This window comes from Heterodontus francisci, unplaced genomic scaffold (genome assembly GCF_036365525.1).
Source record: "Heterodontus francisci isolate sHetFra1 unplaced genomic scaffold, sHetFra1.hap1 HAP1_SCAFFOLD_650, whole genome shotgun sequence".
Lineage (NCBI taxonomy): Eukaryota > Metazoa > Chordata > Chondrichthyes > Heterodontiformes > Heterodontidae > Heterodontus > Heterodontus francisci.
This window is the reverse complement of record NW_027140717.1, coordinates 6,299-150,477: the sequence shown is the minus strand read 5'-3', so window position 1 is coordinate 150,477 and position 144,179 is coordinate 6,299. Positions and strand designations below refer to the sequence as shown.

At 46.1% G+C, this 144,179-nt stretch overlaps 4 protein-coding genes and 2 non-coding genes across 6 annotated transcripts; 5 read left to right on the top strand and 1 right to left on the bottom strand.

Annotated features, from left to right (window-relative positions):
* Positions 1-15,933: 15,933 nt before the first annotated feature.
* LOC137360552 (U1 spliceosomal RNA) lies at positions 15,934-16,100 on the top strand. Its single transcript, XR_010971919.1, has one exon. It is a non-coding gene; the product is annotated as a U1 spliceosomal RNA (small nuclear RNA).
* A 56,718-nt stretch (positions 16,101-72,818) lies between these two features.
* On the top strand, positions 72,819-73,921 carry LOC137360548 (late histone H2B.L4-like). Its single transcript, XM_068025951.1, has 2 exons — positions 72,819-72,908; positions 73,628-73,921. Exons 1-2 carry the CDS (start codon positions 72,819-72,821, stop codon positions 73,919-73,921), a joined length of 384 nt encoding a protein of 127 aa, XP_067882052.1.
* An 887-nt stretch (positions 73,922-74,808) lies between these two features.
* Positions 74,809-113,485, top strand: LOC137360546 (histone H2A-like). Its single transcript, XM_068025950.1, has 3 exons — positions 74,809-75,194; positions 85,741-85,877; positions 113,454-113,485. The coding sequence occupies exons 1-3, from the start codon at positions 74,809-74,811 to the stop codon at positions 113,483-113,485; spliced, it is 555 nt and encodes a 184-aa protein (XP_067882051.1).
* A 2,069-nt stretch (positions 113,486-115,554) lies between these two features.
* Positions 115,555-115,941, top strand: LOC137360545 (histone H2A-like). Its single transcript, XM_068025949.1, has one exon. The coding sequence runs from the start codon at positions 115,555-115,557 to the stop codon at positions 115,939-115,941; it is 387 nt and encodes a 128-aa protein (XP_067882050.1).
* Positions 115,942-123,009: 7,068 nt separating this feature from the next.
* trnal-uag (transfer RNA leucine (anticodon UAG)) lies at positions 123,010-123,092 on the bottom strand. Its single transcript has one exon. It is a non-coding gene; the product is annotated as a tRNA-Leu (tRNA).
* Positions 123,093-123,162: 70 nt separating this feature from the next.
* On the top strand, positions 123,163-123,519 carry LOC137360550 (histone H2A type 2-B-like; the record flags this gene model as incomplete). The annotated part of the gene is made up of 1 exon (XM_068025953.1): positions 123,163-123,519. A coding segment is annotated over exon 1 (357 nt), but the record flags the coding sequence as incomplete, so codon positions are not given.
* Between the last annotated feature and the right edge of the window lie 20,660 nt (positions 123,520-144,179).

Sequence of the window (144,179 nt, the reverse complement as noted above, 5' to 3'; positions counted from 1 at the left end):
ACTATTCCCATTGGCAGAAGTGTCAAGAACCAGAGGGTGCAGATTTAAGGTGAAAGGCCAAAGAACCAGAGGCAACTTGAGGAAAAACTTTTTTATGCAGCGACTGGTTAGGATCTGGTTTGCACTGCCTGATAGTGTGGTGGAGGCAGATTCAATCATGACTTTTGAAAGAGAATTTAATAATTATCTGAAGAAAAGAAAATGCAGGGTGACAGGCAAAGGTGTGGGAGTGTGACTAGCTGGCTTGTTCTTATTTATTTTTTATTTAGAGAAACAGCACTGAAACAGGCCCTTCGGCCCACCGAGTCTGTGCCGACCATCAACCACCCATTTATACTCATCCTACACTAATTCCATATTCCTACCACATCCCCACCTGTCCCTATATTACCCTACCACCTACCTATACTAGGGGCAATTTATAATGGCCAATTTACCTATCAACCTGCAAGTCTTTGGCATGTGGGAGGAAACTGGAGCACCCGGAGGAAACCCACGCAGTTATAGGGAGAAATTGCAAACTCCACTCAGGCAGTACCCAGAATTGAACCCGGGTCACTAAAGCTGTGAGGCTGCGGTGCGAACCACTGCGCCACTGTGCCGCCACTCTTGCAGAGAGCTGGAATGGACACAAAGGGCTGAATGGCCTCCTTCTGTGCTGTCACCTGTCTCTGATTCTATGACTCTAAGCCGAGAGATTACCAGTGCCTGTGAGTGCCTCAAATGTCTGCAGGCGGTGAACCAGCCCACAAACCAAGGAATGAAACAGTAATTAAAGTTCAGAAATCCTAAGGTATCAGGATGTGGGAGGGACTATTGCTCTCAGTTTCAAGTACTGATTTCATTAATTAAATATCCTTCATGTCCCAGCTCAGTGTAATCCTGAGCAATAATTGCCAGCTGGTTTTTGAAGAGACAATTAAATGAGGCCCTGTTGGTGGATGTTAAAGATTCCCCAGCGACATTGAAAGAATCACAGGGAATTCTCGCACTGTCCTGACCAACATTCCTGACTCAGTAACATCACCTGAAACAGCTGAACACAAAGAACTAACTGAAGGGTCAAAGTGTAAGGGAGAAAAACCAAACCCGTGTCAACTTCACACAGGAGCCATCGACCATCAGAAAACACACATCATGAGCTGCAATGTCTGATCATTGAGTCACAGCCATCTCCTCCTGCCTGGCTTCGTTCCGTGTGGAAATGGGAATTAGAATGTTTCAGCAACTCATGAAGGTATCCCCGGAGCAGTTGAAACAGCATTCCCCGTGTTTCAATAAGAAATTCTGATCTGAAATGAAGAAAAAACTGAAAATGCTGGTAATACTCAGCAGATCTGTCCATCACAGGACTGCTACAAGCTCAATTCTCAATCCAAACAGTGAGAGATCCAAACAGTGAGACAGAATAAGAACAGAGAGAGAAAAAACAGGTTAACTGTGCTATGAGAGTAAAAGCAGGAAATGCTGGAAATACTCAGCAGGTCTGGCAGCATCTGTGGAGAGAGACAAGCAGAGTTAACATTTCAAGTCAGTTACCCTTCATCATAGCTGACCAGTATTATAAATGAAAAGGTTTTCATCAAGTAAAGCTGGGGGTGGGGCAAGAGATAACAAAAGAGGTGTTGATTGGACAAGGTCACAGAGAATAACTGACCAGAAGGGCATGGAACAAAGGCGAACAGTGCTGAACAGTGCTCAATGGTGTGCTGAAAGACAAAGCGTTAGTACAGAGAAGGTGTGAATTGACTGTAATGCACAAAGCACTCCGAGCACTACCATTAAACATTTTTTTAAAACAGAAACAATGGGTAGACACAGTAGAAACAAACTAACCAAACTAAAAAAATAAACTGAAATAAAATAACCAAAGAAAAAAGAAAAAAACTAAACATAAACAAGTGTGTTGGGAGGGGTGGGGTGGGGGGGGGGGGGGGTGTGAGGAGTGGTGTCCGTCATGCCCTGAAATGATTGAATTTAATGTTCAGTCCGGCAGGTTGCAGCGTGCCTAATCACTGACCTGAAACATTAACTCTGCTTCTCTCTCCACAGATGCTGCAGACCTGCTGAGTACTTCCAGCATTTTTTGTTTTTGTTTCAAATTTCCAGCACCTGCAGTATTTTGCTTTTATGTTATGAGACTACTTCTACTGTTTTTGTAAACATGTTTTAAATATGTAAAGTTGAATTATGGACACTGATTCATGTGGAATCTTGAGGAGGTTCCTCCAGTCCTCTGGCATCATTCCCATCTTCAAGGAGGATTGAAAGATTGTGGTTCGAGTCTCCGCTATTTCCAACCTTACCTCCCTCAGCAACCCAGGATGCAGCCCATTCAAACTGGGTGACTTTTCTACTGTGAGAGCTGCCAACCTTGTAATTGTCTCCTCTTTATCTATTTTCATTCCGTCCAATTTTCTCACTTCCTCCTCCTTTACTGTGACATTGGCAGCATCCGCTCATTTTGTGATGCCAGATGAAATGTACTTAATTAGTGCCTCAGCCACACCCTCTGCCTCCACAGGATCTCCTAATTGACCCACCCTTTCATTGACTGTCCATATGTTGGTAAAAGACTTCAGTGTTCCCAGTTATGTGACCTGCTAATCTTTTCTCATACATTCTCTTGCTGATCTCATTTCCTTTTTCAGCTCTCCTCTGTACTTTCTGTATCTGCTTGTTTCTCTACTGCATATGAATCCTCACATGATTTCGATATTAATGATTTTTGAACTATTTTGTTGAAGGATTGAGTTTTGTAAATTTCTCCGCAGCTCCCCTCATGGTCAGGCAGAAAGTTTAACTGCTGTGTTTTCAAACAGCAACAGCTTTATTTGAAAAGCTATTGGGACAGGATTCCGGGTTTTAATCCAGTCACAAATCTGGTTCTGATGTCTTGTGGCTCCAGCTGTCACATGACCTGTCAGAGGATGACCTCATAATTGACCCAGTCATGGAGCTGTGGGTTGATGTTTAAATTGTTTCAAAATAATTTTACAGAAGGACAATTAAAATGAATCGAAATATAAAAGGTAGCTTTTGTGAATTTGTGCTCCCAGTGGAAATTCCTGCAGTCTGCTGGCTTTCAGATCCCCAATTCCCCACAGGAAGCTCTGTGCTCGGAGTCTGCATTCATTCTAACAACATTACACAGAATCATTTCATGGGAGACCCCAGTGTGAATTGTAGACAGGTGGGTCAGTTTTAACTTTCAAAGTAACACAGAAGCAAAATACTGCAGATACTGGAAATCTGAAATAAAAACAGAAAATGCTGGAAATACTCAGCAGGTCTGGTAGCATCTGTGGAGAGAGAAACAGAGTTAACGTTTCTGGTCTGTGACCTTTCATCAGAACTCGGCTGAAATTGTTTGTGGAACAGACACGATGGGTCAAGTGGCCACTTTCTGTGCCTCAAACTTTCTCTGACTCTGTGATTCCATGAGATTGTGGAATCAATTTCAGGGTCGATGACATTGCACTCTGTAAGGATAGGAAGATGGAGATTATTAAGTACAGTGCAAGAATATAGATGCTTTTACATTATTTGAATCGAAATTGATTTAAATTTTGTGCTCACGAATCCTATCTTTTGATCCCAATGACACTGATAACAATGGAAAAAGCAAGAGTTGCATTTCACGACCACAGGACGTTGCAAAGCCTTTTACAGCCAATTAAGGACTTTCCAAGTGTAGTCACTGTAGTCATGTAGGAAACATGGTGGCCAATGTGCACACAGCAAGCTTCCAGAAGCAACAATGTGATAATAACGAGATAATCTGTTTTTAAGTGATGTTGATTCAGGGTTAAACAATGACCAGCACCCCAGAAATAATTCCCCTTCTATTCTCTGAAATAGTGCCATGGTACCTTTAACATCCACCTGAGAGGGCAGAGGGATCCTCAGTTTTCTGTCTCACCTGAAAAACAGCATTTCTGATAGTGCAGCACTGCCTTCGTACTGTACTGGAGTGTCAGCCATTTTTAAAGGGCTGTTAGTCCTACTGGAAAATATTTAAAGGAAGATGAAATAAAATGAAATAAATACATTGCTTTTGCCTCTCTCCCATCCCCCCAATAACAGTTACATTAATTATTTGCCCTTCCCTCCCAAAACCTACCTTTACCATCTGACCTTCCGCCCAATACTGCACAAACTGTAAAATATAACCCTTCCCACCATCCTCTACACCCATGACATTAATTTGACTCCGTCCCCCTCCCCCACACTGAGAAAATTACCTTCTCCACACCTCCCCACCAGTGTTGCACCTCATTTCCCCGGATGGGGCTCCGAAGGCAGAGAAGTGCCGGCCACTGGGCTGAAGATCGCAGTGTGATATCAGGAAGTGATGGGATAATAATTAATGCCGGTATGTGGTCCCGTTGCCGAGCGGTGGGAGTCCCCCACAAGGCCTCGCCGTCGCCGGCAATATCGAGCCAGGCCCTGCCGTCGTTGAGGTCCGTGACGGGTCTCATCCGGGGCCATCTTCAGGCGGCTCCCACCCCACCCCCACCACAGATCTCGACGTCGAGGGCTCTATAGAATCCAGCCCATTGTTTCTGTCAATCTCAACTCCACAAGGATTTGCCTGCTAATTGTAGAAAAATTAAAGCTCGATAACCTTTTGTTAAAAGGAGGTTCAAATCCATTTCCAAACAAATGATAGTTCTCATTGTATCTAGAACATGTTTTCTCACATACAAACATACCAATTAGGAGCAGGAGTAGACCACTCGGCCCCTCGAGTCTGCTCCACCATTCAATAAGATCAAGGCTGATCTGATTGGAACCTCAACTCCACATTCCCACCTGCCCCCAATAACCATTCACCCCCTTGTTTATCAAGAATCTATCTGCCTCTATCTTAAACTATTTCAGAAGTTCTGTCGTCCAGCAACTCTCACTTTATTTCCTGGATTTCACCTAAAAAATGTATTTCCACACTTTGGATATCCTGCACTTCATTAATGTTTTTGCTCTCTGGGGATTTCCCTTTAATTATATTCAGTGCTGGTATTTTACTGCGACACACTGACTGAAACTGTCCCATCTTTCTGCAGGAAAAACACTCAGCTTCTTTGGCGAGGCAGTTTTCCCACTTGTGTCTCTCTCGGCCACACCTACTGCAATTGGTTGCAGCGACCACGAGATGCTCTTCCCGTCTTTCTTGTCTTTTACCACTAATCTTTCCTTTTGTTTTCTTAACAAATTCAATTGTGTCTGCAACTCTCGAAATCAGACTCTCCCTGTCCCCTCGAACAACGGATTGGTTAAACTTTCTAACCTCTGCTTGTCTGCTCAATTTTAACTCTTTCGTTAATGTGAGACCAGCCCTGGACTGTAGATGATCTGAAAGGGTGTTGTCTAATACCCCGAACACAATCCTGTCTCCATTCAGCACTTCTCTTAAGTTGCCGTATTTACAATCCTCCGTGTGTTTGTACAAGTCATTAATAAATGAATGAAAACTCTCCCCTTTCTGTTTTGTACGCTTATTAAATTCAAAGTGATTCCTGACAATGCAGCGGCCAGCCGACGTCATCAGAGCGCTCCAAGCTGCGCACATGCACAAACTCTCTCCTGCGCTCTGAGATGCTGCGCATGCTCAGCCGACGTCTTCCAGGACGAAGTGGCGCATGCGCGGGAATACTCTCTACCCCCCTCTCAGCCACTCACTCCAGGCCGCTCGCTGCCCGCTCCTCGCTGCCCCGCTCCCCCGCCCTCCAGCCGCTTGCTACCCCCCCCACCCTCGCACTGCCCTCTCTCCGTCCACTCACGCCCCGCGTCCCCCCCACGTCCCTCCAGACACTACCTCTAAGCCATGCTGCTTCCCTCCTCTCGGCCTCTCGATCCAACATTCGATAATTCTTCACCGCACCACCCGGTAAAGCAAGGCGAGCCTCGAGGGGTGATGGGGCAATGTTGGAGCGAATGGCCGAGAGGAGGGAAGCGGCAGAGCCCATGGCCTGGAGTGTGAGCGGCCAGAGAGCAGGATGGGGGTGGTGGTGGCCAAAGCGGGGAGTGAGTAGTCAGAGAGTGGGATGGGGGTAAGCGGGGAATGATCGTCCGGAGAATGAGATGGCACTGTTCAGAGGGGATTTGAGGAAAAAATGTTTCACCTCGAGGGTGGTTGGAATCTGGAACACATTGCCTGAAGGGGTGGTAGAGGCAGGAACCCTCACAACATTTAAGAAGTATCTAGATGAGCACTCAAAACGCCACAGAATACAAGGCTGCGGCCATGTGCTGGAAAATGGAATTAGAATAGATCGGTACTTGATGGCCGGCACGGACATGATGGCCGAAGGGCCTGTTTCTGTGCTGTATAACTCTATGACTCAATGAAACCTCACTGAATCACAGAGGGTGTGCAGCACTGTCAGAGGTGCTGTCCTTCTGATGAGACTTCAAACAGCGCAACGTTCTCCGAGTATCAACCAAAACATGTCCATTGTGTAGATATGTGCCATATTTGCTTATGAAATGACAGTCACTGCTCCGAAAGTAATTCACTTTAGGTGAATTAAGATGACTTGGGACTTTATAACTGGCGAATGCGCAAGAGGGAGCGGGGAACTGTTGAGGGTGGGACGGAGGCGGCGATGGCAACCTTTGAGGGGATTTTTGGGTCGAAGTTGTTTTCTGTGATAAATTGAGAAGCTCCATCTTTAATCCTGGCAGCTGCCTGAATGTCACAGACAGTGACGTTTCAGTGGAAGAGGCTGCATTTGCGCATGTGCTAGTACAGCGTCACCTGGTGGTTGCGTTGTCAGCAAATGCAGCGTTTTAACTTTGGCTCCACGATGACATTTTTTTCCTCAATTAAAATAGGTCTTGAGTGCCTTAATAACTTCTTCACACGTAGCCTACACACTCCCTCCATTGCAGACAATAGTGTACTGACCTGCTCCATGTCTGGCTTCTGCACGAGACCCAATGCAGTACGATACCTTGCAAACATCTGGAACCATCTCGGCCACTCCTCGGCTTGGTTCAATCCAGTGACCTTTTCAAAGATACAGGCAAAGATTTCTCCATCATTGCTTTGGTTTACTGTGGCCCCCATATAATATTCTGATATCTGTCAAGGCTTAGTACACAATTTATAAGAATCTGACGGTTAAAATAACCTGAGTTTCCTCTGCACATCTTGCATTGAAGGGTTCATGTACAAGTCTCCATGAGGTGCCGTACAGATTATATTACATCACTTCCTGTGATGATGCACATAGTCTATTTATATAATCTGCCCAGTAACAACCCAATGTCCACTCTTATATTATTGTACAGATGTGAGAAAAGCTGAGGATGGGAATTGAACGTCTGAATGAAGATTTCATGATGCTGATGATGGAAATTAGGCTGATCTGTTACCCATTCCACAATCCCTCTTTATTTCTGTGCATGTTTCTCGATGCTGTTTAAACCAAATTGAAAAAGAATCACAAATCCTCCTCTGGAGCCTCAGGTGTCCATTAAGAAAAGGCATGGTGGCCAAGTGATAAGGCGTCAGTTTCGTAAACTTAAAATTACGGGTTCAATCCCCGTCTGTTCCTCATGATTAGTTTCTCACTTTAAATGTGATGTTTCCAACAAAGATTTCTGTTGCATTTGTTTCGGCCATCTGGAAATCAGTGTCATGTTTTACTTTATCCTGGACGCTGGGAAGAACATGAGGAGTCGCCATATGGACCCTTGAGCCTTCTCTGCCATTGATGGAGTGCAAATAACTGAGGTCCAAGCACTGAACCTTATTACTGTGCATATGCTGGATATTTAACAGAGCTATTCTATTAATCCCACATCCCGCACTCCTGTCCTTTCCCCCATTGCCCTGTTAGAATTTTCATGTCAGGTATATATACAATTCCATTTAGAGTTAACATTGAATCTGCTTCCACTGACCTTTCAGGATTGCATTCCAGACCAGAACAACACACTGCTGAAAAAACAATCTCCGCATCACAACTCGAATTCTTTTGTCAATTACTTTTAATGTGTTTCCTCTGGTTACTGACCCTTCTGTCACTGGCAACACTTTCTCCTTCTTCACTCCATCAAAACTCTTCAGGATTTGCATTTCCTGCTGCCTTTGCTGATGTAACAAGGCTGAGCACACATCACCAAAAGGAATATGATTGGCTCTGAATCACATTTATCTTTCCCGTCAATCTCATGTGGACCTTGCATTTTCCCAGAACCAAACAACCTGAGCAACAAGTGTGGGTTCCAGTGATTCCCACCGCTCTGAGAGAGAGAGGATGTGATAATGAGCCAGATAGAAGAAAGGAATGAGATAGAGAGTGAAATAGCCCTGGTCTGTTTCTACTAACCCCCGGCCCCCTACTTAAAAGGGCATCATTTTCTCCAGCCTCTCCATATTCTAATTCATTGATAAATGCAATCCTTTCATCTGGAACATAGAACATAGAACAGTACAGCACAGTACAGGCCCGTCGGCCCACGATGTTGTGCCGCACCTTTAACCTACTCTAAGATCAAACTACCTACATACCCTTCATTCTACTATCATCCATGTACCTATCCAAGAGTCGCTTAAATGTCCCGAATGTATCTGCTTCTACTACCACCGCTGGCAGTGCATTCCACGCACCCACCACTCTCTGTGTAAAGAACCTACCTCTGACATCTCCCCGAAACCTTCCTCCATCACCTTAAAATTATGCCCCCTGGTGATAGCCCTTTCTGCCCTGGTAAAAAGTCTCTGGCTATCCACTCTATCTATGCCTCTCATTATCTTGTACCCCTCTATCAAGTCACCTCTCATCCTTCTTCGTTCCAATGAGAAAAGCCCTAGCACCCTCAACCTTTCTTCATAAAACATACCCTCCAGCCCAGGCAGCATCCTGGTAAATCTCCTCTGCACCCTCTCTAAAGCTTCCACATCCTTCCTACAATGAGGCGACCAGAACTGAACACAATATTCCAAGTGTGGTCTAACCAGGGCTGTATAGAGCTGCAGCATAACCTCGCAGCTCTTAAACTCAACCCCCCTGTTAATGAAAGCCAACACACCATACGCCTTCTTAACAACCCTATCAACTTGGGTGGCAACTTTGAGCGATCTATGGACATGGGCCCCAAGATCCCTCTGTTCCTCCACACTACCAATAATCCTGTCTTTTAGCCTGTATTCTGCAATCAAATTCGACGTTCCAAAATGAATCACTTCACACTTTTCCAGGTTGAACTCCATCTGTCCCTTTAATTCCTGTTTCCTAATCCATTGATGTTTCACAATGTACTGAACTGTCCCAATCCATTGATATAACTCAGTCTATAGAATTTCCCAATCCACTGATATTTTCCAGTCCATTGACTTTCCCAATCCATTAATGGTTCCTGTCCATTGACATTCCCAATCCATTTATATTGCCTGTGATTTCAAAGCAACTGTGGAATACAAATAGTATCAGTATTATCAGATACATCGAGACGAGGTGCAATAGCCAACTGGACATATGTCAGGTTGAAAAAGCAAAAAACACTGGCTCGATATTTGTCCAGTCTATCACTGGATCTGAACTCTCAACCTACTGTTTTTCTGTGGGTCTGCTGACTTGTATATGTGAAGAACCATTGGATGTTTCTCAATCCTCAGACTTTTCTCATTCTTGTGCCATATTTGTTCCTTTGGGTTCACCAGTGAAGAAAATTATTCCCTATTACATTTGGTGAAGACTTTAATAACATCACATCCTTGTGTCTCACCATCTCAGGTCAAACACCCTCCAGAAACTTTAAACATTTAACTATTCTGCTGGAAACATTTTCAAGGGTGCAGCCATTCCTTCATTATGTTTCCTTCTTTGACATGTGATTGACAAATATATGTGTAATGGAGAGAGAGAGAGTGTGAAAAAAAGAGAGAGAGAGTGCGATAGAAAGTTAGAGGACCAGCTAAAGACAGATAGAGAGAGAGAGGCAGAGAGAGGTAAAGCGATAGACAGAGAGAGAGAGAGAGAAGGAGAGAGAGTCATTGAGTCATGGAGTCACTACAGTACAGGAAGTCATTTTGCCCATCAAGCCCATGTAACTCAATCCATTCAGTCCCATTCCCCCGCTCTATCCCCACAGCTCTGTAAGTTATCTATACCTGTCATATTTATTATAAACTTGTATATGACGATCAAATCTCCCCTCAATCTCCTTTGCTGCCGGGAGAACAACCCCAGCTTCTCCAACCTAACCTTACAGCTAAAATCCCTCATGTCTGGAACCATTCTGATAAATCGCCTCCACCCTCTCAAGGACAGTCACATCCCTCCAAAAGTGTGTTGACTAGAACTGGATGCAATTCTCTGGTTGTGGCCCAACTAGAAATTTATACAGATTCAGCATAACTTCCCTACTTTTGTCCTCAAAACATCTATTTATGAAGGCCAAGATCCGATATGCTTTGCTGACTATTTTCTCAATGTGTCCTGCCACCTTCAAAGAACTATGCATATGAATCCCCAGGTTTTAATTCCTAAAAATATGCTTCATTCATATAAATCTGTAAAAAATGCATTACACAACAGTTCAAAACAGCACCAAGTTGACATTCCAAAAAGTGCAAAGGAAATCAGTTTTCTTCAATACAGGAGTGAGTTGCCTCACAACCCTTCCATTCCATTTTACCTGACATGGACATTTTCCAGCAAACCCATGTCTGGTGTATACAGCACGAGGGGTTTCCCATGGGTCCAGCTGCTCAGTTCACTAGGGCGGGGGGACCTTACACAGTGGTCTTTCCCCATTGAACCTTTGCAGTGGCTACCCCAACCTTTGTGTGTCCCTCAGCACGTAGTCCTGGACCTTGGAATGTGCCAGTCTGCAAAACTCGGTCGTGGACAACTTTTTGCGCTGCAAGACCAGCAGGTTTCGGGCAGACCAAAGAGTGTCTATCACCAAATTGATGGTCCTCCAGCAGCAGTTAATGTTTATCTCGGTGAGCATCCCTGGGAACAGCCCGTCGAGCACAGACTCCTGTGTTACAGAGCTGCTTGGGATGAACCTCGACAAAAACCACTGCATCTCTTTCCACACCTGCTTTGCAAAGACACATTCCAGAAGGAGGTGGGCAACTGTCACTTCCCCACCATAGCCACCTCGAGGGCCGCGTGTGGAGGGGGTGAGACTTCGGGAATGCAGGAAGGATCTGACAGGAAGGGCTCTTCTTACCACCAGCCAAGCTACATCTTGGTGCTTGTTTGAAAGTTCTGGTGATGAGGCATTTTGCCAAATGACTTTGGCAGTCTGCTCGGAGAACCATCCGACCGGATCCACCATCTCCTTTTACCGTAGGGCCTTGAGGACATTCCGTGCAGACCACTGCCTGATGGATTGGTGGTCAAAGGTGTTTTCACGCAGAAACATTCCCACGAAGGATAGCTGGTACGGTGTGGTCCAACTGGATGAAGCGATCCGCGGCAATGTGACCAGACCCATTCTTCACAACACCTCAGCACATAGTGACACTTGGTGTTTGTGTACTGCGGCTCGACACACAGCTTGATGCAGCTGCACACGAAGGTGGTCATCAGGATGAGGGCGACGTTGGGTACATTTTTCCCACCCTTTTCCAGAGGTTTGACCATCGTGTCCCTCCCGCCCTGGTCCATTTTAGATCTCCAGATAAAGCGGAAAATGGCTCAGGTGACTGCCACAGTGCAGGAGTGGGGTATGGGCCAGACCTGCGCCACGTACAGCAGCAACGAGAGTGCCTCGCACCTGATGGCCATTTTCTTACCCACAATGGAGAGAGATCGCTGCTCGCACACACTCAGTTTATTGTGTACCCTGGCCACTCGCTCCTTCCAGCTTTTGGAGCAGGCCCCGGTCCTTCCGAACCGTATCCCCAGCACCTTCAGGTAGTCTGACCTGATGGTGAAGGGGACAAAGGATCGGTCGGCCCGGTTCCCAAAGAACATGGCCTCACTCTTGCCATAGTTGACTTTGGTTCGAGCTGGTCTCAGATGTTCATCTGTCTGCGAGGGGATGGTGGATCCGAGCAGAAGACAGCGACATTGTCCATGTACAGGGAGGCTTTTACCTGAGTGCGTCCACTGACTGGGATTGTCACCCCTCTTTTGCCTGCATCCTTCCTAATGGACTCTGCAAAAGGTTCAATACAGCAATCAGACAAGACAGGGGAGAGAGGACAGCCCTGTCTGACTGCAGATTGGATCAGGAAACTTTATGATTCCCACCCATTGATTGAGACAGCACTACTGATGTTTGTGCAAAGCAGCTGGAACCAATTGCAGATTCCCTCCCCAAATCCCATTTTGGAGAGCACGTCCATCATGAATGTGTGCAATATCCCGTCAAAAACCTTCTCCTGGTCCAAGCTGATGAGGCAGATATCCATATCCCTGAGTAGTGTGAGACTATCAGAGATCTTCCTGCTGAGTACAGTGCAGGTCTGGTCAGGGTGAATCACCAACTGCAGACCAGACTTGACTTGACTGGCGATGACTTTGGACAGAATCTTGTAATCTACATTAAACAGTGAGATGGGCCGCCAATTTCTGATTTCCGCCCTCACCCCCTTCCGTTTGTCGATGAGGGTGATGATGCCTTTCCTCATGGATTCTGACATGCTGCCGGCCAGGAGCATACTCTCGTATACTTCCAGCAGGTCTGGGCCGACCCAGTCCCACAGGGCCGAACACAACTCAGCCGGTAAGCCGTCGCTTCCGGGAGATGTACTCGTCTCGATGGACCTGATGGCCTTTCTCAGCTCGTCCAGAGTTAGCGGCTTGTCCAGTCTCTCCCTCATGCTGTCTTCCAAGACCTCTGTGATAGATGACAGGAAGAACTGGGAAGCCGTGCTGTCTGTGGGCTTCGCGTCTTACAGCCCAGCATGAAAGGAATTGCTAATCTTTAATTTTTTTTTTGGAGATTCAGCACTGAAACAGGCCTTTCGGCCCACCAAGTCTGTGCCGACCATCAACAACCCATTTATACTAATCCCATATTCCTACCACATCCCCACCTGTTTCTATATTTCCCTACCACCTACGTATACCAGGGGCAATTTATAATGGCCAATTTACCTACCAGCCTGCAAGTCCTTTGGCTTGTGGGAGGAAACCGGAGCACCCGGAGAAAACCCACACAGAGACAGGGACAACTTGCAAATTCCACACAGGCAGTCTCCAGAATTGAACCCGTATCGTTGGAGCTGTGAGGCTGCGGTGCTAACCACTGCGCCACTGTGCCGCTATGTCAGACTGCGAAGACCTTACTGAGCCATCCTGTTCCTTCAAGCTGCTGATCACAGAGCTCTCTCTTTTGGAAGAAGAAACGCGAGCACGTCTCATCCTGCTCAATGCAGAGGACTCTGGACCGGAAGATGATCTTGGAGGCCTCCGTGGCAAAGAGCGAGGCCTGCTGGAAGTCCTCCTTGACCTCGACCCCCATCGACTGCAGCCAGAGCAGATTTTGCATTCTTTTCTGGAGTCGGGTCATTTCCCTCTGTCTCTCTCTCTCGCCCTCTGAACACCTTTGAAGAGAAAGAACCTTTATCTTAATAACCTTAATAAAAATGTGCAGCCTGCATGGGAACTTTCATGGTCTGATAGATTGGAGGGAATATTGACCGTGATCTCTTTAGTCCCCTTGTGGTCCATTGTGAAGTCAGGTTCAGTTCTCAAACTGCTTCATTCTGCTTAGGCCAGGGGTCTGCAACCCTCAGCTCCGGAACAGAATGGGGTTCTTCAACATCTCATTGTGGTCGCCAACCTAAAAATCGTTAAGTCTAGAAAATAAGAGCCATGTTTTTATTGTGGGGATAAAGGGCTACACTTTATGGTTTCAAATATTTATTCTAATGAAAAACATCATTCTGCTCCAAATAAACCATTCACGTGGTTATAGCTACACCCTGGTTATACATAAAATAAAAGCAAAATATTGCGGATGCTGGAAATCTGAAATAAAAAGCAAGAAATGCTGGAAATACTCAGCAGGTCTGGCAGCATCTGTGGATAGAGAAGCCGAGTTAACGTTTCAGGTCATTGACCCTTCTTCAGAACTGGCAATTATTAGATATGTAAAAGATTATAAGCAAGTAAAGCGTGGGGTGGGGCAAGAGATAACAAAGGAGGTGTAAGTAGGACAAGGTCACAGAACAGCTGACCAGAAGGTCATGGAGCAAAGGCAAACAATATGTTAACGCTGTGTTGAAAGACAAAGCATTAGAACAGATAGGGTGTTAACGGACTGAAAATTGAACAGCAGCAAGTATAAACATGAAAAACAGTGGGTAAGCAAACTGAACAAACTAAGATGAAAAAAAATAAACATACAAAAAAAATGTAAAAAAGAAAAAATAACTAAAAATTAAAGTAAAATGGGGGGCCGTTCATGCTCCGAAATTATTGAACTCAATGTTCAACATTAATTGGGATAGTCATCGCGTTAAGGGCTTAGATGGAGAGGAGATCTTAAAATGTATACAGGAGAACTTTTTAGCTCAATATGTCGAGGATTTTTTTTTTATTTCCAAAATATACTTTATTCATAAAAATCTGGAAAAAATACATGACAAAACAGTTTCAAACAGCACCAAGTCAAAATATACAAACAGAGCAAAGGAGGTCAGTTGTCTTCAATACAGGAGTGAGTTGCCTCACAACCCTTCCATTTCATTTTTCATGCCATGTACATTTTCCAGCACACGAAAATTTTCCCGATACAGTTCGAGGGATTTCCCATGGATCCAGCCCCTCCGTTCAGCTTGTTGGGGGGACCTTACACAGTGGTCTTTCCCCATTGAGCCTTTGCTGCAGCTGCCCCAAGCTTTAGTGCGTCCCTCAGCATGTAGTCCTGGACCTTGGAATGTGCCAGTCTGCAACATTCGGTCGTGGACAACTCTTTGCGCTGGAAGACCAGCAAGTTCAGGGCATACCAAAGGGCGTCTTTCACCGAATTGATAGTCCTCCAGCAGCAGTTGATGTTTATCTCAGTGTGCGACCCTGGGAACATCCCGTAGAGCACAGACTCCTGTGTTACAGAGCTGCTCCATTGCTTTTTCCAAAGTATCAGACTCAGAATGGTGTTTCAAAGGAAGAGATGGCAAACAATTACTTCCCGGTGGCCTGAAGGAAGGCAACTGAGCGGCGGGGTGAAGCGTGTTGATATCCTTTCAAGGGTAATATGCACATGAGCATTGCAGGCCCTGGATACATGCAGTATTTTCTTGAAAGGTCTAATAAATTATACAGGGCAATAGCTGCGAAGAATTACCATGTCAACGCAGCATCAGATTCTGAATAGCGTGACAAGATGATTTATACAACTGTGTATTGAAACCGTAAGAGGTGGTGTTTGATGTCAGGTGTCAGTGTGTGACAGTTCAAAGCATCCTTACCTAACATAGAAAAAACTATGATCCAAAAAAAAAAGTCAAAGTAATGCAGTGGTTTTTCTCTTGGTTTATTCCAAGCAGCTTGATAACACAGGAGTCTCTGGACTGTTCCCAGGGACGCACACTGAAACAAACATCAACTGTTGCTGGAGGACTATCAATTCAGTGAAAGACACCCTTTGGTCTGCCTGAAACTTGCTGGTCTTCCAGTGCAAAGAGTTTTCCACGACCGAATGTTGCAGACAGGCACGTTTCAAGGTCCAGGACAACGTGCTGAGGGGCGCAGCTTGGGGCAGCCGCAGCAAAGGCTCAATGGGGAAAGGCCACAGTGTAAGGTCCCCCCACCAAGCTAAACTGAGGGGCTGGATCCATGGGAAACCCCTCGAACTGTATCGGGAAAATTCTGTGTGCTGTAAATGTAAAATGACAATGAAATGGAAGAGTTGTGAGGCAACTCATGATTGTATAGAAGGAAACTGATCACCTTTGCACTGTTTGTATTTTCTGACTTGATGCTGTTTTAAACTGTTTGGGAATGTAATTGTTACAGATTTTTATGAATAAAGTGTATTTTGGAAATAAAGAATAAAGATCCCCCAGGATGAGGCTAACCTATTGTACTGTGGGTTTGCTGATGCCTGTGATGTCTTCAAATGTGGGATACTCAACTGCAGAATTTGTGATAGTTGGGGGTCTGCTTTTGCGCTCACCCCTGATTATATGAATCAAAAATAGAATTTACTCGCTGTTGCTGGACAGTGTTTCTGCTCCCAAATATTTTTTGCTATAAACACTCGTCCTCGTTTCTTCGCAGCTCCAAGTACACACTTCTCCACCTCAATGCTTGGACTTAGCTGGCAGGGGAGAGACCGTGATCAGTGGCGTTTGATAATGCAGGTGCTGTTTTTGTGTTTTCTTGGGGGGGGTGGGAGGTGGTTTCAGCACCGTATTTAGGGCATTCCGCCCTTTGGGACTATAGATCTACCGTGGTGGTGGTTTCCCTGTCAGTTGAGGATTTAGTACTTGTCCCAGGAAAGCATCAAGTAAAAATGGCTGCAACCAACACCAGAGCTCCAGGCCACCGTTAGGGTGGCAGTGAAAGATAGTGAAGGCGGTGCACCCATCGACTGCGCCTACTTCATTAAGAATTTTGTTTTTCCAAAATATACTGTATTCATAAAAATCTGGAAAAAAAAACACTGCAGCCTCACAGCTCCAGCAACCCGGGTTCAGTTCTGGGTACTGCCTGTGTGGAGTTTGTAAGTTCTCCCTGTGACCGCGTGGGTTTCCACCGGGTGCTCTGGTTTCCTCCCACAGCCAAAGACTTGCCGGTTGATAGGTAAATTGGCCATTGTAAATTGCCCCGAGTGTAGGTAGGTGGTAGGAGAATTGAGGGAAGGTGGGGATGCGGTAGGGAATATGTGATTAATGTAGGATTAGTGTAAATGGGTGGTTGGTGGTCAGCACAGACTCGGTGGGCCGAAGGGCCTGTTTTAGTGCTGTACCTCTCCATGACTCTATGACATTCCAAAAAGTGTGAAAGAAATCAGTTTTCTTCAATACAGGAGTGAGTTGCCACACAACCCCCCCAATCCATTTTACCTGCCATTTACATTTTACAGCAAAACCATATTTGGTGTATACAGCCCGAGGGGTTTCCCATGGGTCCAGTTCACTATGGCAGGGGGACCTTGCACAATGGTGCTTCCCCTTTGAGCCTTTGCAGCGGCTACCCCAAGCTTTAGTGCGTCCATCAGCACGTAGTCCTGGACCTTGGAATGTGCCAGTCTGCAACACTCGGTCGTGGACAAATTTTTTGCGCTGGAAGACCAGCAAGTTTAGGGCAGACCAAAGAGTGTATATCACCAAATTGATGGTCCTCCAGCAGCAGTTGATGTTTATCTCGGTGAGCATCCCTGGGAACAGCCCGTCGAGCACAGACTCCTGTGTAACCGAGCTGCTTGGGATGAAACACGACAAAAACCACTGCATCGCTTTCCTGCTTTGCAAAGACACATTCCAGAAGGAGGTGGGCAACTGTCTCTTCCCCACCTACTCAGCAGAGATGACATCTGTTATTGAAGAAAAAAGCAGAACCGACCTGATGCACAACATGAAACCAGCAGCCGGAACATTATATGACTTGAAATTAGCCAAGGCAGTTGTGCAAAAGACAGTGAGACACTGCACAAATAAACACTGGACACAATCACAAATGTAACAATGCTTTCAAAAGCAAATCTCCCGAGTATGCTCACACTCGTCAAGCAGAGGTGACTTTGCTGGCTCAGGCACGTTTGCAGGATGGAAGATGACACATTCTCAAGGGTATTCTGTATGGGGAGGTTGCCGGAGACAGAAGACCAGTTAGATGCCCAAAGCCCCACTTCAAGGATGCCTGCAAGCAGGACATGAAGGCCTGAAACATCGATTTTCACACATGGGAGACACTGGCCAACAACAGAGGGAAATGGTGATATTACCCCTGGACTGGTGTGTGCGTCACCATGACGATCGGTGACGACAGCAGCTTGACAGCAGGTGCCAACATGGAAAACAGCAACACCTGATAATCCCACCTCATATGTGCCACTTGTGGAAGAACCTGCCTCTCACAGATTGACATCTTCAGCTATCGGTCAAAGTGCACCATGGGAAACTATCCCATCACCAATGGATTTGCTGCACGTCCATCATCTCACGTAGAAGGAAGGATGACGACGACGACATCTACAACCAGGGCGGCCCATCGTGCCTGTGGCAGCTCTTTCATTTCCTTTCAACTATTTATCGAAATTCCCTTTTCAACCTTATGATTGAGTCTCCTTCCACCATCCTCTCAGGCAATACATTCCAGACCAAAAACAACAACAATTTGTGTGTAAATTTATAGAGCACCTTTAACGTAATACAGCGTCCCATGGCACTTCACAGGCGTGTCGGAAAGCAAATTCGGACCCCAAGCCACACAAGACCGTATTAGAGCAGATGGCCAAAAGCTTGGTCACAGAAGTAGGCTTCCATGAGTGTTTTAAAGGAGGGAAGAGAGGTCGAGAGGCGGAGTCTTCAGGGAGGGAAATCTCAGGCTTCGGGCCTGGACAGCTGATGGCACAGCAGCCAGCGGTGGAGCGATAAAAATCAGCGATGCTCAAAAGACCAAAATTGGAGCAGGGCCAGAATCTCGGGGGGTGTGAACCCAATAAAATCCGGCCCTTTGTATCCCCCTCACAACTTACATTCCCACCGAGCTTTTTATTATCAATCAATTTCCCTCTTGCAGTTCTATTTCACACCAAGAGATGTCAGTCTCATGCCATTTCACAGCAAGCTGCAGACAAGCTTCCTTCACTGCCAGTCCAATACTGTGTTGAGTGAACAAGGATGTGTGTGGTGTGCAGTGTGTGGTATGCAGCAAGGTTCGACTCAAACCAAAGAAGCTGCATCACTCCAAGCGGAAGGGCCGCCTGCGCATCAACACGAGCAGAATTTCTTATCCACAGCTGTTACGTAAGTTTCTAAATTCACTGGACAAAGTCCTTCAAAACACTCCTACAGGGGATGCATTGACCAAGTGGGCCCACATCAGAGATGCCATCGATGACTCAGCTATGATCACCTATGGCAAACGTGTGAAGCAGAATGCAAACTGGTTTCAATCACACTTTGAAGAGCTGGAACCTGTCATAGCCGCTTCGCGCATTGCACTGTTGAAGTACAAGAAAGCCCCCAGTGAGTTAACATCCGTCGCTCTTAAAGCAGCCAGAAGCGCTGCACAAAGAACAGCCAGGCACTGTGCAAATGACAACTGGCAACACCTATGCAGTCATATTCAGCTGGCCTCTGACACCGGAAACATCAGAGGAATGTATGATGGCATTAAGAGAGCTTTTGGGCCAACCATCAAGAAGATCACGCTACTCAAATCTAAATCAGGGGACACAATCACTGACCAACGGAAGTAAATGGAATGCTGGGTGGAGCACTACCTAGAACTGTACTCCAGGGAAAATGTTGTCACTGAGACCGCCCTAAATGCAGCCCAGTCTCTGCCAGTCATGGATGAGCTGGACGTACAGCCAACAAAATCGGAACTCAGTGATGCCATTCATTCTCTCGCCAGCAGAAAAGCACCTGGGAAGCACAGCATTACCCTGAAATAATCAAGAGTACCAAGCCTGCTATACTTCCAGCACTCTACGAACTGCTTTGCCTGTGCTGGGATGAGGGAGCAGTAACACAGGACATTCGCGATGGCAATATCATCACCCTCCATAAGAACAAGGGTGACCGCGGTGACTGCAACAATTACCGTGGAATCTCCCCGTTCAGGATAGTGGGGAAAGTCTTCACTCAAGTCGCTTTAAACAGGCTCCAGAAGCTGGCTGAGCGTGTCTACCCTGAAGCATAGTGTAGCTTTCGAGCAGAGTGATCCAACATTGGCATGTTGTTCTCCCTTTACCAGCTACAGGAGAAATGCCGTGAACAACAGATGCCCCTCTATATTGCTTTCATAGATCTCACCAAAGCCTTTGACCTCGTCAGCAGATGTGGTCTCTTCAGACTACTGGAAAAGATTGGATGTCCACCAAAGCTACTAAGTATCATCACCTCATTCCATGACAATATGAAAGGCACAATTTAGCATAACGGCACATCATCAGACCCCTTTCCTATCCTGAGTGGCATGAAGCAGGGCTGTGTTCTCGCACCTACATTGTTTGGGATCTTCTTCTCCCTGCTGCTCTCACATACGTTCAACCCTTCAGAAGAAGGAATTTTCCTCCACACAAAATCAGGTGGCAGGTTGCCTGTCTAAGAGCGAAGACCAAAGTACGGAAAGTCCTCATCAGGGAACTCCTCTTTGCTGACGATGCTGCATCAATATCTCACACTGAAGAGTGGCTGCAGAGTTTCATCGATAGGTTTGCGGCTGCCTGCAACGAATATGGCCCAACCATCAGCCTCAAGAAAAAGAACATCATGGGACAGGACATCAGAAATGCTCCATCCATCAATATCGGTGACCAGGCTCTGGAAGTGGTTCAAGAGTTCACCTACCTAGGCTCAACTGTCACCAGTAACCTGTCTCTCGATGCAGAAATCAACAAATGCATGGGAAAGGCTTCCACTGCTCTGTCCAGACTGGCCAAGAGAGTGTGGGAAAATGGCGCACTGACACGGAACACAAAAGTCCAAGTGTATCAAGCCTATGTCCTCAGTACCTTGCTCTCCGGCTGCGAGGCCTGGACAACGTATGTCAGCCAAGAGCAACGTCTCAATTCATTCTATCTTCGCAGCCTCCGGAGAATCCTTGGCATCAGGTGGCAGGACCGTATCTCCAACACATCCCCAGCATATACACCCTACTGAGCCAGCGGCACTTGAGATGGCTTGGCCATGTCAGCCACATGGAAGATGGCAGGATCCCCAAGGACACATTGTACAGCGAGCTCATCACTGGTATCAGACCCACCGGCCGTCCATGTCTCCGCTTAAAAGACGTCTGCAAACGCGCTATGAAGTCCTGTGACATTGAACACAGGTCGTGGGAGTCAGTTGCCAGTGATCGCCAGAGCTGGCGGGCAGCCATAAAGGTGGGGCTAAAGTGTGGCGTGTCGAAGAGAATTCGCAGTTGGCAGGAAAAAAGACAGAAGTGCAAGGGGAGAGCCAACTGTGTAACAGCTCTGACAACCAATTTTATCTGCAGCAACTGTGGAAGAGTCTATCACTCTAGAATTGGCCTTTATAGCCACTCCAGGCGCTGCTTCACAAACCACTGACCACCTCCAGGTGCTTACCCATTGTCTCTCGAGACAAGGAGGCCAAAAAAGAAGATTCTTCCACCTCTCTGAGATTTGCCTACATATTTTCTCCTCTATCTCTTCCTGTCTGTTTAGAGGCCTGGAGTACACTCCCAGCTAAGTGATTGTCCCCTTTTTGTTTTTAAGTTCTACCCATTTGGCCTCATTTGAGGAATTTCTAAGATATCATCCTTCCTTACTGCAGTAATTGACTCCTTGATCAACAGTGCAATGCCACCTCCTCTTTTACCCCCTCACCTGTCTTGCCTGTAGATTCTGTACCCTGGAATACTGAGCTGCCAGTCCAGCCCCTCCCACAACCATGTCTCTGTGATCGGAATAAGATCATAATCCCATGTGCTAATCATCGCCCTCAATTCATCTGCCTTATTAGTAAGACTCCTTGCATTAAAATAGATGCAATCCAGCCTTGCATTTTTCACTTGTGCCATAACAGGTCTATATTTGCTCTGCCTTCCAGACTGACTCAGTTTCTCTTTTAAATTTGACTGTGTTTAACACCCTACTGTAACTCCACTCTGTATCCGACCCCCCTGCCAAATTCGTTTAAACCACCCCCCTTACCCCCCAAAACAGCACTGGCAAACCTCCCAGCAAGTATGTTGGTCCCGTTCCAGTTCAGGTGCAACCCGTCCAACTTTTACAGGTAGGTCCCACCTTTGTCAGAAACAGACCCAGTGGTCGAGGAAATTAAGGCCCTCCCTCCTGCACCATATCCTCAGCCATGCATTCATCTGCTCTACCCTCTTATTCCTATACTCATGTGGCATTGGGAGTAATCCAGAGATTACAACCTTTGAGGTCCTGTTTTTTAATCTGCTATCTAGCTCCCTAAATTCTGGTTGCAGGACCTCATCCCTCGTTCTACCTATGTCATTGGTGCCGATGTGTACCATGACCTCTGACTGTTCACCCGCCCCCTTGTCCTGCAGCCACTCTGTGACATCCTTGACCCTAGCACCAGGGAGGCAACATACCATCCTGGAGTCACGTTTGCAGCCACAGAAATGCCTATCTGTACCTCTTATGATAGAATCCCCTATCACTATAGATCTTCTACTCCTTTTCCACCCCTCCTGTGCAGTTGATCCACCTGTGGTGCCACAGACTTGGTTCTTGCTGCATTCCCCTGAGAAGCCATCTACCCCAACAGTATTCAAGGTGGAAAATCTGATAGAAAGGGAGATGGATCCAGGGGACTCCTTCACTACATGCCTAGTTCTTCTACTCTGCCTGGTGGTCACCCATCCCCTTTCTACCTGAGCAGTCTTTACCTGCGGTGTGACCACCTCCCTATATGTGCTATCCATGATGATCTCAGCCTCGCGGATGCTCCACAGTATCTCCAGCCGCCGCTCCAGATCCGAAACGTGGAATTCGAGTAGCTGCAGCTGGAGACACTTCCTGCACATGTGTTCGCCCTCGATACTTGAAGTGTCCCTGGCTTCCCACATTGCACAGGAGGATCACTCCACATTGCCGAACTGCCCTGCCATGACTTACCCTTAATTTATCCCCTTAACTTACCCAAAAATTACATTATTTACACTAGCGACCTTGATTCTCCCCCCAAAAACACGACCTCCTTTATTGAAAAAACTGTTGAACTTTCCCTTTACTTTTAGTTACTTACCCAGCTATTTAGAGTAACTCCCTAACAGCAGATACTCACCAACCAATCACCTTGCAGCCTTCCTGTGACATCACTGCTCACTTTGTTTTCAAACTCCGGCGTGCCTGGACTGCTCTCCGCTTCTCACCCGGATGGTGAGTGACTGGGCCGCGATCCTTGGGCTCAATTTATTGGTTCTGCTCTCGGCGTTCTCCCCACAGATCCAGTCCTCTCCCGGAAGGTGAGTGACTGGGCCGCGATCCTTGGGCTCAATTTATCGGCTCCACTCTCGTTGTTCTCCCCACAGGTCCACTCCTCTCCGCTCCACTCCCGGAAGGAAAGTACGTCTGGTATCTGTGACGGACAATGAGGAGAAACACAATATAAGGAGAGAGTGAAATACATTTTACTCTTTAGACGATGTTATTTATTATATTTCAGCTGCTCCTTGTTTTACAAATATTTTGGCGGGCTTTTCAAATTTGTGAATTGGTTTCAGCTCTGACAATTTGCCGCTGTCAATCTCCGCCCCATTTTCTCATTGCCCTTTGATGATCGGCGAAATAGCAGCTACCTGATTGGTGACATGAACCAGCCAATGAGATTCAGCAGACAGTAACCAATCAGAAGTAGATGGACTGCATTCCTCCAGAAGGTAAAGCAGGGAGGTGCGGGAGGAATTCCTCACTCTTTGTGAAAATATTTGTGAGATTGCGAAAATGTCTGGAAGAGGGGCAGGGGAGAGACCATGATCCTGTCTCAGGTAAGTTTTTGAGTAAAATGGCTGTAACCAATTCTGTAACTTCAGGCCAGGGAGTGTGTAACATCGTTCGGGTGGTGGTGAAGGATAATGATGGAGATGCACCGGTTGACCGTACTTTCTTCATTAAGGAAATCCTTATTGATTGCTGTGGATTCCAAGCTGCGAACATCTTCTGCCTGCAGGACTTCCCCAGCTGTGGATATTTTGACGTGACGTCCAAGAACATGGCGGATGCATCAAGTTCCTGAAGGTGTTCAAGGAGAAGGGAAACCAGGCGCCGCTGTCGATCCTCACAATGGAGCCGCTCTTCACACTGCCATCGCAAAGTGACCGGGTGGTGACAATTCACCTCTACAACACCCATGTTCCTGTCGTAGATGAACTCACCTTCCTCACCAGGTATGTTGAGGTGGCCGGCGCAGCACTGATGTCAAGGACCCATTTGGATTTGGAACAGTTAGCGGCAGGTCAAGGTGACCTTGAAGGTCGATGCCAACGGAGCCATCATCCATCCTCCCTCCAGCTTCGCTTTCGGGGGAAGTCGAGGCTTCATGGTCTATGCGGAGCAGCCCAGAGTTTGTCGTACCTGCGGCAAATCTGGTCACGTGGCAGCTAACTGCAGCACAGTCGTCTGCAAGAACTGCAAGAAGGAAGGCCATCAGACCAAGGACTGTGAACAGAGTAAGTACTGCAACCTGTGAGGTGGGGCAGGCCACCACTACAAAACCTGCCCAAACGGTGCCTCAGTTATGCCCAGGCAGCAAGGACCAAGGAAAGGAGAAGGAACGGCGAACACGTCTGGTGCTGGGAGGGAAACAAGCAATCCACCCCACAGCGATGAATGTCTATCTGAGAAAGAGAAGAAAGGGGAGGCAGCTGCAACCAGCAACCGAACACCTACTCCATGCCTGGAAACTCCTCCACAGACAGAATTAATGGAGGACGAGGCAGCAGATGGACAAACAGATCAGTGGCAGGTGGTACAAAGGAAGTCCACAAAGAAAAAACCTCCAAAAAGAGAACAGGTCAACACCCAAACCAGTGGCAAGAGGAGGCTACCGTCTGAGACAGACTACAGCAGCTCCTCCTCACTGGATGAGCAAGGGCTGGAACAATGGCACCTCCAAAAGAAGCAGCAGAACTCAAAGGAGCTGGAAGATAAAGCCCCCCAGCTCCGGGGCACTGGAAGCTGTAACGAGCCCAGCGCACCCCAAACCAAAAGCAAAGAACCCAAGTAGATGCTCAGTGCACCCCAGCTCCGGGATACCGAGAGCAGCGAAGTGTCCTGCGCACTCCAGCTCCAGCTCCGGGAAGTCAGGAACAGTGATGTCTTCGAGGAGGGACCGAGGGGAAAGACACCAACGGCAGAGGACAACCCAAGCCTTGCTGCCTACAAGACCCGCCCCCCACCCGCCGATGTCACCCCAGTGGAACAAAACCCTCATGAATAACCATGAGTGGTTTCTGTGCTCAACGAATGTGAACCAGCTTGTGTACACGATGGGTATGCAGGAACATACTCAAGGACTGGGACTAGCAAGGACACCTGGTGTGGGAAGCAACACCCAACTTTATAGTGGATATAAAGATTGTTTCGATTAACATGCATTGTGTTAAATCTACCACGTGATGTGTTTCAACCTTGGATGACTTCGCAAAGGTCAAAGCCGGCGTACTGTTTTGTCAGGAGTGTGGAATCCTGCACCGCAGCACTCACAGGCAATGGTCACGAGGGTGATCCCATGGGACATCGATCTGGTCCAGGGGAAATGATTTCTGTTGCTCCGGCCTGGGGATTCTGCTGCGGGAAGGCAACTTAACCATCTCTGAAGTTAAGATGCTGGTGGGCGGTCGCCTTCTCGTAGCAGATGTCATGACAACAATGCTCCGCTCCATTTAAGCAACGTGTACGCCCCAGTCCAATGCAGCGAGTGGCTGACCATCCTCCAGCAGCTCCCACTGCTGCTGGCGACATCCAGGCCGGTCATTCTTGGAGGTGACTTCAACTGCATCATTGATGCAGCTGGACGATCTGGCAGTGACGACAGAAAACTGGACGCTACGCCCAGATTCTTAAAGTAAACAGTATAAAATGTCAAACTGCACAATGTCTTCAGCAAACCTGCAGACAGAGAGCAGCGTAGATACACCTGGTCAAGATCGGACGGGTCTGCCCGTTCCAGGATTGACTTCCTGTATGTGTCCCCTGCTTTCACGGTCAGATCCACCGACGTCAAGCCGGTGTTCTTCTCCGACAACTGCCTCTTACTGGTTGACTGTCACTTACAGGATGACCAGCGGGTTGGCAGGGGGACATGGAAGCTCAATGCTACACTGCTAACCTCAGAGAACATTGAGGAATTCAAAAGAGATTGAAAAAGCTGGAGAACAGTGAGACACTCTTTGAGTATCCAGTGAACTGGTGGGAAGTGATCAAGGAGAACATCAAGAGGTTCTTTATCTCCAAAGGTGTTCAGAGGGTGAGAGAGACAGAGGGAAATGTCCCAACTCCTGAAAAGAATGCAAAATCTGCTCCGGCTGCAGTCGATGGGGGTTGAGGTCAAGGAGGTTCTCCAAGAGGTGAAGAGCCAGCAGGCCTCGCTCTTTTCCACGGAGGCCTCCAAGATCATCTTCCAGTCCAGAGTCCGCTCCATTGAGCAGGATGAGACGTGCTCGCGTTTCTTCTTCCAAAAGGTACACAGAGAGAGCTCTGTGATCAGCAGCCTGAAGGAAGAGGATGGCTCAGTAACGTCTTCGCACTCTGACATACTTAGGATCAGCAAACCCTGTAATGCTGGGCTGCACGATGTGAAGTCTATGGACAGCATGGCCTCCCAGTCCTTCCTGTCATCTATCACAGAGGTCTTAGATGACAGCATTCAGGAGAATCTGGACAAACCGCTAACTCTGGGCAAGCTGACAAAGGCCATCAAGTCTTTTGAGATGAAGAAAACTCCCGGAAGCGACGGCTTACCAGTTGAGTTGTATTCGGCCCTGTGGTACTGGGTCAGCTCAGACCTGCTGGAAGTGTACGGGAGTATGCTCCTGGCCGGCAGCATGTCAGAATCCATGAGGAAAGGCATCATCACCCTCATCTACAAGCAGAAGGGGGAGAGGGCAGAAATCAGAAATTGGCGGCAAATCTCACTGCTTAATGTAGACTACAAGATTCTGTCCAAAGTCATCGCCAGTCGAGCCAAGTCTGCTCTGGAGTTGGTGATTCACCCTGACCAGACCTGTACTGTACCCATCAGGACGATCTCTGATAGTGTCGTGCTACTCAGGGATACGATCACCTGTGTACGGGTCAGGAGGGTGGACACCTGCCTCATCAGCCTGGACCAGGAGAAGGCTTTTGACAGCATATCGCACACCTACATGATGGACGTGCTTTCCAAAATGGGGTTTGGGGAGAGAATCTGCAATTGGATCAAACTGCTCCACACAAACATCAGTAGTACAGTCCAAAAAATTGGGTGGGAATCAGAAAGTTTCCAATCAAATGTGGAGTCAGACAGGGCTGTCCTCTTTCCCCTGCCTTGTGTGTTTGCTGTATCGAACCCTTTGCTGCGTCTATTAGGAAGGATGCGGGCATAAGAGGGGTGACAATCCCAGGCAGTGGAGTCACTCAGGTTAAAGCCTCCCTGTACATGGATGATGTTGCTGTAGTCTGATCGGATCTGCAGTCCATTCGCAGACTGATGAGCATCTGCGACCAGTTCGAACTGGATTCGGGAGCCAATGTTAACCATGAGCAAGGCCATGTTCCTTGGGAACTGGGCTGACCGATCCTTTGTCCCCTTCACCGTCAGGTCAGACTACCTGAAGGTGCTGGGGATATGGTTTGTAAGGGCCGGGACGTGCACCAAAACCTGGGAGGAGTGAGCAGCCAGGGTACAACATAAATTGAGCATGTGGGAGCAGCGTTCTCTCTCCATTACAGATAAGAACCTGGTCATCAAGTGTAAGGTGCTCACGTTGTTGCTGTATGCGACGCAGATCTGGCCCATATCCCACTCCTGCGCTGTGGCGATCACCCAAGCCATTTCCCGCTTTATCTGAAGATGCAAAATGGACAGGGTCCGGTGGGACACGATGTTCAAACCTCTGGATAAAGGCGAAACAATGTACTCAACGTCACCCTCAACCTGATGGCCTCCTTAGTATCTGGCTGCATCAAGCTATGCGTAGATCCCCAGTATGCAAACACCAAGTGTCACTACGTGCTGAGGTTCTATCTGACCTCGGTGTTGTGAAGGATGGATCTGGTCACATTGCCACGGAACGCTCCATGAAGTTGGACTGTGCGTTCGTGGAAATGTTTGTGTGGAAAAACACCTTTGACCACCAATCCATCAGGCAGTGGTCTGCACGGAATGTCCTCAAGTATATTTTTGGAAAAGAAAAGTCTGGAAGAGGAAAGACCGGCGGGAAAGTTCGTTCCAAGGCCAAGTCTCGCTCCTCCCGGGCTGGACTGCAGTTCCCGGTGGGCCGTGTTCACAGCCTCCTGAGAAAGGGTAACGATGCTGAGCGTGTGGGTGCCGGAGCCCCTGTCTATCTGGCTGCTGTGCTCGAGTATCTGACCGCTGATATCCTCGAGTTGGCCGGTAACGCGGCCCAGGACAACAAGACGTCCCGCAACATCCTCAGACACCTACAGCTGGCTGTCCAGAATGACAAGGAGCTCACCAAGCTGCTGGGAGGGGTGACCATCACTCAGGGCTGGGTGCTGCCCAAGAAAACCAGCGCTCCGGGCACCAAAACCAAGGCAATCTGCAAGGATTTTAGCAAATAACCAAATGTTCTTTTCGGAGCCACACACAGTATCATTCTTGTAAATCTCCTCTTTACTGTCTCCACAGCAATTATGTCATTTCTGTAATGTGATGACTAGAACTGTACGCAACACTCCAGCTGTGGCCAAACCACCGTTTTAAACAGTTCTCGCATTGCATCCCTGCTTTTGTCAACCAAGAAAGGAAAGCATTCCATATGCCTTCTTCACCACTCTATCTACCTATCCTGTCACTTTCAGGGACCTGTGGACATGCACTCCAGTGTCTCTCACTTCTTCCACCCATCTCAATATCTTCCCGTTATTCTGTATTCCCTTGCTTTGTTTGCCCTCCCCAAATACATTACCTCACACTTCTCCAGATTGAATTCCATTTGCCACTTTTCCGCCCATTCAACTAATCCATTCATATCATTCTGAAGTCTTCAGCTATCCTCCACAATATCAATTACACGGCCAATTTCTGTGTCATCAGCAAATTTCCCAATAATAGCTCCCACATTTAATTCCAAATAATTAATATATACCACAAACAGCAAGGGACCCAACACTGAGCCCTGTGGAACGCCACTGAAAACCGCTTTCCAATCGCAAAACCATCCGTTGACTACTATCCTTTGTTTCCTGCCACAGAGTCAATTTTGGATCCAACCTGCCACATTCCCCTGTATTCCATTGGCTTTCATTTTACTGACCAGTCTGCCATGTGGGACCTTATCAAATGCCTTCCTAAAATCCATGTAAACCACATCCACCGCACTATCCTCATCAATGCTCCGTGTTACTTCCTCAAAAAACTCAATCAAGTTAGTCAGACATGACCTTCCCTTAACAAATCCATGCTGACGATCCCTGATTAATCCATGTGGTAGTTTATCCTGTCCCTCAGAATTGATTCTAATAATTTACCCACCACCGAGGTCAGACTGACCAGTCTATAATTATTTGGCCTATCCCTCACATCCTTTTAAAATAATAGTACAACGTTCACAGACCTCCAATCCTCCGGCACCTCCCCCATATCCAGTGAGGATTTGAAGATGATCCTCAGCGCATCCACTATTTCCTCCCTGGCTTCCTTTAACAACCTCAGATGCAAACCATCTGGCCCTGGTGATTTATTCATTTTCAAGGATGTCAGACTCTCTCGCAGTTCCACTCTGATTATGCTTATCGTATCTAATATTTCACACTCCTCTTCTTTTACTACAATGTCTGCATCATCCCTCTCCTTTGTGAAGGCAGAGACAAAAAACTCATTAAGAACCCCGCCCACATCTTCTGGATCCACACAGAAGTTCCCTTGCACATCTCTGATAGGCCATACCCTTTCATTAGTTATCCTCCTGCTCTTAATGGACTGATAAAACATCTTTGGAGTTTCCTTCAAGTAGTTGCATCCAGTCCACATCCACCAAATCACCTCTCAGTTTTGTAAAATTTGCCTTCCCCCAATTTCGAACTTTTACTTTTAGAGCTGCGCTGCCATTACTCAGATTTACAAACTCATTATTGCTCGTGTAATAAGTAGAAGAATTTACCAGTTACTCACCGATCAGCTTCTTCCCCTGTACCATGGAGGCTGAAAAGGCAGAAAAGAAAAGAGAGACCAAAGAGCACCTCCTTCCCCTATTCAGTGAAGTCCCTCACACATCAACTCACAGCTTTACACTCTGTCCAAACAGCACTTTCTAATTTGTAATTATTAAAGAATTACACTAACTAAAACATTAGTAACCTGACCAATTGCAAGGTAGCTATTTGAGGGTTTTTAAACAAAGAGCTTTTTTCATTATCCTGATTTCAGGCCCCACTCGGGAGACTTGCTTTTGATTCCAGGACACTGAGGGCAGGGTGCTGCCGAATATCCAGGCCGTGTTGCTGCCCAAGAAAACCAGCGCTCCAGGCACCAAAACCAAGTCAATCTGCCAGGATTTTATCAAATACCCAAAGGCTCTTTTCAGATCCACCCACAGTATCTGAAAGGGCTGATTACTGTCTGAAGTCTGCTGTACCCACACTTCTGTCTATCCCTCTTCATCTAGAACAACCAGCGTCATCTTCCATTCATTTCACCATCATGTGTTTAACTCGCTTCTCCTGAAAGACAGTCATATATCAATGTAATAATGAAATGATCTGTGTCAGTGCTGGCCATTTCCCTGTCCTGATTTCAGGCCCCACTCTGGACACTTGTTTCCCATTCCAGGACCTTCTTGTATTAATATTCAGCACCACCTGTCAGTCAGAAACTTGTCTCAATGAACCGATCCTTTTACTGAACTTCCAACTGCTGCTGCCTATTTCTCGAGGGAAAGAGCTGCTCACTGTGTAAGGATGTGAGGGGAATGTAACCCGGCTGCTGGTGAGAAGGTCCCGTCTTCTCAATCAAAAGCCTTTTATTTTACTACAGTGATTCCCAGATTCCCAGCTGGTCGGTTGAGGATTTTGTTTTCACAGAAATAACTTGTTAAATACAAATCTGATTCCAACACGTCAGTAACAGGAAAGAATGGGAACCTTTTAAAAGGATGAAGCAACTATTTCAGTGGCTTCTCACTGTCCCCCTGAAGCCTGTGTGAAGGGGAATTACCAAAAGTCTGTAATTTATTACTTCCACACCGAGTTTGAGTTATTTGTCACATGAAAGATTGCTGAACGGAGTCTTTTACTGGGATGAGAAGTTGACAAAAATTGGCAAAATAAAGCTGTTCATAAAATAGCACCAGCAATTTGAGTCGGTAAAAGCGAAATTGTGTTTTAAAAGTTTATTTGAACCGCTACGGGAAAATGGATTTTTATGTACTTTTCCAGTCGATCACTTCTTTTCCATTGTGAAATTGGCGGCTTTCACAAATTCAAATATTCTGCCAGGTTGACAGGTTCAACCAATGATTTTTTGTATTTTGTGCTTCGAGGTTCTCTGATTGAATCATTCAGATGAGCTAATGGCTGTGTGGCCTAATGGATAAGGTGTCTGACTTCGGTATATTCCATGATGTTATCAGATGATTGCAGCTTCCAGTCCTGCCACGGTCATTTTGACCCAAAGGGATTATGCAGGGCTTTGGGGATCGAGTCGGGGACTGAACAGATTGGAAACCCGACATGGACTTAATGGGGCGAATGGCCTCCTCATGTGCTGTCACTGACTTTATGAGAAGAGGGTGACCAATCAGAAGTGGGCTGGGGTTACAGAGGGCTCAAACTGCAGGAATTCCAGGTCCCTGAATGACTGAGATGAAACTGATCAGTTTCACTGCAGGAAACACCGTCTCGAGGGAAATAACATCGCAAATAATTCCATTTGACTAATTATTCAATTATAAAACAATGGGTAGATGTGAAGGTGCGATGTTACTTTTCACTGTGAGGGGAGAATCCGCCATCTGGGTAAATCAGCAACTTTATAACATCGTCTGTACGTTTGGAAAAGAAACGATGAAAACTCTCCCCATAACCCTGGTGCAGTGGAAAGGCTCAATTCAGAGATTGGAATGTAACGAGAGCACAACATTAATCATTAACTGATATTTCCGGCATACAACACACCCCAGCTCCCGTTCCCATGTCACTGCTGTCCCTATAAGGCGGTGGGTGACTCTGAAAAGAGACTTTGTTTTGTGTTTCTGCAGGAAAGCCACAAAGATCGTCCCAGGCAGTGAAACTCATCGTCCCAGAATCTCCATACCAGATTGAAACAGAAAACACAAAGACTGTGAGAAAGTTCCAGAGAGTTACTGAGCATTAAAACCAATTAAATAAACCAATTCTGGAGAGATGTTGGTGCAGCTTTTTCAGAGAGATTGTGGGTGGCTCTTCAAAGAGCCGTTGTGTTTCGAGTGTTTTCACTACATGGTGGAGCTTTAATTGGAGTTGATGTACTTGGTCACTCACTTTGTCCCTTCTCACATTCCGAGCGCTTTGTTGGGTGCAAATGTTTATTCAGGCAGTTTCAACAGCTCAGAGCCGACATTGAGTCAGAAACCAGAAATGGGAGTCCGGGACACAGGCAAGGAATTGAGGCCGAACCTTTATAAATCTCACTGGTTATAGGCCTCAGCTAGAACGTTGTGTCTAATTCCATGCTCCACACTTTAGCAGGAATGTCAAGGCCTTAGAGAGGGTGCAGAGGAGATTTACTGGAATGCATCAGAGATGCAGGAATTCAGCTAATGTGTAAAGAATAGGGGTCTGGGGTGTGTGAAGCTGGGGTCCTTCTCCTTGGAGCAGAGATGTTAATGGGGCAGTTAATAGTTGTGTTCAACATTGTGAAGAGTTTTTATAAGAACAAAGAAGTTTGACTGCAATTAGACAGAGCCTCGGTGAGATCACACCTGGAGCACTGTGTACAGTTTTGGTCCCCTTATCTAAGGAAGGATATACGAGCCTCAAAGGAGGTGTATCAAAGTGTCACTCGATTGCTTCCTGGGAAGAGGGGATTGTCCTCTGAGAAGAGATTGAGTAGACGAGGCCGATATTCCTCAGAATTTAGAAGAGTGAGAAGTAATCTTACTGGCACCTAAAAATCTTAAGGGACTTAACAGGGTAAATGCTGGGAGGATGTTTCCCCTGGCTGTGGAATCTAGAACTAGGGATCACAGTCTCAGTATAAATGGCTCAATCATTTAGGACTGAGAAAAGGAGAATTTCTTTTCACTCAAAGTATTGTGAATCTTTGGAATTCTCTACGCACAGTGGTGAGCACCGCAGCCTCACAGCTCCAGTGACCTCGGTTCCGTTCAGGGTATTGCCTGTGCAGAGTTTGCAAGTTCTCTCTGTGACCACGTGGGTTTCCGCCGGGTGCTCCGGTTTCCTCCCACAGCTAAAGACTTGCAGGTTGATAGGTAAATTGACCATTGTAAATTGCCCCTAGTGTAGATAGGTGGTAGAAGAATGGTGGGAATGTGGTAGGGAATATGGGATGAATGTAGGATTAGTATAAATGGGTGGTTGTTGGTCGGCACAGACTCGGTGGGCCGAAGGGCCTGTTTCAATGCTGTATCTCTCTGTGACTCTAGAGATGTGGATGCTCAATCATTGGGTATATCCAAGAGAGAGATCGATAGGATTTTGGATACTAAGGGAATCAAGGGATCTGTGCTAGTGTGGTAAGATGGAGTTGATGTAGGAGATCAGCTGTGATCTTATTGAATGGCAGAGCTATTTCAATGGGCCGAATGGCCTACTCCTATTTTTTATGTAAAGTTCCATTCCTCTCAGGGAATATTTGGTTTTCAAAAAGAGAAATACTGCACACACTGGAAATCTGAATAATAACAGAAGATTCTGGAAACACTCAGCAGTTCCAGCAGTATCTGTGGAGAGAGGAAGGTAGGAGCAATGTTTCAGGTCTATTGAAGGGTCACAGAACTGGACCACTAACCCTAGCTTCTCTTCTCCACAGTTGTTTCCGGACCGGCTGAGTGTTTTCAGTATTTTAGGCTTTTTCTTTCTGTATTTCATCCTTTTCCCATTTGACTATTTGCTGTGAAACTTTCAGCGTTGTGCTCAATACTTTGTGTCGTTGTGTTTTCTTTATTTGAAGTAATGTAAATAGTATCCTGAAATGAATTTGCCAAATGGTTGGGCAAATTATTACAACCAGTTTTTGAGCAAGTTCTCCACATGCACAGTGAAGGATTCCTTCATATTTGCGAAGACCATACAGGACTTGCATATCGATAGCAATGCCGTGTCCATGTGTCATTTGACATTGCTAGCCTATTCACCAATGCACCACTTCAGGAAGCCAAAGATAATTGCACTGCAGTGCTATATCATGGCGATCTAGACCCGTCACCATTGTGTGAATCAGTATTCATTGAACTTATGAACTCGGCAACTTGCACAGTTGAGTTCAGTTTTATTGACACCATGTATCGCTGGTGTTGCCATGGGATCCCCTCCAGGCCCAGCTCTCACAAACATCTTTGTTGGATTCCATGACAAACCTGTTTTTAAGGGAATAACATCTAACCTCCTACCTCTTGCATATTTCCAATATGTAGATGATACGTTTGCTATATTTGAATCCGCAGCTGCATGAAATAACTTCCTTGCACGTCTTCATGGGCTCCATCCTGCACTCAAATTCACCTTTGGAATGGAGCTGTCAAATGAGCTCCCTTTCCTTGATGTACTAGTTGAGAAATCTGCGAAGTGGTTCTCTACCACGGTCTACCACAAGCCTGCCTTCACTGGTCAATGCACGCGTTGGGATTATTACAGTTCCACGCGCTATAAGATTGGTCTTATCGACAACCTCATAAATAGGGCTGAGCCATTTGCTCACCATGCAAGCTTGATGCTGAAATAGGGCGAATCAAAGACATCCTGCATTACAATGGCTACACTGATCAGATCATTTCTCACTGCATATCGCACAAACTTATAAACGGGCTGAAGGCCGTCATTTTGAGCCCTGAAAAGTGCCCAGTCACCCTCAAATTACCCTGTAAGGGTAATATATCCCCAGTATTTGAGTAACAGGTGAAGCTCGCTGTTTCCTGCTGTTACTATGCAGGAGCAACAAGTGTGGTGTTCACCACTAACAGGATGCTGCTGTCAAGCAAAAGAGACGTCCTGCCTATCACACAAATAAGTAACGTGATATATGAATTTCAATACCAGTGTGATGCTAGGTTTCTAGACCGTACATCCCAAAACTGGCGGATTGTATCAAATAACATGTCCCTTCCGCTGTTCGCAATGGGCCCGACACAACCTACCCGTGATTGCAAAACTCAAAACACAGTATCCAACATGAGATGTGATTCCACAATAGGACAACATTTGCTAAATAATTCTCAGTGTGCTAAGAATTACACTGACAACCGATTTAAGACTTTCAGTACGGCTCGCAGTGTGGTGCACTGGTGTGTGCTATAAACTACATATATTAATACACAGGGCCCTGTTCTTTGCAGACAGAAGGAACATGCACACACATTGTGCCAGTTTCAGCTAAACAAAATAAGTGACAGCCATTCACTGGCTCATTCCACAGGGCAATGCCTTGACCAATCAGAGTCAAGCTGCCTGGTTTAAATTTCAAACGAAGCTGGGCAGTTATCTGTCAGTTACCACAAACTGATGCATTCTGAATGGCAATGCCTCGACCAATCAGAGTTCACTTGCCAACCAATCAGCACTCTCTTCTCATACAGAAGAAAGTTGTTGTTTTCCCTTAAATTGGTATTCTTGTGGATTGCCATGCTGAGTGCAAGAGGAAAACAACTGGCTACCAAAGTTTGGACAACATGTCACTATTTTCACGAAATGATTACTTTTATTTTCAATATAAAAATATAAAGCAATATGAGTGTAACATTTACAGACAAATTCTATTACCTCACATTGCCTGATTCTTTCACACTGACAGACTATGTGAACTACTGTCCCGATTTTGCAGTTCTCACTTCCAGTTAGCAAATGTCAGCAATCTGTGATACAGTGCAGTTTACAGACCAGACCGTCAATCACAACATGCAATAATTGTTCAGCTTATGTTGGACTGGTGGGATTTTGAAATACTAGGAATTGAGATGAGCTGTTATTGCATTTAATTATTTGTTTCATGGGATGTGGACGTCGCCAGCCAGGCCAGCATGTATTGTCCATCCCTAATTGCCCATGAGAAGGTGGTGGTGAGCTTCCTTCTTGAACCACTGCAGTCCATGTGGGGTAGGTACACCCACAGTACTATTAGGAAGGGAGTTCCAGGATTTTTACCCAGTGACAGTGAAGGAATGGCGATATAGTTCCAAGTCAGGATGATGTGTAGCTTGGAGGAGAACTTTCAGGTGGTGGTATTCCCATGCATCTGCTGCCCTTGTCCATCTAGGCAGCAGAGGATGCAGGTTTGGAAGGTGCTGCCTGAGTAGCCTTGGTGCATTGTTGCAGTGCATCTTGTAGATGGTACACACTGCTGCCACTGTACGTGAGTGCTGAAGGGAGTGAATGTTGTGGACGGGGTGCCAATCAAGCGTGTTGCTTTGTCCTGGATGGTGTCGAGCTTCTTGAATGTTGTTGGAGCTGCACCCATCCGGGCAAGTGGATAGTATTCCATCACACTCCAGACTTGAGCCTTGTAAATGGTGGAAAGGCTTGGGGATTCAGGAGGTGAGTTACTCACCGCATGCTTCCTACCCTCTGACCAGCTCATGTAGTCACAATATTTATAAGGCTACTCCAGTTCAGTTTCTGGTCAATGGGAACCCCCAGGAAGTTGATAGTGGGGGATTCAGCGATCGTAATGCCGTTGAATGTCAATGGGAGATCGTTAGAGTCTCTCTTGTTCGAGATGGTCATTGCCTGGCACTTGTGTGGCGCGAATGTTACTTGCCACTTATCAGCCCAAGCCTGAATATTGTCCAGGTCTTGCTGCATTTCTACATGGACCTCTTCAGTATCTGAGGAGTCGCGAATGGTGCTAAATTTTGCAATCATCAGTGAACATCCCCATTTCTGACCTTATGATTGAAGGAAGGTCACTGATGAAGTAGTGAAGAAAGTTGGGCTGAGGATACTACCCTGAGGAACCCCAGCAGTAATGTCCTGGAGCTGAGATGATTGACCTCCAACAATCACAACCATTTTCCTTTGTGCTAGGTACGATTCCAACCAGTGGAGAGTTTTCCTCTTGATTCCCATTGACTCCAGTTTTGCTCTGGCTCCTTGATGCCATACTCAGTCAAATGCCACCTTGATGTCAAGGGCAGACACTCTCACCTCACCTCTTGAGTTCAGCTCTTTTGTCCTTGTTTGAACCAAGGCTGTAATGAGGTCAGGAGCTGAATGGCCCTGGCGGAACCCAACTGAGCGTCACTGAACAGGTTATTGCAAAGCAAGTGCCACTTGATAGCACAGTCGATGACATCTTCCATCACTCTACTGATGATTGAGAGTGGACTGATGCGGCAGCAATTGGCTGGGTTGGGTTTGTCCTGCTTTTTGTGTACAGGGCATACCTGGGCAATTTTCCACATTTCCGGGTAGATGCCAGTGTTGTAGCTGTACTGGAACAGCTTGGCTCGGGGCGCGGCAAGTTCTGGAGCACAGGTCTTCAGTACTATTGCCGGAATATTGTCAGGATCTGTCGCCTTTGCTGTATCCAGTGCCTTCAGTCGTTTCTTGATATCACGTTGAGTGATTCGAATTGGCTGAAGACTGGCATCTGTGATGCTGGGGACTTCAGAAGGAGGCCGAGATGGATCATCAACCCGGCACTTCTGGCTGAAGATTGTTTCAAATTCTTCATCCTTGTCTTTTGCACTGATGTGCTGGGCTCCCCCATCATTGAGGTTGGGGATATTTGTGGAGCCACCTCCTCCTGTTGGTTGTTTAATTGTCCACCACCATTCATCATTGGATGTGGCAGGGTGTAGATCTGATCCGTTGGTTGTGGGATCACTTAGCCCTGTCTATTACATGCTGCTTCTGCTGTTTGGCATGAAAGTAGTCCTGGGCTGTAGCTTCATCAGGCTGACGCCTCATTTCAAGGTATGCCTGGTGCTGCTCCTGGCATGCCCTCCTGCACTCTTCATTGAATTAGGGTTGGTCCCCAGCTTGTTGGTAATGTTAGAGTGGGGGGATATGCCGTGCCATGAGGTTATAGAATGTGGTTGACTGCAATTCTGCTGCTGCTAATGGTCCACAGCACCTCATGGATGCCCAGTTATACATTGCTAGATCTGTTCAAAATCCACCCCATTTAGCACAGTGGTAGTGGCACACAACACAATAGATGGTATCCTCAATGTGAAGACAGGACATCATCTCCACAAGGACTGTGCAGTGGTCACTCCTACCAATACTGCCATGGACAGATGCATCTGCAGCAGGCAGATTGGTGAGGATGAGGTCAAGTATGTTTTTCCCTCTTGTTAGTTCCCTCACCACCTACTGCAGACCCAATCGAGCAGCTATGTCCGTTGGGACTCGGCCAGCATGGTCAGTATTGGTGCTACCGAGCCACTCATGGTGATGGACATTAAAATCCCCCAGCCAGACTACATTCTGTGTCCTTGCCACCCTCAGTGATCCCTCCAAGTGGTGTTCATCAGTCTCTCGCTGTCTCTTGCTGGTTTGCTCAGTACCTTTCTCTGTCTGTTCCTTTCTGAGTCCTGATAATCTCTTCCTGGTTTTCTGTGTGTCTTTCTCTGCCTGCCTCATTGTCGGTGCTGTTACTCAGTGTCCTTGTGGCATTGTGCAGTGAGGGTGAGTCCGTCAGCACGTGTGTTGCTGTGTCCGGGATTCTTGAGAAATCCGACGACAATCCTGTTTTGATACAAACATTGGGGAAATGAATATATTTCACTAATGGGCAGCTGAAATTTCACTCAGTAGTTAGTAGAGTGGCGCAGCGGAAGCGTGCTGGGCCCATAACCCAGAAGTCGATGGATCGAAACCATTCTCTGCTATTTATATTTGGTAACAGTACAAACAGTTCACTTTCAAAACATCAAGTATTTCCCCAGAATAACAAGATGCTTCCAAAGGCACTCTATCTGCAATCAGCTTTATCCTTCTCGTGAACACATTAATCAGCAACAAATCACTTTTGCTCACACGAACACAAGCTGCAAACACGGACCAGCCGAGTCTCTCCCACTTTGTCAACCCCTTCCTGCAGAGCCTCCTCTCCACCACCAGATGGTGATGTTGGCCACAATAAAACCAATACAAATGGTCACAGTGAGGAGACGGTCAGTCACAGAAAATAAAACAATAACAGGGAAAACCTTTACACAACAACAGGGTACATCTTTACACAATAGAAAACATATTTACACACCCGGAAATACCTTTAGACAGCAGGGAGAATACAATCATACAAATGCCTTGTTTCTCCATCTCAGTTTCGTTGTCTGTCTCTCTCTCTCCGTTCCTCACTTTTGCTTCCTCACAGTCTATTAGTTTTCTGTGTGCTTCTCTCTTTGTCCCCTTGTCGATGGTGTTACCCAGCGTCCTTGTAACATTGCGTAGCCAGGCTGAGCCTCCCAACACCTGTGTTATAGAACATAGAACAGTACAGCACAGTACAGGCCCTTCGGCCCACGATGTTGTGCCGAACCTTGAACCGACTCTAAGATAAAAACTACCTACATACCCTTCATTCTACTATCATCCATGTACCTATCCAAGAGACGCTTAAATGAATCTGCTTCTACTACCACCGCTGGCAGTGCATTCCACGCACCCACCAATCTCTGAAAAAGAACCTACCTCTGACATCTCCCCGAAAGCTTCCTCCATCACCTTAAAATTATGCCCCCTGGTGATAGCCCTTTCCACCCTGGAAAAAAGTCTCTGGCTATCCACTCTATCTATGCCTCTTATCATCTTGTACCCCTCTATCAAGTCACCTCTCATCCTTTTTCGTTACAATGGGAAAAGCCCTAGCACCCTCAACCTTTCTTCGTCGGACATGCCCTCCAGTCCAGGCAGCATCCTGATAAATCTCCTCTGCACCCTCTCTAAATCTTTCACATCCTTCCTATAATGAGACGACCAAAACTGAACACAATATTCCAAGTGTGGTCTAACCAGGGCCTTATAGAGCTGCAGCATAACCTCGCGGCTCTTAAACTCAATCCCCCTGTTAATGAAAGCCAACACACCATCCGCCTTCTTAACAACCCTATCAACTTGGGTGGCAACTTTGAGCGATCTATGGACATGGGCCCCAAGATCCCTCTGTTGCTCCACACTACCAATAATCTTGTCTTTTAGCCTGTATTCTGCATTCAAATTCGACGTTCCAAAATGATCACTTCACACTTTTCCAGGTTGAACTCCATCTGCCACTTCTCAGCCCAGCTCTGCATCCTGTCAATGTCCCGTTGCAACCTACAACAGCCTTCCACACTATCCACAACTCCAGCAACCTACGTGTCATCGGCAAACTTGCTAACCGAGACTTCCACTTCCTCATCCAAGTCATTTATAAAAATCACAAAGAGCAGAGGTCCCAGAACAGAACCCTGCGGAACACCATTGGTCACCGAGCTCCAGGCTGAATACTTTCCATCTACTACCACCCTCTGTCTTCCATGGGCCAGCCAATTCTGTATCCAGACAGCCAACTTTCCCTGTATTCCATGCCTCCTTTCTTTCTGAATGAGCCTACCATGGGGAACCTTATCAAACGCCTTGCTGAAATCCATATTCACCACATCCACTGATATTCCTTCATCAGCGTGTTTTGTCACATCTTCAAAGAATTCAATAAGGCTTGTGAGGCATGACCTGCCCCTCACAAAGCCATGCTTACTGTCTCTAATCAAGCTATGCTTTTCCAAATAACCATAAATCCTGTCTCTCAGAATCCTCTCCAATAATTTGCCAACTACCTACGTAAGACTGACTGGTCTGTAATTCCCAGGGTTATCCCTATTCCCTTTCTTGAACAAGGGAATAACATTTGTCACCCTCCAATCATCTGTTACTACTCCAGTGGACAGTGAGGACGCAAAGATCATCGCCAAAGGCGCGGCAATCTCTTCCCTCACTTCCCTTAATATCCTTGGGTATATCCCGTCTGGCCCCAGGGACTTATCTGTCCTCATGTCTTTCAAAATTTCCAGCACATCCTCCCTCTTAACATCAACCTGTTCGAGCATATCAGCCTGTTTCAGGCTGTCCCCACAAACGACCAGGTCCCTCTCACTAGTGAATACTGAAGCAAAGTATTCATTTAGGACCTCCCCTACCTCCTCCGACTCCAGGCACAAGTTCCCTCCACTATCCCTGATCAGCCTTATCCTCACTCTGGCCATCCTCTTGTTCCTCACATAAGTGTAGAACGCATTGGGATTTTCCTTAATCCTACCCGCCAAGACATTTTCGTGTCCCCTTCCATCTCTCCTAAGTCCATTCTTCAGTTCCTTCCTGGCTACCTTGTAAACCTCTAGAGCCCTGTCTGATCCTTGCTTCCTCAACCTTAAGTAAGCTTCCTTCTTCCTCTTGACTAGCTGTTCCACATTTCTTGTCATGCAAGCTTCCTTCACCCTACCATCCCTTCCTTGCCTCATCAGGACAAACCTATCCAGCAGTCGCAGCAAGTGCTCCCTAAACAACCTCCACATTTCTGTCGTGCATTTCCCTGAGAACATCTGTTCCCAATTTATGCACCCCTGTTCCTGCATAATAGCATTGTAATTCACCCTCCCCCAATTAAATATTTTCCCATCTCGTCCCCTCCTGACCCTCTCCATGACTATAGTAAAGGTCAGGGAGTTGTTATCACTATCACCGAAATGCTCTCCCACCGAGAGATCTGCCACCTGGCCTGGTTCGTTGCCAAGCACCAAATCCAACATAGCCTCCCCTCTAGTCGGCTTATCTACATATTGAGTCAGGAAACCTTCCTGGACACACCTGACAAAAACTGCTCCATCCAAACTATTTGCACTAAGGAGGTTCCAATCAATATTAGGGAAGTTGAAGTCACCCATGACAACAGCCCTGTTACTTCTGCACCTTTCCAAAATCTGCCTCCCAATCTGTTCCTCCGAGTCTCTGTTGCTATTGGGGGGTCTATAGAAAACTCCCAATAAAGTGACTGCTCCTTTTCTGTTTCTGACTTCCACCCATAATGACTCAGTAGACAAACCCTCCTCGAGGACCTCCCTTTCTGCAGCTGTGATACGCTCCCTGATTAACAATGCCACTCCCCCACCTCTTTTACCTCCCTCCCTATTCCTTTTGAAACATCTAAATCCCGGAACATCCAACATCCATTCCTGCCTCTGTGATCTCCAAGTGTCCGTAGTAGCCACAACATCGGAGCTCGAAGTACTGATCCATGTTCTAAGTTCATCACCCTTATTCCTGACACTTCTTGCATTAAAATAGACACACTTCAACCTATCATACTGGCTGAAACTTTGCCCTGTCAACTATCCAACCTTTCTCACAGACTCTCTGCACTCAGTATCTGCCTGTTAAACAGCTACCCCATCTACCTATCCATAGCTCCGGTTCCCATCCCCCTGCCAAACTGGTTTAAACCCTCCCGAAGAGCTCTAGCAAACCACCCGCCCAGGATATTGGTGCCCCTCCAGTTCAGATGCAACCCGTCCTTCTTGTACAGGTCCCACCTTCCCCAGAAGGTATCCCAATGATCCACATAACTGAAGCCCTCCCTCCTACACCAGCTCTGCAGCCACGTGTTCAGCTGCACTCGCTCTCGCCCTCCCTCCTACACCAGCTCTCACTAGCACGTGGCACCGGTATCAATCCTGAGATTACTACTCTGCTCATCCTGCCTTTTAGCTTCCAACCTAACTCTTATATTCGCTTTTCAGGTCCTCATCCTTTTTCCTAGCTATGTCATTGGTACCGATATGTACCACGACTTCTGGCTGCTCCCCCTTCCCCTTAAGAATCCTGTAGACTCGATCTGAGACATCCCTGACCCCGGCACCCGGGAGGCAACATACCATCCGGGAGTCTCGTTCGCGACCACAGAATCTCCTGTCTGTTCCTCGGACCATTGAATCTCCTATCACTATCGCTCTCCTATTCTCCACCCTTCCCTTCTGAGCCACAGAGCCAGGCTCAGTGCCAGAGACCTGGCCGCTGTGGCTTTCCGCTGGTAGCTCCCCGCCCCCAACCGTATCCAAAACAGAATACTTATTATTGAGGGGAACGGCCACAGGGGTTCCCAGCACTGTGTGTCTATTCCCTTTCCCTCCCCTGACGGTCACCCAGTTACCTTTATCCTGTGACTTAGGTGTCAGTACTTCCCTATAACTGCTCTCCATCATCCCCTCTGCCTCCCGCATGATCCAAAGTTCATCCAGCTCCAGCTGCAGTTCCCTAACGCGGTCTGTGAGGAGCTGGAGTTGGGTGCACTTCTCACAGGTGAAGTCAGCAGGGACACAAGTGGTGACCCTTACCTCCCACATCCTGCAAGAGGAGCATGCAACTACCCTAGCTTCCATCCCCTCTGCTCTAAATTGACAACAGAGAATAAAAAAATATAAAGGAAAACCTTACCTTACCAAACCCTCCACACAAGAGTCCTTTTTTTTGGTTGGAGGAGGAGGATGGGTGGGAGACACTACACGTGTAGTGTTTCGGGTTTAGCCACTGCCCGAATATATAAGTTCACTTACCCAGCAGTCCCCGTGTCCGCGTCGGCCGAATCGGCAGGTGAATCGCCACTTTATAGTGAAACTTAACTTCCCGGCTGCCCCCTGGCTCGCACTATCCTCTGCAGCCTGCAGCAGAGGGCGCAGTGGAAGTTTATTAACACAATTAATTCACCAGCGCAATATTTACTGCTATCCACAATCACACCACGCTTCATCTTAACACGTTTTAATCTTAATTTACATCAACTTCTTCATTCCAATAAACACTTCAATTTGGAACAGAGCTTCCAAATCACCTTTATTCACAAACCCGAACACAAGCTGCAAATGCTGCAAACACACACCAGCCCAGACTTTCCCCTTTCTGTCAACCCATTCCTGCATCACTGCCTCTCCAACAGTTGTTGAATCATACAATCAGTGAATGGCTAAAGCACAGAAGGAGGCCATTCGGCCTATCTACCCCGTGCTGGCTCTCTGTGAGAGCAACTCACCTCGTCTCACTCCCCAGTCAGTTCAATTTTGGTGGTGGGAAAACTTCTCAAAAGGATAATTCGGGACAAAATTAATAGTCCCATTGACAAATGTGGGTTAATTCAAGAAAGCCAGCATGGATTTCTTAAGGGAAAATCATGTTTAACTGTCCTGCTGGAGTTTTTTGATGAGGTAACAGAGAGGGTTGATGAGGGCAATGCTGTTGATGTGGTGTACATGGACTTTCAAAAGGTCTGGCAGCATCTGAAAGGTCACTGACCTGAAACATTAACTCTGCTTCTCTCTCCACAGATGCTGCCAGACCTGCTGAGTATTTCCAGCACATGTTGTTTATATTTCAGATTTCTAGCATCTGCAATATTTTGTTTTTATTGACTTTCAAAAGGAGTTTGATAAAGTGCAACACAACAGACTTGTGAGCAAAGTTATAACTCATGGAATAAAAGGGACAGTAGTAACATGGACATGGAATTGGCTGAGTGACAGGAAACAAAGTGTAGTGATCAATGGATGTTCTACAGGCTAGAGGAAGGTTTGTAGTGGAGTTCCCCAGGTGTTAGTGTTGGGACCCTTGCCTTTCCTGATATATATTAATGACCTAGACCTTGGTGCACAGGGCAGAATTTCAAAGTTTATGGATGATACGAAAATTGGAAGCATTGTGAACTGTAAGGATGATAGTGTAGAACTTCAAAAGGACATAGACAAGTTGGTGGAATGGGAGGACAGATGACAGGTGAAGTTCAATGCAGAGAAATGTGAATTGATTCATTTTGGTAGGAAAAACATGGAGCAAAAATATAGAATAAAGGGTACAATTCTAAAGGGGGTGCAGGAGCAGAGGGACCTGGGGGTATAAGTCATTGGTTGAGAGAGCGGTTTATAAAGCAGACATTATCCTCGGCTTTAGTAATAGAGGCATCGAGTACAAGAACAAGGAGGTCATGTTGAACTTGTATAAGACACTAGCCTCAGCTGATGTACTGAGTCCAGTTCTGGGCGCACACATTAGGGAAGATGTGAAGGCATTGGAGAGATTATGGAAAAGCTTCATGAGAATGGTTCCAGGGATGAGGAACTTCAGTTATGAAGATAGATTGGAGAAGTTAGGACTGTTTTCTTTGAAGAAAAGAAGGCTAAGAGGAGATTTCATAGAGGTATTCAAAATGATGAGGGGTGTGTACAGAGTGGATAGGGACAAACTGTTCCCATTGTGAAAGGATCGAGAACGTGAGGGCACAGATTTAAAGTAATTGGTAAAAGAAGCAAAATCGACATGGGGTAAAACTTTTTCACACAGCGAGTGGTTAAAGTATGAACTGCCTGATAATGTGATGGAGGCAGGTTCAATTGAAGCATTCAAAGGGGAATTAGACTGTTATCTGAAAAGGAAGAATGTGCAGGATTATGGGGAGAAGACGGGGAAGTGACATGAGGAGAATTGCTCATTTGGAGAGTCAGTGCAGACACGATGTGCCAAATGGCCTCCTTCTGGGCAGTAACAATTCTGTGATTCTGTGATTCCAATATTCAAGTCATTTATATATATGGTGGTCCTGACACTGACCCTTGTGGACATCACTGTCCACCATCTTCCAATCTGAAAAACAACCAAATATCACAACTCACTTTTTTTTGATATTTCATCCATTTTTTAATCTAAGCAGATACTGACCCTCCTATTCCAGGAGCCTCAGTTTTGTTACCCAGACTTTTATGTGACTGTTTGTCAAACGCTTTCTTAAAATCCATACAGACAACATCCACTGCTTTCCCTTCATCAACCTTTTCTGTTACTTCATCAAAAAAATCAGTTATTTATTAACAGATGCAGCACTGAAACAGGCCCTTCGGCCCATCATGTCTGGGCCAACCAACAACCATCCATTTATATTCATCCGACATTAATCCCATATTCTCGATCACATCCCCACCATATTTCTCCCACCAACCTAAACTCGGGGCAATTTACAATGGCCAATTTACCTATCAATCTGCAAGTCCTTTGGCTGTGGGAGGAAACTGGAGCTCCCGGCGGAAACCCACGCAGTCACAGGGAGAACTCAAACTGCGCACAGACATGACCCAGAACTGAACACGAGTCGCTGGAGCTGTGAGGCTGCGGTGCTGACCACTGATCGGCCAAAATGACCATAGCAGGACTCGAACTGATAACGTTCTGACAACCTCGTTAATTACACAGAAGTCAGACGCCTTACCCATTAGGCCACACAGCCAGCAGTGAAGAAGCAGAAAGGTGCTGAACCTCTCAGTTTTCGGTCTACCCAAAACAAGTTCAAGACCTGAATAATGAACAGATTGCCTCATCAGTTCTGTGATTAATGCAATAATTAATAGACAAAGTTTTGAAACATTCCTGCCCATAAATCTTGATAACAGAGAGTGTGTGGATCTCCTGACTCAGAATGTTTAATGGATACAGTCCTCAGATCCGACAAGGAACCCCTGAGCATCCACAGTGAAGACAGTATGGATGAGGAAATGTAAGAGCCGGGAGCTGAAACTCAGGGACGGCCGAGCTCTCCTGTCATTGAGCTTGTGTGTCTGCTCTGCTCGCCGCATTTCCTGCTCTACTTTGTTTCCAATGAAAAGATGAAAAGGGCCGTTCGGCTTTCCTCTCACTGAGAGCGTGTTTCACTCGGGTTAATATAACCCGGGACTTTTGCTGCTGAAATGAATTCTGCAAGGTCCCAGCAAACACACCGGCTCCCTCCTTTCTCCCCTCTTTCTATCGGATTGTTTTACCAGGAGGGGCTCAATAATAACAAACCCCCTGCAGGGAATGACCGCAAATTGAGCATCTAAATGGGGCAAGTGGGCAGCATTCTGGGTTCTAGGTTCCCCCTACCCCGCCCCTCCCTCCCTCCAGTCCAAGCCCCTCTTCACTTTCTTTGGGACTTTGATGAGGGTGAAATGGGGAAAGTTCCCATTGATGTTTCAATGCTGAATTGCTGCAAAGACCTGCGCACGCGCGACATAGCCCCGCCCCCAGTGGGACGTAACAACGAGGATTAGAGCGCATGCGCAGACTTTCCAAAACCCAGTCTGTGAGGCCATTCACTCAATCAGGGGAAGATGCTTTAAGTCAGCTGCTAATGGAGACGTCCCCGGCCCGGGGGAAGGGAACAAACAGCATCTGCTTCCAGCAGCCACTGCTTTGGGAGCGTGTCCGCAGATCTGCTCAGAGATTAGCATTGAGTGGCGGGAAGTTGAGGGGGAGTCGGGGAGTGTTTGTAACAGACACTGTGGAGCAGGAGCTGCTCCCGGAACATGGAGTGAGCCGGGGACACGGGGAAGGGAGAGTTCATTCTCGGACAGTGTCTGTACAGGCTCAGGGAGACACAATGGGAAGAAATCACTATTGAAAATCACTGACAATTTCACCACCCAAAGGAGAGGGAATTTTCCTGCTTTAGTTCCAGTCTCTCACTGTTTGTTGGATCGTGAACAGTGGGGGGAATATAGCCGCAAAATAACGATGTGGACAGTTAGACAAAGAACATTTATTGCAGACACCAGGTGAGAAGTGTGAAAGGCACATTTTAAATAGTGGCTGCTTGTTTTCCGTTGAAATAGAAATGTGACTGTGTAAAGGTCACTGCTCTATCGGACAGTCCCAGTCATTGAGCAGTGCAGGGCTTGTGTTGTTTCTGAATGTTACAAACTTGTTGTAAAACCACTGCAAACACCGGGCCAACAGAAGCTGAATGCTGCAGTACTGCAGAGGAGTCAGACACTGACACTGTTGGGGTTCCTGGTTTTCGTTTCGCGATTCTTCATAATGATTATTATTGGGACGATTACATTGATCGCTTTTGTATCTTCTACCTCACCAGTTCTTTCATTCCTGCAGGAAAATACATGAAGGATCCAGACTGGATGTGGTGATTCTTGGACACAAAGAAAAATGCAGTGATCTCGTTCCAACACACAGTCGGTACAGGATCACTCCCGAAGCACAGAGATACTGCCAGCTCATCAGTTCCACTGGAACAAACAAAAGAAGTAGTCAGACAGACACTGATCCCAAAGTCGAGAGACACATTTTCAATCCAACAGTCAAACAACAGCAGGAGAGACAGAAGTTGTTTCCATTTCACTCCAATTCAGTGCAACTGACAGGTTGATACATCAATCGCAGTCCAAAAACAAACCCACCATCAGATCTAAATAAACTCTGTCAACATGGTTACATTTTAAATATAAAACTTGGAACAGAACAGACAAAATTTACCTGATTGAAAGGTACAGAATGAATGCAAAGAGGATTCAAAGGGGATTTGGACAGGGTAAGTGAATGGGCAAGAACATGGCAGATGGAATATAATGTGAATAAGTGTGAAGTTCTCCACTTTGGTAGAATAAACATAAAGACAGAGTATTTCTTCAATGGTGAGAGGTTGGGAAGTGTTGATGTCCAAAGGGACCTGGGTGTCCTTGTTCATGAGACACTAAAAGCTAGTGTGCAGGTGCAGCAAGCAATTTGGAAGGCAAATGGTATGTTGTCTTCATTGAAAGGGGATTTGAGTACATGGTTAAACATGTATTGCTTCAATTGTATAAAGTCTAGCTGAGACTGCACCTGGAGTATTCTGTACTATTTTGGTTTCCTTATTGAAGGAAAGATAGACTTGTCATGGAGAGAGTGCAACAGAGATTCACCAGACTAATCCCCTGGGATGGTGGGATTGTCTCATGATGAGAGACTACAGCAACTGGGCCGAAATTCTCTGGAGTTTCGAAGAATGAAAGGAGATCTCATTGAAACTTACAAAATTCTTACAGGGTGTGACAGTGTAGATATGGATAGGATGTTTCCTCTGTCTAGTGAGTGTAGAACAAGGGGACACAGTCTCAGATTAAGGACAGGCCATTTGAGACTGAGATGAGCAGGAAATTCTTCATCCCAGAGGGCTGTGGAAGATCAATCATTGAACATATTCAAGACAGAAATCGATAGATTTCTAAATACTAACGGGATCAAGGGATATGGAGATAGCAGGAAAAATGGCGTAGAGGTAGATGATCAGTCAGGATCTGTTTGAAAGTTGGAGTAGGCTTGATGGGCTGAATGGCCAAATGTCCCTATTTCCTATCATCCTTTCAATCCCAATAATGTACATCAGAACGTTAGACCAAGTTATGCATTACATACCAGTTCAAAAATCCCACAGAGATTAAGACTGAAAGATACAGTATCAATTCCATTACTACAAAATGAAGGACTTGGAGCTTGCAGACCAGCCCATGTATAAGATTGAAAGTTATATTTTCATTCACAATCGTTTTCACAGAGCTAAATATTGAATACCAATCCACAACTTGTACAAGACTACCAAATAAAACCTACAACTGTAAAATACAGTTAATCCATATTTTAAATTAAACACAAGGTAAATAAGTATTGATACATTAAGAGAGCTGGAAACAGTGAGAGCAGAGTGGAGCATAAAGAGCCCAGGAGAGGGAGCAAGAGTTCACTCGGAGAGCAGGGAACAGCGAGAGCAGGCGTCAAAAAAGGCAAAGGAATCCACAATTAATGGGAGAACACCGAATGGTGTAGAGGAAGTGAGGGATGTTGGAGTGAATGTCCACAGATTCCTGAAGTAGCAGGACTGGTCAATAAGGTGGTTCAGCAGGTTTATGGAATCCTTTCCTTTATTAACTGTAGTATCGAATATCAGGGTGACCTGGGTGTCCATGTCAATAAGTCGCTGACAGCCAGCATGCAGGTGCAGCAAGCAATTAGGAAGGCTAATAGTATGTTAGCCTTTATCACAAGAGGATTTGAGGACAGGAGTAGTGAATTCTTGCTTCAATTGTATAGAACCCTGGTTAGACCGCACTTGGAGTACTGTGTACAGTTTTGGTCTCCTTACCTTCGGCAGGATATTATTGCCGTGGAGGGAGTTCAACGAAGGTTCATCAGACTTGTTCCTCGGATGGTGGGACTGTTCTCTGAAGAGAGATTGGGGAATCTGGGGCTGTATTCTCTAGAGTTTTGAAGAATGAGAGGTGATCCCATTGAAACCCACAAAATACTTAAAGGTCGGTCGGGGTAGATGCAGCTAACATGTTTCCCCTGGTTGGGGAGTCGAAAACCAGGGGACACAATTTCAAAATAAGGGGCAAGCCACTTAGGAGAGAGATGAGGAGAAATGTTGTTTCTCAGAGGGTTGTGAATCTTTGGAATTCTGTTCCCCAGAGGGCTGTGGAAGCTCAGTCATTGAGTATGTTTAAAGCAGAGATTGACAGATTTGTGAATACAAATGACATAAGGGAATATGAGGAAAGTGTGGGGAAAAGGGCATTGAAGTGGATGATCAGCCATGATCATATTGAATGGCGGGGCAGGCTCGATGGGCTGAATGGCCGACTCCTGCTCCTATGTTTCGATGTTCCTAATTCCACATGATCGGCGAGACACAGCCTCAGGCCGACTTGTCGGGTGTTGTAAACAGATATCACTGCTTCTGATCTTCACCAGAACAGAGAGTGAGATATAACATTGATCATCAAACAGATTGTGAGAGAATACAACAGAATAAAACACATGGAGAGACACTGTGGAATAAAAAATAGATTTGAGTGGAATGTTGAACTTTGATTGGAATGGATAAAACACCAGAAACAGCAGATTAAATTGGGATTCTCATCATTATATTGATCTGAGACAGAAAAGAGAAACTAATGGGAAGAAGGAAGAATGGAACTGTTCAGTTTTTTTGAGTTTTTCACTCACCGATGAAAGCTGATTAAAAAAAGATGCAAATAACAGAGAATTTCACCAAAAAGGGAGATTAAATGCTGCCGAAACCTTGGATCGAAGGATGCCCCAACAGATCACCTGTTTAACTGTCTCCTCACTGGGGGATTTCAATCAGTGAGCAATATTATTCTCTACCTTTTTTTTGTTAAATGAACCCAGAACTGTCACTTGGAGTTAATATCTGCATTCCGACTCCTGAATATTTTCTGGACACATTTCCTGCTGAAAGAACTAAGAACTCTTTTCGAATTTACACAATACTATATACACATTCATGAAACCTCTTAAGCTAGCATCCTTGGTGCTGCTCTCTCTTCTCCCAAACCTCATCTCATGTGACTGTTCCATCATCACTCTGACAGTGGGAGAGGTTGATCCCACTATCTTCAGCATTAACCCTTTACATCCTTATACCACACTGTCTGTCCAAACAAATGGGTGGAGGGAACTTCCTTCATTTATTCAAACACCAACAGCTGCTACTTTAAAATCAACTCAAAGCCATCAGAGAGAGAGAGAGAGAGAGAGAGTGTGTCAGAGAATTTCCTGCATCCAGTCCTGACCCTGTCACACTCAGCAGCTGCTCACCCAGACCCCACTCTCATCAACACTGAACATTGTTACAGAGACCCTTCAAATAATGTTTATAAAAGGTGGAAAAATTCAAAGTTCATCGCAGCCGGATTGAATGGAACAAAGTTTAATATCTTCTCACCGTCTCTCAATACCCACGAGACATAGGTTTTCTTATTTAGTTCATTTGATTTTTCTTGTTCCTTATTGACAAATATTCCAAACATCGGATCAACCCTCCTGCTTGCGTCATGTCCCAGTCTCGGTTTAAAGCAACACATAACGACACAAACACTCTGAAACATACAACGCGGTCACACTTTCCTTCAGTGAGATTAATGTCGAGCTGTTTTCCAGATTGAATGTAACTGTGAACAAATTTGTATCAAAGAAGTTGCCTTTGGCGTATCAGCACTGAATTTCTGGACAAGGAGGAACAGCCATTCCCAGCTCACATCCTTCACAAAGGCTGTTTTCTCCTGTGACTGAAATTCATCATGTAATTTGAATTCCAATTTCAAGTTCACAAAACAGAGATGTAAATGATTGATAAGGAAACTTCCAAAGCATATCACAAATGTGAAATAAGGCTCTGTTGGGAATTAAACCCAATCTCTTCTGTTTACTCGACAGGTGCTTCAACCAACTAAGCTACAGAGCCAGATCACAAATGCTTGCGTAGTTGAAATCAGAGGAGGATCTGTTTATTCTCATCACACTTCTCCACTGGTCACAACATATTTTAACTTTTCCTACTTACTGATACAGTCGTATACTCTATTTTCCCCAAAACTGAGAATGGAGGTGGAGGGGCGACATGATAGAGGTTGACAAAGTTATGAGTGGCACAGACAGAGTGGACAGTCGTGTTTTTCACAGGGTGGCAGAGTCAGTTACGAGGGGACATAGGTTTGAGGCGAGAGGGGCAAAGTTTAGAGGGGATGTGCGAGGCAAGTTCTTTACACAGAGGGTGGTGAGTGCCTGGAACTTGCTGCCGGGGAAGGTGGTGGAAGCAGGGAAGATAGCGACGTTTAAGAGGCATCTTGACAAAGACATGAATAGGATGAGAAGAGAGGGATACGGTCCCCTGAAGTGCAGAAGGTTTTAGTTTAGACAGGCATCAAGATCGGCGCGGGCTTGGAGGGCCGAATGGCCTGTTCCTGTGCTGTACTGTTCTTTGTTCTTTGTTTATAGATGTGGTCACCCCACAGCGTAAGAGTATGCAGGGAGAGAGGGAATGGGTGACCACCAGGCAGTCAAAAAGAATCAGGCAGGTAGTGCAGGACACCCCGAGTGCGTCTCACTCTCCAGCAGGTATTCAGTTCTGAATACAGAGGACAATGATGCTTCACCTGGGGAGTGCAGCCGGAGCCAAGTCCATGACACCATGGGTGACTCAGCTGCAAAGGGGAGTACAGGGAAGACTGGAAAAGCCATAGTGATAGGTGATTCAATCGTCAAGGGAACAATCAGGTGTTTCTATGGCCACAGACGTGAATCCAGGAATGGAGTGTTGGCTCCCTGGTGCCAGGGTCAAGGATGTCTTTGAGCAGTTACAGAGCACCCTGAAGGGGGAGGGTGAACAGCCAGCAGTGGTAGTCCACATCAGAACCAACAACATAGGTAGATATAAGGATGTTGTGCTGCAGTCAGAACTTAGGGAGTGAGGTAAGAAATTAGCAAGCAGGACATCAAAAGTAATAATCTCCGGATTACTCCCAGTGCCACGTGCAAGTGAGTACAGGAATAGATGGATAAGACAGATGAATGTACAGGAATAGATGGATAAGACAGATGAACGTGTGGCTGGAAAAATGGTGCAGGAGGCAGGGCTTTAGATTTTTGGCACAGGTTAGACGGGTTGCACCTGAACCGAGCCAGGACGGAGTTCCTTCCAGGATGTTTTGCTAGTGCTGTTGGGGAGTGTTTAAACTAGTTTGGCAGGGAGATGGGGACCGGAAGGTAGAGTCAGATGGGACAAAATCAGAAATAAAAATGGAAGGCAGAAAATTAATGGAGTCTGGAAGAGAGAGGAAACACTGATTAGAAAATTCAAAACAAAAAACGTTGGCAGTGCTCAAGGATATCTAAATCAATGCAAGGAGTATAGCAAATGAAGCAGATGAGCTCAGGGCACAGTTAGACACATGGCAGTATGATATCACAGCTATTACAGAAACATGGCGAAAGGAGGGACAGGCATGGCAGCTCAATCTTCCTGGTTACAGGGTTTTCAGACGTGAGAGGGAAGGGGATAAAAAATTAGGGGGAGTGGCAATTTTGGTCAAAGAAACTATTACAGCTGTGAGGAGGGATGATATGTTGGAAGGTTTATCAAATGAGACCGTATAGATTGAGCTGAGGAACAAAAAAGAGGCAATCACACTGCTGGGAGTGTACTATAGACCCCTAAACAGTCAGAGGGAGATCGAAGAGCAGATATGTAGGCAAATATCTGAGAAGTGCAAGAACAATAGGGCAGTAAGAGTGGGGGATTTGTACCACCCAAACATTAACTGGGATACTTTTTGTGTAGAGGGAATTGAGGGAGCAGAATTCTTGAGGTGCATTCAGGAGTACTTTTTTAGCCAATATGTAGCAAGTCCAACAAGAGAGGGTGAAGTTTTAGACTTAGTTTTAGGAAATGAAGAGGGGCAGGTGGAAGGAGCGGCAGTGGGAGAGCATTTTGGTGGTAGTGATCATAATTCAGTCAGTTTTAATATAATTATGGAAAGGACAAGGACAGAACAGGAGTTAGAGTTTTCAATTGGGGCAAGACCAACTTTACTAAGCTAAAGAGTGATTTACCGAAAGTGGACTGGAAACAGGTAATTGAAGGTAAATCAGTGTCAGAGCAGTGGAAAGAATTCAAAGGGGAGATTCCAGGGGTTCAGAGTCAACATGTTCCCACAAAGAAAAAAGGTGGGAAGGCCAAATCTAGAGCCCCATGGATGTCAAGGAGTTTACGGGTATAATAAGGTAGTAAAGGAAAGTTTATGCCCAACACAGAGAACTGAATACTACAGAAAGCCGAGAGGAGGATAGAATGTGGAGGGGGGGAAATCAACATTGAAATTAGGAAAGTTAAGCGAGAGCATTAAAGAATATTGGCAATCAAAATCATGGTGAACCCAAAGATGTTTTATCAATACATTGAGAGTAAAAGGATAAATAAGGACAGAATAGGGCACAGAAAAGACCAAAAAGGTAACCTATGTGTAGAGCAGAAGATGCTGGCATTCTTCTGAATAAATACTTTGCATCTGTCTTCACAAAAGAGGGGGAAGATGCATATATTGTAGATAAGGAAGAGGGGTGTGAAGTATGGATGTGATCCATACAGAGGGAGAGAGGACATATTAATGGGATTAGTGTATATGAAAGTTGATAAATCACGAGCGCCGGATGGAATGCACCTCAGGCTGTTAAAAAGAAGCAAGAGAGGAAATAGCAGAAGAGTTGATCATCATTTTCCAGACCTCACTGGATACAGGTGTGGTGATGGAGGATTGGAGGACTGCTAACGTTGTACCTTTGTTTAAAAAGGGAGTGAGGAAGATCAAATAATTACAGGACAGTCAGTCTAACATTAGTAGTGGGCAAATTATTGGAATCTATTCTGAGAGACAGGATAAAATGTTACTTCGAAAGGCACAGATTAATCAAGGATAGTCAGCATGGATTTGTTAAGGGAAGATCTTGTCTAACCAACTTGATCGAAATTTTGAAGAATTAAGAAGGAAGATAGATGAGGGCAGTGCAGTTGATGTAGTCTACATGGATGTAAATGTAGGGGGTATGTGTTTGCAGATGGCACAAAGATTGGCTGTGTGGAAAATAGCAAGGAGGATAGCTGTAGGCTGCAGGAAGATCTTCATGGTCTGGTCACATGGACAGAAAAATGGCAAATGGAATTCAATTCAGAAGTGTGAGTTGATGCACGTGGGGAGGTTAAACAAGGCAAAGGAATACACAATTAATTGGAGAAGACTGAGAGGTGTAGAGGAAGTGAGGGACCTTGGAGTAAATGTCCACAGATCCCTGAAGGTAGCAGGACAGGTCGTTAAGCTGGTAAGAAGGCATATGGAATTATTTCCTTTATTAGCCGAGGTATAGATTTAAGAGCAGGGAGGTTATGCTGGAACTGTATAAATCATTAGTCAGGCCACAACGAATACTGTATGCAGTTCTGATCACCTTATTACAGAAAGGATGTAATTGCACTTGAGAGAGTACAGAGGAGATTCACGAGGATGTTGCCAGGATTGGAAAAATGCAGCTATGAGGAAAGACTGGATAGGCTGGGGCTGTTCTCCTTTGCACAGAGATGGATGAGGGGAAATCTTATTGAAACATACAAAATTTTGAGGTGCCTGGATAGAGTTGAAGTGAAGGGCCTATTTACCTTAGCAGAGAGGTCAGTGACTGGGGGAAACAGATTTAAAGTGATTGGTAGAAAGATTACGGGGGAGATGAGGAAAAGTTTTTTTCAGCCAGAGGGTGGTGGCGGTCTGGAACTCACTGCCTCAATTTATTCAAAAGAAGTCTGGATATACACTTCAAGTGCTGTAATCTGCAGGGCTACAGACCAAATGCTGGAAGGTGGAATTAGAATGGGTGGAAAGTTTTTCATCTGGCACAGACACGGGGTGGGCCAAGTGGCCTCTTTCTGTGCCTTCAACTTTCTTTGATTCTATGATACTATAATTACCCAGCTGTTGTAATGGAATTTGAACTTGTTTCTCTGGACCATTCGTGGAGACTTCAGGATTACTCGTCCTGTAATGTCACCACAAAACCACCATACCGCTGTACGAGATTTTTTACTGGTTTGTTCTGTGGATTTCAATCTGCACAAATGGAATTGATAATCTATTTCACACTGATAATGTTTGAGATGTTTTTGGCTGGTAAATAATGTGTATCTCAGTCGACTGTATTTTTAAATTCCGCAGTCTGGGTGAGTTCAGGCATCTAATTTACATCACAGTTTGCACTTTCTATCAGCATTACTTAATCTAATACTGTTTTATTTTTGGACTGGCAATGTTTAGATCAATCTACACTCATGGAATTGATACTGTATTTCAGTTTGATATTGTATGAGTTTTTAGAATGGTATATAATATTTAGATCAATCTACACGAATGGAATTGATTCTGTATCTTTCCATTTCACAGTGTGGGTGAGTTCTGAACTGGTATCTAATTTGTGTCTCAGGTTACAGTATCTTTCAGCATCTTTGAATCTTTCCCTGTAATGAATGTTGAACTTGTATGTAACTTGTATCTCAGGGTACACTATGGGGATGTTTAAACATTCTTTATCATGAATGGATGTGAACTTTGAGTATGGTATTTAATTTAAGACCGCAATTGTTGACAACGCGATCGGTAGGTGGGGCTGTTTTGGCACATGCGCAGATACAGCATGTGCCACGAAAACGTCACAGCCTGCGACTGTTGCAGCTGCCAGGACTAAAGATGGCGCTATTCAAAAAATCACAGAGATGAAACCTAACAAACACGTGGCAGAAAACAATGGCCGGAGTGAGAGAGTGGAGCGGGCCGGGGAGATCAGCGCGGGGGCCGGGGAGATCAGCGCGGGGGCCGGGGAGATCAGCGCAGGGGCTGTGGAGAGCAGCGCGGGGGCCGGGGAGATCAGCGCGGGGGCCGGGGAGATCAGCGCGGGGGCCGGGAAAGACAGCACGGGGGCCGTGGAGAGCAGCGCGGATGCCGGGGAGATCAGCGCGGGGGCCGGGAAAGGCAGCGCGGGGGCCGTGGAGAGCAGCGCGGGGGCCGGGGAGATCAGCGCGGGGGCCGGGAAAGGCAGCGCGGGGGCCGTGGAGAGCAGCGCGGGGGCCGGGGAGATCAGCGCGGGGGCCGGGAAAGGCAGCGCGGGGGCCGTGGAGAGCAGCGCGGGGGCCGGGGAGAGCAGCGCGGGGAGACCAGCGGTAGCGGTGCCGGGGAGGGGGGGGGAGAAAGAGGGAGAGGGAGAGGGGGAGAAAGAGGGAGAGGGAGGGGGGGAGAAAGAGGAAGAGGGAGAGGGAGGGGGGGGAAAGAGGGAGAGGGAGAGAAAGAGGGAGGGGGAGAAAGAGGGAGGGGGGAAGGGGGAGAAAGAGGGAGGGTGGAAGGGGGAGAAAGAGGGAGCGGGAGGGGGGAGAAAGAGGGAGAGGGAGGGGGGGAGAAAGAGGGAGGGGGGAGAAAAAGGGAGGGGGGAGAAAGAGGGCGAGGGAGAGAAAGAGGGAGGGGGAGAAAGAGGGAGGGGGGAAGGGGGAGAAAGAGGGAGGGGGAGGGGGTGAGAGAGGGAGGGGGAGGGGGAGAAAGAGGGAGGGGAGAGGGAGGGGGAGAAAGAGGGAGAGGGAGTGGGGAGAGAGAGGGAGTGGGGAGAGAGAGGGAGGGGGGAGAAAGAGGGAGGGGAGAAAGAGGGAGGGGGAGAATGAGGGAGAGGGAGGGGTAAGGAAGGGGGGAGGGGGAGAGCTGGGGGGAGAGGGAGGAAGGGGAGAGAGTGGGGGGGGAGCAGCGGAACGGAAGAGGAGTGCAGCAAAAGACTTACTGGCCAGTCCCTGGACCCGGTGACACCAAGGTCTTCGCACGCTCGCTCCCCGCGGCTCTCTACGGCCTCTCGCTTCCGGCCCTCTCCATTCAGCCGTTCCCTCCAGCTGCGGATGCCCAATCCAGTTGCTTTCCCCCCTACCCAGTTGCTTTCTCTACTTCTCCTCAGTACTTCAGGCATTGCAACTGTTTGGTCCCTGCATTTTGCATGCTCCCTCTCCCCACCCCTCCCCCTCTTCAAACACCCCTCCCTCTGCCCCCCCACCATAGTTGAATATCTGAAGTGCAGTTGCAAAGTCGGGGAAATAGCATGCAAAACAAAACCTCAAAAATTCTGGGTTTAATTATTGAAAAGTTTTATTAAGTTCATTAAGTATCCGAGGAACTGCTGTGCATGGATACATGAGTGTTGTGTCCAGCATTCCCGTTAGACAGACAGGCCGAGTCTCTGCTATGCACAACTGAAGAGATTGTTCCTGGAGAGCCTTGTGGTGAATAAAAGCTTGGCTCTCTATTCCACTACTGTATTGTCCATGTGAAGAAGGCAAAGTCACAAGAGTCTGAGCTCAGTCTATTCTTGGTGAATGTTCCCCAAGCGCATCCCAATGTGCATTCCCAATTCATCCATAAATGCAATGTTCCTTTCCACATCGTGATGAACTCCGCAGCATGATCCAGTTGCCTTCGTTGCTTGAATGCTGACCGTAAGTCTCGAGGAATGTTTTCTCGACGGCATGTTTTACATGAAAAGAAGAAAAGCAAATCAGAGTCAGAGCTTGCCTCCCTCCATCCACTGAAATTACTGTTGTGCACACCTTTTTAAGTTCTGCAGTGAAGGCACCAATTGATAACGTCGCCAATGAAGCACTTATTACCCACCTCAGATGCAGAAATCAGCACATCCTTGCGTCCTCTCCCGCACTGCCTCCTTTGCTTGAATGCCGTCCTGAAGTGTCAAGGATTGTTTTCTCAAGGGCACGTTTTACATGAAAGAAAATAAGGAAAGAACATCAGTGTCAGAGCTTCCCTCCCTCCAATGAAATTACTGTTGAGCATGCTTTGTGTTCTGCGGTAAAGGCATGTACTGATAACACCGCCAATGAATCACTTAGTACCCATCTCAGCTGTAGGAGGCAGGATGATGTTACTGCCCCTATCTCGTGATGGTTCAATGCTGCTCTCAGGGAAAACATGAATGATGTGAGGGTGCTGGAAAAGAAGCACATTTCTTTTGGGCTATGAACATAAAGCTGGCCATTTAGCCCAGCAGTTCCCTGCCAGTGGTGATGTTACTCGTGCGTCTTTCCATCCATTCCCATTTAATCCTGCCTACGACTATCACCAGTTGTGTTCACAGCAAGAGCATTCACATTTCTGCTACCACTGGACACGGCATGCTTGTTTCTTTTAGTGCTCAGTCTCTTCTTGCTGAATGTTCCCCAAGTGCTTGACCCGTTTGGACGCCCTCTCTGCTTGACAGGCAGCAACTGGCAATTGCGGAGTCTCACAAGGCTCTGCATGGTTGTTTCAACGTCGGATGGGGTAACAGGTGGCTGTGTGTCCATGAGCACTGCCCTGATGGGTGTAGGAGCAGGTAACTGTGTGTCTATGTGCACTGCCCTGATGGGTGTAGGAGCAGGTAACTGTGTGTCCATGTGCACTGCCCTGATGGGTGTAGGAGCAGGTAACTGTGTGTCCATGTGCACTGCCCTGATGGGTGTAGGAGCAGGTAACTGTGTGTCCATGTGCACTGCCCTGATGGGTGTAGGAGCAGGTAACTGTGTGTCCATGTGCACTGCCCTGATGGGTGTAGGAGCAGGTGACTGTGTAACTGAGCAGCAAGGAGAGGGTACCGCAGGTAGGGGAAGTGGAGATTTGAACAGGTAGGCACATGTATGGTCCATCAGATCATTAGGCCAGGAGGTGAGACGCTCAGGATCCAGGGTTTGTTACACGTGACTGATGTCCAGCGCGCGGCCACCTCCATCCGAAGGTGCTTCCGGGTAATTGTTGGGCATAGTAAATGGCTCCATCTCATCAGCCAGTCCTTGCTGCCAGCGGAGAGTCTGTTGCCGCAGCCAGTCCAGTCTCCTCATGAATGCTGCCGTTCCACTCTGCAGAACGGCCTGTTGCAGCTGGTACAATTGATCTGAAAGCAAGCGGTATTTTTCATTGTGGCTGAGGGGCCTTGGCTATTCCTCTGTAATCACAATGGCAGCAGCCATGCCTGTCGTAGTTGGTGTCTGAGATGCACGCCAACGACAATTGGGGGCGAGCCTGTCCAAAGGCAGACCCAGATGCCTCTGCACAACAACAGCACGTTTGCAGGGCAACAAAGTCTGAATGGAGAAGATGCAGCTGCAGGTAGCCTGGCCATCATGTATCTGCAGTGTGTACTGTTTGGCGCCAGAAATCACAGTCACTGTGCCTTCATCCTGCTACCTGCGGTGGCCCAGACAATGGAAATGTTTTCAGAGCAACTCACAACAAGGGCTGGAGAACATGCGGTGGCCCAGACAATGGAAATGTTTTCAGAGCAACTCACAACAGGGACTGGAGAACATGCGGTGGCCCAGACAATGGAAATGTTTTCAGAGCAACTCACAACAGGGACTGGAGAACATGCGGTGGCCCAGACAATGGAAATGTTTTCAGAGCAACTTACAAAGGCAGAGCAACTTACCTTGGAACAATCTCCTGTATCAAATAAAAATGAAGCAAGTCTCCAAAACGAATAAATAATTCAGATAAGATGCCCGACGAAACCTCCGCTCCTTCCACTTTCAAAAAGCCGCGCCGAAGCATTGACGCATGCGCAGAGGCCAAACTGGCGCGTCGGGAGGTTGACGAAATAACGCGATGACGTCATCTGCGCATGCGCACAACCTGACCGGCAGGTTGGACCGCAGCGCATGCGCAGAGATGAATCAGTCCAGGAGAGTCGGACCGCAGCGCATGCGCAACGGGCATGAAACCGTCTGCGCATGTGCGCAACGCGGCGCATTCTGATGACGTTCTCCGATGAAGCAGCGTTGTCATGAATTACTTTGTTAATTTAAATGTCAGGGTACAGCATTACGTTAGATTCTGTGCCATTCAATCAATACTGTGTGCCAATTCTATCTGATATTTAATTGATAGCTAAGTCTGCATTATATTTAGATTGACACATTGTATTTCAATCTGTTAATGAGGGTGCCTTTGATCAGGGATTGAGGTATCTGACTGTCAATGGGACTGAATAGGGGTGAAATGGAAACAACTTATTTCTCTCCTGCTTTGTTTGATTGTTGGATTGAAAATGTGTCTCTGGAACTCGGGATCAATGTGGGCCTGACTACTTCTGCAGTCTGAGACTATGGAACTGATGAACTGTCTATCCCTCTGCACTCTGAGTGATAATGTACCTAATGTGTGTGAGAGGAGCTGGCTGCACTGTTCCTTGTGCCTCGAGTGCAGCAACCATCACATTCATCACAATACCTTCAAGTATTTGCCTGTATGAAGAAAAAATATGTCGTAACTCAAGAACCGGGAAGGTGCAAAATATCAAAGAGGTGAATTTAATTTCGCAATTAATAATCATTAAAAACACCCACAAATGAAAATCAGTGTCAGTATCTGTCTCCACTGAAGTACTGAAGCTCCCAGCTCCTGCATCACAAGTATTCTGGGCAGATCCATCCAGACAAAACACTGCACTGGGATCGTCCCAACTGCTCGATGCTCTACACATATTTCCAGCCATCCTGCTTCATATGCACAAATAAAAAAAAATAAAGCCTCAATTCCTTTCTTCCCATACAGTTGTTCCACCTCCCCTTAAATGCATCGATATTATCGCCTCGACCTCTCCCTGTGGTTGCAAATTCCAGATTCTAACCACTCACCACATAAATACATTTTTCATGAATTCCTCATTGGTTTTATGAATGTTGATTTTATATTTTTGGCTCTTGTTTCAGACACCACCACAAGAGGAAACATATCTGCATGTATTCTATAGAAGCCCTTCACTATTTCCTCACTTTTTTCCTTAGTTCATGTGATGTAGGCATCACTGGCTATGCCAGCATTTATTGCCCATTCCAAATTGCCCTTGCCAAAATGGTGGTGAGCTGCCTTCTTGAGATGTAGGAATTCCAACGGTGCTGTTTGGAAGGGAGTTCCAGGATTTTGACCCAGCGACAGTGCAGGAATGGTGATATAGTTCCAAGTCAGGATGGTGTGTGGCTTGGAGGGGAACTTGCAGGTGGTAGTGTTCGCATGCATCTGCTGCCCTTGTCCTTGTTGGTGGTAGAGGTTCCAGGTTTGGAAGGTAATGTCGAAGAAGCCTTGGTGTGTTGCTGCAGTGCATCTTTTAGCCGGTACGCACTGCTGCCACTGTGCATCAATGGTGAATGGAGTGAATATTGAAGGTCGTGGATGTGGGCAATCACACAGGCAACTTGAGTGTTGTTGGAGCTGCACTCATCCAGGCAAGTGGGCAGTATTCTATCACACTCCTGACTTGTGTCTTGTGAATGGTGGACGGATGTGGGGAAACAGGAGGTCAGTTACTCGCCGCAGAATTCCTAGCCTCTGACCTTGCTCTTGCAGTTACAGCATTTATATGGCTGGTGCAGTTCAGTTTCTGGTCAATGGTAACCAATGGTCAACGTTAATGGTGGAGGATTCAGTGATGGTAATGCCATTGAACATCAAGGGGAGATGATTAGATTCTCTCTTGTTTGAGATGGTCATTGCCTGGCATTTATCTGACGCGAATGTTACTTGCCACTGATCAGCTCAAGCCTGGACGTTGTTCAGGTCTTGCTGCATCTGGACATGGGCTGCTTCAGTATCTGAGGAGTCATGAATGGTGCTGAACATTGGGCAATCATCAGAAAACATCCACACTTCTGGCCTTGTGATGGAGGGAAGGTCGTTGATGAAGCTGCTGAAGATGGTTGGGCCTAGAACACGAGCCTAAGGAATTCCAGCTGTAATGTCCTGAGACTGAGATGATTGACCTGAACAACCACAGTCATCTTCCTTAGTGCTAGGTATGACTGCAAACAGCAGAGCATTTTGCCCCGATTTCTATTTACATTGGTTTTGCTAGGGCTGCCTTGTTGCCATACATGTCAAAGGCTGCCTTGATGTCAAGGGCAGTTGCTCCCACCTCACAATACAATGTTTCTTTAACTCTAAAATAAAAGCAAAAGTCTGTAGATGCTGGAAATATGAAATGAACAAAAATGCTGGAAATACTCAGCAGTTCAGGCAGCATTTGTGGAGGGAGAAACACAATTAACATTTCAGGTCTGTGTCCTTTCATTTTACAATATGTTTTATGTCCTGGTAGATAACAGTGCATTCAGTTCGCAGTAATGGAATTAATACTGTAACCTCCAGTCTGACCACTTGTGAGATTTGTGGAGTTGTGTGTAACATGTAGCTCAGTCTGCAGTCTGGGTACATTATTGAGATTAATTCTGTACTTTACAATCAGGTACTGTTTGTCTGTTCCATCTGACATTGAATTTGTAGTTCAGGCTGCTGTCTTGTGAGAGTGACACAGTGTCTTGCAATCTGATAGTGGGTGTGATTTTGGAATGGGATTGATGTATCTACCTGTCAGTGGGACAGAGTTGGGGTGAAATGGAAACAACTTCAGCCTGTCATGCTCTGTGTGACTGTTGGATTGACTGTTCGTCTCTGGAACTTGGGATCAGTGCCAGTCTGACTAGTACTGCTGGCAGTGATTGTGGAACTGATGTCTCTTTTCTCTCTGAATGATACTGTACTTACTGTGTGTGAGAAGCCGGCTGCACTTCCCCTTGTGCAGAGGCATCACTATATTTATTCTGCTTCCTTCAAGTATTTGCCTGTAGAAAGAAAAAATATTTATTATAATTCAGGAAGAGGTGTGGTGGAAGTTACAAGAGAGACCAAAACAATCTTTGAATGAACAATCATTGTGAACAATCACAAAGGAAACCCAGTAACACAAGCAGAGTCAGTGTCTGATTCCACTGCAGTCCTTCAGCCCCCAGCTACTGCATACCAGAGGCTTTGACCATTTTACAACAATTTAATGACATCCATACACAATCCGCTGGGCCATGAATGGGACTGACCGATGGAACAGGGACTTTTACAAAGGTCAGATTTCCAGTACCCGCTTCCATGGTCTAACCTTTCAAGCGAAACCAAACAGCCACTGTTTAAAATGTGACCTTCACACTTCTCACCTGGTGCCAATAATAGATTCTCTTTGTGTAACTCCCCACATTCTGACTGTCCGCTTCTGTTTCCACACTTCACTGTCCAATAACAACAAACTGTGGGAACAGGCTGGATCGCTCTCTTTGCGCTGGCACGGACATGTTGGGCCGAATGGCCTCATTCTGCGCCGGAAATTTTCCATGTTTCTGTTTGCTGAATTGTTGCCTGAACCTGCGCCTGCGCTCTCCTCCCTCAGCACTGCCTGTCAGCAGAAGAAGATGGTTTGAAACAGTCGCGAATGGAGTGATCCCGTTCCCGGGGGAAGGAAGCAAACAACAGCCTCCTTCCAGCAGCACATCGCTTTGGGAGCGTGTCCGCAGATAGACTCAGAGATCAGCATCGAGTCCGGGGCAAGTTCAGGGGCAGGCGGGGGCTGTTTGTAAGAGGCGGAGTGGAGAATCAACTGGTCCCGGAACATGGAGTGAGTGGGGGAAGGGAGAGACCATTCTCAGGCTGTGTGTCGACGGGGAAAGGAGACAGAATGGGAAGAACCTATTACTGCAGTGCAGTCAAACAATGATAATATTTGTATGACTGGGCTTCCTTTGTGGGGGCTCATTATTATTCGAGAGATTAAATTCATTAAAATCCTGTATCTTCTATCTCACCTGTATTTTAGTTATGAACATACTTTTGTTCAAATAGACAAATAATTGAATGAACCAGAATAAATGTGATGTTTCCTCCACCCAAGTTACAAGGAAGAGTGTCACCAGCTCCTTCTCACACACAGTCCGTACATTATCATTCACAGAGCGCAGAGACACAGACAGGTCATCAGTTCCACAGTCTCAGACAGCAGAAATAGATCCAGAGACACATTTTCAATCCATCAATCAAACAGAACAGGAGAGACAGACGTTGTTTCCATGTCACTCCAACTCAATACCACTGACAGGTAGATTCATAAATCCCAGTCCAAATTCTCACCCACTATCAAATTATCAGTGTGTCAATCCCACAATCGAGCAACCTCAGCTACAAATTAAATACACATAGAACTGACACATGGTTCCCTTTTCAAAGTAATCGAATTAAGGGCGGTGCAGTGGTTAGCACCGCAACCTCACAGCTCCAGCGACCCGGGTTCAATTCTGGGTACTGCCTGTGTGGAGTTTGCAAGTTCTCCCTGTGTCTGCGTGGGTTTCCTCCGGGTGCTCCGGTTTCCTCCCACATGACCAAAAGATTTACAGGTTGATAGGTAAATTGGCCATTATAAATTGCCCCTAGTATAGGTAGGTGGTAGGGAAATATCGGGACAGGTGGGGATGTGGTAGGAATATGGAATTAGTGTAGGATTAGTCGAAATGGATGGTTGATGGTCGGCACAGACTCGGTGGCCGAAGGGCCTGTTTCCGTGCTGTATCTCTAACCTAAACTAATATAATCTGAGATTCAAGTTAAATACCAGCCCAATATTTACACATGTTATCAGTTTATTATCAGTATTAATTCCCATAATGTGTCCAGACATATACATTAGATACAAGTCCAAATTTCAAGGGCATAATCAGATTGAGAGATTCTGAAATATAGTATAACCTGAGATACAAACTCAGATTCCAGTTTAAAACTCATCCGGATTGTGAAACTAAAAGATACATTATAAATTTGATGAGTTTAGTCTGAGCTATAAATTACATACCAGTCCTGAAATCTCATAGTGTCAGATGGAAGATACTGTACAATTCCAGACTGAGCTCATTTTACACACAAGTCCAAGATTCTCCCTCAGAGTCAGACTGAATGGCATTGATCAAATTGATTAGTACAGCCTGAGTTACACTTGTACATCAATCCTGTATCAGATTGAAAGATACATTATCTTTCACTATTATGTTCACAGTGACAGATAGTTAATACTTGGCAAAACTTCAAACATATTGTCTGCTTAAAACCTACCACATCTGTGGCCTGTTGCTGTGCTGACATTTTATGCAGAATGAATCCAGACTTGCAAACAGTCCCAGGGACGGAAGTTTATATAATGAATCCCCCACTCACACAGAGTACCAGATACTGACAGATAAAGTGATGCTGATACACATGCTCAGTGCCAGATTCTGAAAAGTATAGGTTTGTTATTGCACTCACTCACAGTACCTCAGCCTGAGTCATCTAAAGCAACCTAACACACAAATAGTAGCACTAAGAGATTGAGAAAGAGTCCAAAACTCACATAGAGTACCAGACACTGCCAGATACAAACTGAAAACTACACGCACATGGATATAGGATTGGCTAACTCACAGAAAACAGAGAGTGGGGATAAATGGAGCATTTTCAGATTGGGAAACTGCAACTAATGGAGTGCCACAGGTACAGTGCTGGGGCCTCTACTATTTATGGTCTATATTAATAACTTGCATGAAGGGACCAAGTATATTGTTGCCAAATTTGTAGATGGTACAAAGATAGGTAGGAAAGCAAGGTGTGAGGAGGACACAATGTGTCTGCGAAGAGATATAGATAGGTTAAGTCAGTGGGAAAACATTTTGGCAGATGGAGTATAATATGGGGAAATGTGAGATTGTCTACTTTGGCAGGTAGAATAGAAAAACAGAATATTATTTACATAGAGAGAGGCTGCAGAATGCTGCTGTACCAAGGAATCTGGGTGTCCAGGTCCATGAATTACAAAAATGTTAGCATGAAGCTATTGCAAGTAATTAGGAAGGCAAATGGAATGTTGGCATTTTTAGCAAGGGGAATGGAGTATAAAAGTATGGAGGTTTTGCTATAACTTTACAGTGCATTAGTGACATCCCACATCCATACAGTTTTGGTCTCCTTACATAAGGAGGAATATACTTGCATTGGAATCAGTTCAAAGAAGGTTCACTCGACTGATTGCTGGGATGTTGGATTGTCTTCTGAGAAAAAGTTGAGCAGATTGGGCCTATACTCACTGGAGTTTAGAAGATTGAGTGGTGATCTTATTGAAACCTGTAAGATTCTCAGTGGGCTGGACAGGTAGATGCTGAGAGGACGTTTCTCCTTGTGGGGGATTATAGAATTAGTGCCAGGTATGACTGCAAACAGCAGAGCATTTTGCCCCGATTTCTATTTACACTGGTTTTGCTAGGGCTCCTTGTTGCCATACACGTCAAAGGCTGCCTTGATGTCAAGGACAGTCACTCCCACCTCACAATGCAATGTTTCTTTAACTCTAAAATAAAAGCAAAATTCTGCAGATGCTGGAAATATGAAATAAACAAAAATGCTGGAAATATTCAGCAGTTCAGGCAGCATTTGTGGAGGGAGAAACACAATTAACATTTCAGGTCTGTGTCCTTTCATTTTACAATATGTTTTATGTCCTGGTAGATAACAGTGCATTCAGTTTGCAGCAATGGAATTAATACTGTATCCTCCAGCCTGACCACTTGTGAGATTTGTGGAGTTGTGTGTAACATGGAGCTCAGTCTGCAGTCTGGGTACATTATTAAGATTAATTCTGTACTTTACAATCAGGTACTGTTTGTCTGTTCCATCTGACATTGAATTTGTAGTTCAGGCTGCTGTCTTGTGAGAGTGACACAGTGCCTTGCAATCTGATAGTGGGTGTGATTTTGGACTGGGATTGATGTATCTACCTGTCAGTGGGACAGAGTTGGGGTGAAATGGAAACAACTTCAGTCTGTCATGCTCTGTGTGACTGTTGGATTGACTGTTAGTCTCTGGAACTTGGGATCAGTGCCAGTCTGACTAGTACTGCTGGCAGTGATTGTGGAACTGATGTCTCTTTTCTCTCTGAATGATACTGCACTGACTGTGTGTGAGAAGCCGGCTGCACTTCCCCTTGTGCTGAGGCATCATTATATTTATTCAGCTTCCTTCAAGTATTTGCCTGTAGAAAGAAAAAGTATTTACTATAATTCAGGAAGAGGTGTGGTGGAAGTTACAAGAGAGACCAAAACAATCTTTGAATGAATAATCATTATGAACAATCACAAAGGAAAGCCAGCAATACAAACAGAGTCAGTGTCTGATTCCATTGCAGTCCTTCAGCCCCCAGCTACTGCATACCAGAGGCTTTGGCCATTTTACAACAATTAAATGACATCCAGAAACAATCCACTGGGCCATGAATGGGACTGACCGACGGAACAGGGACTAATACATCGGTCAGATTTCCAGTTCCCGCTCCCATGGTCTAACCGTTCAGGCGAAACCAAACAGCCGCTGTTTGAAATGTGTCCTTCACACTTCTCACCTGGTGCCTATTGTAGATTCTCTTTGTGTAACTCCCCACATTCTGACTGTCCGCTTCTGTTTCCACACTTCACTGTCCAATAACAAGAAAATGTGGGATGAGGCTGGATCGCTCTCTTTGCGCTGGCACGGACATGATGGGCCGAATGGCCTCATTCTGTGCCGGAATTTTTCCATGTTTCTGTTTGCGGAATTGTTGCCTGAATCTGCGCCTGCGCTCCCCTCCCCCAGCACTGCCTGTGAGCGGAAGAAGATGGTTTAAAACAGTCGCGAATGGAGAGATCCCGGTCCCGGTGGAAGGGAGCAAGCAGCAGCCTCCTTGCAGCAGCACATCGCTTTGGGAGCGTGTCTGCAGATAGACTCAGAGATCAGCATCGAGTCCGGGGCAAGTTCAGGGGCAGGCGGGGGCTGTTTGTAAGAGGCGGAGTGGAGAATCAACTGGTCCCGGAACATGGAGTGAGTGGGGGAAGGGAGAGACCATTCTCAGTGTGTCGACGGGGAAAGGAGACAGAATGGGAAGAACCTATTACTGCAGTGCAGTCAAACAATGATAATATTTGTATGACTGGGCTTCCTTTGTGGGGGCTCATTATTATTCGAGAGATTAAATTCATTAAAATCCTGTATCTTCTATCTCACCTGTATTTTAGTTATAAACATACTTTTGTTCAAACAGACAAATAATTGAATGAACCAGAATAAATGTAATGTTTCCTCCACCCAAGTTACAAGGAAGAGTGTCACCAGCTCCTTCTCACACACAGTCCGTACATTATCACTCACAGAGCGCAGAGACACAGACAGGTCATCAGTTCCACAGTCTCAGACAGCAGAAATAGATCCAGAGACACATTTTCAATCCATCAATCAAACAGAACAGGAGAGACAGACGTTGTTTCCATGTCACCCCAACTCAATACCACTGACAGGTAGATTCATAAATCCCAGTCCAAATTCTCACCCACTATCAAATTATCAGTGTGTCAATCCCACAATCGAGCAACCTCAGCTACAAATTAAATACACATAGAACTGACACATGGTTCCCTTTTCAAAGTAATCGAATTAAGGGCGGTGCAGTGGTTAGCACCGCAGCCTCACAGCTCCAGCGACCCGGGTTCAATTCTGGGTACTGCCTGTCTGGAGTTTGCAAGTTCTCCCTGTGTCTGCGTGGGTTTCCTCCGGGTGCCCCGGTTTCCTCCCACATGACCAAAATATTTACAGGTTGATTGGCCATTATAAATTGCCCCTAGTATAGGTAGGTGGTAGGGAAATATAGGGACAGGTGGGGATGTGGTAGGAATATGGAATTAGTGCAGGATTTGTATAAATGGGTGGTTGATGGTCGGCACAGACTCGGTGGCTGAAGGGCCTGTTTCAGTGCTGTATCTCTAAACTAAACTAATATAATCTGAGATTCAAGTTAAATACCAGCCCAATATTTACACATGTTATCAGTTTATTATCAGTATTAATTCCCATAATGTGTCCAGACATATACATTAGATACAAGTCCAAATCTCAAGTGCATAATCAGATTGAGAGATTCTGAAATATAGTATAACCTGAGATACAAACTCAGATTCCAGTTTAAAACTCATCCGGATTGTGAAACTAAATGATACATTATCAATTTGATGAGTTTAGTCTGAGCTATAAATTACATACCAGTCCTAAAACCTCATAGTGTCAGATGGAAGATACTGTACAATTCCAGACTGAGCTCATTTTACACACAAGTCCAAGATTCTCCCTCAGAGTCAGACTGAATGGCATTGATCAAATTGATTAGTACAGCCTGAGTTACACTTGTACATCAATCCTGTATCAGATTGAAAGATACATGATCTTACACTATTATGTTCACAGTGACAGATATTTAATACTTGGCAAAACTTCAAACATATTGTCTGCTTAAAACCAACCACATCGGTGGCCTGTTGCTGTGCTGACATTTTATGCAGAATGAATCCAGACTTGCAAACAGTCCCAGGGACGGAAGTTTATATAATGAATCCCCCACTCACACAGAGTACCAGATACTGACAGATAAAGTGATGCTGATACACATGCTCAGTGCCAGATGCTGAAAAGTATAGGTTGATTATTGCACTCACTCACAGTACCTCAGCCTGAGTCATCTAAAGCAACCTAACACACAAATAGTAGCACTAAGAGATTGAGAAAGAGTCCAAAACTCACATCGAGTACCAGACACTGCCAGATACAAACTGAAAACTACACGCACATGGATATAGGATTGGCTAACTCACAGAAAACAGAGAGTGGGGATAAATGGAGCATTTTCAGATTGGGAAACTGTAACTAATGGAGTGCCACAGGGACAGTGCTGAGGCCTCAACTATTTATGGTCTATATTAATAACTTGCATGAAGGGACCAAGTATATTGTTGCCAAATTTGTAGATGGTACAAAGATAGGTAGGAAAGCAAGTTGTGAGGAGGACACAATGTGTCTGCGAAGAGATATAGATAGGTTAAGTCAGTGGGAAAACATTTTGGCAGATGGAGTATAATATGGGGAAATGTGAGATTGTCTACTTTGGCAGGTAGAATAGAAAAACAGAATATTATTTACATAGAGAGAGGCTGCAGAATGCTGCTGTACCAAGGAATCTGGGTGTCCAGGTCCATGGATTACAAAAATGTTAGCATGAAGGTATAGCAAGTAATTAGGAAGGCAAATGGAATGTTGGCATTTTTAGCAAGGGGAATGGAGTTTAATAGTAAGGAAGTTTTGCTATAACTTTACAGGGCATTAGTGACATCCCAACTCAAAAACAGTTTTGGTCTCCTTACATAAGGAGGAATATACCTGCATTGGAATCAGTTCAAAGAAGGTGATTGCTGGGATTTTTGATTGTCTTATCAGAAAAAGTTGAGCAGGTTGTGCCTATACTCACTGGAGTTTAGAAGATTGAGTGGTGATCTTATTGAAACCATTAAAATTCTCAGTGGGCTGGACATGTAGATGCTGAGAGGACGTTTCTCCTTGTGGGGGTTATAGAATTAGGGGCCAGAGTTTAAGATAAGCAGTCTCTCTTTCAAGAAGGAGATGAGGAGGAATTTCCTCTCTCAGAGGGTTGTTCATCTTTGGAAATCTGCTCTCCAGAGGACTGTGGAGGCTGTGTCATTAAATATATTCAACGCAGCGATAGACAGATTTTTGATCTACAACAGAGTCAATGGTTATGGGGGCAGGCAGGAAAGTGAAGTTAAGGCCGCAATCAGAACAGCCATGATCTTATTGAGTGGCAGAGCAGGCTTGATGGGCCAAATGGTCTACTCCTGTCCTATTTCGGATCTTCTTATGTTCTTACACACACACACACACAACCAATGTGTGGCGGATCTAGAATTAATCCCACTTTCATACACAATACCAGTGACTGAAAGGTACAGAATTAATCCCACAGATAGATACAGTACCACCGACAGGTACAGAATGAATCCCATGCTCACAGTCTGCACCCGGGATCGAAAGATACACGTGATTCCTACCCTCACATAACAATATCAGACTGATTTACAGAATGATTTCCACATTCATACTGGGCACCAATGACTGCGAATTAATTCATCCCACAATCACACACACTACCAAAGGCTGACAGATACAGAATTAATCCCACACTCCTATGTAGTAGCAAAGACTGACACATACAGAATCATTCTCAAATACTCCTACAGTACCTGGCAGATTCAGTGACTGCCAAACTCACATAAATTACCAGAGACTGACAGATAAAGAATGAACTCACACACACACTGAGATACTGACAGATATAGCTTGAATTCCACATATACAGAACCACTGACAGATTCAGACTAAGTCCCAAATCACATAACATTCCAGAGACTGACAGAATGAATCAAATACTCACACACAGTGCCACTGACAGAATGTATTCCACACTCACATACAATACCGAAGACTGACAGATACAGAATGTATCTCACACTTACACAAAGTACCAGTGAGTGACAGGTGCAGAATGAATCCCACATTCACACATGACGTTAGAGATGGACAGCCAAAAAACAATAAGACTGCCAGAATAGATAGAATTCACATAAAAATTCTAAAATATGGCAGAGAAGCACTCTTGACACAAATACATGTTTCATTTCCCTCATCTGGAAGGAGGAGTTCATGACAGGGGATCTCCGCGATGCGGTAATTGTCATCATCTTTTCAAAAAGTTGACAAGACTGACTGTGTTAACGATAGAGGGGTATCCCTGCTGTCCACCACAGGGAAGGTCATCACAAGAGTCCTTCTCAATTGCCTCCTCCCCGTTGCTGAAGATCTCCTACTGGAATCACAATGTGGATTTTGTCCATCAACAGGCACAGTGAACATAATCTTCACAGCAAGACAACTTCAAGAAAATGTAGGGAGCAGCAGCAACCTTTATACATGGCCTTCTCTGACCTGACAAAGGCCCTCGACTCTACCAACCGAGAGGGATTATGGAATGTCCTCCTCAAACACACTGCACTACGACATGTAAGCTGTAATCCTTGCCAACGGATCTATCACTGACCCAATCCGAGTGCAAACTGGGGTCAAGTAAGGCTGTCATCGCACCAATGCTCTTTTCCATCTTCCTTGCTGCAACACTCCACCTCATCTCCTCACACTCAAACACAGTACCTGACAGAGACAGAATTAATCCATAGAGCACCAGAGACTGAGTTACCAAATTACATAAAACACTCAAACACAGCAGCCGAGACTAAAAAGGAAATTAATTGCACACTCACATGCAATAGCAGAGACACAACGACACAGAATCAGTCAATAAGTGTCCTCCTAACAATAGCCAGGACATTTCCAGGAAGCTCTCCACAGGGAACAGCTCTTTCAACAGAAACTGGGACTGGAGAGAGTCTTTGTGAAATAAACTTCCTGATTGCAGTAAGGGGATTTGTGATTGGTTGCAAATATTTAGTCTGATTGGATGGCGAAAGAGACCAAATGTCGAATTACAATATTAAATCGTTGGGACATCATTCCAAATCACCCAATCACAATCTTTACTTTCCCCCATCCCTCATTAGCATAGAGCTGTGGGATTGTCTATTTGATCCGCACTCGGAAAGGGGTTTGGTTTATTTCTGTGTCTGAAATTGAAATTGAAGATGGTTGAGGAGAAGAAGAAAGCAGCTCCTGAGAAGGGCGCCAAGAAAACCTTAAATAAAGCGTCAGCAAAGGGCGGCAAGAGGCGGAGAAAGTCGAGGAAGGAGAGTTACTCCATCTACATCTACAAAGTGATGAAGCAGGTTCACCCCGACACCGGCATCTCCTCCAAGGCCATGAGCATCATGAACTCGTTTGTGAACGATATTTTCGAGCGCATCGAGCGTGAGGCTTCCCGCCTGGCCCAGTACAACAAGCGCAGCACCATCAGCTCCCGGGAGATGCAGACCACCGTGCGCCTGCTGCTGCCCGGGGAACTGGCCAAGCACGCCGTGTCGGAAGAGACAAAGGCGGTGACCAAGTACACCAACTCCAAGTAAAACTGCACAATGGACTGAAAAGCATCCCAAACACAACGGCTCTTTTAAGAGCCACCCACAATCTCTCTGAAAAAGCTGCATCCGAACATCTCAATGAAATCATTTTAAGACAATGTGTGACATAATAAATGTCCCACTCCTGTGTTTTTGTCTGCTGTCCCATAAACCGACCTCGAACCCATAATCCGCTCATCCGCCTTTCCTTTTTTGCTGAAAGCTGTTATTCTGGTTTTGAACAGCCCCTGAATGACATCATTAACAGCTGCTTTCAGCGGTAAGAGTCAGACCTCAGTCCCTTCACTCTATTCCTGAAATGTGAACTGATTCATCATTTTATTAACAGCAACTCTCCGCACTGTAACAGCGCGGAATGGGATTATTACACAGCAGACTAAGGGCAGTTTGAGGACTCGATCCGGCTCCCTCTTTTCAGAGAAGGACCCTGGGCTCTGATTGAAGATAAACTGAATGTTTGCCTTCAGGGAAATGCTGTGAACAGGGATTTAGTACCTCCCGGGACAGTTTGAAAGCAATTGGAGAAAGATCCACAATTTAAATAACATTTTAAACCCGCGTCTGTAATTCGTGACGGAAAAAGTTGAATAAAACAAAATAAGGACAAGGGATTTTAAATATATGACTAAGGATGACATTTATTTTAATCCGCTCCTTTCTGACAATGAAATTGGCGGTCTTTTTGAAATTGACAAATTTTCTGCTTCTGATGTTGTGGCGGGTAAATCCCGCCCACTTTTGTTGTCAGTGACCTGATTGGTGAAGAATATAGGCAAATGAGGTGAGTTAAGTACCGGCCAATGGGGAGAGTTTTCAGTCTATAAGTAAAGTAAATGCGGCGGAAATTATCCATTATTTGTGAGATTGTGGAAATGTCTGGAAGAGGAAAGACCAGCGGGAAAGCTCGGGCCAAGGGCAAGTCTCGCTCCTCCCGGGCTGGGCTGCAGTTCCCGGTGGGCCGTGTTCACAGGCTCCTGAGAAAGGGTAACTATGCTGAGCGTGTGGGTGCCGGAGCCCCGGTCTATCTGGCTGCTGTGCTTGAGTATCGGACCGCTGAAATCCTCGAGCTGGCCGGTAATGCGGCCCGGGACAACAAGAAGAGCCGCATCATCCCCAGACACCTGCAGTTGGCCGTCCGCAACGACGAGGAGCTCTACAAGTTGCTGGGGGGAGTGACCATTGCTCAGGGCGGGGTGCTGCCTAATATCCAGTCTGTGCTGCTGCCTAAGGAAACCAGCGCTCAGAGCTCCCAGAAAAAGTAAAGCGGCCAAAATGTCACCTAATAAACCAAAGGCTCTTTTCAGAGCCACCCACAGTCTCTGTGAAAGGGCCGTTTACTGTCTGATTCCAAAATGTCAGTAACAGGACCGAATGAGAACTATTTCAAATGTTTAAGCATCTGTTTCAGTGATTTCCCACTGTCACCCCAAAGGCTGTCTAATTTATTACTTCCACACTGAGTGAGTTATTTGTCCCGTTACAGATTGCTGAATAGAGTCTGACCGCCATGTACAGATAAGTAGACAAAAAAATTACAGATTAAAACTTCGTAATATATATAATCCATCAAAAGCCTTTTTTATTCCGCTTTTATCAGCACAAAGTCCTGGCCCGGTTTTACCAACAGCTTGAAACTAACGCAAGATTTACCATTAATTCGCTTCTTTCCAACACTGAAATTGGCGCATTTTTCGAATTCAAACTTTGTGCCAATTTAAGCCGTGATTTGCTGTATTTTCTAATTGGAGGCTCTGCGATTGGTTAAGACATGTGAATGAGACGTGGGTGACCAATCAGAAATGGGCTCTGGATAGCGCGTGCTCAAGCTGTGGGAATTCCAGGTCAACAAAGAACAAAGAACAAAGAACAAAGATACTTACAGCACAGGAACAGGCCCTTCGGCCCTCCAAGCCTGCGCCGATCCAGATCCTCTCTCTAAACATGTCGCCTATTTTCTAAGCTTCTGTATCTCTTTTCTTCCTGCCCATTCATGTATCTGTCTAGATACATCTTAAAAGACTCCATCGTGCCCGCATCTACCACCTCCGCTGGCAATGCGTTCCAGGTGCCCACCACCCTCTGCGTAAATAACTTTCCACGCATATCCCCCCTAAACTTTTCCCCTTTCACTTTGAACTCGTGTCCTCTAGTAATTGAAACCCCCACTCTGGGAAAAAGCTTCTTGCTATCCATCCTGTCTATACCTCTCATGATTTTGTACACCTCAATCACGTCCCCCCTCAACCTCCGTCTTTCTAATGAAAATAATCCTAATCTACTCAACCTCTCTTCATAGCTAGCGCCCTCCATACCAGGCAACATCCTGGTGAACCTCCTCTGCACCCTTTCCAAAGCATCCACATCCTTTTGATAATGTGTCGACCAGAACTGTCCGCAGTATTCCAAATGTGGCCGAACCAAAGTCCTATACAACTGTAACATGACCTGCCAACTCGTGTACTCAATGCCCCGTCCGATGAAGGAAAGCATGCCGTATGCCTTCTTGACCACTCTATTTACCTGCGTTGCCACCTTCAGGGAACAGTGGACCTGAACACCCAAATCTCTCTGGACATCAATTTTCCCCAGGACTTTTCCATTTACTGTATAGTTCACTCTTGAATTGGATCTTCCAAAATGCATCACCTCGCATTTGCCCTGATTGAACTCCATCTGCCATTTCTCTGCCCAACTCTCCAATCTATCTATATTCTGCTGTATTCTCTGACAGTCCCCTTCACTATCTGCTACTCCACCAATCTTAGTGTCGTCTGCAAACTTGCTAATCAGTCCACCTATACTTTCCTCCAAATCATTAATGTATATCACAAACAACAGTGGTCCCAGCACGGATCCCTGTGGAACACCACTGGTCACACGTCTCCATTTTGAGAAACTCCCTTCTACTGCTACTCTCTGTCTCCTGTTGCCCAGCCAGTTCTTTATCCATCTAGCTAGTACACCTTGGACCCCAAGCGCCTTCACTTTCTCCATCAGCCTGCCATGGGGAACCTTATCAAACGCCTTACTGAAGTCCATGTATATGACATCGACAGCCCTTCCCTCATCAATCAACTTTGTCACTTCCTCAAAGAATTCTATTAAGTAGGTAAGACATGACCTTCCCTGCACAAAACCATGTTGCCTATCACTGATGAGCCAATTTTCTTCCAAATGGGAATAGATCCTATCCCTCAGTATCTTCTCCAGCAGCTTCCCTACCACTGACGTCAGGCTCACCGGTCTATAATTACCTGGATTATCCCTGCTACCCTTCTTAAACAAGGGGACAACATTAGCAATTCTCCAGTCCTCCGGGACCTCACCCGTGTTTAAGGATGCTGCAAAGATATCTGTTAAGGCCCCAGCTATTTCCTCTCTCGCTTCCCTCAGTAACCTGGGATAGATCCCATCCGGACCTGGGGACTTGTCCACCTTAATGCCCTTTAGAATACCCAACACTTCCTCCTTCCTTATGCCGACTTGACCTAGAGTAATCAAACATCTGTTCCTAACCTCAACATCCGTCATGTCCCTCTCCTCGGTGAATACCGATGCAAAGTACTCGTTGAGAATCTCACCCATTTTCTCTGAGTCCAAGCATAACATTCCTCCTTTGTCCTTTAGTGGGCCAATCCTTTCTCTAGATACCCTCTTTCTCCTTATATATGAATAAAAGGCTTTGGCATTTTCCTTAACCCTGTTTGCTAAAGATATTTCATGACCCCTTTTAGCCCTCTTAATTCCTCGTTTCAGATTGGTCCTACATTCCCGATATTCTTTCAAAGCTTCGTCTTTCATCAGCCGTCTAGACCTTATGTGTGCTTCCTTTTTCCTCTTAGCTAGTCTCACAATTTCACCTGTCATCCATGGTTCCCTAATCTTGCCATTTCTATCCCTCATTTTCACAGGAACATGTCTCTCCTGCACGCTAATCAACCTCTCTTTAAAAGCCTCCCACATATCACATGTGGATTTACCTTCAGACAGCTGCTCCCAGTCTACATTTCCCAGCTCCTGCCGAATTTTGGTATAGTTGGCCTTCCCCCAATTTAGCACTCTTCCTTTTGGACCACTCTCGTCTTTGTCCATGAGTATTTTAAAGCTTACGGAATTGTGATCACTATTCCCAAAGTACTCCCCTACTGAAACTTCAACAACCTGGCCGGCCTCATTCCCCAACACCAGGTCCAGTATGGCCCCTTCCCCAGTTGGACAATTTACATACTGCTCTAGAAAACCCTCCTGGATGCTCCTTACAAATTCTGCTCCATCTGGACCTCTAACATTAAGCGAATCCCAGTCAATGTTGGGAAAATTAAAATCTCCTATCACCACCACCCTGTTGCTCCTACATCTTTCCATAATCTGTTTACATATTTGCACCTCTATCTCACGCTCGCTGTTGGGAGGCCTGTAGTACAGCCCCAACATTGTTACCGCACCCTTCCTATTTCTGAGTTCTGTCCATATTGCCTCACTGCTCGAGTCCTCCATAGTGCCCTCCTTCAGCACAGCTGTGATATCCTCTTTGACTAGTAATGCAACTCCTCCACCCCTGAATGATTGAGCTGAAACTGATCAGTTTCACAAATCCTGTCAGTTTCAGTGCAGAAAACACTGTCTCGGGGGAAATAACATCACAAGTGGGTCTGGTTCCAGTGACCGATTCAACAGCTGCTGCAAAACTCCCGGATTCCCTCATTGCAGCGAAATCATTTTGAAATTCTATGAAAACAATGAGTTATTCTGGAGGAGTGATGTGGCTTTTCACTGGGCATGTGTCGACTGGGGAAATAACTAACTGGAGAGCCTCGGGCACTGTTTACACAGCCTTTTTAGAAAATCAAATCCACTGCACATCCTTGCTGCAAATGAAATGTAAAATTCGGGATTCCAATTTTTTTTATCCCGAACATAGCAGATTAATTGAACAAAAAATTAAAAGCAAAGTACTGCGGATGCTGGAAATCTGAAATATTTTAGATTGATTGAACTGTTCTGAACAGCCTATCCCAGCTCCCATTTCTCGGTCACTGCTCTCTCTGTGAGGCGGTGGGTGGCTCTTAGAAGAGCCTTTGTTTTGTGTTTACTGGAAAGGGTCAAATTGTTCAACCGCCGAATCCGTAGAGAGTGCGGCCCTGCCGTTTCAGAGCGTACACCACATCCATGGCAGTGACCGTCTTGCACTTGGCGTGCTCAGTGTAGGTGACCGCATCCCTGATCACATTCTCCAGGAAAACCTTCAACACCCCGCGAGTCTCCTCATAGATCAAACCCGAGATCCACTTGACCCCGCCACGGCGAGCCAGGCGGCGGATTGCTGGTTTGGTGATGCCCTGGATATTATCACGAAGGACTTTGCGGTGCCGCTTTGCTCCGCCTTTGCCCAGTCCTTTGCCTCCTTTACCTCTGCCAGACATGATGATTCTTCACTCAGATCACTACACAATATAAGAAGCAGACTCTTGCAGGTCCACTTTGCACAGACCGCCCGGACCTGCCTGAGAATGGCAGAGAGAGAGCAGGAAGGGGAGGAGACAGAGTGAAGATTGAACAGAGAGCAGGAAGGGGAGGAGACACCCAGAGTGACAGACAGAGAGAGAACGGCCCCTCATCTTTCAGTTCCACCTCCAGTTTCCTCTGGTTCGCCAATTTCAAACCCTTTATTAACAGTGGAACCGAAACCCAGCTCTCCACACAAACCCTTCCAGACTCGGGCTTCATAGTCAAGGCTTTCCAGAAAGCCGGAGCTTTTAAATATGGTTCCGCTACAATTAACACTCAGTAATATTCCCACCTAAACACAGTCCATTCTATAACAAATAACCTACTCAGTAACGTCACCATTTCCACACACATCCGCTTCCAGCAGTTTACAAACACCTTATTGCAGCTGTTTGGGGAATCTCCTGTGTTAAGATTGGAGTTGGAAAGCGGCCTTTACCCGGCAGTGTTACCGTCTCACACTGAATCTGCCAGACATCCTGTTGATCTGCCTCGTTCCCCACTGTCTCTCTTGACTATTACATGGCACGGGTAGTATTTCAGAAAGTACTGCAATGGAGGGAGTGCTGGGGACTCCAGGCCAATCCTGGAGGGATGGGGAAAATATCTTTAGAAATTCCCTGGAGAGAATCGTGATATGACAGGTCTCCAGGGACAGACCAAGGAGAGAGTGTGCACATTGAATGGAAACATGGCAAAAAGAGTTGGGGATTCAGGAACTCAATACTCTCTGATGGGTTACAGCCTCCCCTCTGCTCCTGCTCTTTCCGAGACACTTTTCCAGTTTAAATTTATGGACAAGGTGGGTTAGTTGCTCTCAGGGTGGGTGGGGGGAGAGGAGCCTCAGTGGCCATGGGTGGGACAGGGAAAATGGAGACAGAGAACCAGGACTCCGGTCACTCCCCAGCAATGTCTGCTGGAAAGTATCTGTGGATCGGATGATGCCGGGGGCCCATGGAGAGGGGAAGGGGTGGGGTGATGGAGTGAGGAGGTGGAGAGGGAGTGTTCGTGATGTCACAGCCAACCCCCTGCCCAAACCAAACTCCCACACCCAGCATTATATTGTCCAATTCCTGGAGGCGGAGGATGGCGATTCCCGTTGGATTAATTTCTAATGTTCGGCATCTTATCCTGATAAAATCACCAGTTCTGAAGGAGGCCACTCTGTACTTATTCTCAGGTCATCGAGGGGTCATCTTTCCCTTTTCAGCTCCTGACTGTTGGTATTTTTGCTGTTAAATGTGAAATGCAACGTATGTTCGCAGCTGTTTCTGCCCTGTTGCAGCCATAGGAACATAGAAATGGGGGTCGGCCATTCAGCCCCTCGAGCCTGCTGCACCTTTCAATTAGATCCTGGCTCACCTGTATCTTAACTCCAGCTACCTGCTGTAATTTCATAAACCCTCAGACCGTCACTGGATAAACATCTCTCAATCTCAGGTTGGAAATTGTCAATTGACCCTCAGGTTTATCTGATTTTTCGGAGAGAATTCCAGGTTCCCGCTACCCTTTGTGTGAAAAAGTGCTTCCCGGCAATATTCCTGAAAGGCAGAACTCTAATTTTTGAGTTCTCTCCCTTTGTTGTGGAACTGCTTGTTTACAGATCAGACCGAAGTCCACACTGCAGAACAAACAGCTGTTCCTCTGATCCTGTCACTTCAGCTTTGGATCTGAAGCTCAAGCCTCTTTCAATGATGATTCTTTGTGCCCTATCTCTGTAAATGGTTATGCCTGTCTTTTTGTGGGGTATGTCAAACATTCTTTTTTCCAGTCCTACTCAGGACCCCACCCCCAGCTCTTTTTCCGGGACAATGATGACTGGATCAGTGTCATTTCCTGCTCCCGCTCCGAACTGGAAAATTTCATCAACATCGTTTCCGATTTCCCCCTCACTGTGGTTGACAGGGCTCTCAACCCTTTTTATTATTTTATTTTATCTTTTTTTTTAACCATGTGCCTGCCTTAAACTTGTTTTTTCAAGTATGTGCTTTTGGACAGAACTATTGATTATTCTGTCATTAACACTCTCTCTGCACTAATATTTTGTCTTTCACGACACCATTAGCACACTCCCTTTGCCTTTGCCCCATGACCTCCTTGTCAGTTAATCTCTCCTGCCCTCTGCCCTATTACACACCTTCCCTTTTCTTCTCTTCCCCACCTCCCCCCCACCCCCGCTTCACTTGCTAAAACCTATTACATTGAGTGCGGGACAAATTCAATCCATCTTTTGTACTGTATGAGATTAATTTTGACACACTTTCTGGTACATTATGTGACAGCGAGTTTAATTTTACATCTATCTGTCTGTGGTACTGTGTCTGAGTGTGAGATTATTTCAGTGTCAGTCTATGAAACTAAATGTGATTGTGTGATTCATTCTGTATGTCAATCATGAGTATTGTATGTGAATGTGTGGCAGCTTCTGTATCTATCTGCTACTGTGGCTGAATGTGGATATCATTCGCTATCTGTCTGTGTCTGGAACTAAATGTGAGTGTGAGATTCATTGTGTATGCATCAATCTTACAGTCAGACTGTGACTCTGTGATTCATTCTCAATGCGTCAGTCTAAGGTACTGTATATGCCAGTGGTTTTAATTATGTGTCTGTCATTGTATGTGAGTCACTTTATGGTCTCACTGTATATCTGTCAATCTCTGGTTCTTTCTGTGAGAGTGAGATTAATTCTCTATCTGCTGGTCTCTGAAATTAATTGATTTTGTGACTCACTCTGTGCCTGTCAGTCTATGATACTGTGAATAAGAGGGGAATATATATGGTGTCTATCTGAAGTTGGTATCGAGTATGATTGTCGGATTCATTGTGCATCTATCAGTATCCAGACTGAATGAGAAATAAGGTTCATTCTGTACGTGAAAAGCTCTGGTATTCTATGCAAGTGAACTCGAATGTACCTGTCAGTCTTTGACACTGTATCTGATTATGGGATTGACTCAATACCTTTCAGACTTTGGTACCATGCATATGTGTGGTTTAGGTTCTGCATGTCAGTCTCTGTTACTCCATCTGAGTGTGGATATCCTTTATGTATCTGTCAGTCTCTTGCAATGAATGAAAGTGTGGGATTAACTCTCTTTTCAACAGTATCTGGTACTGACTGTGAGCATGTGACTCCTAGAGTATCTGTCAGTGTTTTCTATTGTATGTGAATATGCAATTCCTCCTATGTCTTTCAGTGCCTAGGACAGTGTGTCTGGGATTCATTCTGTACCTGTCAGTATCTGGTACTGAATGAGATTGTGGGATTCATTCTGTTGTCTGTCAATCTCTGCTAATGTACGTGAGTGATATTTGTTATGCATATATTATTTTCTGGTACTGGAAGTGTATATTGTATTTATTCTTTACTTGTTAGCCTCTTGTACCGCGTATGAGTATGGGTCTCATTCTGTATCAGCCAGTTTCTGGTGCAGTCTGCGTGTGCATATCCAGCGCTCATTTTGCATTTGGCAGTCTCTGGTACGAAATATGCGTTACAATTCATTTTTTATGTGTCTGTCTCTTGGACAGTCCATTACAGTAGGATTAATTTTGTACCTCTCAGCTGCTGGTTATGTCTACAAGTGTACATTCTGTATCTATGTGACGCTCGTGCTGTATGAGTGTGGAATTCTTCTGTATCTGTACTTAATATGTATCTACGGGATGGTATTGAGAACTATTTGTTTAATGCCATAATGTATCACCATTTTCTTGTCTCACTAGTATTTTAAAATATAGATCACTGCACATTTTAACTGTGTGTATCACTGAGTTGTGGTTTGAGCTTTTTGGACGAGTATTTAGTCTGGAACTGTATGAACACATTTGTGAATGACAACATATGGGCGGCACAGTGGCGCAGTGGTTAGCACCGCAGCCTCACAGCTCCAGCGACCAGAGTTCGATTCTGGGTACTGCCTGTGTGGAGTTTGCAAGTTCTCCCTGTGTCTGCGTGGGTTTTCTCCGGGTGCTCCGGTTTCCTCCCACAAGCCAAAAGACTTGCAGGTTGATAGGTAAATTGGCCATTATAAATTGTCACTAGTATAGGTAGGTGGGAGGGAAATATAGGGACAGGTGGGGATGTTTGGTAGGAATAAGGGATTAGTGTAGGATTAGTATAAATGGGTGGTTGATGTTCGGCACAGACTCGGTGGGCCGAAGGGCCTGTTTCAGTGCTGTATATCTAATCTAATCTAATCATCATCATATATTTCAAACACAAACATGGCATGCTCAGTATTATCAGAATCATTCAATTGATATGATCTCATTCAGTAAAGCTCTTCGAGAGATTATTGATCCCTGAATAAGCTTCACATTTCGATTGTGCCCATCCCCTGCAGATTCCTTCCCCATCCTACACATCCTAAATCTTGCCTAATCGCATCATAATTTCCTTTCCCCCAGCGATAATTCTTGCCCTGCGGTATATACCTGTCCCTGCCCATCGCTAAGGTAAACCTAACCGAATTGTGATCACTATCACCAAAGTGCTCACCAACTTCTAAATCTAACACCTGGTCGGGTTCATTACCCAGTACCAAATCCAATGTGGCATCGCCCCTGGTTGGCCTGTCTACATACTGTGTCAGAAAACCCTCCTGCACACACTGGACAAAAACAGACCCATCTAAAGTACTCGAACTATAGTATTTCCAGTCAATATTTGGAAAGTTAAAGTCCCCCATAACCACTACCCTGTTACTCTCGGTCCTGTCAAGAATCATCTTTGCTATCCTTTCCTCTGCATCTCTGGAACTATTTGGAGGTCTATAAAAAACTCCCAACAGGGTGACCTCACCTCTCCTGTTTCTAACCTCGGCCCAGACTACCTCAGTAGACGAGTCCTCAAACGTCCTTTCTGCCGCTGTAATACTTTCCTTGATTAATAATGCCACACCCCCCCCCCCCGCCCCCCCCTCTTTTACCATCTTCTCTGTTCCTAGTGAAACATCTAAATCACGGAACCCGCAACATCCATTCCTGTCCCTGCTCTACCCATGTCTCTGAAATGGCCACAACATCGAGATCCCAGGTACCAACCCATGCTGCAAGCTCACCCACCTTATTCCAGATGCTCCTGGTGTTGAAGTAGACACATTTTAAACCAAGCTCTTGCTTGCCAGTGCCCTCTTGTGTCCTTATAACCTTATCCCTGACCTCACTACTCTCAACATCCTGCACACTAGAACTACAATTTAGGTTCCCATTCCCCTGCTGAATTAGTCAAACCCCTCCGAAGAGCACTAGCAAATCTCCCCCCCAGGACATTGGTACCCCTCTGGTTCAGGTGAAGACCATCCTGTTTGTAGAGGTCCCACCTACCCCAGAAAGAGCCTCAATTATCCAGGAAACCAAAACCCTCCCTCCTACACCATCCCTGCAGCCACGTGTTCAACTCCCCTCTCTCCCAATTCCTCACCTCGCCAGCACGTGGCACGGGCAACAACCCAGAGATAACAACTCTGTTTGTTCTCGCTCTAAGCTTCCACCCTAGCTCCCTGAATTTCTGCCTTAAATCCCCATCTCTCTTCCTACCTATGTCGTTGGTGCCTATGTGGAACACGACTTGGGGCTGCTCCCCGTCCCACTTGAGGATCCCAAAAACACGATCCGAGACATCACTTACCCTGGCACCTGGGAGGCAACACACCAACCGTGAGTCTCTCTCGTTCCCACAAATCCTCCTATCTGTTCTCCTAACTATGGAGTCCCCAATGACTAATGCTCTGCTCCTCTTACCCCTTCCCTTCTGAGCAACAGGGACAGACTCTGCGCCAGAGACCTGTATCCCATTGCCTCCCCCGGTAAGTCGTCTCCCCCAACAGTATCCAAAACGGTATACCTGTTGTTGAGGGAAACGGCCACAGGGGATCCATGCACTACCTGCTGGTTCCCTCTCCTTCCTCTGACGGTAACCCATCTACCTTCTTCTTTTACCTGAGGTTCATAGATGTGGTCACCCCACAGCTTAAGAGTATGCAGGGAGAGAGGGAATGGGTGACAACAAGGCAGTCAAAAAGAATCAGGCAAGTAATGCAGGACACACTGAGCGCATCTCACTCTCCAACAGGTATTCAGTTCTGAATACGGAGGACAGTGATGCTTCACCTGGGGAGTGCAGCCAGATCCAAGTCCATGGCACCATGGGTGACTCAGCTGCAAAGGTGGGTACAGGGAAGATTGGAAAACCCATAGTGATAGATGATTCAATAGTGAAGGGAACAATCAGCTATTTCTGTGGCCACAGACGTGAATCCAGGAATGGTGTGTTGCCTCCCTGGTGCCAGGGTCAAGGATGTCATTGAGCAGTTACGAAGCATCCTGAAGGGGGAGGGTGAACAGCTAGCATTTGTGGCCCTCATCGGAACCAACAACATAGGTAGAAATAAGGATGTTGTCCTGCAGTCAGAATTTATGAAGCTTGGTAAGAAATTAGCAAGCAGGGCATCAAAAGTAGTAATCTCCGGATTATTCCCAGTGCCACGCGCAAGTGAGTACAGGAATAAAAGGATAAGACAGATGAACGTGTGTCTGGAAAGATGGTGCAGGAGGGAGGGCTTTAGATTCTTGGGACAGGTCGCACGGATTGCAGTTGAACAGAGCCTGGACAGAGTTCCTTGCGGGACATTTTGCTGGTGCTGTTGGCGAGGGCTTAAACTCATTTAGCAGGGGGATGGGAACCGGAAGGTAGAGTCAGATGGGACAAAATCAGAAATGAAAATGGAAGGCAGAAAATTAATGGATGAGTCTGGAAGAAAGAGGAAACAAAGGTTAGAAAATTTAAAAAGAGTTTGGCAGTGCTCAAGCATATCTATTTCAATGCAAGGAGTATAGAAAATAAAGCAGATGCGCTGAGGGCACAAATAGACCTGTGGCAGTATGATATCACAGCTATTACTGAAACATGCTCAAGGAGGGACAGGAATAGCAGCTCAACATTCCTGGTTACAGGGTTTTCAGATGTGATAGGGAGGGGGATAAGCAAGGAGGGAGAGTGGCAGTTTTGCTCAAAGTAACTATTACAGCTCTGAAGACGGATGATATGTTGGAAGGTTCATCAAATGAGGCCGTATAGATTGAGCTGAGGAACAATAAAGGGGCAATCACACTGCTGAGAGTGTGCTATAGACCCCCAAACAGGAGAAAGAAGAGCAGATCTGTAGGCAAATCTCTGAGAAGTGCAAGAACAATAGGGCAGTAATAGTTGGGGATTTTAACCACCCCAACATGAACTGGGATACTTTTAGTGTGAAAGAAATTGAGGGAGCAGAATTCTTGAGGTGCATTCAGGAGAACTTTTTTAGCCAATATGTAGCAAGTCCAACAGGAGAGGGTGCAGTTTTAGATGTAGTTTTAGAAAATGAAGATAGGCAGGTGGAAGGAGTGGCAGTGGGAGAGCATTTTGGTGGTAGTGATCATAATTCAGTCAGTTTTAACAGAATTATGTAAAGGACAAGGATAGAACAGGAGTTAAAGTTTTCAGTTGGGGCAAGGACAACTTTACTAAGCTGAGGAGTGAGTTAGCAAAAGTGGACTGGAAACAACTACTTGAAGGTAAATCAATGTCAGAGCAGTGGGAAGCACTCAAAGGGGAGATTCCAGGGGTTCAGAGTCAATATGGTCCCAAAGAAAAAGGGTGGGAAGGCCAAATCTAGAGCCCCATGGATTTTATAAGGTAGTATTATAAGGCAGTAACGGAAAGCTTATGCCCGACTCAGAGAACTCAATACTACTGAAAGCCGAGAGGTGTATAGAATGTGGAGGGGGGGAAATCAACATTGAAATTAGGAAAGTTAAGAGAGGGCATGAAAGAATATTGGCAATCAAAATCAAGGTTCGCACAAAGATGTTTTATCAATACATTAACAGAAAAAGGATAACTAAGGAAAGAGTAAGGCCCATAAAAGATCATGAAGGTAACCAATGTGTCGGGGCAGAAGATGTTGGCACTGTTCTTAATAAATACTTTGCATCTGTCTTCACAAAAGAGGGTGATGATGCAGATATTGGAGTTAAGGAAGAAGGGTATGAAGTATTGGATGTGATCAATAGAGGGAGAGAGGACATATTAGTGACATGACATACAAATAGCATATTTGTAAGTTGATAAATCACTAGGGATGGATGAAATGTACCCCACGCTGTTGAAAGAAGCAAGAGAGGAAACAGCGGAAGGTTTGACCATCGTTTTCCAGACCTCACTGGATACAGGTGTGATGCGGGAGGATTGGAAGACTGTGAACATTGTACCTCTGTTTAAAAAGGGAGTGAGGGATCGACCGAATAATTACAGGACAGTCAGTTTAACCTCAGTAGTGGGCAAATTATTGGAATCTATTCTGAGTGACAGGATAAAATGTCACTTCGAAAGGCACAGATTAATCAAGGATAGTCAGCATGGATTTGTTAAGGGAAGATCTTGTCTGCCCAACTTGATTGAAATTTTGAAGAATTAACAAGGAAAATAGATGAGGGTAGTGCAGTTGATGTAGTCACATGGATGTAAATGTAGGAGGCATGATCAAGAAGTTTGCAGATGACACAAAGATTGGCTGTGTGGTAAATAGCAAGGAGGATAGCTGTAGGCTGCAGGAAGATCTTCATGGTCTGGTCAGATGCGCAGAAAAATGACAAATGGAATTCAATCCAGAGAAGTGTGAGGTGATTCATTTGGGGAGGTCAAACAAGGCAAAGGAATACATGATTAAGAGGAAAATGCTGAGAGGTGTAGAGAAAGTGAGGTACCTTGGAGTAAATGTCCACAGATCCCTGAAGGTAGCTGGACAGGTCGATAAGGTGGTTAGAAGGCATATGGAATCCTTTCCTTTATTAGCCGAGGTATAGAATATATGAGCAGGGAGGTTATGCTGGAACTGTATAAATCATTAGTTAGGCTACAACTTGAGTACTGTGTGCAGTTCTGATCACCTCATTACAGAAAGGATTTAATTGCACTAGAGAGGGTACAGAGGAGATTTACGAGGATGTTGCCGGCACTGGAAAAAGGCAGCTTTGAGGAAAGATTGGATAGGCTGGAGCTATTCTCCTTGGCACAGAGAAGGCTGAGGGGAGATCTGACTGGAATGTACAAAATTTGTGGAGTCTGGATAGAATTGAAGTGAAGGGCCTGTTTACCTGAGCAAAGAGATCAGTGACTAGGGAAATAGATTCAAAGTGATTGGCAGAAAGATTACAGGGGAGATGAGGGAAAAATTTTTTAGCCAGAGGATGGTGGGGGTCTGGTGGAATTGATACTGTATTTTAGTTTGATATTGCATCACTTTTTAGAATGGTATGTAATGTTTATATCAATCTACACTGATGGAATTGATTCTGTCTCTTTCAATTTCACAGTGTGGGCGAGGTCTGAACTGGTATTTAATTTGTGTCTCAGCTTACAATATCTTTCAGCACCTTTGAAACATTCACTGCAATGAATGTTGGACTTGTATGTAACTTGTATCTCAGGGTACACTATGGGGATGTTTAAACATCCTTTATAATGAATGGGTGTGAGCTTTGGGTATGATATTTAATTTAAATCTCAGGGTACATCACTCGGTTAGATTCTGTGCCATTCAATCAGTAACGTGTGCCAATTCTATCTGATATTTAATTGCTAGCTCAGTCTGCATTATATTAGACATGCAGAGAGATCTGGGCGTACAGGTCCACAGGTCACTGAAAGTGGCAACGCAGGTGGATAAGGTAGTCAAGAACGCATATGGCATGCTTTCCTTCATCGGTCGGGTCATAGAGTATAAAAATAGGCAAGTCATATTGCAGCTGTACAGAACTTTAGTTCGGCCACACTTAGAATATTGCATGCAATTCTGGTCGCGACACAACCAGAAGGACGTGGAGGCTTTGGAGAGGGTACAGAAGAGGTTTACCAGGATGTTGCCTGGTCTGGAGGGCATTAGCTATGAGGAGAGGTTGGATGAACTCGGATTGTTTTCACTGGAACGATCGAGGTGGAGGGGCGACATGATAGAGATTTACAAAGTTATGAGCGGCATGGACAGAGTGGATAGTCAGAATCTTTCTCCCTGGGTGGAAGAGTCAGTTACTAGGGGACATAGGTTTAAGGTGAGAGGGGCAAAGTTTAGAGGGGATGTGCGAGGCAAGTTCTTTACACAGAGGGTGGTGAGTGCCTGGAACTTGCTGCCGTGTGAAGTGGTGGAAGCAGGTACGATAGCGACGTTTAAGAGGCATCTTGACAAATACATGAATAGGATGAGAAAAGAGGGATACGGACCCCGAAACTGCAGAAGGTTTTAGTTTAGGCAGGCAGGCTTGGAGGGCTGAATGGCCTGTTCCTGTGCTGTACTGTTCTTTGTTCTTTGTCAGATTGACACGTTGCATTTCAATCTGCTAGTGGGTGTGATTTTGACCTGGGATTGAAGTATCTGACTGTCAGTGGGACTCAATCGGGGTGAAATGGAAAAAACTTCTTTCTCTCCTGCTTTGTTTGGTTGTTGGATTGAAAATGTGTTTCTGGAACTTGGAATCAATGCGAGTCTGACTATTGCTGCAGTCTGAGACCAGGGAACTGATGAACTATCTGTACCTCTGCACTCTGAGTGGCAATGTACCTACTGTTTGTGAGTGGAGCTGGCTGCACTGTTCCTTGTGCCTCGAGTGCAGCAACCATCACATTCATCACAATATCTTCAAGTATTTGCCTGTATGAAGAAAAATATATATCTGATAACTCAAGAACAGATGCGGTGCATAATATCAAAGAGGTCAATTTAATTTCTCAATCAATAATCATTAAGAACATCCACAAATGAAAACCGGTGTCATTATCTGCCTCCACTGAAGTACTGAAGCTCCCAGCTCCTGCATCGCAAGTGTTCTGGGCAGATCCATCCAGACAAAACACTGCACTGGGATCGTCCCAACTGCTCTCTGCTCTACATATATTTCCAGCCATCCTGCTTCACATGCAAAAATGTTTTAAAAATGAAGCCCGATATGTATACCCCTCGATTCCTTTCTCCACATGCAATTGTTCATTTGTTCCACCTCCCCTTCAGTGCATCGATACTATTCACCGCAACCTCTCCCTGTGATAACAAATTCCAGATTCGAACCATTCACTGCGTAAATACATTTTTCATGAATTCCTCATTGGTTTTATGAATGACGATTTTATATTTTGGCTCTTGTTTCAGACGCCACCACAAGTGGAAGCATGTCTCCATGTATTCTATAAAAGCCCTTCACTATTTCCTCGCTTTTTTCATTTGTTTGTGGAATGTAGGCATCACTGGCGATGCTAGCATTTATTGCCCAATCCAAATTGCCCTTGACAAAGTGGTGGTGAGCTGCCTTCTTGAGGCGCTGCAGTTCTTGAGATGTAGGAACAACAACAGTGCTGTTTGGAAGGGAGTTCCAGGATTTTTACCCAGCGACAATGAAGGAACGGCGATATAGTTCCAAGTCAGGATGTTGTGTGGCTTGGAGGGGAATTTGCAAGTGGTAGTGTTCCCTTGCAACTGCTGCCCTTGTCCTCCTCAGTAGTAGAAGTTCCAGGTTTGGAACGTACTGTCAAAGGAGCTATTGTGTGTTGCTGCAGTGCACCTTGTAGATGGTACGCACTGCTGCCACTGTGCATCAATGGTGAATGGGGTGATTGTTGAAGGTGGTGTTTGGGGGCAATCAAGCAGGCTACTTGAGTGTTGTTGGAGCTGCACTTATTCAGGCAAGTGGAGAGTATGCCAGCATACTCCTGACTTGTGTCTTGTGAATGGTGGATAGGTTTGGGGAGACAGGAGGTAAGTTACTCACCACAGAGTTCCTAGCCTCTGACATGCTCTTGTAGCCACGGCATTTATGTGGCTGGTCCAGTTCAGTTTATGGTCAATGGTAACCCCCCCCCCCCCCCTCAATGTTGATGGTGGGGGATTCAGTGATGGTAATGCCATTGAACATCAAGAGGAGATGATTAGATTCTCTCTTGTTTGAGATGGTCATTGCCTGGCACTTATCTGACGCGAATGTTACTTGCCACTTATCAGCCCAAGCCTGGATGTTGTCCAGGTCTTGCTGCATCTGGGCACGGGCTGCTTCAGTAGCTGAAGAGTCATGAATGGTGCTGAACATTGCGCAATCATCAGTGAACATCCCCACTTTCGGCCTTGTGATGGAGGGAAGGTCATTGATGAAGCAGCTGAAGATGGTTGGGCCTAGAACACGAGCCTAAGGAATTCCAGCTGTAATGTCCTGAGACTGAGATGATTGACCTGAACAACCACAGCCATCTTCCTTAGTGCTAGGTATGAGTCCAACCAGCAGAGAGTTTTGCCATGATTCCCATTTACACTAGTTTTGCTGGGGCTCCTTGGTGCCATTAATGGTCAAAGGTTGCCTTGATGTCAAGGGCAGTCACTCTCACCTCACAATGCAATGTTTCTTTAACTCTAAAATAAAAGCAAAATTCTGCAGATTCTGGAAATATGAAATTTAAAAAAACAAAAATGCTCAAAATACTCAACAGTTCAGGCAGCATATGTGGAGAGAGAAACAGAATTAACATTTCAGGTCTGTGTCCTTTCATCTTACAATATGTTTTATGTCCTGGTATGTAATGGTCAGGTTCATTCAGTTTGCAGTAATGGAATTAATACTGTGTCTTCCACTCTGACTATTTGTGAGATTTGTGGAGTGGTGTGTAACATGTAGCTCAGTCTGCAGTCTGGGTACATTATTGAGATTAATTCTGTATTTTACAATCAGGTACTGTTTGTCTGTTCCATCTGACATTGAATTTGTAGTTCAGGATGCTCTCTTGTGAGAGTGACACAGTGTCTTGCAATCTGATAGTGGGTGTGATTTTGGACTGGGATTGATGTATCTACCTGTCAGTGGGACTGAGTTGGGGTGAAATGGAAACAAGTTCAATCTTTCCTGCTCTGTGTGACTGTTGGATTGACTGTTGGTCTCTGGAACGTGGGATCAGTGCCGGTCTGACTCCTTCTGCTGACGGTGATTGTGGAACTGATGTCTCTGCTCTCTGTGAGTGATACTGTACTTACTGTGTGTGAGGAGCTGGCTGCACTTCCTCTTGTGTCGAGGAATCACGACATTTATTCTGCTTCCATCAAGTATTTGCCTGTAGAAAGGAAATGTATTTATTATAATTCAGGAAGAGGTGTGGCAGAAGATACAAAAGTGAACAAAACAATTTTTCAATTAATAATCATTGTGAACAATCACAAAGGAAACCCAGCAACACAAATAGAGTCAGTGTCTGATTCCACTGCAGTCCTGCAGCCCCCAGCTACTGCATACCAGGGGCTTTGGCCATTCTCCAACAATTTAATGACATCCAGAAACAATCCACTGGCCCAGGAATGGGACTGACCGACGGAACAGGGACTTTTACACAGGTCAGATTTCCAGTTCCCGCTCCCATGGTCTAACCGTTCAAGCGAAACCAAACAGACGCTGTTTAAAATGTCCTTCACACTTCTCACCTGGTGCCTATAATAGATTCTCTTTGTGTAAATTTCCGCATCCTGACTGTCCGTTTCTGTTTCCACAGTTCACTGTCCAATAACAAGAAACTGTGGGATCAGGCTGGATCGCTCTCTTTGCGCTGGCACGGACATGATGGGCCGAATGGCCTCATTCTGTGCCGGAATTTTTCCGTGTTTCTGCTTGCGGAATTGTTGCAGAAATCTGCGCCCGCGCTCCCCTCCCCCAGCACTGCCTGTGAGTGGAAGAACATGGTTTAAAACAGCCGCGAATGGAGAGATCCCGGTCCCAGTGGAAGGGAGCAAACAGCAGCCTCCTTGCAGCAGCACATCGCTTTGGGAGCGTGTCCGCAGATGGACTGAGAGATCAGCATCGAGTCCGGGGCAAGTTCAGGGGCAGACGGGGGCTGTTTGTTTGAGGCGGAGTGCAGCAGGAACTGGTCTCGGAACATGGAGTGAGTGGGGGAAGAGAGAGGCCATTCTCGAGTTGTGTGTGGATAAGGGGAGGGAGACAGAATGGGAAGAAACTGTTACTGCAGTGCAGTCAAACAACGATAATATTTGTATGGCTGGGCTTCCTTTGTGGGCGTTTATAATTATTATGAGAGATTAAATTCATTAAAATCCTGTATCTTCTACCTCACCAGTATTTGAATTATAAACATTCTTTTGTTCAAACAGGAAAATAATTGAATGAACCAAAATAAATATGATGTTTCCTCCACCAAGTTACATGGAAGAGTGTCACCAGCTCCTTCTCACACACAGTCCGTACATTATCACTCACAGAGTGCAGAGACACAGACAGGTCATCAGTTCCACAGTCTCAGACAGCAGAAACAGATCCAGAGACACATTTTCAATCCATCAATCAAATGGAGCAGGAGAGACGCACGTTGTTTTCATGTCACCCCCAACTCAGTACCACTGACAGGTAGATACATAAATCCCAGTCCAAATTCTCACCCACTATCAAATTATCAGTGTGTCAATCCCACAATAGAGCAACCTCAGCTACAAATTAAATACACATAGAACTGACACATGGTTGCTGTTTCAAAGTTACAGAAATAATCTCAATGAAGTGCTCCGAGATTCAAGTTAAATGCCAGCCTCATATTTGCACGGGTTTTGACTTTATTATCAGTATTAATTCCCATAATGTGTCCAGACATATACATTAGATAGAAATCTCAAGTGCATAATCAGATTGCAGAGGTACAAACTCAGATTCCACTTTAAAACTCATCCGGATTGTGAAACTAAAAGATACAATATAAATTTGATTAGTATAGTTTGAGCTATAAATTACGTACCAGTCCTAAAACCTCATATAGTGTCAGATGGAAGATACTGTACAATTCCAGACTGAGCTCATTTCACATGCAAGTCCAAGATTCTCACTCAGAGTTAGACAGAATGGCACTGATCAAATTGATGAGTACAGCCTGAGTTACACTTGCACACCAATCCTGTATCAGATTGTAGGATAAATTATATTTCACTATTGTGTTCATAGTGACAGATACTATTTAATACTAGGCAAAACCTCAAACAGGATTTATGTATCTACCTGTCTGCTTAAAACCTACCACATCAGTGGCCTGTTGCTGTGCTGAATTTTTATGTAGAATAAATCCAGACTTGCACCAGTCCCAGTGACGGAAGGTTATGTAATGAATCCCACAATCACACAGCGTACCAGACACTGACAGTTAGAGAGTGATTTTGAAACACATGCTCAGTGCCAGATGCTGAAAGGTATAGGTTGATTACTGCACTCACTGACAGTACCTCAGCCTGAGTCATCTAAAGCAACCTAACACACAAATAGTCGCACTGAGAGATTGAGAAAGAGTCCAAAACTCAGAGTAACAGACACTGATAGACACAATCTAAAAACTGCACGCACATGGATATAGTATTGGCTAACTGACAAGAAACAGAGTGGGGATAATTGGGGAATTTTCAAATTGGCAAACTGTAACTAATGGAGTGCCACAGGGATCAGTGCTGGTGCCTCAATCTTTATAGTCTTTATTAATAACTTGCATGAAGGGACCGAGTGTAAATCCAAATTTATGGATGGTACAACGATAGGTAGGAAAGAAAGTTGTGGGAAGGACACAAAGTGTCTGCAAAGAGATATAGATAGGTTAAATCAGTGGGCACAAGTGTGGCAGATGGACTATAATATGGGAAAATGTGAGATTGTCTACTTTGGCAGGAAGAATAGAAAAACAGAATATTACTTACATAGAGACAGACTGCCGAATGCTGCTGTACCAAGGGATCTGTGTGTCCAGATACATGAATTACAAAAAAGTTAGCATGCAGCTATAGCAAGTAATTAGGAAGGCAACTGGAATGTTGGCATTTTTAGCGTGGGGAATGGAGTTTAAAATTAGGGAAGATTTGCTGTAACTGCACAGGGCATTAGTGACATCCCAACTAAAGTACTCCACACAGTTGTGGTCTCCTTACTTAAGGAGGGCTATAGTTGCATTGGAATCAGTTCAGAGAAGGTTCACTAGGCTGATACTTGGGAAGTTGGATTGCCTTATGAGAAAAAGTTGAGCAGGTTGGGCCTATACTCACTGGAGTTTAGGAGATTGAGAGGTGATCTTATTGAAACCTATAAGATTCTCAGTGGGCTGGACAGGGAGATGCTGAGAGGATGTTTCTCCTTGTGGGGGAATGTAGAATTAGGGGCCACAGTTTCAAGATAAGTGGCCTCCCATTCAAGAAGGAGATGAGGAGGAACTTCTTCGCTCAGAGGGTTGTTCATCTTTGGAATTCTGTTCTCCAGAGGACTGTGGAGGCTGGGTCATTGAATCTATTCAAGGCTGTGATAGACATATTTTTGATCTAAAAGGCAGTCAATGGTCATGGGCGCAGGCAGGAAAGTGGAGTTAAGGCCACAATCAGAACAGCCTCGATCTTATTGAATGGCGGAGCAGGCTCGATGGGCCAAATAGCCATCTCCTGCTCCTATTTTATATCTTTTTATCTTCTTGCACACACACACACTCAACCAGTGTGTGGCAGTGGATCTAGAATTAATCCCACTTTCGTACAAAATACCAGCGACTGAAAGGTACAGATGAAATCCCACAGATACATACAGTATGACTGACAGGTACAGAATGAATCCCATGCTCACACCAGGGATTGAAAGATACATGTGATTCCCACCCTCACAGAACAATATCAGACTGAGTTACAGAATGATTTCCACATTCACATTGATACCACACATATACGCAATACCAGAGATGGAGCATACAGAATGAATCACACACACACAACAGGAGCAGAGATAGAGTTATACAGAATGAATCTCACACTCATGCACAGTACAACAGATTAACAAGTAAACGATCAACCTCAAACACACATACATTACCAAGGGTCAGTTCAGAATGACTGCAAAACTCAAATAATGTGTTAGAGGTTGAAAGATGCAGATGAATACAAAACTCACACACAAGATACTAATAGATACAGCCTGAAAACTGCACTCAAACACAGTACAAGGGACTGACAGATACTGAATGAATCCCACACTCATATTCAAAACCAGAGACTGACAGATGCAGAATGGATGTCACACTAAACTTCTTCTTCGGAAGTCCCTCGGGAATGAGGATGACTTTCTTCCACTCCAGGGTTGTGGTTCCTTAGGTAACTGAATAGTCCAATTCTTGAACCACACACTCGGCCACAGGTGGGGCAGATGGTGCTTGGTGAAGTGGGTGAATGGGATTCTCCAATTTCCAAATACTCCTTCCACTGTTTGCATTTGGTTGCTTCCTGGGCATGTCGACGAATTTCAAACTGGCTGGCACCTTCGCAGATGCTTCTTCTCCATTTTGGGTGGTCTCAGGCAAGAGATGCCCATGAATCAGTGCAGATGTCACTTTTTTCAGGATGTCTTGAAGGAAATTCTTGTAATGTTTCCTCTGCCCTCCTAGTAGCTTCTTGCCCTGATGGAGTTCAAAGTAGAAAGCTTGTTTTGGGACTCTGGCGTCAGGCATGGGGATGCTGTGGCCCATCCAACATAACTGACTAGCCATGACCAGTGTCTGGATACTGGGGATGTTGGCCTGAGAGAGGACACTGATATTGCAGCGCCTGTCCTGCAACTGAATTTGCAGGATCTTGCGGAATCACCACCGGTGATATCTCTCCAGGGCTTTGAGATGTCTGCTGTACAGAATCCATGTTTCTGACACATACAGGAGGGCAGGTAACACTGCAGCCATGTCAACCATGAGCTTGGTGGCTGATTTGAGTTCTTCGTCATCAAACATTCTTTTCCTCAGATGACTGAAGGCTACGCTGGCACGCTAGACGTGATGCTGCGTGTCATCGTCGATATCTGCCCTTGGTGACAGGAGGTTCCCAAGGTATGAGCAGTGATCCACATTGCCCAGTGGTTCACCGTGGATTTTGATAGTAGAGGGGCAGTGTCGGGGAGAAGGCTGGTAGAGGACCTTTGTCTTCTGGATGTTTTGCTTAAGGCCAATTATTTCATACACCTCCGTGAATGCATTGATCAGGGTTTGACGCTTGGCCTCTGAGTGTGCGCATACGCAGGCGTCGTCAGCATACTGCAGCTTGATGACAGAGGTTGGAGTGGCCTTACATCTGGACTGGAGGCAACATCGGTTAAATAGTTTCCCACTCGTCCTGTCGAGTAGATATACACATGCGACCGAAAGAACAGCTGATGGGCTGAAAGAACACTGGAACTACAAAAATTAGCTGACAGCCACGACATGTGTGGATTCTTCAGCACAGTCAAGACCATTCACGGCCCACGTACCCAAGGACCTACCCCACTGAGAGCAAAAGAATGGAGTGACACTGATCAAGGACAGATAGGCAGTCTGCAATCGTTGCAAGGAGCACTTTGAAGATCTCCTCAATTGTGACTCAGTCCTTGATGCGAGTGCCCTTGACCGCATTCTGCAGCATGCTACCCACCGTGCTGTCAGCACAATCCCAGGCTGACAGAGGTTGAAAAGGCCATCTGACAGCTAAAAAACAATAAGGCCGCTGGCATAGATGGAATTCCCATCAAAATTCTAAAATCTGGCAGAGAAGCACTCTTGACACAAATACATGGTCTCATTTCCCTCATTTGGAAGGAGGAGAGCATGACAGGGGATCTCCGAGACACTGTAATAGTGATCATCTTTACAGAAGGTGACAAGACTGACTGTGGTAACTACAGAGGGGTATCCCTGCTGTCTGCCACAGGGAAGGCCATCACAAGAGTCCTTCTCAACTGCCTGCTCCCCGTGGCTGAAGAGCTCCAACTGGAATCACAATGTTGATTCTGTCCATCAAGAAGCACAATGGACATGATCTTCACAGCAAGACAACTCCAAGAAAATGTGGGGAGCAGCAACAACCTTTCTACCTAGTCTTCTCTGACCTGACAAAGGCCTTCGACTCTACCAACCAGGAGGGATTATGGAACGTCCTCAAATTTGGCTGCCCAGAGAAATTCATCATCATCCTCTGACGACTGCATGATGACATGCAAGCTGTAATCCTTCCCAACGGACCTACCACTGACCCAATCCCAATGAAAACTGGGGTCGAGCAAGGCTTTGTCATCGCACCAATGCTCTTTTCCATCATACTTGCCGCAACACTCCACCTCATCTCCTCATACTCACAGTCCTAGAGTCTGATAGATACAGAATTGATGTCACACTCACAGTACCAGAGTCTGACAGATACAGAATGGATGTCACACTCACAGTACCAGAGTCTGACAGATACAGAATGGATGTCACACTCACAGTACCAGAGTCTGATAGATACAGAATTGATGTCACACTCACAGTACCAGAGACTGACAGATACAGAATGGATGTCACACTCACAGTACCAGAGACTGACAGATACAGAATGGATGTCACACTCACAGTACCAGAGTCTGACAGATACAGAATGGATGTCACACTCAGTACCAGAGACTGACAGATACAGAATGGATGTCACACTCACAGTCCTAGAGTCTGATAGATACAGAATGAATCCACACAGCACCGGAGACTTCTTTTCTTCTTCTTTTCTTTGGCCTCCTTGTCTCGAGAGACAATGGGTAAGCGCGTGGAACTTGTCAGTGGTTTGTGAAGCAGCGTCTGGAATGGCTACAAAGGCAAATTCTAGAGCGACAGACTCTTCCACAGGTGCTGCAGATAAAATTGGTTGTCGAGGCTGTTACACAGTTGTCTCTCCCCTTGAGCTTCTGTCTTTTTTCCTGCCAACTGCTAAGTCTCTTCGACTCACCACACTTTAGCTCCGCATTTATGGCTGTCCGCCAGCTCTGGCGATCACTGGCAACTGACTCCCATGACTTGTGATCAATGTCACAGGACTTCATGTCGTGTTTGCAAACGACTTTAAAGCAGAGACATGGATGGTCGGTGGTTCTGATACCAGTGACGAGGTTGCTGTACAATGTGTCTTTGGTGATCCTGCCATCTTCCATGCGGCTCACATGGCAAGCCATCTCAAGCGCCGCTGGCTCCGTAGGGTGTATATGCCGGGGATGTTGACCGCCTCAAGGACTTCTGTGTTGGAGATATGGTCCTGCAACCTGATGCCAAGGATTCTCCAGAGGCAGCAAAGATGGAATGTATTGAGACGTCGCTCTTGGCTGACATACGTTGTCCAGGCCTCGCTGCCGTAGAGCAAAGTACTGAGGACTCAGGCTTGATATACTTGGACTTTTGTGTTCCGTGTCAGTGTGCCATTTCCCCACACTCACTTGGCCAGTCTGGACATAGCAGTGTTCTCGCACTTACACTGTTTGGGATCTTCTTCTCCCTGCTGCTCTCACATGCGTTCAAGTCTTCAGAAGAAGGAATTTTCCTCCACACAAGATCAGATAGCAGTTTGTTCAACCTTGCCCGTCCAAGAGCGAAGAGCAAAGTACAGAAAGTCCGCATCAGGGAACTCCTCTTTGCTGACGATGCTGCATTAACATTCCACACTGAAGAGTGTCTGCAGAGACTCACTGACAGCATTGCGGCTGCCTGCAACGAATTTGGCCTAACCATCAGCCTCAAGAAAACGAACATCATGGGACAGGACATTATAAATACTCCATCCATCAATATGGGCGAACACGCTCTGGAAGTGGTTCAAGAGTTCACCTGTCCAGGCTCAATTATCACCAGTAACCTGTCTCCCGATGCAGAAGACAACAAGCACATGGGAAAGGCTTCCACTGCTATGTCCAGACTGGCCAAGAGAGTGTGGGAAAATGGCGCACTGACACGGAACCAGAGACTGAGAGCTAACAAATTACATTAAACAGTCAAACACAGTAGCAGAGAGTAAAATAAACGGAATTAACTGCACACTCACATGCAATAGCAGAGACACAACGACACAGAATCAGTCAAAAAGTGTCCTCCCAACAACAGCCAGGACATTTCCAGGGATCTTTTTACACGGAGCGGCTATTTTACGAAAACTGTGACTGGAGAGAGTCTTTGTGAAATATACTTACGGATTGCAGTAAGGGTGTTTGTGATTGGTTGCAAATATTTATTCTGATTGGATGGCGGAAGGCACCAATTAGAGAATTACAATATAAAACCGTTTTGACATCACTCCCAATCACCCAATCACCATCTTAACTTTCCCCCATCCCTCATTAGCATAGAGCTGTGGGATTGTCTATTTAATCCGCACTCGGAAGGGGTTTGGTTTATTTCTATGTCTGCAATTGGATCTGAAGATGGTTGAGGAGAAGAAGAAAGCAGCTGCTAAGAAGGGCGCCTAGAAAAGTGTGAGTAAACTGTCAGCAAAGGGAGGCAAAAGGCGGAGAAAGTCGAGGAAGGAGAGTTACTCCATCTACATCTACAAAGTGATGAAGCAGGTTCACCCCGACACCGGCATCTCCTCCAAGGCCATGAGTGTCATGAACTCGTTTGTGAACGATATTTTCGAGCGCATCGCGGGTGAGGCTTCCCGCCTGGCCCATTGCAACAAGCGCAGCACCATCAGCTCCCGGGAGATCCAGACCGCCATGCGCCTGCTGCTGCCCAGGGAGCTGGCCAAGCACGCCATGTCGGAAGGGACAAAGGTGGTGACCAAGTACACCAGCTCCAAGTAAAACTGCACAATGGACTGAAAAACATCCCAAACACAACAGCTCTTTTAAGAGCCACCCACGAGTTCATGATGCTCATGGCCTTGGAGGAGATGCCGGTGTCGGGGTCAACCTGCTTCATCACTTTGTAGATGTAGATGGAGTATCTCTCCTTCCTCGACTTTCTCCACTTCTTACCGCCCTTTGCTGACGGTTTACTCACAGTTTTCTTGGCGCTCTTCTCAGGAGCTGCTTTCTTCTTCTCCTCAACCATCTTCAGTTTCAATTTCAGACTCAGAAATAAACCAAACCCCTTCCGAGTGTGGATTAAATAGACAATCCCACAGCTCTATGCTAATTAGGGATCGGGGAAAGTAAAGATTGTGATTGGGTGATTGGGAGTGATGTCACAATGTGTTTATATTGTAATACTATAATTGGTGTCCTTCACCATCCAATCACAGTCAAACTTTGCAGCCAATCACAAACATTCGTACTGCAATCAGGAAGTATGTTTCACAAAGACTCTCTCCAGCTGCAGTTGACATTGAAAGAGCCACACCCTGTGTCAAGCTCTCTGGAAATGTTCTGCATGTTGTTGAGATGACGCTTATTGATGATTCTGTGTCGTTGCTATTGCATGTGAGTGTGCAATTAATTCCATTACTTTTATTCTCTGCTCCTGTGTTTGAGTGTGTTCTGTCATTCAGCAGTTCTCAGTCTCTGGTGCTGTATGGATTTATTCCGTATTTATTTATTTCGAGATATAGCACTGAAACAGGCCCTTTGGCCCACCAGGTCTGTGCCGACCAACAATCACCCATTTATACCAACCCTGCAGTCATCCCAACCTACACTAGGGGCAATTTACAATGACCAATTTACCTATCAACCTGCAAGTCTTTAGCGGTGGGAGGAAACCGGAGCACCCGTCGAAAACCCACGCAGTCGCAGGGAGAACTTGCTAACTCCGCACAGGCAGTACCCAGAATCGAACCCGGATTCCTGGAGCTGTGAGGCTGCAGTGCGAACCACTGCACCACTGTATCTGTCAGACTTTGGTACTGTGTTTGAGTATAACATCCATTCTGTATCTGTCATTCTCTGTTGCTGTGTTGGAGTGTGAGGAGTTGAGGCGGAGTGTTGCGGCGAGGAAGATGGAAAAGAGCGTTGGTGCGATGACACAGACTTAGTTGACCCCAGTTTGCATTGGGATTGGGTCAGTGGTAGGTCCGTTGGGAAGGATTACAGCTTGCATGTCATCATGCAGTCTTTGGAGGTTGGTGACGAATTTTTCCGGCAGCCAAATTTGAGGAAGACGTTCCATAATCCCTCCTGGTTGGTAGAGTCGAAGGCCTTTGTCAGGTCAGAGAAGACCAGGTAGAAAGGTTGCTGCTGCTCCCTACATTTTCTTGGCGTTGTCTTGCTGTGACGATCATGTGCACTGTGTCTCTTGATGGACAGAATCCACATTGTGATTCCAGTAGGAGATCTTCAGCCACGGGGAAGAGACAGTTGAGAAGGACTCTTGTGATGACCTTCCCTGTAGTGAACAGCTGGGATACCCCTCTGTCATTACCACAGTCGGTCCTGTCACCATTTTTGGTGATGATCACAATGACAGCATCTCAGAGATCCCTGGCGTGATCTCGTCCTTCCAGCTGAGGGAAATGAGACCATGTATTTGTGTTAAGTGTTCTTCTCTGTCGTATTTTAGATTTTCAGAGGGAATTCCATCGATGCCGGTGGCCTTCATTTTTTTTTACCTGTTAGATTGCCTTTTCAATTTCTGTTGGGCTGGGATTGTGCTGACGTCATGGTGGGTAACATGCTGTGGAATGTGGCACTTGCATCAAGGACTGAGTTGCGATTGAGGAGATCTTCAAAGTGCTACTTCCAACGAGTGCTGACTGCCTCTCTGGCCTTGATCACTGTCACTCCATTCTTTCCTCTCAGTAGGGTAGGTCCTTGGTAATTTGGGCCGTAAATGGTCTTGATGGTGCTGAAGAATCCTCACATGTCGTGGCTGTCAGCAAGTTGCTGTATTTCCTGCACTCTTTCAGTCCATCAGCTGTTCTTTAGTTCGTGTAAGCAGATCTACTCTACAGGACGAGTGGGAAACTATTGAAACTACATTGCCTGCAGTCCTGAAGCAAGGCCACTCCAACATCTGTCATCGGGCTGCAGTATGCTGACAATTTTTGCATGTGCGCACACTCAGAGGCCAAGCTTCAAACCCTCATCGATGCATTCATGGAGGCGTATGAAAGAATTGGCTTGAAGCAAAACATCCGGAAAGCTCAGGTCCTCTGCCAGCCTGCTCCCCGACACTGCCCCCGACTATTAAGATCCACGGCGAATCACTGGACAATGTGGATCACTGCTCATACCTTGGGAACATCCTGTCACCAAGGGCAGATATCGACAATGACACTCAGGATCGCTTCCAGAAGGCCATGTGGCCCATAAAGCCTGCTCTGCCATTCAATAAGATCATGCCTGTTCTGATTGAGGCATTAATTCCACTTTCCTGCCTGTGCCCATTGACCAATGACTCCCTTCTACATCAAAAAATCTGTCTGTCACAGCCTTGAATATATTCAATGACCCAGCCTCCCCAGTCCTCTGGAGAACAGAATTCCAAAGATGAGCAACCCTCTGACAGAAGAAATTCCTCCTCATCTCTTTCTTGAATGGGAGACCACTTATCTTGAAACTGTGGCCCATAATTCTACATTCCCCCACAAGGAGAAACATCTTCCCAGCATCTACCTGTCCAGCCCACTGAGAATCTTATCGGTTTCAATAGGATCACCTCTCAATCTTCTAAACTCCAGTGAGTGGAGGCCCAATCTGCTCAACCTTTTCTCACAAGTCAACCCTTCATCCCAGGAATCAGCCTACTGAACATTCTTTGAACTGATTCCAATGGAAGTATATCCCTCCTTAAGTAAGGAGACCAAAACTATATGGAGTACTTTAGTTGGGATGCCACTAATGCCCTGTGCAGTGACAGCAAAACTACCCTACTTTTATACTCCATTCCCCTTGCGAAAAATTCCAACATTCCATTTGCATTCCTAATTACTTGCTATACCTTCATGCTAACTTTTCTGTAATTCATGTACCTGGCACCCAGATCCCTCGGTACAGCAGCATTCTGCAGTCTGTCTCTATGCAAGTAATATTCTGTTTTTCTATTCTTCCTGCCAAAGTAGACGATCTCACATTTTCCTATATTATACTCCATCTGCCAAACTTTTGCCCACTGACTTAACCTATCTATATCTCTTTGCAGACACTTTATGTCCTCCTCACAACTTTCTTTCCTACCTATCTTTGTACCACCCATACATTTGGCAACAGTACACTCAGTCCCTTCATGCAATTATTAATATAGACCATAAATAGTTGAGGCACCAGCACTGGTCCCTGTGACAATCCATTAGTTACAGTTTGCCAATCTGAAAATGCCCCATTTGTCCCCACTCTCTGTTTCCTGTGAGTTAGCCAATCCTATATCCATGTGTGTGTAGTTTTCAGTTTGTATCTATCAGTGTCTGGTACTCTATGTGAGTTTTGGATTCTTTCTTACTCTCTCACTGCTATTTTTTGTGTGTTAGGTTGCTTTAGATGACTCAGGCTGAAGTACTGTGAGTGAGTGCAGTAATCAACCTATATCTTTCAGCATCTGGCACTGAGCATGTGTTTCAGCATCACTCTCTATCTGTCAGTATCTGGTACTCTGTGTGAGTGTGGGATTCATTATATAATCTTCCGTCCCTGGGACTGATGGCAAGTCTGGATTTATTCTAAATAAGATGTCAGCACAGCAACAGGCCACAGATGTGGTAGGTTTTCAGCAGACAATATATTTGAGGTTTTGCTTTGTATTAAATATCTGTCACTGTGAACACAATAGTGAAAGATAATGTATCCTACAATCTGATACAGGATTGGTGTGCAAGTGTAACTCAGGCTGTACTAATCAATTTGATCAGTGCCATTCAGTCTGAGTGAGTATCATGGATTTGCATGTAAAATGAGCTCAGTCTGGAATTGGACAGTATCTTCCATCTGCCACTGTACGAGATTTCAGGACTGGTATGTAATTTATAGCTCAGACTATACTGATCAAATTTATAATGTATCTTTTAGTTTCACAATCCGGATGAGTTTTAAACTGGAATCTGAGTTTGGATCTCAGGTTATATGATATTTCAGAATCTCTCAATCTGATTATGGACTTGAGTCTAATGTATGTGTCTGGAAACATGATGGGAATTAATACTGATAATAAACTCATAACCAGTGTAAATATTGGGCTAGTATTTAACTTAAATCTCAGAGTACATGATTGAGGTTAATTCTGTAACTTTGAAACAGGAACCACGTGTCAGTTCTCTGTGTGTTTAATTTGCAGCTGAGGTTGCTCTATTGTGGGATTGACACACTGATAATTTGATTGTGGGTGAGAAGTTGGACTGGGATGTATGTATCTACCTGTCAGTGGTAATGAGTTGGGGTGACATGGAAACAACGTCTGTCTTTCCTGCTCTATTTGATTGATGGATTGAAAATGAGTCTCTGGAACTAATTCTGCTGTCTGAGACTGTGGAACTGATGACCTGTCTGTGTCTCTGCGCTCTGTGAGTGATAATGTACGTATTGTGTGTGAGAAGGAGCTGGTGGCACTCTTCCTTGTAACTTGGGTGGAGGAAATAGCCCGTATGTTTGTAACTAAAATACAGGTGAGATCAAAGATATAGAGTTTTAATGAATTTAATCTCTCAAATAATAATCGTTATGGATACCCGCAAAAGAACCACCGCAACACAAATATTGTCACTGTTTCACTCCACTACAATAAGTTTCTTCCCATTCTGTCTCCATCCCCTTGTCCACACATAACCGGAGAATGGCCTCTCCGCTCACTCCATGTTCCGAGACCAGTTCCAGATCCACTCCGCCTCTTACAAACAGCCCCCGCCTGCCCCTGAACTTGCCCCGGACTCGATGCTGATCTCTGAGTCTATCTGCGGACATGCTCCCAAAGCGATGTCCTGCTGGAAGGAGGCTGCTGTTTGCTCCCTTCCCCCGGGACCGGGATCTCTCCATTCGCGGCTGTTTTAAACCATCTTCTTCCGCTCACAGGCAGTGCTGGGGGAGGGGAGCGCAGGCCCAGATTTCTGCAGCACTTCAGCCAGAAACGTGGCAAACTTCCGGCACAGAATGAGTCCATTCGGCCCATCATGTCCGCGCCAGCGGAATGAGAGGGGTATAGCCTGTTCCCGCAGTTTGTTGTTATTGGACAGTGAAGTGTGGAAACAGAAGTGGACAGTCAGGATGTGGGGAGTTACACAAAGTGAATCTATTATAAGCACCAGGTAAGAAGTGTGAAGGACACATTTTTAACAGCGGCTGTTTGGTTTCATTTGAACGGTTAGACCATGGGAGCGGGAACTGGAAATCTGACCTGTGTAAAAGTCCCTGCTCCGTCGGTCAGTCCCATTCCTGACCCAGTGGATTGTTTCTGGATGTTATTTAATTGTTGTAAAATGGCCAAAGCCCCTGGTATGCAGTAGCTGGGGGCTGCAGGACTGCAGTGGAATCTTGCACTGACTCTGTTTGTATTGCTGGGTTTCCTTTGTGATTGTTCACAATGATTATTCATTGAAAAATTGTTTTGGTCTCTCTTGTAACTTCCACCACATCTCTTCCTGAATTATAATAAATACTTTTTCTTTCTACAGGCAATACTTGAGGAAGCTGAATAAATGTCGTGATTCCTCGACACAAGGGGAAGTGCAGCCAGCTCCTCACACACAGTAAGTACAGTATCACTCACAGAGAGCAGAGACATCAATTCCACAATCACCGACAGCAGAAGTAGTCAGAACATAAAAACACACAAAATAGGAGCAGGAGTAGATCATGTGGCCCGTGGAGCCTGCTCCGCCATTTCGGACCATCATGGATGATCTTAGGCTTCAATTCCACTTTCCCGCCTGCTCGCCTTATCCCCTGATTCTCTGAGAGATCAAAAATCTGTCTATCGCAGCTTTACATGTATTCAATGATGGAGCATCCACAATCCTCTGGAGTAAAAAATTCCAAAGATTCACAGCCCTTTGAGTGAAGTAATTTCTCCTCATCTCAGTCCTAAATGATCAGCCCCTTATCGTGGGACTGTGCCCCCATGTTTTTGATTCTCCGACCAGCAGAAACAATCTCTCAGTGTGTCCCCTATCCAGCCCCTTTGGAATTTTGTATGTTTCAATGAGATCACCTCTCATTCTTCTAAACTCCAGAGTATAGGCCCAATTTACTCAGCCTCTCATCATAGGACAATCCCCTCATCCCAGGGACTAATTTAGTGAACATTTGCTGCACCGCCTCCAATGTACATATATCCTTTCTTAAGTGTGCAGACCAAAACGTCACACTGTATTCCAGATGTGGTCTCACCGAAATCCTGTACAATTGTAACTCACTTCTTTACTGCTGTATTCTAATCCCCTCGCAATAAAGGCCAACACGCCATTTGCCTTCCTAATTGCTTGTTGTACCTGCATGCTAACTTTCTGTATTCCTTGTACAAGTACACCCAAGTCTCTTTGAACACCAACAGTTACAAGTTTCACACCTTTTATCAAATATTCTACTTTTCTCTTCTTATGACCAAAGTGAAGAACTTCACACTTCCCTACATTATACTCCATCTACCATCTTCTTGCCCACTCACTGAACTTGTCTATATCTCTTTGCAGCCTCTCTCTGTCCTCCCACAGCTTCCCTTTCCACGTACCTTTGTATCATCAGCAAACTTAGATACATTATTCTCTGTCTCTTCATTTAAGTCATTAATTTAGATTGTAAATAGCTGAGACCCCAGCACTTATCCTTGCGACACTCCATTATTCACTGCCTGCCAATCTGTTTATACCCACTCTTTGCTTCCTGTCCATTAACCAATCCTCTATCCATGCTAATATATTACCCACAATTCCATGAGTCCCTTATCTTCTCAATTAACCTTTTATGCAGCACCTTATTGAATGCCTTTTGGAAATCCAGGAATACGACTAGTTTCCCTTTACCCTGCTAGTTACATCCTCAAAAAACTCTCATAAATTTGTCAAACAAGATTTCCCTTCAGGAAAATCATGTTGACTTCTTTGAATGCTTTTCTCAGTGCATTGTTCAGAATTCCTGCATTTTCCCAAGGACTGATATTAGGCTAACTGACCTGTAGTTCACAGTTTTCTCTCTCCCTCCTTTCCTGAAAAGCAGTTTAACATATGCCAACTTCCAATCTGATGGAAATTTTCTGACCCCCTCCCACACCCGCTGCAATATTACAGGGAACGGGGGTGGGGAGAAACAGCCTGTCTGCCCCAGGCCAATCAAGGCCCTTAATTGGCCAATGAACAGCCACATATGGGCCTCCTCTCTCTGCTGCAGGTATTTTATCCTCGGTTGGGTTAGGGGCGGGGAGGCAGTGTGGCAAAGGCACCAGGAACTCTGCCTGATAAAACCAGGAGTCTTTCTTGCGGGCTGCGGGTGGTTCCTCCTGATTAGGCACCCTGATCCCCATGGAGGGCCACCCTCAATGCTCCAACCGCCCCCATTGGGCACCCCTGGACCCTGCACCTGACCCCCCATTGCCTCAGACTTAAAGGTAACATTATATATTCTATCAGAACAGACTGAATGACAGATAACATAGCACTCCACAAAACTATAGTGTTAGAGTGACAGATATTGTCTCAGTTATTTATTGCAGCCTGAGCTACACATTATATGCCAATCTAAAATCACATACAGTTTCAGACTGAGATACAGCATTTATTCCATAAATGCAAACCGAACTATATGTTCCACAGGAGTTCATACTATTGAACAAGCCTGGGCTCTTTTCTCTGAGTGGTCACCTAATAGAAGCATTGAATAATATGAAGGGTTTTGTTAGGGTAGAGGTAGAGATGTTTCCCACTTGTGGCGGAGTCCAAAGCTGTCGATATGAAATAGTCAGTAATAAATTAAATAAATAACTCAGGGGAAACTTATTTACCCTGCTTTGACAGCACTTGAGCTGCTGAACATTGTTACATTTAACGTCAAGCTAAATGATTAAATGAGGCAGAAACAATTTGAGAGATTTGCTGATAGGATTAGATGAAGTAGGGTTGGAGCAACCTCATTGGAACTACCAGCACTTGGGCAGAAAAGCCTGTCTCTGTGCTGTAAATACTATGTAATTCTGTGTAGAGTGAATCCAGAATGACAAACTGACCCAGAGATTAATGGCTACTGAATGCATCCCACTCACAGGCAGTACCAGAGACTGACAGATACGGAACAAAACCCACACTCACAGGAAGTACCAGAGACTGACAGATACTGAACAAAACCCACACTCACAGGCAGTACCAGAGACTGACAGATACTGAACATAACCTACACTCACAGGCAGTACCAGAGACTGACAGATACTGAACAAAACCCACACTCACAGGAAGTACCAGAGACTGACAGATACTGAACATAACCTACACTCACAGGCAGTGCCAGAGACTGACAGACATTGAACATAACCTACACTCACAGGCAGTACCAGAAACTGAAAATATTGAACAAAAAGTACACACGCGGACAGTACCTGAGACTGACAGATATTGAACAAATCACACACTCACAGGCAGTACCAGAGACTGACAGATGTTATGTCCATCCCAAGTTCACAACAGAAACTAATAACTGAGAGATCCAACAGAAATCCAACACTTACATATAATACCAGTGACTTAAAGGTACAGAATTAATCGCACTCTCAAATATAGTGCATGTGACTTGGATACAGAATGAGTCTATACTGACACATAATACCAGGGAATGACAGATACAGAATGAATCACACAGACACATACAGCAACAGGGACATTTTGGCACAGTATGAATCTGACAGTCATGTACAGAAACAGAGGCTGACAGATATCAAATGAAACCCACACACACATGCAGTGACACTGAGAGCTATAACATATATGCCACATTCATATATAGTACCAGAGATTGACAGATACAGAATGAATTCCACACACACAAACAGTTCCAGAGCCTTATACATTCAGAGTGAATATCACACTTTGTACCAGAGACTGACCAATGCAGCATGAATCCCACACTCCCACTCAGTAATAGAGACTGACAGATAGCCACAAATACAGAATGATTCTCATTCTCATGTACAGGACAACAGACTGATTTGCCACAATGGTGTCTCTAATCTTTGGGCAAACTCAGTGTAATAACAACTCATCTCCATTCCCAGTATTTCTAAATCCCACCTGTCCTACATAATCTGAACAATTATTGCATGTTGTTTTGACTGTCTGATCTGTAAACTGCACTGCATCACAGATTGCTGACATTTGCTAGCTGAAAGTGAGAACTGCAACATCGAAGCAGAAATTGGCACAGTCTGTCAGGGTTAATAAACAGGTAATGTGAGGTAATAAACTTTGTAATAAACTCATATTGCTTCACATTTTTATACTGAAAATAAAAGTAATCAATTCTTAATAAAAATGTTTACTACATTGATCTGATATTTGTAAATGTGCCCTGTTATATATTACACTACATTGAGCAGTATTTCTGTCTGATTTTTCCGGATACTATTTGCATTACTTCAAATAAAGAAAACATAACTGCACAAAGAACTGAGCACAATGCTGAAAGTTTCACAGCAAACAGTCAAAAGGGAAAGAGATAACATATAGAAAGAAAAAAAGCTAAAATACTGGAAACAATCAGCCAGTCCAGAAACAACTGTGGAGAAGAGAAGCTCGGGTTAATGGTCCAGTTCTGTGACCCTTCTATAGACCTGAAACATTGCTCGTCCCTTCCTCTCTCCACAGATACTGCTGGAACTGCTGAGTGTTTCCAGAATCTTCTGTTATTCAGATTTCTAGCAGCTGCAGTATTTCTCTTTTTGAAGAATAAAACAATGCCTGGGAGGGAATGAAAGTTTACATAAGAAATAAGAGCAGGAGAGGCCACTCTGCCCATCGAAATAGTTCCACCATTCCATAATATAACAGCTGTTCTCCTACCTCAACTCCATCTTACCACACTGGCACAGCCCCCTTGATTCCCTTAGTATCCAAAAACCTATCGATCTCTCTTTAATGTACACAATGATTGAGCATCCAGAGCTCTCTGGGATAGAGAATTCAAAAGATTCAGAACCCTTTGACTGAAAAGAAAATCTCCTCTTCTCAGTCAAATATGACCAAGCCCTTTATACTGAGACTGTAACCCTTCAATCCAGATTGCCCAGCGAGAGGAAACATCCTCCCAGCATTTACCATGTCAAGCCACTGAGCATTTTATCTGCCAGTGAGATTACCTCTCACTCTTCTGAATTCTGGGGAATAGAAGCCTAGTCTATTCAATCTCTTCTCATAGGACAATCCCCTCATCCTGGGAAGCAGCCGAGTGGCACGTCTCTGTACTCCCTCTAAGGAAAGTCTATCCTTCCTTAGATAAGGGGACCAAAACTGCACAGCACTCCAAGGGTGATCTCACGCTGTATAATTGCAATACATACTCATGCTCTAATCTCTTTGCAATAAAGACAAACATATCATTTGCTTTCCTAATTGGTTGAGTACCTGCACGTTAACTTTCTGTGATTCCTGGACAAGGACACTCGGGTCCCTCTGAATGTAAACATTTCCCAGTCTCTCACTAATTTCAAAAATGTTCTGTATTGCTGTTTTCCTGCCAAAGTGTGTAACTTTACACTTCTCCCCATTATATTCCATCTCTCACATTCTTGCCCACATACTTAGTCTGTCTAAATCCCTGTTTTCCCCCTTTGCATCCTCCTCACAGTTTACTTTGCCACCTCACTTTATATCATCGGCAAACATGGATAACATTACATTCGGTCACCTCATCTAAGTCATTGATACAGAATGGAAATAACTGAGTCCCGAGCACCAATCCTTGCAGTATCCAACTACTTACAGCTTTCCTGCCGAAAATGACTCGGTTATTCCTGCTCTCTGTTTTTTGTCTGTTAACTACTACTCAATCTATACGAATATATTATCCCCAAATTGCATGGGACCTACATTGGTGTAATAACCACTTGTTTGATAACTTATTGAATGCTTTTTGAAAATCCAAACAGACTACATCCACTGGTTCCCCTTATCTACCCTGGCAGTTACAACATCAACAAATTCTAATAAGTTTGTCATTGACAATTTCCTTTTAATAAATCAATGTTGACTCTGCCCAACCATATTCTGATATTCCACATCACCCTTTACCATGTCTGTAATAATAGATTGTAGCATATTCCCCATTGCTGATGTCAGGCAAACTGGCCTCTAGTTCCTTGCTTTCTCTCTCCTTCCTTTCTTGAATAGTGTGGATATGTTTGTTACCCTCCAATACACAGCTTCTGGAATCCAGGAACTGATTTTTTTATAAGGAACGCGAATAGCTGTGGGAAAATGAATCTGAGTAATTCTATTCTGAGTCCACTGTATGATTCAGGTCAAATAATAATTATCAATAAAAAGGAGTAAAATCAGAGTTCAATTTAACTATAATTTGAAGGAAATCAGTGTTGGAAATATGTTTATTCAAATTATACACTACTTGGTTTGGGAAACAAAATTCCTTTGAGACAGCACCCAACTCAGTTCCTATCTTTCAGTTTCTCATCTGAGGAATTTAAGGAACGCCAAACTGTAATGGCTGGGAATCAAACCCGGGCACAGCTGCTTGGAAGGTCATTGACCTGAAACATTAACTCTGTTCTCTCTCCACAGATGCTGCCTGACCTGCTGAATATTTCCAGCATTTTCTGTTTTTATTCCAGCTGTTTGGAAAGCCGATATGCTCACTGCTCTAACAGCATCGCTCACATGGAGCAATACATTGAGTCTTTCTGTGGATTTTGGGACTGGGCCGCTGTCTTTTGTTCTCTGATGCTATAATCACAGCCAATAAAATACTCAGCTCAGTTCCAGGTGTTTAAAACTGGTGAACTGAAAGGCGTCATGATGTTTCAGGATGTGTCAGGATGTTTCTGAACAGCAATAATCACAATTTTACAACACGGAAAGAGTTCATTTGAACAATTGTGCTGCTCTTTGAAAGATCTATCCAATCAGTCCCACCTCCCCGTCATTTTCACATTGCCCTGTAATTTCCCCATCAAATAATGATCCAATTCCCTCAGGAAAGTTATTGTTGAATCTGTTTTCACCTCCCTTTTCAAGCAGTACATTTCTGATCATCAGAACGCGTGTTAAAATATCACCTGATCTTCCCCTGATTCTTTTAACAATTCTGTGTCCATTGGTTACAGACCCTTCTGCCAGTGGGAACAGTTCCTCTTAAACCCATTACAATGTAGAACACAACTATTAAATATTACATTAACATCTCTGCACCAAGAAGAACGACCCTAGCTTTGCTATCCTTTCACGCATCTCTAGTGCCAGTCTAGTCAATCTCCTCTGCACTCTCTCTCAGGCCTTGATATCCCTGCTAAAATGTGGAACCTAGAATTAGACACAATGCTCCAGCTGAGGCCGATAACCAGTGAGATTTATAAAGGTTCAGCATAAACTCCTTGTTTGTGACCCGTATTCCCATTTCTGGTTTCTAACCCAGTGTCGGCTCTGAGCTGTTGAAACTGCCTGAATAAATATTTCCGCCCAACAAAGCGCTCAACTTAGAGGCCGGAATGTGAGAAGCTGCTGAGAATAAGAGACCCTCGCAGCCAGGCGTCATTTCCCGGTGGATTTTTCAATAGAAACTGGGGCTGGAGAGAGTCTTTGGGAAATGGAATTCCTGAATGCAGTTTGTGATTGGTTGCAGATATAAAACTATTGTGACATCACTGCCAATCACCCAATCACAATCTTTACTTTCTCCCATCCCTCATTAGCATAGAGCTGTGGGATTGTCTATTTAATCCGCACTTTGAAGGGGTTTGGTTTATTTCTGCATCTGAAACTGAAAATGGTAAGGTCCCCCCACCAAGCTGAACTGAGGGGCTGGACCCCTGGGAAACCCCTCGAACTGTATCGGGAAAATTTTCATTTGCTGTAAATGTAAAAATGTAATTGGCATGACAAATGTGAAATGGAAGGGTTGTGAAGCAACTCATGATTGTGCTGAAGGAAACCGATCTCCCTTGCAATGTTTGTATTTTTGGTGCTGTTTGAAACTGTTTGGCAATGTATTTTTAACAGATTTTTATGAATAAAGTCTATTTTGGAAATAAAAAAAAGAGTAGAAAGCAGCTCCTAAGAAGGGCGCCAAGAAAACCTTAAATAAACCGTCAACAAAGGGCGGCAAGAAGCGCAGGAAGGAGAGTTACTCCATCTACATCTACAAAGTGATGAAGCAGGTTCACCCCGAGACCGGCATCTCCTCCAAGGCCATGAGCATAATGAACTCGTTTGTGAACGATGTTTTCGAGTGCATCGCGGGTGATGCTTCCCGCCTGGCCCATTACAACAACCATCAACTCCGGGAGATCCAGACCGCCGTGCGCCTGCTGCTGCCCAGGGAGCTGGCCAAGCACGCCGTGTCGGAAGGGACCAAGTACATCAGCTCCAAGTAAAACTGCACAATGGACTGAAAAACAGATCAAACACAACGGCTCTTTTAAGAGCCACCAACAATCTCTGAAAAAGCTGCATCCGACATCTCTATGAAATCACTTTAAGACAATGTCTCATATAATAACGATCCCACTGCTGTGTTTGTATCTCCTGTTATTAACCGAACACGAACCCATAATCTGATCACCCGCCTTCAATTTTTTAATTAAAGCTGCTCTTATTCTGGTTTTTCACAGCCCCTGAATGACCGCATTAACAGCTGATTTCAGCGGCAAGGATTAGACCTTAATCCCTTCACTGATTAATCATTTTATTAACAGCAACTCTCCGCAGTGTAACAGCCTGGGATGGGATTATTGCAGTACAAGTTAAGGGCCGTTTGAGGACTTGATCCGGCTCCCTCTTTTCAGAGAAGGACACTGGGCTCTGATTCAAAGCTAAACTGAGTATTTCACTTCAGGCCAATGCAGGCCCCACCCGGGACAGTTTGAAAGCGATTGTAGAATGAGTCACAATTTAAATAACATTTTACAAGTTGAATAAAACAAAATCAAGAGAAGGGACTTTAAATCTTTGACTAAGGATGACATTTATTTTAATCCGCTCCTTTCCGATGATGAAATTGGCGGGCTTTTTGAAATTGACAAATTCTCTGCTTCTGATGTCGTGGCGGGTAAATCCCGCCCTCTTCTGTTGGTCAGTGACCTGATTGGTGAAGAATATAGGCAAATGAGGTGAATTAAGTACCGACCATTGAGGAGAGTTCTCAGTCTTTAAGTAAAGTAAATGCTGCGGAACTTATCCATTTATGAAAGTATTTGTGAGATTGTGGAAATGTCTGGAAGAGGAAAGACCGGCAGGAAAGCTCGGTCCAAGGCTAAGTCTCGCTCCTCCCGGGCTGGACTGCAGTTCCCGGTGGGCCGTGTTCACAGGCTCCTGAGAAAGGGCAACTATGCTGAGCATGTGGGTGCCGGAGCCCCGGTCGATCTGGCTGCTGTGCTCGAGTATCTGACAGCTGAAATCCTCGAGCTGGCCGGTAACGCGGCCCGGGACAACAAGAAGACCCACATCATCCCCAGACACCTGCAGCTGGCTGTCCACAACGACGAGGAGCTCAACAAGCTGCTGGGAGGGGTGACCATCGCTCAGGGCCAGGTGCTACCCAGGAAAACCAGCGTTCAGAGCTCCCAGAAAAAGCAAAGCAGACAAAATGTCATCTAATGAACCAAAGACTCTTTTCAGAGCCACCCACAGTCTCTGTGAAAGGGCTGATTACTGTCTGATTCCAGCATGTCAGTAACAGAACAGAATAGGAACTATTTAAAATGTTTATGAGCAACTATTTCAGTGGCTTCTCACTGTTCCCCTGATCCCTGTGTGAAGGGGAATTACCAACAGTACAATTTATTCCTTTCCGCACCGAGTTTGAGTTATTGGTCCCTGAAGGATTGCTGAATGGAGTCTTTTACCGCCGGTTACAGATAAGAAGTGGGGGGAAAATGACAGGTTAAAGCTGTGCGTAAAATAGCGCCAGGAATTTGTGGCGATAATAGCGGAATAAAGAAAGGTTTTTAAAGGTTGGTGGAAAATATTTTACGAACAATTTTAAATAGATTTTCCAGTAATTCGCTTTTTGCCGACACTGAAATTGGCGCCTTTTACGAATTCAAACGTTCTGCCAATTTCGACAATTTAAGCCAATGATTTGCTGCATTTTCCCTAATTCGAGGCTCTGCGATTGGTTAAGAAATGCGAATGGGAAGAGGGTGACCAATCCTCAAACTGCGGGAATTCCAGGTCCCTGAATGAATGAGCTGAAACTGATCAGTTTCACAAACCCTGTCAGTTTCAGTGCAGGAAACACGGTGTCGTGAAAAGTAACATCACAAGTGGGTCTGGTTCCAGTGACCGATTCAACGGCTGCTGCAAAACTCCCGGATTCCCTTATTGCAGCGAAATCATTTTGAAATTCTATGAAAACAATGAGTGATTCTGGAGGAGTGATGTGGCTTTTCACTGAGGGCATGTGTGGACGGGGGAAATAACTAACTGCAGAGCCTCGGGCACTGTTTACACAGCCCGTTTAGAAAAAAAAATCCACTGCACATCCTTGCTGCAAATGAAATGTCAATTTCGGGGATTCCAGTTTTCTACCCGAATACAGCACAGATTTATTCCAGACAGTTCTGAACAGCCTATCACAGCTCCCGTTTCCAGGTCACTGCTCTCGCTGTGAGACGGTGGGTGGCTCTTCGAAGAGCCTTTGTTGCGTGTTTGCTGGAAAGGGTCGAGTTGTGCGGCCGTGCCGCTTCAAAGCGAACACCACATCCATGGCAGTGACCGTCTTGCACTTGGCGTGCTCAGTGTATGTGACCGCATCCCTGATCACATTCTCCAGGAAAATCTTCAACACCCCGCCAGTCTCCTCATCGATCAAACCCGAGATCCGCTTGACCCCGCCACGGTGAGCCAGGCGGCGGATTGCTGGTTTGGTGATGCCTTGGATATTATCACGAAGCACTTTGCGGTGCTTCCAAAATATACTTTCTTCATAAAAATCTGTAAAAAAAATACATTACAAAACCAAGATGTAGCTCCAAGTTCCAAAAAGCACCAAGTCAAACAATACAAAGAGTGGAAAGGAGATCAGTTTCCTTCAATACAGGAGTGAGTTGCCTCACAACCCTTCCATTTCATTTCTCATGCCATGTACATTTTAGAGCAAACAAATAATTTCTGGCTACAGTTCGAGGGGTTTCCCATGGATCCAGCCCCTCAGTTCACTATGGTGGGGGGACGTTACACTGTGGTCTTTCCCCATTGAGCCTTTGCTGCAGCTGCCCCAAGCTTTAGTGCGTCCCTCAGCACGGAGTCCTGGACCTTGGAATGTGCCAGTCTGCAACATTCGGTCGTGGACAAATCTTTGCGCTGGCACACCAGCAAGTTTCGGGCAGAGCAAAGAGCATCTTTCAACGAATTGATAGTCTTGCAGCAGCAGTTGATGTTTATCTCGGTGTGCGTCCCTGGGAACAGCCCGTAGAGCACAGACCCCTGTGCTACAGAGCTGCTTGGGATGAACCTCGACAAAAACCATTGCATCTCTTTCCACACCTGCTTTGCAAAGACACATTCCAGAAAGAGGTGGGCAACCATCTCTTCTCCACCACAGCCACCTCGAGGGCATTGTGCAGAGGGGGTGAGACTTCGGGCATGCAGGAAGGATCTGACGGGGAGGGCTCTTCTCACCATCAGCCAAGCTACATCTTGGTGCTTGTTTGAAAGTTCTGGTGATGGGGCATTCCGCCAAATGACTTTGGAAGTCTGCTCGGGAAACCATCCGACAGGATCCACCATCGTCTTTTCCAATAGGGCCTTGAGAACATTCTGTGCAGACCAGTGCCTGATGGATTGGTGGTCAAAGGTGTTTTTCCACAGCAACTTTTCCATGAAGGATAGGTGTTACGTACGGCACAGTCCAACTGGATGGAGCGTTCCACGGCAATATGACCAGGCCCATCCTTCGCAACACCGGGGACAGATAGAACCTCAGCACGGAGTGACACTTGAAGTTTGTGTACTGAAGGTCTACACACAGCTTGATACAGCCGCACACAAAGGTAGCCATCAGGATGAGGGCGATGTTGGGTACATTTTTCCCGCCCTTCTCCAGAGGTTTGAACATCGTGTCCCTCGGGACCTGGTCCATTTTGGATCCCCAGATGAAACGGAAAATGGCTCAGGTGATCACCACAGTGTAGGAGTGCAGTATGAGCCAGACCTGCACCACGTACAGTAACCTGACACAATAGAGAGAGATCGCTGTTCCCACATGTTCAGCTTCTGTTGTACCCTGGCTACTCGTTCCTCCCAGGTTTTGGTGCACGCCCCAGCCCTTCCGAACCATACCCCAGCACCTTCAGGTTGTCTGACCTAATGGTGAAGGGGACAAAGGATCGGTCAGCTGAGTTCCCAAAGAACATGGCCTCGCTCTTGCCGTGTTTAACATTGGCTCCCGAGGCCAGTTCGAGCTGGTCACAGATGCTCATCAGTCTGCGCACAGGCAGCGGGTTCAAGCAGAAAACGGCGACGTCATTCATGTACAGGGAGGTTTTAACCTGAGTGCCTCCACTGCCTGGGATTGTTACCCTTCTGATACTCGCATTCTTCCTAATAGACTCAGAAAAGGGTTCAATACAGCAACAAACAAGACAGGGGAGAGAGGACAGCCCTGCCTGACTCCAGATTGGATCGAGAAACTTTCTGATTCCCACCCATTGATTGAGACTGCGCTACTGATGTTTGTGTAGAGCAGTTTGATCCAATTGCATATTCCCTCCCCAAACCCCATATTGGAAAGTACGTCGATCATGTAGGTGTGCGATATCCTATCAAAAGCCTTCTGCTGGTCCAGGCTGATGAGGCAGGTGTCCACCCTCCTGTCCCATACATAGGTGATCGTATCCCTGAGCAGCGCGAGACTATCAGAGATCTTCCTGCCTGATATAGTACAGGTCTGATCAGGGTCAATCACCAACTCCAGAGCAAACTTGACTTGACTGGCTATGACTTTTGACAGAATCTTGTAGTCGATGTTAAGCAGTGAGATGGGCCGCCAATTTCTGATTTCTGCCCCCTCCCCCTTCCGCTTGTAGATGAGGGTGATGATGCCTTTCCTCATGGATTCTAATATGCTGCCGACCAGGACCATACTCTGGTATACTGCCAGACTTTTTTTTTAAATTTCCAAAATATACTTTATTCATAAAAATCTTTCAAAATTACATTCCCAAACAGTTTAAAACAGCATCAAGTCAAAAAATACAAACAGTGCAAAGGTGATCAGTTTCCTTCTATACAATCACGAGTTGCCTCACAACTCTTCCATTTCATTGTCATGCCATATACATTTCTACATTTACAGCACACAAGATTTTCCCGATAGGTTCGAGGGGTTTCCCATGGATCCAGCCCCTCCGCTCAGCTTGGTGGGTGGACGTTACACAGTGGTCTTTCCCCATTGAGCCTTTGCTGTGGCTGCCCCAAGCTTTAGTGCGTCACTCACCACGTAGTCCTGGACCTTGGAATGTGCCAGTCTGCAACATTCGGTGGTGTACAACTCTTTGCGCTGGAAGACCAGCAAGTTTCGGGCAGACCAAAGGGCGTCTTTCACCGAATTGATAGTCCTCCAGCAGCAGTTGATGTTTGTCTCGGTGTGCGTCCCTGGGAACAGCCCGTAGGGCACAGACTCCTGTGTTATAGAGCTGCTTGGGATGAACCTCGACAAAAACCACTGCATCCCTTTCCACACCTGCTTTGGAAAGACACATTCCAGGAGGAGGTGGGCGACCATCTCTTCCCCACAACAGCCACCCTGATAATTCTTGCCTCAAATCAGTGCACAATAAAAGAGACTGATTCCGTCAGCCACCTTTTTTTTACAGGCCGCCCGGACCTGGCTGAGAAAGGCAGAGTGAGAGCAGGGAGGGGAGGAGACAAGAGTGAAGATTAAACAGAGAGCAAGAGGGAAGGAGACACCCAGAGTGACCGACAGAGAGAGAACGGCCCCTTATCTTTCAGCTCCACCTCCAGTTTCCTCCGGGCTGCCAATTTCAAACCCTTTATTAACAGTAGAAGCGAAACCCAGCTCTCCACGCAAACCTTTCCAGACTCGACCTTTCAAGGCTTTCCAGAAAGACAGAGTTTTTAAATATGGTCCCGCTACAATTAACACTCAGTAATATTCCCACCTAAACACAGTCCATTCTATACTAAGAAACCTCCTCAGTAACATCACCATTTCCACACACATGCGCTTCCAGCAGTTTACAGCACCTTACTGCAGCTGTTTGGGGAATCTCCTGTGTTAAAATTGGAGTTGGAAAGCGGCCTTTACCCGGCAGTGTTATCGTCTCACACTGAATCTGCCAGACATCCTGTTCTCTTATTGCGAGAGAGAAAGCACGGATTTAGGAAATGTTCATTTGAAATGATCTCCATTGAGAACGAGCCCGGTCGTGGGACAGGTATTCCAGTGCAAAGAGCTGCCCATGACCGAGTGTTGCAGACTGGCACATTCCATCATATGTGTTGTGGGATGGCATTAAAGCTTGGAGAAGCCACCATGGAGCCTCAATGGAAAGGCGACAGACTAAGGCCCTAGTACAGCGAGGGGCTGGAACCTGTGTAAAACCCCTCGGGCTGTGTGCATCAGAGAATGTTTGATGTGTAATGTAAATACTGTAAATATAACCTGTGCAGGCAGGGATTGTGAGATACCTCATGTACTTTATTGAAGGAAACTGATCTGCATTGTACCTTATGTAACATTAAAATTGAACTGCTTTGCAATATAATTGAACAAATTATATGAATAAATTACATTTTGTGCAAAAGAAAGCAGCTTTCCTGTCAACACACACCTTGTCTCAGGGCACAACTTTCCTGTGATCTTGTCATACCCAACTTCGCTCTATATCTTCTGACACACACACTTTACAGTCTGTCATTTCCAAAAACAAGCATTCTAAAATCAAAAGACCTTTTGTTTATTTCTCCTTTCTTTTCATTTCTCCTCTATTCCTCTCAATCACTCCCTTCCACAGTCCTATTCAGATCAAGGTGGAATGTGAATAGTGTCACAACTCAACTCTGACACTATTATTACCCTTCTCTTCTCTTGTCTTATTCAATGGGAAAGTTTTATTCACCAGTCTGCTGCTGTTTTACACTCTTGCCATACCATCTGGTATTGCATCCATCTGAATTCTGTGCTTTCATGAACTTATACATCTTTTCCTCTTCTGGATGATTTGTTTGCTTCAGTTCCATTCAACCAGGCTGGACCACAGGGAAGCTTAGAACAAAGAACAAAGAACAGTACTGCACAGGTACAGGCCATTCGGCCCTCCAAGCCTGCGCCGATCTTGATGCCTGCCTAAACTAACACCTTCTGCACTTCCGTGGCCTATATCCCTCTATTCCCTTCCTATTCATGTATTTGTCAAGATGTCTCTTAAACGTCGCTATCGTATCTGCTTCCACTACCTCCCCTGGCAGCAAGTTCCAGGCACTCACCACCCTCTGTGTAAAAAACTTGAATCGCACATCATCTCTAAACATTGCCCCTCGCACCTTAAACATATGTCCCCTAGTAACTGACTCTTCCACCCTGGGAAAAAGCTTCTGACTATCCACTCTGTCCATTCCGCTCATAACTTTGTAAATCTCTATCATGTCGCCCTTCCACCTCCGTCGTTCCAGTGAAAACAATCTGAGTTTTTCCAACCTCTCCTCATAGCTAATGCCCTCCAGAACAGGCAACATCCTGGTCAACCTCCTCTGCACCCTCTCCAAAGCCTCCACGTCCTTCTGGTAGTGTGGCGACCAGAATTGCACGCAATATTCTAAGTGTGGCCTAACTAAGGTTCTGTACAGCTGCAACATGACTTGCCAATTTTTATACTCTATACCCCGACCGATGAAGGCAAGCATGCCGTATGCCTTCTTGACTACCTTATCCACCTGCGTTGCCACTTTCAGTGACCTTTGCCTTGGGTGGGTCCACGTTGATCCATTACATTCAGAATCACCCCCTTGAAATAACTCCATCGTGCAACGACAGTAACCACACAGAATCTGCTTCAAACACTCCTCCACATTTTATCTGTTCTGACTGTCAACACCTCCAGCTCTTTTGTTTAAGTGGAACCCATCAGGTTTGTATAGGCTCCTTCTATTCTGAAAGCTGTAGCACTGGTTCAGGGAATTCAGCCCTGTTTCTCCACTCTAAAGGCTCAGCCATGCTTGATCTGCCTCGTATTTTGCTTTTATTGCAACGTTACAAGACCTCCAATCCTCTGGAAAACGATGGTCAGACCTTCCACTATTTCTTCCCTGGCTTCATTCAACAGCCTGGGGTACATTTCATCTGGTCCTGGTTATTTATCCACATTCAAGGATGCTCATCCCATTAAGACTTCCTCTCTCCTTAAGTTATCACGTCCAATACTTCACACTCCTCCTCCTTCATAACAATATCTGCATCACCCCCTCATTTGAGAAGACAGTAATGTATTCATTAAGGATATTGGCAACATCTTCCACCCCGATACAAAGGTTACATTTTTGATCTTTTCTGTGCCCTGTTGTTTGCTCTGTTGCCTCTTACTCTAATGTTTTGATGCAACATCTTTGGGTCCATTGTTATTTTGCTTGTCCATGTTCTTTCGTGTTCTCTCTTTGCTCTTCACCGCTGCTCCCAAACGCCTCCAGTGCAGTCAAAACACAAGGTGTCAGAAGTGGGATTCGAACCCACACCGCCAACGGAGACTGCGACCTAAACGCAGCGCCTTCGACCACTCGGCCATCCTGACCGCCTGCTGGTTATTATAAATGCTAAGGAAATTATTCATTCTTTGTGAAAGTATTTGTGAGATTGTGGAAATGTCTGGAAGAGGAAAGAACAGCGGGAAAGCTCGGGCCAAGGCCAAGTCTCACTCCTCCCGGGCTGGACTGCAGTTGCCGGTGGGCAGTGTTCACAGGCTCCTGAGAAAGGGCAGCTATGCTGAGCGTGTGGGTGCCGGAGCCCCGGTCTATCTGGCTGCTGTGCTCGAGTATCTGACCGCTGAAATCCTCGAGCTGGCCGGTAACGCGGCCCGGGACAACAAGAAAACCCGCATCATCCCCAGACACATGCAGCTGGCCGTCCGCAACGACGAGGAGCTCAACAAGCTGCTGGGAGGGGTGACTATCGCTCAGGGCGGGGTGCTGCCTAATATCCAGGCCGTGCTGCTGCCCAAGAGAACCAGCACTCAAGAGCTCCCAGACAAAGTGAAGCGGCCAAAATGTCATCTCATAAACCAAAGGCTCTTTTCAGAGCCACCCACAGTCTCTGTGAAAGGGCTGGTTACTGTCAGGAGGGAATCTGAGATGGAGTTATTGTGACAGTGGATTGACCTGTTTCACATCTGTTCAGTTATCTTTTCAGTTCCCTCTCTCGATTTCGCTCTGTTTCTCTGCTCACACATCGCCCCCTCCAGTTAAGTGAAGAACTGAACTACAGGGTGTCAGAATCAACAATTTAATAAATCCCGCTGCCTTCGATTTTATAAATCCCGAGACCATCCCGGTACATTAACGGGAACTGGTTCGGAGCTGATGAATTAATTTAATAATGGAAGTGTCCGGGTTAATTCTCTGTTTTTCATTTGGACAGTTTGAATTGTGTTTTTTTTTTCTCTCCGCTGATCTGAGCGTCACTTCTCAATGAGAATCTGCTCCCAGAACAGAGTAAATGCAGAAAGAAAGAGGCCATTCTCGGGCTGTGTGTTTCTCTCCTAACCTGATCTGTTTAGACCGCACTGTTCCCAGAGGATGGAATCAGTGAGAGTTGTGCACACACAGGAGCTGAGTCCACTGCAGCGCTTCAATATGTGCCTTCTCCCCGGCTCTCCCTATTCTCCGGACACAAAGTTGTTTGTTCCCCCGGCGGCGGGGTAGAGTCGGGGATTCTCTCCCCGCAGTGTCAGTGGCTGCAGCCCCGGGGAACTGGCGGTTTCAGTCAGAGTGACCGAGCTACCTTCCAGGACTCTCCCCCTGAATTTGTGAACTGAGACTACACCGAACACATCTCCAGTTAGAGTGAGGGCCGGACATCCTTCTGTTTTTTTACAGAGAGTGGGGAAAGGGCTGGGTGGAGGGGATCTCAGCGAGTCACCAGGGAACCTGGATTTACTCCAAATCATTTCCATGTGGAATCTGCAGGCGGGGCCGGGACAGGGATCATTTGATCAGGGGATCAGCTCTTTCCTGAGAGATGTGGGTGGCTCTGAGAAGAGCCTTTGTGTTCAGATGTTTACAAGTTTCCCGCGCTCTTTCACTTCTTTCCAGACCCTGCTTTCTGAGCCTTCGTTGCTTTCGGCCTGACCTTGCTCGTCCATGTCTGCACTTCCTTCAGCACCTTTCCGCCCGCCGCACTCTTGCCTTTTTTGACCTTCTTCGCAGGAGACTTTTTCTGAAGCGCTGCTTTCTTCACCGCCTTATTTGGCGTTGCCGCCGCCTTGCTGCTCGTTTTCTTGGCTGTTACTTTCTTTGTTGTCACTTTCTTGGCTGCTGGTTTCTTCACCAATGATTTCTTGTCTGCTGGTTTCTAACGAAGGATTTATTGTCTGCTGGTTTCTTCACTAAAGATTTCTTGTCTGCTGGTTTCTTCATGAAATATTTCTTGTCTGCTGGTTTCTTCACTGAAGATTTCTTATCTGCTGGTTTCTTCACTAAAGATTTCTTGGCTGCTGGTGTCTTCGCTAAAGATTTCTTGGTTGCTGGTTTCTTCACTAAAGATTTCGTGTCTGCTGGTTTCTTCACTAAAGATTTTTTCTCTGATGGTTTCTTCACTAAAGATTTCTTGTCTGCTGGTTTCTTCACCTTCTTTCCCACTTTTCCCTGGGTTTTCCTTCTTGCTGATTTTGAAGGAGCCAGAGGTTTCCTGTCCCTTGATCTGCACCAGGGAGCCTTTGTTCACATTCCTCTTGATACTTTGCTTGATCTGGGTCCTGAGCTTCTCCACATCGACACCGCTGCTACCCAGAACCTTCTTTATGGCGGCCAGGGACATCCCCTTGCGATCGCTGAAAGCCGGCACAATCTTCAGGATCTGTTCGCCCAACGGGAGACCGGCTGGCTTGTTCCGGGGAGCCGCCTTCTTCTTCTTGGGGGTCTTGACTTGGGCGGCGGCGGCGGCTGGAGGAGCCGTTTGGGCGGCTGCACTATCGGTCATGTCCGGGACTCTGCACAAATTCTCTCTGTCAATGTGATCTGGGTCAGAAATGAAGCCGGTGGTGGCGGCACAGAGCAACTTAAAGGCAGAGAGAGGACGGGGCGGAGACAAGCTGCTATTAGCTCCCGGATCCTGCTGTCTCTCTGTGTTTCTCTCTCCTCACAAACTCTCCAATTCCATTGAAATTCAGAGACTCCAGACTTCCAGACTAGATCTTTCCTGTCTCTCACTCCAGTTTGTTTGCTGTTGAAAAGATTTCACTGGGATTGAGGACTCCATTTTCCATTTCACCTGGTTTTATTGCTGCACTGACCGCCCTCTCTCACCCCTCGCTGACATGTTCTCTACTTTTCAACTGAAATCTTGAAATAAAAAAAAAATGATCCCGAATTCCCACTTTGGGGCTGAGCAGGGAGCAGGGCGGTTCTTTGACTGGAAAATCATTTGATTTTACACAAGAATTACTCTGAAATCCGGCGATGAGAGCGGACCCACAAACACAGTGGCTTCAGACTAACCCGCCCTCCCCTTTAATACAATCTCTCTTCCACAATATTCACATCTGCATATTCACAGGACAAACTGTTCCCTGAATGTAGAGTTCCCAGGACAGGTTTTCCCCTCCGCTCGGTCTGTGCTGCGGATTCTCGGGGGTGAGTTGTATTTTCTCAGCTCAGTCAGTGTTAAACAGTCTGGGGCCGGCGCTCCGAATATTGTCTGTTAACCAGAGTCCGCTACAAGAGCCAATCACAGTTGTGACTTTTTTTATTCGTTCATGGGATTTGGGTGTGAGTCCAGAACCAGGGGTCATAATCTAAGGATACGGGGTAAACCTTTCAGGTTGTCCTTTCTCTCTCTGCCCCTCTCTCTCTGCCGACACCCACCCCCGGTCTCCTCTCTCCCTCTTACTCTCTTCTCTCTCTCTCCCTCTTTCTGACAGTTGCAGAGAGCGAGAACTGTCAGCTTGATGGTTAGTCTTTTTTTAAAAATCGCAGCCGTCAGTTTCACAGCTGACCGGTGCTTTGAGCAGAGACAGCACTTCCGAAACTCGGACAAGCTCGGGTTTTTCTGGAGGGCTTTTAAATGAAATCAGAACTGCCGGATAGCTCCGAACTTGTCCGAGGTTCTGAAACGTTGTCTCTGCTCTCAGGACCTGTCAGCTGTGAAGCTGACGGCTGCGATTTGATTGAAAGTCAGACTGGTCTGGAAGAAGAAGCCAATGGGAAATTTCTCATCCCTGAAATTATCAGTCACGGACCGAACTGTTTTAACGTGGACACTGGTGTCCATGGACAGACATGTTGCCAACCCCTGTTCTTCACACAGACTTACCAATCACACACTGACCAACGCCAACAAATAATTTGACTTTTTTATTGAAGACTGACAATCTTTGGGCCTCCTTATCTCGAGAGACAATGGATACGCGCCTGGAGGTGGTCAGTGGTTTGTGAAGCAGCGCCTGGAGTGGCTATAAAGGCCAATTCTGGAGTGACAGGCTCTTCCACAGGTGCTGCAGAGAAATTTGTTTGTTGGGGCTGTTGCACAGTTGGCTCTCCCCTTGCGCCTCTGTCTTTTTTCCTGCCAACTACTAAGTCTCTTCGACTCGCCACAATTTAGCCCTGTCTTTATGGCTGCCCGCCAGCTCTGGCGAATGCTGGCAACTGACTCCCACGACTTGTGATCAATGTCACACGATTTCATGTCACGTTTGCAGACGTCTTTATAACGGAGACATGGACGGCCGGTGGGTCTGATACCAGTGGCGAGCTCGCTGTACAATGTGTCTTTGGGGATCCTGCCATCTTCCATGCGGCTCACATGGCCAAGCCATCTCAAGCGCCGCTGACTCAGTAGTGTGTATAAGCTGGGGGTGTTGGCCGCTTCAAGGACTTCTGTGTTGGAGATATAGTCCTGCCACCTGATGCCAAGTATTCTCCGAAGGCAGCGAAGATGGAATGAATTGAGACGTCGCTCTTGGCTGGCATACGTTGTCCAGGCCTCGCTGCCGTAGAGCAAGGTACTGAGGACACAGGCCTGATACACTCGGACTTTTGTGTTCCTTGTCAGTGCGCCATTTTCCCACACTCTCTTGGCCAGTCTGGACATAGCAGTGGAAGCCTTACCCATGCGCTTGTTGATTTCTGCATCTAGAGACAGGTTACTGGTGATAGTTGAGCCTAGGTAGGTGAACTCTTGAACCACTTCCAGAGCATGGTCGCCAATATTGATGGATGGAGCATTTCTGACATCCTGCCCCATGATGTTCGTTTTCTTGAGGCTGATGGTTAGGCCAAATTCATTGCAGGCAGACGCAAACCTGTCGATGAGACTCTGCAGGCATTCTTCAGTGTGAGATGTTAAAGCAGCATCGTCAGCAAAGAGGAGTTCTCTGATGAGGACTTTCCGTACTTTGGACTTCGCTCTTAGACGGGCAAGGTTGAACAACCTGCCCCCTGATCTTGTGTGGAGGAAAATTCCTTCTTCAGAGGATTTGAACGCATGTGAAAGCAGCAGGGAGAAGAAAATCCCAAAAAGTGTGGGTGCGAGAACACAGCCCTGTTTCACACCACTCAGGATAGGAAAGGGCTCTGATGAGGAGCCACCATGTTGAATTGTGCCTTTCATATTGTCATGGAATGAGGTGATGATACTTAGTAGCTTTGGTGGACATCCGATCTTTTCTAGTAGTCTGAAGAGACCACGTCTGCTGACGAGGTCAAAGGCTTTGGTGAGATCAATGAAAGCAATGTAGAGGGGCATCTGTTGTTCACGGCATTTCTCCTGTATCTGACGAAGGGAGAACAGCATGTCAATAGTCGATCTCTCTGCACGAAAGCCACACTGTGCCTCAGGGTAGACGCGCTCGGCCAGCTTCTGGAGCCTGTTCAGAGCGACTCGAGCAAAGACTTTCCCCACTATGCTGAGCAGGGAGATTCCACGGTAGTTGTTGCAGTCACCGCGGTCACCTTTGTTTTTATAGAGGGTGATGATGTTGGCATCGCGCATGTCCTGGGGTACTGCTCCCTCGTCCCAGCACAGGCATAGCAGTTCATGTAGTGCTGAGAGTATAGCAGGCTTGGCACTCTTGATTATTTCAGGGGTAATGCTGTCCTTCCCAGGGGCTTTTCCGCTGGCTAGGGAATCAATGGCATCACTGAGTTCCGATTTGGTTGGCTGTATGTCCAGCTCATCCATGACTGGTAGAGGCTGGGCTGCATTGAGGGCAGTCTCAGTGACAGCATTCTCCCTGGAGTACAGTTCTAGGTAGTGCTCAACCCAGCGGTCCATCTGTTTGCGTTGGTCAGTGATTATGTCCCCCGATTTAGATTTGAGGGGGGCAATCTTCTTGATGGTTGGCTCAAGAGCTCTCTTCATGCCATCATACATTCCTCTGATGTTTCCGGTGTCTGAGGCCAGCTGAATATGACTGCATAGGTGTTGCCAGTAGTCGTTTGCGCAACGCCTAGCTGTTCTTTGTGCAGTACTTCTGGCTGCTTTAAGTGCTGCGGATGTTAGATCGCTGGGGGCTTTCTTGTAGTTCAAAAGTGCAATGCGCTTAGTGGCTATGACAGGTTCCAGCTCTTCATTATGAGATTGAAACCAGTCTGCATTTCTCTTCGCACTTTTGCCGCAGGTGGTCAAAGCTGACTCATAGATGGCGTCTCTGATGTGGGCCCACTTGGTCTCAGCATCCCCTGTGGGAGTGTTTTGAAGGGCTGTTACAAGTGAATTTAGAAATTTTTGTAACAGCTGTGGGTGAGAAATTCTGCTCGTGTTGATGCGCGGGTGGCCCTTCTGCTTGGAATGATGCAACTTCTTTGGTCTGAGTCTAACCTTGCTGCACACCAGGGAGTGGTCGGTGTCGCAGTCCGCACTGTGGAAGCTGCGTGTGATTTGAACACTGTTTAAGGCGGCTCGCCTTGTGACAATGAGGTCTAGCTGGTGCCAACGACGTGATCTTGGGTGCCTCCATGAAACCTGGTGACAGGGTTTAGTGTGAAAGAACGAGTTGGTGATGCAGAGGTTATGATAGGTACACAACTCAAGCAGTCTCTGCCCGTTCTCATTCATCCTTCCAACGCCATAGCGCCCAAGGCAGGAGGGCCATGAGTCATGGTCGGCCCCAACCCTGGCATTAAAGTCCCCCAGCAGGAATAGGTGTTCGGTGTTGGGGATGCTGCTAATGATGTTATGGAGTTGTTCATAGAACTGGTCTTTAGCTTCAGGTGCGGAGCAGAGTGTTGGAGCATAGATGCTGAGTAGGTGTACTGGACCAGAGGTGGTGAGCAGTCGGATGGACAGTATGCGTTCCGAGCCATTTGAGGGAGGCTCTATCATGCTCAGCAAGGAGTTTCTGATGGCGAAGCCCACTCCATGCTGTCTTGGTTCTTCAGGATCCCTGCCCTGCCAGAAGAAGGTGTAGTCTTGCTCTGCTAGAGAGCCACTCGCGGGGAGGCGAGTCTCCTGAAGTGCTGCAATGTCCACATTGAATCTACTGAGCTCGTTGTTAATGATGGCGGTCTTCCGAGAATCGTTGATTTGTGTAAGGTCTTCCGACAGGCCAGGACACATAGTTCTGACGTTCCAGCTTGCAAAGCGAAGGGCTGGTACCTTCTTTCCTTTTTTCATGTTGTTTGGTGCGGTGTATCAGTCCACCTTTCGGGCAATGACCCTGAGCTCCAAGCACCCATTGAAGCAGGCAGACTGTGGCGGGACAGAACCTTATTGACCGGGGGCTGCCAGGTTTGAGGCGGGCGGTAGCTGTCCAGTGAGGTGCAATGACCTCTCCCACCGACAAAGGCAACCCGTGGCGCCCAGTTTCTACGCCAATTTATCTGGACTTATAACCCGTAACTGCTGCCTTCCGTGTTGTTTTAGTCGCTGTGAGGCAACTATGGAGTGACCTCTCCATGGCGCATGCCTGGGCAAATTTATGGAGGTTGAGAGTTGCCCAGTCGTCAAAACCCCCCTCTCGGCCTTTCTGGTGGGGTCCAAAGGAGTGCAGGACACGACGTTTGGCACCAGTATGGCTGCAGGAACTGCCGGAAACATGCCAAAGGTGACACATGACCGCCTACGGGGTTCCGCTCCGGCTTTTCTGTTAGGGTTTACTCCCTTAGCCTTGGTCTCTCCCGAGACGCCCACAAGGCAGTGGGGTTGTTGGGGCCCCTACACAGGTGTAGGATGGTGCCGGTGGGAGGAGGGGATGCAAGGGGGAGGGGTAGAGGGAGGGGGTTGGGGGGGCTGCAGGGGAAGGGGGTGCGAGGGGGGCGGGCTGGGACGGGGTTGTGAGGGGGTGAGCTGAGAGGGTGGAGCAGGGAAGGGGACGGGGGTGGGGGGGGGGTGGAAGGGGGGTAAAGGGGGGGAGGGGGGGTGGAATCTGGTGCAGGTAATAAGCCATTTCCTCAGTGCCCACCATCGACGTCCGGAAAGCTCATCCATGTCCTTCGGGAGGTGAAGCATCATTTGGCAGACTTAGAGGTGATTACATTTGCTAAGGGTTTTTTTTTTGCAGTGGTTTAAATAAAGGCATGCAGCATTGCCGACAGTGCGCTGCAGATGCTCTCCGAGCCATCTCCCGCGGGCGCTTTGAAGTTGCGGCCGGGGGGGCCGTTTGTGGATGTTTTGGGTGTTCGGGGCAGACTGACAATACTATATACAATTTACAGGAGAGTATTACAGGCACATCTTACCGGGGATCATCCCATCTCCTACTCTGTCACATACTGTATGACATCACTTCCTGAAGTGATGATGCACACACGAGTTACCAATTCCTTGAAACAAAGAGTAGGCATAAATGGGCCATTTTCTCATTGGCAGAATGTGACTGGTGGAGTGCCACAAGGATCAGTGCTTGGGGTTCAATTATTTACTATCTCTATTAACGACATGGAGGAGGGGGCAGAGTGTCATATATCCAAATTTGCTGATGATACAAAAATAGGTAGGGCATGTTGTCATGAAGACATAAGGAATCTGCAATGGGATATAGATAGGTTGAGTGAGTGGGCAAAAACTTGGCAGATGGAGTTTAATGTAGGAAAGTGTGAGGTCATGCACTTTGGTAGGAAGAATCAAAATGCTGACTATTATATAAATGGAGAGAGACTCCAAAAAAGAGGGATCTGGGTGTTCTTGTGATTGAAACACAAAAAGTTAGCATGCAGGTGCAGCAAGTAATTAAGAGGGCAAATGGAATTTTGGCCTTTATTGCTAGGGGGCTGGAGTTTAAAAATAGGGAAGTCTTGTTAAAGCTGTACAGGGTGTTGGTGAGGCCACACCTGGAGTGCTGTGTACAGTTTTGGTCCCCGTATTTAAGAAAGGATATATTGGCATTGGATACAGTCAAAAGAGATTCACTCGGCTGATTCCTGGGAGAAAGGGGTTGACTTATCAAGAATGGCTAACAAGTTAGGCCTTTATACATTAAAGTTTAGAAGAATAAGGGTGATCTTATTGAAATGTATAAGATTCTGAGGGGGCTTGACAGGGTAGATGTTTCCACTAGTGGGGGAATCTCAAACCAGGTGACATCGTTACAGAATAAGGGGACAGTCATTTAAAACTGAGATGCAAAGGAATTTCTTCTCTCAGAGGGTAGTGAATGTCTGGAATTCTCTACCCAGAGAGTTGTGGAGGCTAAATCACTGAAAGCATTTAAAGAAGAGGTAGATAGATTTTTGAAATATTGGGGAGTTGAGGGCTATGAGGAGCTGGCACGGAAGAGGAGTTGAGGTCTGGGGCAAATCATCCCTGATCTTATTAAATGGTGGGGCAGGCTTTGGGGACTGAATGGCCTACTCCTGCTCCTATTTCTTATGTTCTTATAAGGGGGCTACAAAGAGATGTAGATCGGTTAAGTGAGTGGGCAATAACCTGGCAAATGGAGTAAACTGTGGGAAAGTGTGAAGTTGTCCACTTTGGCAGGAAGAATAAAAAAGAAGCATATTATCTAAATGGTGAGAGATTGCAGAGCCCTGAGATGCAGAGGGATCTGGGTGTCCTTGTGTCTGAATCGCACAAGGTTAGTATGCAGGTACAGCACGTAATTAGGAAAGCTAATACAATGCTCGTGTTTATCGCGAGGGGAATTGAATACAAAGGTAGGGAGGTTATGCTTCAGCTATACAGGGCATTGGTAAGACCACATCTGGAGTACTGTCTACAGAACTGTTCTCCTTATTTAAGGAAGGATGTGAATGCATTGGAGGCAGTTCAGAGAAGGTTTACTGGACAAATACCTGGAATGGTGGGCTGCCTTACAAGGAAAAATTGGACAGGCTTGGCTTGTATCCACCAGATTTTAGAATAGTAAGAGGCAACTTGATTGAAACACATAAGATCCTGAGGGTCTTGACAGGGTGGATGTAGAAAGGATGTTTCCTCTTGTGGGAGAATCTAAAATTAGGGGTCACTGTTTAAAAACATTTAAGACAGAGATGAGGAGAATTTTTTTCTCTTAGAGGGTTGTGAGTCTTTGCAGTTCTCTTCCTCAAAACGCAGTGGAAGCAAAGTCTTTGAATATTTTTAAGGCAGATGTAGATAGATTCTTGATAAGCAAGGGGGTGGTCATGGCTGGCTGGAAATGTGGGCCATCAGTTCAGCTATGAAATTATTGAATGGCGGAGCAGGCTGGAAGGGCCGACTAGCCTACTCCTGTTCCTAATTCATATGTTCGTATGTTTGTATGTTTGTATAAAGCCCAAGATGCCATATATTTTACTACTACTCTCTCAATATGCCCTGCTACCTGCAAAGATTGATGCACATGCATCCCCAGGTCCCTCTGTCCCTGAACACTCTTTAGAACTGTGCCATTAAGTATACATTGCCTCTCCCTATTCCTTCTGTCAAACTGCATCACCTCACACTTAACAGTATTAAATTCCATCCGTCACCTCTCTGCTCATTCTGCTAGCCTATCTATGTCCTATTGCAGGCGGTTCATATCATCCTCACTGTTTGCCTCACCTCCAAGTTTGGTATTGTCAGCAAATTTTGAGATTCTGTTCCGTATTCCAAGATCCACATATTTTATACACAGCAAGAAAAGCAGTGATCCCAGCACTGACCCTCGGGGAACACCACTGTCGACCATCCCCTAGTCTGAAAATAAACCATTTACTACAACTTGCTTGTTTCTGCCCTTAATCCAATTTTTTAACCAATTGGACACTGACCCTCCTATTCCATGAGCCTTAATTTTGTTAACCAGCCTTTTATGTGATACCTTATCAAATGCTTTCGTAAAATCCATAGAAACAACATCCACTGCATTTCCTTCATCAAACGTCTCCGCTCCTTCATCAAAAAATTCAAATAGATTAGTGAAGCATGATCTGCCTTTTACAAATCCATGCTGGATATCCTTAATTAACTCAAACCTCTCTAAATTTCCATTGATATTTTCCCTGATTATCACTTCTGAAACCTTACCCAGCATTGATGTTAAATTAACTGGCATGGAGTTGCTTGGACTTTCCTTACACCCTTTCTTGAATAAGGGTGTCATTTGCCACTCTCCAATCCCCTTATTCAGGGAAGATTGGAAGATTATGTCAAGCCCTTCCTGGAGGAGTCTGGACATGCAAGGACTCAACTACCAGCAAGCGTATAAAGCAAGACCCAGGCTCAGGGCCTTCAGTTACCCCTGGGGGGGAGTCGGAGAGACAGCGGATCCTGTGAGGAACCACAGTTCAGGAAAGATGAGAAGGTCATTGTGAGGGGACAGAGGAGATTAAGTTCAAGGTTTCCCAGCTTATAAGCAAGTGCAGAGACAAGGAACGGTGCTGGGGCAAATAATAGGAAGCTGTGATCGGTTGGAAGGCAGGAGTGATTAAATGACAGAAGAGATGATGGTGCAAGGCAAAAGTCAGGGAAACAACAAGTAACATTTGGCCAGCACAGATACCAGGAGTGGGGTTTGAACACACACAGACATATATTCATTGGATTTTAAGTCCAACACCTTAACCACTCAGCCCTCCTGGTTCATTAACCCGTTGCTGAAAATGAAATTTAATGTGATCCGGGTGACATCTGGCCTTTTACAATATACAATTATGACTCCGCTCCCATGCTAAATTGGACCCTTCATTACTTATTAATCTCAATTGGATCACCCCTCAGTCTAGGATTCTCTAAGGTGCAGGGTCCCAACTCTTTTAGTCTAACTAGATAACGAAGATGTCTTACACTGGGAATTAGTTTAATGTCTCTCCTCTGTACCCTGTCAAAAGCCTCAATATCACCCATCATGTGAGGAGATCAAGACTGGATACAATATTCCAAGTGAGTCCTGACCAAGGTTTCATAAAAGGACAATTTCGGGACATCTCAGATACTGAAGGAGTCTGTGTCCAGAAGCAGCAAGACCTGGACAACATTCAGGCTTGGCCTGCTAAGTGGCAAGTAACATTCGCACCACATAAGTACCAGGCAATGACCATCTCCAACAAGAGAGAATGTAACCATCTCCCTTTGACGTTCAACAGCATTACCATCGCTGAATCCCCCCCCCCCCCCCCACCATCAACATCCTGGGGGTAACCATAGTCACAAGCTTAACTGGACCATTCATATAAATACTGTGGCACCAAAGGTAAAACAGACAGTGAGAATTCTGCAATGAATAATTCAGCTCTTGGCACGAGGTGAAATGCTCATTAGGAGAGCTGGAAAAATGGACTGGTCAGGTGTGCAGAAAAGTGGCAAATGGAATTCAACTTGCAGAAGTGTGAGGTGATGCCTTTGGTGAGGTCAAACACGACAAAGGAATACACAATTAATGGGAGAATGCTGAGAGGTGTAGAGGAAGTGAGGGACCTTGAAGTGAATGTCCACAGATCCCTGAAAGTAGCAGGACAGGTTGATAAGTTGGTTGAGAAGGCTTATGGAATCCTTTCCTTTATTAGCCGAGGTATAGAATATCAGAGCAGGGAGGTTATGCTGGAACTGTATCAATCATTAGTTAGGCCACAACTTCAGTTCTGTGTGCAGTTCTGGTCACCTCATTACAGAAAGGATGTAATTGCACTCGAGAGGTTACAGAGGAGATTTACGAGGATGTTGCCAGCTCTGGAAAAATGCAGCGATGAAGAAAGATTGGATAGACTGGGGTTGTTTTCCTTGGAATAGAAGAGGCTGAGGGGAGATTTGATTGAAATGTATAAAATTGTGAGGGGTCTGGATAGAGTGGATGGGAAGGGTCTATTTACCTTCGCAGGGAGGTCAATGACTAAGGGGCATAGATTTGATGTGATTCGTTCAACGATTAGAGGGGAGATGAGGAAACGTTTTTTCACCCAGAGGGTGCGAGGGGTCTGAAACTCACTGCCTATAAGGGTAGTTGAGGCAGAAACCCTCAACTCATTTAAGAGGAGTCTGGATGAGCACCTCAAGTACCTGAACCTGCAGGGCTGCGGTCCAAATGCTGGACAATGGGATTCCGCAGGGTTGCCCGATTTTTGGCCTTCCTGTGCTGTAAACTTTCTATGTTCAATGATTCTATGCAGACTCAATGGGCCGATTTGCCTCCTTCTGCACTGTAATAATTTTGTGATTTTTGACTCTCCAAAACTTGTCCACCATCTACAAGGCACAAGCCAGGATGAGTGCAGCTCCAACAATACTCTAGAAACTCGACACTGTTCAGCACAAAGCAGCTGCCTTGATTGTCACCCCATTCACCACCTTAAACATTCACTTCCTTCACCACTGACGCACAGTGTGTACCATCTACCAGATGCACTGCTGCAACTCACCAAGGCTCCTTCGAAAACACCTTCCAAACCGAAGACCTCCACCACCTTGAAGGACAAGGGCTGCAGATGCATGGAACCATCACCATCTGCAAGTTTCCCTTCAAGTCACACACCATCTGATCTGCAACAATATCGCTGTTCATTCACTGATGTTGGTCAAAATCCTGGATCTCCCTTCCTAACATCACTGTGGGTGTACCTACACCACATGGAGTGCAGCAATTCAAGAAGGCAGCTCAACGCCACCTTGTCAAGGACAATTAGGGATGGGCAACAAATTCTGGCCTTGCCAGTGTCGCTCACATCCCATGAAAGAATATGCCCAATCTTATATGCAATCATCCTCTGAATGCAGCCCAACCCCCAATTTTCTCCAGCTATCACTTCACAGCATTACTGCTGTACCTTTCGAGATCTGTGCACTAGAACATCGAGATCTCTGCTCAAAATTATTTTCTTTCTCCACCTGCTTTAATGTTTATCCCTGAAGGGTGTATGAATGTTGAGCATTCGCCCTGTCCAAATGAATAACACTGCACTTACCCAAATTAAACATCATTTACCAGTCATGAACCCAATCTCCCAACACATTAAGATCAGCCTGAAACAGTCGAGCATCGTCAAGAGTCTGAACACTCGCACAGATCTTCAAATCATCTGTAAATTTACAGATGGTGCCCCCTACACCTACATCCAGATCATTAATAAAAATAATAAAGAGCAACAGACCCAACACCGATCCCTGTGGGACACCAGTGGTAACTGGTCTCCAAACAGATCCAGATCCATCTGTAACTACTTTCTGCCTACGTCGTGCCAGTCAGTTCCCAATCCAGATCAATATATTACCACTGATACCAGGGACTTTGATCTTATAGAGGAGCCTCTTGTGTGGAACCTAATCAAAATCTTTTGGCTGAGATCCGCTAATTGAGCACAGGCCGGGGATGAGGCCTAGGCGTGTCCTGCTCTGTGTGTGGGTCTCAGGAAGGCACAAGGTGAGATAAGCTCACTGAGCACAGGCCCTTCCTGCTCTATATGGTGCTCAGTACCTCACCAAATGAGAATAACTAACACACCACAGGCCAGGGAGCCTCGGCCCATCCTCCCCTGATTGTTGTTCAGTACCAACCAGGTCAGATAAGCTAATTCAGCACAGGCTGGAGATGGAAGCTGGATCTTTCCTGCTCTGGGGGCTCCGTACCATACCAGGTGTGATGAAGTAAAATACCACAGGCCTGGGATGGAGCCTGGGATTTTCCTGTTCTGTGTGGGGCTCTGTACAACACCGTGTGAGATGAACTATCATCCCTCAGGCTGAGGAAGGAGCCTGGGCCCATTCTGTTCTGTGTGGCTCCTACAACATTGGGTGGGTTCAGTTAACTCAACTCAGGCCATGAATACAACCAGGCCCTTTCCTGCTCCATGTGGCTCAGTATCACACCAGGTGACATCAGCTAACACAGCCCAGGTGGGGCTGGGGCCGGAGCCTGGACCTGTCCTGCTCTGTGGGCTCAGTAACACAGCCCGTAAGATGAACCTTTTTCAAAAGACTTTAGTGTATTTAACTCTGTGTCCAACACTGTGAGGCTGCTTTCTGTGTTTATAAAGAGTGTAATTTATTGACTGGTCTCTTGGATCTTGGAGCAAACAGGGTGACAGACAGAGGTCTGTGTGCAGAGGGTTTGGGGGTGAGCTCTGATTCCTAACCCTTTCTGGATTGTGAGGAATAAAGAATGAATGAGAGAGAGAGAATGTGGGAGAAGGGATGATAGAAGAATTTGTCCGTGAACCAGATTAAAAGTGGCTCAAACGCAATTTAATATGAAGGTATCAAGAGCAGAACATTAACATAATCTGAGTTCCGCGATCTGGTCGTGTCCCATTCCCCTGAAGTGAGGAATGAACGGGTGGGGAAATTCCGCCTGGAGTTATATTTGTCTCCAATGAAGATGAGCTCACAGTGAGGATGGAATAGCTCAGTTGGGAGAACACTATATTGAAGAACCAGGATACAATCCCTGGTTTCATCAGTTTTAATTTGGTGTCTCCTTCATTTTAAGTAGAGAGAATCAGAGGGGAGATTTTCCACTCTTGACCCCATGGGCTGAATTTTAAACCAACGGTGCGGCTCTCGGCAGAGGCACCGGAAGCGGGTGTCGTCACCACAAGAGTGAAATGAGGCCGACCGACTCCGATCACGGAGCAGCCGACAAATTAATGAAGGGGAGACGTGGGGCCCATGTAAACAAGGACCAGAAGCAGGGAACGAGGTGCCGATGGCACCGGCATCTGACACAACGGCAGGTGCTGGCACCATATTTAAAGGGCTGCCAGCCCTGCATTCACTGCTGCCTGGTTTAAAGGAGTGTCTTCCTGAGAGCCCTCTGCTGTCCCAGGACCAGTTCTGCTGCCTCTGATGCCCCAGGACCCGTTCTGCTGCCTCTGTTGCCTGATGGGTAAGGAGCTGAATGCGAGCCTGCAGTGACCATGGTCCCACGGTTTAGCGATGCCTCCCTGCACGTTCACCTCCAGGTGGCAAGAGAAAGGTGGAAGATCCACTTCCCCAGGGATGGGAGGTGGAGACCTGTCCACCTGACCAAGCAAAGCTGGCTGGAGATAGTAGGTGAGGTCAGCAGCCATGGGTTCACCCCCAGGACATGGATCCAGTGCAGGAAGTGGGTCAATGACCTGATCCAGATTGCTCAGGCGACAACTCAAAACACTTTGGACCCTTTGGACATTGCATGTGGCAGAGTGAGAGGGAATGTTTAGTGGAAAGGGAGTGACCACCCAGTCATGTGTATTGGGGAGAGGCACACGTCAGTCATTATATAACCTCACACAGTCCCTCGAGAGGGGCCGCATGCAGGAGGCATATGTGTGTCCACATCATGGACTGCTGGACTATCACCATCAGAGATGTTGGGCTTGTCCCCGCTGGGAGACTAACATTGTTCATCATTGTGTCTGCAGGAGAAGACATCCCACAATTGGAAAGAGCGTGTCAAGACTGGCGGTGGAGTGCCTTATCTCCGTGTCCTCATCCCGATGGAGGAGGAGGCCATGGAACAGGCAGGGCAGCAAAGCAGCTGCTCCATAGCTGATGGAGAGACAGGGGCATCTACCCAAGAGAGTGAGTGAACATCTCCTGGGGCACAACGGAGCACCTGCTGCAAAGGAGCCACACTGCTCATCTGTTCACCACTGCCTCAATGGAGCTGCACAGTAGGGGAGATTGGAATGTCACGATGGGCGGATCGTAACCCTTCAATGTCCCTGTTTTCTCATGAAGGCCCGGATGAACGACAAAAGCAAAGAGCTGGAGAGACTGGGAGACAGCCGGACACGTCTGAGGAGGAGGAGGGAGCCTCAGATGGTGCACCATCACATCATTCCCCTGCACCCTCCACCAGAACAGAAACGCTCACGCAAACTGATGAGCACATCACAGACAGGCCCGGGCAGCTGACGGAGGCTGTGACAGCCGAGGCCACTGAAAGTTGGTGGTCTGTGGGAGGCCAGGCCCACACTGAGCCCCAGGCTGATGACATGCCTCTGGTGTCACCAGCAACACGGGAAATACTGCAGCTGCAGCGAGAGGTCAGGTAACATCTGGCAGAGTTGCCAGAGGCTATGTGTACCCAAACAAGGATGGTGGAGGAGTCCATCCAGGCCTTGGGTGCTGCAGTGTCTCTGATGGGGGTGTGTCTGGCTTCCTCCATTGAGAGATTGGTGACTCTGATGGAGAACCATATCCAACCGATCAATCAGTGGCTGCCAGAGATGTTCGCAGACCTGCACTCCATCACTTTGTCCATGAGCTCCATCCAGCGGTGACAAGGTGAGAGGGGGGACGAGGCACCTGAACTCTCCACTTGGTCCACGTCCCTCTCAGGTCAGCAGGGAGGTACAAGTGTGTCTTATAAGGGGGAGGAGCAGCTGGCTGCTACATCTGGGGTCTCCTCTCAGGGTGCTCCTGGTGTGGACAGTAGCTCGAAAGTCCCTCTGCCAGTGACACCAGTGATGCCAGTGCCTCCATCATCCTCGATGACAGAGGGGGGTCCCTGTACAGGAGGCCCTTAGTGTGGCGGGGCCCTCCAGGCCTCAGGCAGCCATAGGACAGCCACCAATGTCATCCCAAGCCATGGGGCAGCAAGGTCAGCAGCCTGTCTCCACCTCAGCTGCCATAGCAGGGGGAGCACCACGTAGGAGCACCCGGAAAAGATTTAAGAAGAGCACCTAGATTCACTGAGTGGTTCACGGGTGAATGTACATTCCAGATGGATAGGGTTGTGTTTGGTGTCACACAGAATAAAGAAATGATGTTCTCTCACGATGTCTCCTTCTAATTGTTGATGCCCTTTGGGACTTCATTTAAACCCTTCCTCCCAAGGGTCTGGAAGTGAGGGACCAAGCCCCGAGTTCACAAAGCTTCGGCCTTGCTACTGTGCGAAGTGTACCTGGGCGCTGTAGTGCAGAAGGAAGGAGGTGACAACAGGGCTGATCAAAGCTAAGACTTTATTGACTTGGTTCCAGAAGGTGGTAAGGCTCAAAGGAAACGTGAATGTATAAGGGTGTCTCGTGTCTCCCTTGTGTGGATCTCATGGTGGCTTTCATGCTGTGCCTGAGTTCCTTCATCTGGCACTGCCTGAGCAGCGTCCTCCTCCACATCCTCATCATCAGAGGAGACATCACACTCCATGATATCCTCACGAGTCAACACCTCACCCCTCTGTAATGCCAGATTGTGCTGTGCGCAGCAAACCACCGCGATATACGAGACCCTCGCCGGGACATACTGAAGGACTCCACTGGAACAATCCAGGCGCTTCAATCTCATCTTCAGGAGACCAATGGCCTCCTTGATGGTCACTCGGGTTGACCCGCAGCAGGTGTTGTACCTCTCCTCTGCATCCTTGTGTGGATTCCTCACAGGCGTCAGTACTCATGTCCTCACTGGGTTGCCCTTGTCTCCAAGGATCCATCTCAGAAAGCGCATGGGGCCACGGAAAAGTTCTGGCACCTGCGACTGCCTTGGTATGCAGGCGTTGTGGCTGCTTCCCGGGATTTGTGCACACACCTGTAGGATCCATTTGTGATGGTCACAGACCAGTTACACACTGAGCAAATGGAAGCCCTTCCTGTTGAAGGCTGCTGGCTGGTCTGCAGGAGCCATGATGGTCACATGGGTGCAGTCAATGAAACCCTACACCTGGGGAAATCCAGCAATGGCCCTGAATCCTATCGCCCTCTCAGCGTGACTGTTTGGATCGATATGCACATAGTCACCGGCCCTCCTGAAGAGGACATTGGTGACCTCCTTGATGCACTGATTCACCACAGACTGTGAGATTCCACACATATCTCCAGTGGATCCCCGCAATGATCTGGTCATCCAGAAGTTCAGTGGCACAGTGACCTTCAGTGACACCGGCATCAGGTGCCCACCAAGTCCCATGGGGCACAGCTGCATCATGGCAGAGAGATCAGTGACGACCTCCGTGGAGAGGTGCAGTCTGTGGAGACACTGTCACTCGGACATCTACAGGTAGTTGAACCTTGGCTGGCGTGTTCCTCTGCCTCCTTCTCCAGCCTCCTGTTCGAGGATGGCCTTCCTGTGAGCACCCAAGCTGCTGTGGTGTCCCTGCTGGAGCCTGCCCTTCCCTCCCTCCCTCTCTACTCCTCCTCAATGGGATCCTCGAATCCAGGGTGAATGAGGCCCATGACAGGTTGCCCCTCCCTGAGTGCAAGGCCTTCACAGTAAACAACACCCAGCCACATTTACCTCACTCTTTACCCACTCACATTTACCCTCATTGAGGTGGCACTGCCTCAATGGCACCCTGGTGTAGCTCCCCCTGCAGAGCTGGCACATTGGCCCCCACTCCTGACAGTGATTCCGGATGCCCTTTCCCCCTCCACCCTTGCTACCAAGTTACGCTACCTCACCCGACAGCTTCCCAGTGAAGCCAACACTCAGCTCCCACCTCCCAGTCACCTCCTTTAACCAGGCGAGGCTCTGAAGCCCCGTGGTTCCCGTGTGCGATTAGTTCAATTGGATCCAGTGAATAAAATTGCTGACAATTGGACTCATAAATACTTGAAATGCCTTCTTGCCGTGTGGATGTGCGAAGTCTGCCCTCCATGTCAGCCGCCGACAGAAAAATCCGCTCCAATGTCTTCCATTCCAATTGGCCATTCTCAATAAAGTGTCAGGAATGAAGGTCAGTGGAACAGACCAGACTGGAAACACAGAAAGAGCGAGGAGAAGCTGGTGTGAAAAATAGAGATTAAACAACAGGCTTGTTCAGTTGGTTTGGGTCTGGTGTTAAGAATACCCGGAATCTGGGTTCACTTCCCTTCCAACTCAGCGAATTGTATCAACATTATGTTCATAAAACCACAGACTGATACCCAAAGAAGGAGACCATTTGGTCCATTGTGTCAGTGCTGTCTCTTTGGTTGTGTTATCGAATTAGTCCTGCTGCTCAGCTTTTTCCTGTAATCCATACATTTTTCCTTCCAGTATTTATCCCTATTGCTTTTCAAAGTTACTACTGAATCTGCTTTCAAGTCCTGATCAGACAGTGCATTTCAGATCACAACACATCACTGTATAAAAAATCATTCCTCATTTCGCCTCTGGTTCTTTTCTCAATCACCTGATAAATACATCCTCTGGTTACTGACCCTTTTGCCACTGGAAACAATTTCTCCTTATTTAACTTATTGAAAACCTTCTTGATGATGTCACATACTAGACTGCCAGTAAAACTGAAGCCCGTAATAAAAGGGACAATGACAGCATGCATATGAAGTTAGCAGACTGATAGGAACATAGGAGCAGGAGTAGGCCATTCAGCCCATCGATACCACCACACCATTCAATATGATGATGACTGATCATCCACATCAATGCCTTTTTCCCACACTATCTCCATATCCCCTATGTCATTTGTATTTAGAAATCTGTCAATCTCTGCTTTGAACATACTCAATGACTGAGCTTCCACAGCTCTCTGGGGTAGAGAATTCCAAAGATTCACAACCCTCTGAGTAAAGAAATTTCTCCTGGTCTCTGTCCGAAGTGCCTTTCCCCTTCTGTTGAAATTGTGTCCCCTGGTTCTAGATTCCTCAACCGGAGGAAAAACTTCATCTACCCTGTCTATCCCTTTAAATATTTTGTAAGTTTCAATGAGATCACCTCTCATTCTTTGAAACTCTAGAGAATACAGTCCCAGTTTCCCCAATCTCTCTTCATAGGACAGTCCTGCCATCCCGGGAACAAGTCTGGTAAACTTTCATTGCACTCCCTCAATGGCAATGATATCCTTCCTAAGGTAAGGGGACCAAAAATGCACACAGTATTCCAAACTGCAGACCAACCAAGGTTATATAGAATTGAAGCAAGACTTCACTACTCCTGTACTCAAATCCTCTTGCGATAGAGGCTAACATATCATTCGTCTTTTGAATTGCTTGCTGCACCTGCATGTTAGTTTTCAGTCACTTATTGACAAGGACACCCAGGCCCCTTTGTTCATCTACACTTTCTAATCTCTTACCATTTAAGAAATAATCTGTACATCTGTTCCTCCTGCCAAAGTGGATAACCTCACATTTTTACACATTATATTCCATGTGCCACTTTCTTGTCCACTCACTAAGTCTGTCCAAATCCTCTTGAAGCCGCTGTGCATCTTCCTCACAACACACATTCCCACCTAGTTTTGTGTCATCTGCGAACTTGGAAATACTACATTTGGTCCCCACATCCGAATCATTGATGTATATTGTGAACAGCTGCGTCACAGTGCAGTGGTGAACAGTTGTATTTCTGTCTGGAGGAAGGTTTACAGTGGGTTCCCCATGGTTCCTCATAACTTCAGACTGGAAATGCTGGGGGTGTTCTC

What these genes read in the sequence shown, in the direction of transcription:
- LOC137360548 (XM_068025951.1), top strand. Translation starts at nt 72,819, where the DNA reads ATGGCCTTCTCTGACCTGACAAAGGCCCTCGACTCTACCAACCGAGAG. An exon ending in AACACACTGCACTACGACAT is followed by an intron (nt 72,909 to 73,627) that starts GTAAGCTGTAAT and finishes GGCGGCAAGAGG; the next exon opens with CGGAGAAAGTCGAGGAAGGA.
- LOC137360546 (XM_068025950.1), top strand. Translation starts at nt 74,809, where the DNA reads ATGTCTGGAAGAGGAAAGACCAGCGGGAAAGCTCGGGCCAAGGGCAAG. An exon ending in GCTCAGAGCTCCCAGAAAAA is followed by an intron (nt 75,195 to 85,740) that starts GTAAAGCGGCCA and finishes CCCTGGTGCCAG; the next exon opens with GGTCAAGGATGTCATTGAGC. An exon ending in GTCAGAATTTATGAAGCTTG is followed by an intron (nt 85,878 to 113,453) that starts GTAAGAAATTAG and finishes CATTGGTTACAG; the next exon opens with ACCCTTCTGCCAGTGGGAAC.
- LOC137360545 (XM_068025949.1), top strand. Translation starts at nt 115,555, where the DNA reads ATGTCTGGAAGAGGAAAGACCGGCAGGAAAGCTCGGTCCAAGGCTAAG.